Raw genomic sequence first — 144,179 nt, forward strand, 5'->3', positions numbered from 1 at the left:
TAGAGCTGACATGTGATTACATTTTCACGCATTTTGGGTGTATAGATCCTAAGAAATCGGTACCCAGAACAACCACCTCTGGCCGTAATAATGGCCTTGATACGCCTGGGCATTGAGTCAAACAGAGCTTCGATGGCGTGTACAGGTACAGCTGCCCATGCAGCTTCAACACGATACCACAGTTCATCAGGAGTATTGACTGGCGTATTGTGACGAGCCAGTTGCTCGGCCACCATTGACCAGGCGTTTTCAATTGGTGAGAGATCTGGAGAATGTGTTGGCCTGGGCAGCAGTCGAACATTTTCTGTATCCAGAAAGGCCTGTACAGGACCTGCAAAATGCGTTGGTGCATTATCCTGCTGAAATGTAGGGTTTCGCAGGGATCGAATGAAAGGTAGAGCCACGGGTCGTAACACATCTGAAATGTAACGTGCACTGTTCAAAGTGACGTCAATCCGAAAAAAGAGGTGACCGAGACGGGTAACCAATGGCACCCCATACTATCACGGTGGGTGATACGCCAGTATGGCGATGACGAATACACTTTCCAATGTGCGTTTGCCGCGATGTCGCCAAACACGGATGCGACCATCATGATGCTGTAAACAGAACCTGGATTCATCCGAAAAATGGCGTTTTACCATTCGTGCGAATGTCCCTATCTGTTGACTCAGGAATCGAGACGTGGCTGCACGATCTGTTACAGCCACGGGGATAATATGCCTGTCATCTCGACTGCTAGTGATACGAGGTTGTTGGGATCCAGCAAGGCGTTCTGTATTACCCTCCTGAATCCACCGAGTCCATATTGTTCTAATAATCATTGGATCTCGACCAACGCGAGCAGCAGTGTCGCGATACGATAAACCGCAATCGGGATAGGCTACAATCCGCCCTTTATCAAAGTCGGAAACGTGATGGTACGCATTTCTCCTCCTTACACGACGCATCACAACAACGTTTCGTCTCGCGGGATCAGCCGAGCGGTTTAAGGCGCTGCAGTCATGGACTTTGTAGCTGGTCCCGGCGGAGGTTCGAGTCCTGCCTCGGGTATGGGTGTGTGTGTGTGTGTGTGTGTGTGTGTGTGTGTGTGTGTGTGTGTGTGTGTGTGTGTCCCTAGGTTAATTTAGATTAAGTAGTGTGTAAGCTTAGGGACTGATGACCTTAGCAGTTACTTCCCATAAGATTTCAGACACACACACACAAATACACACACACACACACACACACACACACGCACACAACAACGTTTCACCAGACAACGCCGGTCAACTGCTGTTTGTGTATGAGAAATCGGTTGGAAACTTTCCTCCCGTTAGCGCGTCGTAGGTGTCGCCACCGGCGCCAACCTTGTGTGAATGCTCTGAAAAACTAATCATTTGCATATCACAGCATCTTCTTCCTGTCGGTTAAATTTCGCGTCTGTAGAACGTCAGCTTCGCGGTGTAGCAATTTTAATGGCCAGTAGTGTAGTTAAGTGAATACTATTTTTGTGCATGACAGTTGCTACTATTTGGAGTTGCCTGATATCATTATTTTCATTTGTCATGCCTTCGAGATGGGTGAGGGGGAGAGGGGTGAGGCATAAATCTTGAAGTTTGTTAATAATTATTGAAGAATGAGCGTGTGAATCAAACTGTATAATCAAACAGTATATCATATACAGGGTACGATATCCTTAATGTACAGTAACTAATTAAAGGACTCTAAAAATAAATTTTTTATTGCTATCCCTGGGACATATGGAGTTAGATTATTTTCAGTTTACTTACTTTTCAGAAAATTCTAAATTTGGAAAATGAATAAATAATTGCAGATTTGAGGCTCTTTAAGGAAGAAAATCCGTGCTGTCAACAAAAATCTATGGAGCTGGTTGGCTTCAGTATGTTCCAGCCAATTAGAGAACAGAAATAGAGAGATTTCCGCGACAAGCCTTAGCTTCAGTAGCGGGAGGACCTACGTTTCGGTGTAATTTCGTAGAAAAGTGTTGTAATTCTCAGCGAGGGATCTAGGAGTTACAACAGATTAAAATCTAAACTGGTCTGAGCACGTAACTACAATATACGAGAAGGCATCAGAATCCCTTTGCGCCCCACAAAAACATAACAAGGTCTTCCCTCTTGACCTGAAAAAGAAACTTGTACACTTCTACTTCAAGTTGTTGATTACATCAGTGATATCCAGCAAGGTCTTTCTCAGAAAAACCCACGGCGCCAGGAACTGGTTACGAGTGCTTGTGTTCTTAATGACTTTCGACTCTTTGACAATATTTCACTATCATACGCACAGCTATCTTGGCTGCTGCAGATAAGCACATAGATTTTCATACCCTCTGTCTTCTGTCTTATCAACTACGCTGTCCCTCATCTCTCTCTTCGATCTTAACGCTCTTGTCTGAACAACATGGCAGAAACACGCATTCCTATCAGAGCAAAATCCTTCCTCTCTCATTCCACCGTTCAGCTACATTTTTCACGTCATTCTAGTATCATTTAACAGACTGGAGTAATTTCCTGCGTTATATCAGAGAACTGAATAAAATCTCCAGCTTCAGAAACAGTTAACGAAAAATCTACTAAATCAACAATAGTGAATACTATTTGCCCTCAACATATTTGTTATCCTTGAACGTACTTCTTTCCAACCTGATCTTCCTCTTTTCCCAGTATTCTTAGGTGATGCAGTCTACTTGAATTTCTTTTTCCCCAACCCGCTACACCAGAAATCATATATTTTGTACAACTACAAGTTCTTTTTATATTTGCAAGTATCATTATTCTTACTATTATCACTATTATTATTATTAGTGTCAGCAACAGCAGTCATAGAAGTATTGCCAGTATTAATATTAATTATTCATGGTTGGTTTTATTCAATCAGATTGTCACTAGAGACTCTCAAATCAGTTTAACATTTTTTCTTACTAAATTTATTTCTTAGGTAAATAAGACGTGAAAAAATGTTGTTTACGTGTGAATCTGAGGTCTGATTTAAGTAAGAGCCTGACGGCCCTAACCAGATCAAATAAATAAATCCGTACGCACGTATTATCAAAAAGAGTGTGTGTGTGTGTGTGTGTGTGTGTGTGTGTGTGTGTGTGTGTGTGTGTCTATGTGTGTTTTCTCCACAATATCTTCTAAACCAGTGGCAAACTTAACCAAACTTGGTACATATATCGCTTACTGTCAGGAAACGATCGCTGTTGGGGTAGGAACCTATCTACCATTGTTCAGGAGATATGACTTCATAAACAATGAGATATGTGAAACACTGACGCATCGTGCATGAAGTTTTAACACATTTATCCTTTATTGCTAAGACATTCTTGCGATCGAATTAACTTAAGGAAATCCCTGACACCTCTCAGCACTCTTGACATGATTCAACTGCGAAGCGCAAACAGATTTAGGCGAAAACAGTAGCCAGCTATAGAACTGTTAACAGGCGTTGCCATAGAGCACCACCATCACCACATGTATAGTGATGCATAGAGACGTCTACAAAATCTCGTTGTAGACACATGAAGCAACTCCACGTATACATTCGTAGATTGGATTAGATTACATTAATTATTCACTCCATAGACCCATAAAAGAGGGAATCCTCCTGGGCGTGGAACATGTCAGATAAACACATTACAAAAATGTAATTATAAAACGTGAGTTTCATTAATTTTAATGATCCTCAGTCAATAAACAGTAAAATTATGTACATGAATTAAATTTAAACTTTTAATATTTACAGGTTCAATACTTACATCTGCTTTCATTAAATCCATCATTCAGACATTTGCTAGTTTCTTGGCTAATACAACCAAGTATTGTCAAAAATTAAAGTAAATTTTTCATTTCAGTGATGCCCGGTTAAGAACACTATTTACAGATTTAAGACTTACGTAAATCTGCTTTCCATACATCCATCATTCACACAGTAGGTAGTTAGTTGGCTGTTACAACAAAGTATTGTGAAAAATTAAAGTATAATAAATTTTCATTAAAATTGTCTGCTGCACTTGTTGAGAAACTCATGGATGGAATAGAAGGAGTTGGCCACCACAAATTCTTTTAAATTATGTTTAGATTGTTCCTTGTCTGAAACTAAACTCTTAATGGTTGCTGGTTACTTATTGAAAATATGCGTTGCTGAATACTGGACTCCTTTCTGGGCAATAGTAAGTGATTTTAATTCTTTATGTATATTGTTCTTATTCCTAGTATAGATACTGTGTATTAAGCAGTTAGTTGGAAAAAGAGATGTATTATGTACAACAAACTTCATTAAGGAATAAATATACTGAGAAGCTGTGGTTAATATGCCCAATTCTTTGAATAGGTTTCGACATGATGTTCTTGGATTTACACTACTCATTACTCTTATTATACGCTTCTGTACTCTAAAATTTTTTTCTCTTCTAAACGTTACTTCTTAACGTTACGTTATGCATACTTCTTTGTACGACTGTTTTAATAACTTCAAAGGTGTTTCCAGGAAAACATATAAACGAATTGTCTCGATATTACACTACAAACACAGTTGATTTTGTGTTTCCGATTCTAATAGCAAATTGGCAAAATGAACGCACGGGCAATGCCGGATTTGTCAGCTAGTAAAATAAGTATGTAAGTAAATAAATAAATAATTCGCTATGTCTGAAAACTGAGTAGTTAGGATCATATGAGATTAGCTGCAAACAGTCTTCCGTAGGTTAGAGTTTGATAGATAATTTTGTGACTTTCTTCCGATAGGCTGGAAAAATTGCCGTCGCGCGCTTTGCAGTCTTAGCGCAGGAAGCTGTCATTATTGAATATTGATGAACTATGTAGCATTTAGCGAGCACACAAAACTTCTAAACGTTACATGACCATTGCTGCAATTTGGTTGTTACAAAAACTGCGGTTCTTCGGACAGAAAGTCGCGAGTTCTCTACTTATGCTGGCAACTAGTGGGAGAATGCGATATGTGGGTGAACATAACAGTAGAAACGATGAGCAAGTATTTGTTTTTACTGCAAGAATTGTTTGTTAGGCGAAAGTGGTAGCAGCATTCGTACTGTTAAAATGTTAAAATAACAGACATTTTAGACAATAACTTGTTTTATTTACTAGCCTTATTCAGGTTAGACAGAATGAAGCTCCTTTGCAGCAAGAACTAGAGCGTATCATGCACCCAGCTGAAACCTATAGTGCAACCTATTTCGTAAACAAGTTTTCACATCATACATCAAGACGCTCACTAGGGTGAGTGACCAATGTTTTTTAGCGAGTGCCACCGCGGCCTTTTAAATTCAAATGTTTTTAAATCTGGCTAGTCTGGCTAGTGTCCTCTGTTATGAAACTACTCACAAAACTGTCTAGCACTTTGGGAGGTCCGGAGATTTAGAAGAGCGGAGAAAAAGGAAGGGTCTGATAGCGATGTTAGTTATGGGCTGTGATGTTATGATATTACGATGTCCCAGCCAAGGAATAATGTCCGCTGACGCTCTAGGTTCCACAGCGTTCAAAGGTGATGCCGACGTTTCTCTGGAATAAAGACATTACGAGTACTGCGACCGCCGAGATACAAGGGCTATTGTAATTTATTGTTCGGCCTATTATAAAGATAAATTCCCGTTCGTGTTTATTTAGGTACATCATTAGACTCTCCTTGTGTGAACTTCCAGCCTATTCGACTCACGTCAGTCTCGTTGGGTTTGTGTTCGTACACTTACCTCCTTAATCCGACGTTCTCATGAAAGCGCTCAGCCGTTACGTAGTTTACTCGAATCCAATTGGTGGAACATAAATTATTGTTTGTTTGTTTGAGGGATCAGGGGTGGTGGTCTGCCTTTACAAACAGACGGTGTAACAGTGTCGTGGGCTAAATTCCAAAACTCTGCATTAACTTACTTAGAGAGAGGGACTCCAACATTGCTGATGGCGAACTCGCGAACAGGTACGTTTAAATCGGAGTCGTCCTTGATCCATTTCCCGAAAGTAGGCTGCGGCCCCTCCATTCTCTTATCGTCATTGACCCAAGTATGGCGCAACATTCTAGACAGATTTATCACAGTCCTCTTAAGTGAAACAATTAGCACTTCATTTGGCGCGAATACCAGCAACATGGTGTCAACTTTAAAAGTTTGTGTGGAGAGTAAGCGACAGGTGATATCTGCACCTTCATCTTACTTGTGGCATTGAGGGCACTTAGATCTGTGTGCTCAAAGTGATGACACATTCATCCGTTCACCTATTCTGTTCTTTTGTACAAAACACAGCTTTTGCTCTATAGCCTGTTTCGGGTAATTCGTTATTAGGATATGGTAATCAGTCGAAGAACTTGCTGTAGCATATGTCACGACTATCAAAATGTTATGTCAAATCTACACTGGTTCCTAATTACTCAAGATACAGTCAAATGCGACAGCTGTTGCATTGTGATTTAGAGGACTGGATGCTAATGTTGGCTTGACAAACCACATTAATGTCGCTGACATGACGATGTCGAATGTACGAGGTGCGACAATAAAGTAATGAGACTGGTTTTCTTTGCAAGATGTGACAACCCTGCAAGCTTGCGTAGCACAATATCTTTGACCTTGGTCTATAAGCTGCTTCTAGTCCAAGCGGCACATTGATGCAACTGCTCAGTCGTGAGTTGTACTGTAATAAGGTAACATGTGTTTGTTTCTGTCGTCACGGAAATGGAACCCCATAATATTGCGCAACGGTATGCCATTTATTTTTGCGTTAAATTGGGTGAAAACGTGACGACAGCTTACGATAAGCTTCAGAAGGCCTTTGGAGAGGAGGTTATGTCAAGAGCTTAAGTTTTTCGTTGGCATAAAATGTTTAGTGAAGGCAGAACGAATGTTGAAGATGACCACAGTGGACGACCGTATACTTGGTCCTTTCACTGTTTCTGGTCCTGGCAGTTGGTCGGTTGGCGTGGAGCAGCGAGGAAATCTCCGCGACACGTAGTTAGGCCGGGCTAGCTGGCGGCCTCTATGCAGTTTCAGAATATGTGGAGCTGTTCGCATTGGTACAAGGTTTGTGGCTCACCGATCCTGGATATGAAAGTTGAGTTTTGACTTAATCTACCAGCAAGTCGCGACTGTTCACAATGTGTCATTTGGAGTTCGTTGTCAGCTGTTGGGATATTCCTGTGAGCAACAACATGTGTTTTCAAGTTGGCAAATTTTAGCCACCCTCCGGTGGAGTTTAACTGTTCTTGGTTATTTGAGTTGAAGTGCACCAGCGGAATCTTCTGCCTTGTGGCCGTTAATTTTCCGGTTACCTGCCCTGGCCTTGACGTTAATTCAGGCAGTGTATTTTGCACATCGTGTTGTTGTTGTTGTCCAGCATGGTGTGTAGTTTGACAGCTCAATGTATAACTGGTTCAAAATGGTTCAAATGGCTCTAAGCACTGTGGGACTTAACTTCTGAGGTCATCAGTCCTCTAGAACTTAGAACTACTTAAACCTAACTAACCTAAGGAAATCACACACATCCATGCCCGAGGCAGGAATCGAACCTGCGACCGTAGCGGTAGCGCGTTTCCAGACTATAGCACCTAGAACCGTTCGGCCACCCTGGCCGGCGTATAATTGGTTGAAGGCGTCAATACCTTCTACATTGTTCCATTGAACTCCCTGTTGTGTGCTGGTCGGGTGAAGTGGAGGTTATCTTGTCGGTTGGTCCGTTGACTGTCTGTCGGTTGAGTTGTCGTCATATCGACAGTGGGTTGGGCCGACTGCCTATCTCACCTAAGCCTGTTTCAGTGTTTGAATTCCAGGCCGAAACTCGGAACGTCTGAGCGCCCTTGGGTGTACAGCCTTCGCTTGTTTGTTCTTGTTGTTTGTACTTCTATGGCTTCTAGCTGACTTTTAGGTTAAGGTTGTTTTGCCCTTAAGGCGCCAGATGGTTTGGGCCTTCAGCCTAACTTAAGAACTGTTTTACATAAAGGCTTTGGCATTTTTAAAATTAATGTTATTGAGTCTTAAGTGTTGCGCCTTCAGCCAATTTTGAATTTAAGTTCTTTGCTCTTGAAGTGTCAGATTCTTTGGGCCTTCAGCCTAATTAAGGAATTTTTTATGATATGGTTTTGCCTTTTAAATTTCTAATTTTGGTTGAGCTTTAAGCTATTGGCTTTCAGCAGTTTTTAAATTAAAGTGGTGTTGCCCTTAAGACATGAGATTGTACTGCCCATTCACCACTAATTAAGTTCCAAACCTAGAGTTGTGTTTTTTTAAATATTTCTTGGTTCTTGTAATGTTTGATCAAAAAAGAGGTTGTATGTTCGAGTGTAACTGACAGTTACTTATTTTGGCCCCTTTCCACAACTTAAACTACCTGTCCTGTCCTGAGGGCGTCTCAGCAACACTTTCAATGTGCAAGTGAGATCGAAATTATTGGAGATTGGTAGTTTCTTTTCGGTCTTTTTTACTTACCTGTCTGACAAACTTACTCACTGGCTGTTACGCCATATGAGCAAATATTTTTGAATATTATGGAAACAGTGAAGAATATTTATTCTAGGCTCTTTACAATATATACAAGAAAGTTCTTTTCATTTTATACCGCATTCATCTAAAGGAAACATAAAAGGGGTCAGGAAACAAAACAAAACAAAACATCTTGACTCTGTGGATAGTAAAACGTTAAAGACAATGTTTTCAGTCACGATGAAGTCATCAGAGAAGAACCTTTCAAATGACTGGTAACGCGATCTTTGTTGTGAACATTGGTAGCTGAATGGGTAGCATTACTTACAATTAAATAATAAGATGACGCATACAAGAAAATACTATCAAAATTTTTTTAGCATATGTTGGCGTCCCATTGAACTATACGTAAAACGAATTTAATCCTCGTTTATATAACTTAATAGCGCCCTTCGATTACAAGTGAGTGGGTAAGACAGTGTCATCGATAAAATATTGCAGGAGTCAGTGATGTAAAAACTACGTTTTACGTAAGACTGTAGTAGTATACGTCAGTTTGTCAGTGGCAACTCCTTTTCCTAAACAGTACTACTTATTAAAATGTTCATTTCCGTGACAGTTTGTGGCGAGACACCGTCTTCCCTAAATTAAAATGTTGATTTTAAAACTATAGTTTAACGATCGTGCACGGCGAGGTCTGAGAGGCCCGCCCCCGCCCCTGCCTCCGGCCCCTAGGCAGTTTCGGCGCCTGGCCGCGACCTCAGGAGTGTGATGTAGGTGCGCATGATGCTCTCGATGCGCACGCGGTAGTCGGGGCCCAGCTTGCGCGCCCACTCGCTGATGCGCTGCTTGGACAGCGACTCGCTGCCCTCCATGCTGGGCACGTTCTGCGGGCTGATCATCATCGCCGGCATCAGCCAGAAGCCCATCAGCAGCCCCCAGAGCGCGTGGCGTTGCACCTGCAATGTTTCACACATTTCACTTCTAGGTCACCTCTTGACCTCAAATTTGTTGCAAAACAGAAATGGAGGGTAATCGTGTTCGTGGACGCTCACATGTTATCACCACAAACACCTGAGAAGCGAGATATGAAAATGGTTCACATGGCTCTGAGCACAATTGGACTTAACATCTGAGGTCATCAGTCCCCGATAACTTAGAATTACTTAAACCTAACTAACCTAAGGACATCACCCACATCGATGCCCGAGGCAGGATTCGAACCTGCGACCGTAGCAGTCACGCGGTTCCGGACTGAAGCGCCTAGAACCGCTCGGCCACCACGGCCGGCGCCCGAGCAAGTACTCTTGGTAGAGAGATGAGGTACTTTTAGGGGAGCCGATTGACGTCTGCCCACACCTAATTACGAGAACCATGACGAACAAAATGAAGATAAAAGAAGAGAAAAGTCCGTAGAGCGCTTGCCCGTGAAAGGCAAAAGTCCCGATTCCGAGTATCTGTCTGGTGCACAGTTTTAATCTCCAGGAAGTTACATCTCACCATACACACCACTGCGAAATGAAAATTTCGTTCTGAAGCCCAGCCACGCTTTCCGGTTCATTGCCTGTACTGCTTATCTTTTATTCAGCTATCTCCCTTCTACCAATGCAAAAAGAAGGAATAAAATATGCAGAATGTCTCGACATTTATAGGTTTTGTAGTTATGTTGTCCTATGAAAAGTAAATTTCCTTACGACTGAGTATTTCTGATATATCTACAAATATTTTCATGTTCATTGTTAAAAATGAACTATAAATCAATGTGTATATATGAGAAAAAAATTACTGCAGCAATATTGGTCAGATAAAGAAAGACAAAAAAAATCCACTAACACACCTTGACCCGAAAATACTCTCGAATTCAAGTTTTTAAACGGAGAACCGCAGCCACTGTGCACACTCGACAGCATAACTATTGAGAGCTGTTTGAAGATTCTTGTCGAACGTGGTATATACCAATTTTGTCAAATTTCCTACCTCTGACGTCCATTCTATGCTGAAAATATGCACAGGACGAAAAGTTTTTGGACACCAAAGAACAATTATCGGCACACTAGCAGCACAAAAATGTCTCATAGTGGACAAATTGTTCTTCACCTAGCATCTAGAGTGTTCGACAATGACGAAAATGACGGAAAATTTGATTAATGGCACCTTGTGAACATTTAATAATTGGAAGAAAACTTCATGGTTTTACTAAAAAACTTTCTCATATCGAAAATGCCCCTTAAAGACGCTAAAAGTACGGAGGAAACCAACACCTTGGCTAACTGAACAAATAAATCAGTCCATGAACCTCAGAGAGAAATGAAAAACTCAGGCATGCCCATACATTAACTTAAGACAGAAAAAGACCAGCTGTGCTATGGAAAAAAACCTGTGTGCTTTTGGTGTAGGCAAACTACAGGGTGTTTCAAAAATGACCGGTATATTTGAACAGGCAATAAAAACTAAACGAGCAGCGATAGAAATACACCGTTTGTTGCAATATGCTTGGGACAACAGTACAATTTCAGGCGGACAAACTTTCGAAATTACAGTAGTTACAATTTTCAACAACAGATGGCGCTGCAAGTGATGTGAAAGATGTAGAAGACAACGCAGTTTGTGGGCGCGCCATTCTGTACGTCGTCTTTCTGCTGTAAGCGTGTGCTGTTCACAACGCGCAAGTGTGCTGTGGACAACATGGTTTATTCCTTAGAACAGAGGATTTTTCTGGTGTTGGAATTCCACCGCCTAGAACACAGTGTTGTTGCAACAAGACGAAGTTTTCAACGGAGGTTTAATGTAACCAAAGGACCGAAAAGCGATACAATAAAGGATCTGTTTGAAAAATTTAAACGGACTGGGAACGTGACGGATGAACGTGCTCGAAAGGTAGAGCGACCGCATACGGCAACCACAGAGGGCAACGCGCAGCTAGTGCAGCAGGTGATCCAACAGCGGCCTCGGGTTTCCGTTCGCCGTGTTGCAGCTGCGGTCCAAATGACGCCAACGTCCACGTATCGTCTCATGCGCCAGAGTTTACACCTCTATCCATACAAAATTCAAACGTGGCAACCCCTCAGCGCCGCTACCATTGCTGCACGAGAGACATTCGCTAACGATATAGTGCACAGGATTGATGACGGCGATATGCATGTGGGTAGCATTTGGTTTGCTGACGAAGCTTATTTTTACCTGGACGGCTTCATCAATAAACAGAACTGGCGCATATGGGGAACCGAAAAGCCCCATGTTGCAGTCCCATCGTCCCTGCATCCTCAAAAAGTACTGGTCTGGGCCGCCATTTCTTCCAAAGGAATCATTGGCCCATTTTTCAGATCCGAAACGCTTACTGCATCACGCTATCTGGACATTCTTCGTGAATTTGTGGCGGTACAAAATGCCTCAGACGACACTGCGAACACCTCGTGGTTTATGCAAGATGGTGTCCGGCCACATCGCACGGCCGACGTCTTTAATTTCCTGAATGAATATTTCGATGATCGTTTCATTGCTTTGAGCTATCTGAAACATACAGGAGGCGGCGTGGATTGGCCCCCCTATTCCCCAGACATGAACCCCTGTGACTTCTTTCTGTGGGGACACTTGAAAGACCAGGTGTACCGCCAGGATCCAGAAACAATTGAACAGCTGAAGCAGTACATCTCATCTGCGTGTGAAGCCATTCCGCCAGACACGTTGTCAAAGGTTTCGGGTAATTTCATTCAGAGACTACGCCATATTATTGCTACGCATGGTGGATATGTGGAAAATATCTTACTATAGAGTTTCCCAGACCGCAGCGCCATCTGTTGTTGACAATTGTAACTACTGTAATTTCGAAAGTTTGTCTGCCTGAAAATGTACTGTTGTCCCAAGCATATTGCAACAAACGGTGTATTTCTATCGCTGCTCGTTTAGTTTGTATTGCCGTTTCAAATATACCGGTCATTTTTGAAACACCCTGTAAGAGTTGTAGCTGATCCTATTGTCCCAGTTAAGAACAGAACCGATACTTCACATTACCAACGACAATTGAACCACAAACGAAACGCAGTCATTGATTACTTTGTGTGGGTAAATGACTATAGCCACGAAAAATTCTGTCTAAGCCATGTTACTTGCAGCACCTACAAAAAAGGCATCAGCATCTAATGGACACGATGACGTCACAGTCCCAATGATGTAGCTTATTATTGAGCCACTTCTGCCCACAATCACATGTACCTACAACTACTCCGTAACCATAGGTAGCTTCACTGAGGCATGGAAACGTGGACCAGTTAAGCCATTACTTAAAAATGACGCTGCCACAGCACCCTCTGATTGCTGACCTGTTTGGATTCCTCCTGTACTGTCCAAGGCCTTAGAACATACAAGTTGGTCCATTGATCGTGACCGGGCCAAATATCTCACGAAATAAGCGTCTAACGAAAAAACTACGAAGAACGAAACTTGTCTAGCTTGAAGGGGGAAACCAGATGGCGCTATGGTTGGCCCGCTAGATGGCGCTGCCATAGGTCCAACGCATATCAACAGCGTTTTTTTTTTTTTTTTAAATAGGAGCCCCCATTTTTTATTACGTATTCGTGTAGTACGTCAAGATATATGAATGTTTTAGTTGGACCACTTTTTCGCTTTGTGAAGGTATGGTATTTAATGCCTATGTATCATAAAATAACTTCAATAGAACGAAAAAAACGAACGATTCTGATCGCAACCGTCTCTAGTTTCAGTGAATTTCATTAGGTGGCGCGCCGCAGCTTGTAAATAGTTTACCATGATAAGCTGGAAGTTAGTATAGAGGTTTTCTTGAGTATACCAGCTTCGATATCCAATGTTATCATAAGTGAGTCTAATGCGCTTACGGTAATGACAGTAATCTGAGTGATTCTTTTACAATCATATTCCGTTGTATGGTATCATAGTTATAATGGTTAAAAGACGTCGGTCACATATGTGAAACGATGGATCTGATGATGTCTGAAGCCGTAACTGGTACTCCACGAAACAGTTTTATTCAAACATCACCTCATTCTGGAGTTTTCGACGTTCCCTCAGCCTGTTCTTGTAGCAGTCTAACAGTTTGTCTATTTAAATGAAATGTGCATAGTAGTATACAAATAGAACAAGGTATGGAAATTTTCATAAAAAATTACAGTCATTTTGGTAAATGGAACAACTAAGAGAAAAAGAAACAGTGGCAAATGAAGAAATAACAGCGCACACAAGTGAACTTTAATATCTGAGGCATAATCGTGAAGTATATGAAATCAGACGATGTTGAAATGAAATTTCAATGTTTTAAGCTACACTGCGACCAATATTAAATTTACTTTCAAGAGGAAACCCAACGCAAAACATATTTATCTGAAGTTCTTCGCTTATTGATCCATGAATGTGAAAGCTGGACTAATCTCTGAACTAATTTCTGACCAGCTAGGACAAACTGAAAACTCTGAAATGAGGTTTCTCTGCTTTGTAGGGGTTGTTACACGCCCCTCCATCGTAAGAAGAATGTTGTAGGGCATTAAATTTGGAGTCATCTACACACAGAAAACAGAATAAGGTGGAGGGAAAATGTTGAACGGAAGGTAGATAGTAGGATCACTAACGGCTTTGCAATATAATCACCTAGGGAAGTATGACCACTCCTCAAAAAGCGTCGATGTTTTTGAGGCGGAACAGGCCAGTTGGTCTAAGCCTTGATTCATCGTCGTGACTTCAGCTTTGTGAAACTATCATATCGACTGCTCATCTCACTTCATAGCTTCAGCGGCATGACCGCTGTATCGCAAGGTTTGGGACGAGATGGGAGCACAGGATTATTACACACTAGGTTCTTACATTACACAGTAGGGCTGATACAAGATGTTGAAAAGACGAATGTCAGCATTTGATACAGAATTTACCTTTCAGGGGAAGCATACACCCAAGGGGCTCCGAATTTGTTCATATTTCGCATTACGGCCGGCCGGCAGGGTAAGAACTTCACCTACCCTATCAATATGTTAAATTTCACACAGTTTCCCCCTATCCTTCTGTGTGCTTTACTTTTATTTCTGGCAGTGTATGTAATACAATGGAGTGAAAGATGAACGAAATCGGTAACCCATTACGTGTATGATCCCCTTCTGAGCGGTGAGTAGTCCATGAAAGTACCTCCGAATGCAGATGGTCCAGAGTGATGTGGTCCGCGGCGCCGGCCGCGTCGTGCTGCAGCTGCTGGTGATAGGCGCCCACCAGGTCCTGCAGGTGTTCGCTGAGGACGGCACTCTGCACGGTCGTGAACAGCAGGTACATCACGTCGGTAGCCGCCGATGCGTACCGCAGCACCTGGCACGTCATCCACGTCATTTGTAAGCGGGTACAACAGGCTCAACACAGTACAATAAACATAGTAATCCTGGGAAGCTCCGTCGGGCGAAACAGCTAATGTAAAATCCATCGAACTGGATATGCTTGTGGTAAGAAAAGTACCATGGAAGCACATTCGGAATCTCAAGCGTAGTGGGAGGCGAGAGATTTTTAAACTTCGTGCTAGTTTGATTCCATCATCAATTTCTTTACTGTTTTGTGCCAATGTTTCCCCCACCTCATCTGTCTTACTCTATCCTCAACAATATGAAACGGTACATATATATTAGTACATCCATAAGTGGCGATCAGCAAATTTCAGTATGGGGGCGTTGCTGGAACCGATACACAAAGTAGCTAGACTCCGATGAAGGTATATAAACACTGACAAATAGACAAGTTATTAGTGATCTTCGTGTCGTTTCGAAGGCTAGCAGTAAATGCGAAAACGTGAACCTTGGCGACGTTATTACCAAATGTGTCCAAACGGGACTAATGTGAGGACTAATGTGGTGTCATTATTTTGTGGGCTGCCGAAGGACAAATAGCGGCAGACATCCGTCGGAGAATGAAGTGTGTGTACGGGGCGGAAAGTACGTCAGAAACCACTGTTTTGAATGGTGCGCCAAGTTCCATGTGGTGTGCTGCTACTTCATGGAAACTCACATCCCCATATCGCAAATGTCGCAACGCAGAAGTTACGCCGATACAAGTGGGAGTCACTAGAGTACCCACTCTACAGCCCTGCTCTCTCCCCATTCGGTTATCGGCCCCTTAAAAATACGAGGGTCGACCACGAAGTATAAGTTCGGTTTCTATTTTTATCTGCTGCGGCGCTACGATCGCAGTTCTGAGCATGCACGGCAGTTACTCTGACTCAAGGAGAAGATATGTACGCCATTTTCAGATCGTTGCTGCCGACGTGTGCTTTGTGGTGCTTCTTTATAATGTCAGCCGTAACTGAAAATGCCCCCACGCGGACCAAATTCGTAATGGTCTCGCAATAACCGTGTGCATTGATTGTTTGGCCTTGTGGTAAGAAATCAATCAGCAAAATGCCTTTTCTGTTCCAAAAAACGGTGCACATGTCATTTCGAGGTGTTAGGCTTAACCTTCGTTGGGGATGAAGTATGCCTTCATTTCATTGATTGCCGTTTAGTTTCAGGGGTGTCGTACGATACCAAGTTTCATCCTGCATGAATATCCGAGAATGAAAACCATCAAAAACTGAAGTGCACTGCCCATTCGTTGTTTATTGTGTTGTCAGTAAGAATTTTGGGTTCCCAAAGTGAGCCAAGTTTTTGAAATTTCAGTTTCTCAGTAACAATTTCATGAATTAGTGGTCGTGAGATTTGCGTAACTTCCATAGCAAAAGCACTAAGTGTAAACTTATGGTTGTGCTTCATCTTCTCTTCAGTTGTGTGAACCAGTTCATCAGTAACCACAGATGGGCGACCTCTTCGTTCTTCATCGTGCACTTGATCACTTCATTCATTGAACAGTCTGACCTATCTTCTAACCACTGAATCACTCACAGCATTTTGTCTGTAAACCTCGCAGATTTGCTGATGAATATCTTTTGATTTAACTTTCTTTGCATTTACAAAACGAATCACAGATCTAATTTCACACGCGGCTGCATTTTTAATTACGCCTGACATTGTAAAGAAGCACTACATAGCACACGTCGGCAGCAGCGACCTGAAAGTAGCGTACATGTCCTCTCCTTGAGTCAGAGTAATTGCCGCGCATGCTCGGAACTGCGATTGTAGCGCTGCAGCGGATAGAAACAGAAACGGAACTTACTTTGTGGACAAACCTCGTAGTTTTCAAGTGTTGGCGATTGCAGTGGGAGGAGGGTGCGCAGCAAGCAGTTACGGGCCTATTCAGGTAGCAGGGCATGTGTTTTACCAAACGGGTGCGTCGGTAGGATGATTGCCTTTGCGATTTTATCTGACTGGCATATCGATTCTGGATTTACGACCTTCCAACAGAAACATTTTGCTCATACCCTTTATAAAACAATTTCACTCCTAATATAGGGAATATATCGAGACCGATAAATGTTAAAAATTGCTTGCTTATGTCAAAAAAGCGACCACCATGACCGCTGCAGCTTATCAACGCCCACTCCTCGATTTAATTACTTTTTATTGATAATTTCTGACCCCCTTAGCCACCTCGCTCTGTAAAACCTACCCTCCTCGTAACAGACTTGCTCCACTCTCGTCTATTCTTTGTCGTATCTATTTCGGGTTGAAACTGTCAGATTAGTTTTGAAGGTTCAATATTTAAATGTCTTCAGTTTATTTTTCCAACGGTCACTTATTTTCTCAAGATACTATGCTCTCAAGCAACTGTCACAGAAAAAAAAATTGCTCAAGTTCGCGTCAATTGAGATGAATAATCTGCTTGTGTTTTTCTGTCTCAGTTACCACTCTCCTTAGCTCGTAAAATTATTACACGACTCCACACCTTCTGTCCTGGAGTTAAGAAATCATTCATTCTCCTACAGTTTTGGTTTCCCTTATTTCTCCTAATCACTTGTTTTAATATTGTAATTATCTATCTGTACTGCTTAACTGACACTCAACGAAGACGACAAGCCCCAACTCTGCACATTTTCTAATTCTATTATTCTTATCTAATTCTTGCTGCAATTGTATTACCCACAGCACCATTTTGTTTAATGATACCATAAAATTAACACAAATATCTGGAAACTGAACACAGAATCTCTTATCAACGAGTCTCCCGTAGAGTGGTCATGGACAAATGCATATTCTGAATTAGAAATGAACTACGTGTTGAAAGAGGCGAAATCATGAGCTCAGAAAGAAAATTTTCAATCAATGTACCAGATAATTTCTCTTTGTAGTATTATCATACGCAATTTATAAACTAGATTAATTTCTGCGTGTCATATTACACGATTTCAGCAGCATTACAATATCGATAAAGGTAATAAATATATCCTAAGAGTCGGCGATTATTGTGTTTTGTGAACAAACCTGTCTAGCTTGCAGAATACACTTCTTTGTTTATTACATGTTTCGGCTACTGCCAATATCAGGCAAAAAGAAACTAGTGAAAGAAGGTTCAGTCCCAATATTATAATACGCGTATATGCTTAATCGGGGTAACAACCGAAATAACCCCACCTTGATTGCGCATAGTTTTAACATTGACATTAGACCTCGTTTCCCAAGGTCAAAGATTTTTATACCTGATGATAACAGAAGCCGAAACAGTGTTAAAAAAGGAAATTCATTTGGTGACATACACGGTTTTATTCGCAAAACATTACAATATGGATTTGTGAGTTATTGCTGTAATTCATCCACCGAATCGGAGCGTTGCAGTGAAGTATTTGTGTCGCTTCTTTAGCCTGGTATTGTGTTAACTGCACTGAAATTTCGCAGGTATATTCGATGAGGCAACTTCTAGTGGCTACTACAAATACGTTAATAACTCACCTCGCTCCTAGGAAGTAGATGACTATTGTTATCATTGAGCCACAGTAAACTACTTAAATACAATGTAAGAACAAACGATGATGAAGTAGTAAGAAACATCTCCAATCTTCCCTCTGTGCTCTTTCTTCCTATTCACCGATTTACACAAGAATATTTGTTTTTGAGATTACCCATGAATGCACATATACACATAGACTGTACAGAGTACATATTTGCTCTCTGAGCACTTGAAGGAAGTTATCGGAAGGTTGTTATCTTCGAAATTTGGTGGGAGACGCTATCTTATGTTCGTCTGTCGGGAGCTTAAAGAGTGAGCAGTCAGCACACTTTCGCTTCGATATAAAGGTTTTTTAAATAAATGAAAAAGGAGGTAGTCAATTCCTAACACAAACTCATCCGAGAGCAAAGCAGTTTTAAAGAATTATTACTGCTTGTAGATTCATATGAACAAAGATGATATTAAAAATTGTTTAACTGAGAATCGTAGACTTTGTCGTTTGACCCGATTATAAGAAATGCCGAACTGGGAGGGGAATTTCTCTGCCCTGACATTCTGCAGCCTACTTGAATTAAAGCACGTATCGTCATAACATTTAATAGCATCTCTTATTCCATAAAAACAGGTTTTTACAGTTTTCTGCTATATTTTTAAATCTTTAAATGTAAATCTAAGATAATCCTAAAATATAATTTTTGTTTTTATCGTCTAAAATACGTTTCTACCTGCTTTTCAATAATAGTTCATTCTTTCCGCGCGCTATACGAGATTGGAATGACTGCTCACAACTCGCCAGTATCTACATTGCTTTCAAAAGTGTGCGGACACCTGGCTGAAAACGACTCGCAAGTTCGTGGCGCCCTCCATCGATAATGCTGGAATTCAGTGTGGTGTTGTTCCACCCATAGCCTTGATGACAGCTTCCACTCTCGCAGGCATGTGTTAAATCAGATGCTGGAAGGTTTCTTGGGGAGTGGTAGCCTATTCTTCACTGAGGAGAGGTATCGATGTCGGGCGGTGAGGCCTGACACGAAGTCGGCGTTTCAAAACATCCCAAAGGTGTTCTGTAGGATTCAGGTCAGGACTCTGTTTAGGCCAGTCCACTACACGGATGTTATTGTCGTGTAACCACTCCGCCACAGGCCGTGCATTATGAACAGGTGCTCGATCGTATTGAAAGATACAATCGCCATCCCCGAATGGCTCTTCAACAGTGGGAAGATGGAAGGTGCCTAAAACATCAATGTAAGCCTGTGCTGTGATAGTGCCACGCAAAACAATAAGGGGTGCAAGCCCCCTGCACGAAAAACACGACCACAGCAATAACACCACCGCCTCCGAATTTTACTGCAGGCACCACACACGCTGGCAGATGATGTTCACAGAACATTCGCCATACCCACACACTGCCATCGGATCGCCACATTGTGTACCGCGATTCGTCACTCCATACAAGGTTTTCCACTGTTCAGTCGTCCAACGTTTACGCTCCATACATCAAATGAGGCGTCGTTTGGCATTTACCGGTGTGATGTGTGGCTTATGAGCAACCGCTCGACAATTAAATCCAAGTTTTCTCACCTCCCACTTGCAGTGGAACCTGATGCAGTTTGGATTTCCTATGTGATGGTCTGAATAGATGTCTGCCTAATAAACATTACGACCCTCTTCGACTGTCGGCGGTCTCTGTCAGTCAACAGACGAGATCGGCCTATGCGCGTTTGTGCTGTACGTGTCCCTTCACGTCTCTTCTTCACTATCACACTGGAAACAGTGGGCCTAGTGATGTTTAGGAGTGTGGAAATCTCTCTTATAGAAGTGTGACACAAGTGACACCCTATCACCTGACCACGTTCGAAGTCCGTGTGTTCCGCGAAACGACCCATTCTACTCTCTCACGATGTCTAATGGCTACTAAGGTCGCTGATATGGAGTACCTGTCAGTAGGTGTCAGCACAATGCACCCAATATGAAATACATATGTTTTTGGAGAGGTCTGGATACTTCTGATAACATAGTGTATGTAAACATACAGAAAACAGCGCTGAGGTCGGTAACGCCTTTGTAAGTGTCACAATTGTTAGATCGGTTACTGCTGTTACAATGACAGGTCATCAAGATTTAAGTGAGTTTGAACATGGTGCTAATGTCGGCCCAGAAGTGATGGGACACAACATCTCCGAGATAGCAATTAAGTGTGGATTTTTCCGTACGACCATTTCACGAGTGTACCGTGACTATCTGAAATCCGGAAAACATAAAATCTCCAACATCGCCGGAGAAAGATCCTGCAAGAACGGGATCAACGACGACTGAAGAGAATCGTTCAACGTGACAGAAGTGCAACTTTTCCGTTAACTGCTGCAGATTTCAGTGCTGGACCATCAACAAGTGTCAGCGTGCGAACCATTCAAGGAAACATTGTCCTTTTGGGTTTCTGGGCCGAAGACACACTCCTGTACCCTTGATGACTGCAGGACACAAAGCTTTACGTCTCGCTTTGGCCCGTCAACACCGACATTGGACTGTTGTTGACTGGAAAGATGTTGTCTTGTAGTTTCAAATTGTCGAAGCTGCGTTGGGAAAGTACCAGAGCTCAAAGAGCTAATAGAAATCACTTATGTTCAGATCGTTATAGGCACTATTTGCAGTCCGCTTAAGCTTCGTTTATTTCAAAGTAGCAAATCTATAGAGCACATTTGTAGTTCAGCAGAATAAATAGAAAGAACTGGAGCAGAAGAATGAAGAATCGCTTGCATCACATGTCAGCACCGCCATACATTTGTAAACTCCGAACAGTCCTTTTACATCAGCAACATGTTGTCCCATATAACTACAAAAGCTGGCATGACCATTGCTCACACCTGGGACCCTTGGTTCGACGAACTAACGCACCACCGAATTACCCATGGGGGAACCACGCCCACCGCCGAAGCGGGTTGCCTCGTCTTTGTATCGTGAGTAGCATCGCACGTCGTATGGCCTCAGTGTGAACTGCGCCTAAGACTTCCAGAAGACTGGAGTTTGGCAGTGGTTTGCGGTTATCATGTGCTACAGCGCACTATAACTATCACACTAAGCCTACACAATTTCGCTTTGAATGCGACCCAGAAATCGCACTAAAATGGCCATCTATGCTAGAATGCATGCTGGTATGCAAAGAAAAAGGACGAAAACGTGTTTTGTAGGGCTCTCTCCACGAGAACTAGACGCCAGTATCGAGTGCTGAAATGAATGTCACCCGTCGCGCGGTATTTGCCGAGCGGTCTTGGGCGCTGCAGTCATGGACTGTGCGGCTGATCCCGGCGGAGGTTCGAGTCCTCCCTCGTGCATGGGTGTGTGTCTTTGTCCTTAGGATAATTTAGGTTAAGTAGTGTGTCATCTTAGGGACTGATGACCTTAGCAGTTAAGTTCCAAAAGATTTCACACACATTTGAACATTTTTGAAGGTCAGCCGTGCTAGGCTCAATTCAGAGCAGCGACGCCGTTGTTTGTTTTCTACCGTGCATACTCTGATGTGACTTCACCCCTTCCAGTACTACGAGTGGTACATTCCTCACATAACCAGGTCAGTTGTTTGCTTTGGAACTGAAAGCGCAGAGTATGAAGGATTATGTCTCCACCGTGGGTGATTCGGAATCCTCCATCAAATGTGAAGACAACCTGGGGTATAAGAATCTACCACCTAGCAGACTCACAGTCACGTCCATCTTTTAATTTAGACCACAGAATTGTATAAGAAATGCATCTCACATTTGGAAAGTTGTCAGGCAGAGGCTATCGAGTACAAAAAGAACAGCTCCTAAATATGTTACACCAGCATATTTTATAAACACAAATGACGTTCTGCACGCAAAAACAAAACGCAGTGCTGTCAACTAGATCAAATGACATACAGTACACTAGATACAGTCAGAAGAAAAGGTTTTTGGATCTATATTACTACCCAGCTTCACAAACTAAGGAAAAACCAACAAAATATAAGGAAATGTTCACATATTTACTATAGCTTACGATTGTACAACAAAAACTCATTGAAATCGACTAGAAAAAATAAATCTGAATAAAAGTTGATCTGAAGAGTTTCTCTAAATGATCTAAGTTTCGACCTCTTGAGCCGTGGCGCTCGTTACTGGCGCGCCAGTCTCTTGGATGTCCATTATCGATCCTTCGATGTTTATTATCTTTGATTGCCTTGTTGTTTTCCGCATTCGCGGAGCGGGGGCAGTTGACGTTTGCTCGGGCTACCTGCTGAGACACCGCGAGGTACGAGGTGGAAGCAACCACGTATATGTGGAGTTGGCTCTGGATCTGAGCACTATAGGACTTAACTGCTGTGGTCATGAGTCCAGTAGAACTTAGAACTACTTAAACTTAACTAAGGACATCACACACATCCATGCCCGAAGCAGGATTCGAACCTGCGATCGTAGCGGTCGCACGGTTCCAGACTGTAGCGCCTAGAACCGCTCGGACACCTCGGCCGGCTATGTGGAGTTGGTTGTACGCGGTCTGCCGGTTCAGGATGGAGGTTATGTGTTGGCTGCTTGCCTGTCTGTTCTCCTGATGTTGCTCGCCGTGCCTTCCGACCGCCTAGCTTGGGTTGCTGCCTAGTATATCCTACACGAGCCATACCGGACGTCCAGCAGAAGTTAAGCAGCCTTGTGTTTCTTTTTAAAAGAAGGAGCAAATGTATAAGACTTTTGTAACCAATTTTGGTGGCCTCTTAAGTGTGGCCATAGCGTTTACACTGCCTTTGGGGAGAGCTAATTCTTTTAAATTTAAATTGTTGGGGTTCCCTGTCCTTTATAATCTTTCGGGGGTTTTATTTGAATTTTCTCTTTCGAGTTCCTTCCTTGTGCTTGGTTAAATGTTTACTTTTATAGCGGGAAGTGACTCCTTGTTAAAACTCGGAGAAGGTGTTTGATGTTACTGCCACCTCCGGCATTCGTCTTTTCAATTAAGTGTTGTCATCCCTTCGAACGACCTGGTGTCACTCCTCGTTAATTAATTCTGGTTTGTGTGTACTTAATTTTGAAATAGCCATTTGAATTAATATTTTGGAGCGCAGTATAGCACTAGCAACCTCATTGCATACCACCTTGTGCCCCGGTCTGGTACCTCAATTTTCAGTGGCACGAGTTATCTCCACTACCGGTTTTACTGATGTGCTTCCTTCAAAGTCTTGTCTTGTATAAGTCCGCCCCATGTGTGTCTGGGAACACAGAGATAAGCTTTAGTGTGACTTCAGTGTTAGTCAGTTAATGGAATCTTCATTTTGGCTTGACTTCCACTGAAGAGACTGAGTGGAGCGTAGTATGTTTAATTTGTTATTAATTACTCTAAGTTTGTTTATTCAATGGCGAACAAGATATTTAAAGACTGTTGGTATTAACGCCCCTAGTTGCTGAGTGTTGCTAATTCGTTCCAAATGGCCTACTACTTATTCAATGGCAAGGCTGTTGATTAGTTGGTTACTGTGAGTGCAAATTCACGCTATTTATTTGTTGCGGAAATTGTTAAAGTGTCTGTGTCGTGATTCAATCACTAGCTACGGGTTTGAGCTGAACTGATATAAACCTTACATTGCCTCCTAAAAATTTGTTGTCAGCAGAAACTCTTAAGAGAACTAAGTTTTGTCACTGCTTACGTTAACTTTTACTGGGAGCAATATTTCATGTATTAAAATTATGTCTTAAAATGTGTATTTCTCTGATGTAATAAACGAGTGATAAAAGAAAAAAACAAAGGGGCCTTTTCCTTCCAATTGTGTCCAGTTTGTAACACGTTTCACCCATTTTCTGGGATCTACATCTACGTGTACATGATTACTCTGCAATTCACATTTAAGTGATTGGCAGAGGGTTCATCGAGCCACAAAAATACTATCTCTCTACCATTCCACTCCCGAACAGCGCGCGGGAATAACGAACACCTAAACCTTTCTGTTAGAGCTCTGATTTCTCTTATTTTATTTTGATGATCATTCCTACGTACGTAGGTTGGGCTCAACAAAATATTTTCGCATTCGGAGGAGAAAGTTGGTGACTGAAATTTCGTAAATAGATCTCGCCGCGACGAAAAACGTCTTTGCCTTAATGACTTCCATCCCAACTCGCGTATCATATCTGCCACATTCTCTCCCCTATTACGTGATAATACAAAACGAGCTGCTCTTTTTTGCACCCTCTGGATGTCGTCCGTCAATTCTACCTGGTAAGGATCCCACACCACGCAGCAATATTCTAACAGAGGACGAACGAGTGTAGTGTAAGCTGTCTCTTTAGTGGACTTGTTGCATCTTCTAAGTGTCCTGCCAATGAACGCAACCTTTGGCTCGTCTTCCCCACAATATTATCTATGTGGTCTTTCCAACTGAAATTGTTCGTAATTTAACACACAAGTTCTTAGTTGAATTGACAGCCTTGAGAATTGTACTACTTATCGAGTAATCGAATTCCAACTGATTTCTTTTGGAACTCATGTGGATCACCTCACACTTTTCGTTACTTAGCGTCAACTGCCACCTGCCACACCATACAGCAATCTTTACTAAATCGCTTTACAACTGATACTGGTCTTCGGATGACCTTACTAGACGGTAAATTACAGCATCATCTGCGAACAACCTAAGAAAACTGCTCAGATTGTCACCCAGGTCATTTATATACACTCCTGGAAATTGAAATAAGAACACCGTGAATTCATTGTCCCAGGAAGGGGAAACTTTATTGACACATTCCTGGGGTCAGATACATCACATGATCACACTGACAGAACCACAGGCACATAGGCACAGGCAACAGAGCATGCACAATGTCAGCACTAGTACAGTGTATATCCACCTTTCGCAGCAATGCAGGCTGCTGTTCTCCCATGGAGACGATCGTAGAGATGCTGGATGTAGTCCTGTGGAACGGCTTGCCATGCCATTTCCACCTGGCGCCTCAGTTGGACCAGCGTTCGTGCTGGACGTGCAGACCGCGTGAGACGACGCTTCATCCAGTCCCAAACATGCTCAATGGGGGACAGATCCGGAGATCTTGCTGGCCAGGGTAGTTGACTTACACCTTCTAGAGCACGTTGGGTGGCACGGGATACATGCGGACGTGCATTGTCCTGTCGGAACAGCAAGTTCCATCGCCGGTCTAGGAATGGTAGAACGATGGGTTCGATGACGGTTTGGATGTAACGTGCACTATTCAGTGTCCCCTCGACGATCACCAGAGGTGTACGGCCAGTATAGGAGATCGCTCCCCACATCATGATGCCGGGTGTTGGCCCTGTGTGCCTCGGGCGTATGCAGTCCTGATTGTGGCGCTCGCCTGCACGGTGCCAAACACGCATACGACTATCATTGGCACCACGGCAGAAGCGACTCTCATCGCTGAAGACGACACGTCTCCATTCGTCCCTCCATTCACGCCTGTCGCGACACCACTGGAGGCGGGCTGCACGATGTTGGGGCGTGAGCGGAAGACAGCCTAACGGTGTGCGGGACCGTAGCCCAGCTTCATGGAGACGGTGCGAATGGTCCTCGCCGATACCCCAGGAGCAACAGTGTCCCTAATTTGCTGGGAAGTGGCGGTGCGGTCCCCTACGGCACTGCGTAGGATCCTACGGTCTTGGCATGCATCCGTGCGTCGCTGCGGTCCGGTCCCAGGTCGACGGGCACGTGCACCTTCCGCCGACCACTGGCGACAACATCGATGTACTGTGGAGACCTGACGCCCCACGTGTTGAGCAATTCGGCGGTACGTCCACCCGGCCTCCCGCATGCCCACTATACGCCCTCGCTCAAAGTCCGTCAACTGCACATACGGTTCACGTCCACGCTGTCGCGGCATGCAACCAGTGTTAAAGACTGCGATGGAGCTCCGTATGCCACGGAAAACTGGCTGACACTGACGGTGGCGGTGCACAAATGCTGCGCAGCTAGCGCCATTCGAAGGCTAACACCGCGGTTCCAGGTGTGTCCGCTGTGCCGTGCGTGTGATCATTGCTTGTACAGCCCTCTCGCAGTGTCCGGAGCAAGTATGGTGGGTCTGACACACCGGTGTCAATGTGTTCTTTTTTCCATTTCCAGGAGTGTAGATCAGGAACAGCAGAGGTCCCTGGACGTTTCCCTGGGGAACACCTGATATCACTTCAGTTTTACTCGATGATTTGCCGTCTATTACTACGAACTACGACCTTCCTGACAGGATATCACGAATCGAGTCGCACAACTGAGACGATACCCCATAGGCCAGCAGCTTGATTAGAAGTCGCTTATGAGGAACGGTGTCAAAAGCTTTCCAGAAATCTAGTAGTAGGGAATCAACTTGAGATCCCCTGTCGATAGCTGCCATTACTTCGTACGAATAAAGAGCTAGCTGCGTTGCACAAGAACGATGTTTTCTGAAACCATGCTGATTACGTATCAATAGATCGTTCCCTTCGAGATGATTCGTAATGTTTGAATACAGTATATGCTTCAAAACCCTACTGCAAACCGACGTCAGTGATATAGGTTTGTAGTTCGATGGATTACTCCTACTACCCTTCTTAAACACTGGTGCGGAATGCACACGGAGTGCACACTGGATTTCTTCCCCTCCTTAGCCGCCATATCCCTAAGGGGACTAACATTGGAGCTCCCAACTACCAGTAAGCCCACCCTCTGCGATATCCTGGACCTTGAAGGCTGAGAATCCTCCTCTGAAACAGGGCAGGCAGCTGCATCTGGTTCAGCCAGAGACAGTATCTCCTTCAGGATTTTGTGGGGTGCTCAATCTGCAGTGGACGCCACAAGATGCTGAGAAGATGCCAGCAGATGGGCCGAAACGATGATCGTTTGGTAGAAATTTGCAGAAGATGGTAACTAGAGATTCAATTAGTTGCGATTACTATCACTTTAATGCGGAAGGTAGAGGCCGGCACATTGTACCCTCTGAACTTCGGTGTAGCCCACCTGCATGTCGAGGAAGCGCAGGTCCTGCGGCCGCCGCTGCTCGTCGTACAGGAAGAGCATGTTGTTGGCGCTGCTGTCGCCGTGGCAGACGACGGCGGTGGCCTCGTCGACGTCGGCGAGCAGCAGCCGCAGCCGGTCGTACAGTTGGTCGTGCAGCGGGCGCACGGCGGCCACGGCGGCGCGCAGCGGCTCGTCCCACTGGCGTTCGTCGCTCAGCGACTCCACGGCCATGAGGAACGCGTTGTCCACCGAGTCGCTCGTCAGCAGGCGCGCCGCCGTCGCGAACGTCAGGTCCGGCTGCAGCATCCGCCTCAGCCGCTCCGCCGTCTCCGGGCTGTCCCTCTTCAGGACCAACGTTGTCGCGTGGAACTGGGCCAGTTTCTGTGCGGGCCAAATAAGGGAGTGTTAGGGATCTGTATGCTTTCAGCTCTCGTCAATGACACTCAAGTCGCCGAAGTGGCGTCAACTAAAAAGACTTGCAATACGGCGGCCCAACCCCGAAGTGGATATCCCGGCCAATAAATACAACACCATCATTTCATTTCAGTACTCGAACGGCGATGGTGCAAATCCGGTTCCGACCACCAAGGTTTAGCTTTTCCGTGATTTACTTAAATTGCTCAAAGAAAATGTCAGGCTGGTTTCTTTGGAAGGTTACGGCGGATTTAATCGGGTGATCCCGACTGCACGCAGACCAAATATTTTACGTACTCTCTAAGTTGTCATTTTTCGAAATAGGTCAACTGCACGAGGTGATCAATTTTTCAGTCAAGTCAGCTGCGCGCGGATGAAAACAGAAGTTACCATTAGAGCATTTTCTTTACCATTTTCGCAGTCTTAGCACTCTATCCCTGCTATCCTAGACCAGTCATATGTATGCTATTGCACATAATTCAGTGGAAGCCTTTCATTTTACACTATTGGAAGTTATTGGTCTATTTAAGTTATCAATGGCTTCATGGTTTTGATCACCATACAGAATATAGCTGAAGGATTATTTAAGTAAATGCGTGACTTTCATGATTTTGCTGTACACCTATTCTAAGTTGTGTTTCTCAATCTTTCCGAAATTTAGTGTTTTCACTTGCATTATGCTTCACAGGAATGTCACAAACCATTCCTAATCTAGAAATAATTCAAAATCTAAGATCGCTTAAATACTGTTTACTGGATAACCAGTTTCAACACACCAAAGGTGCCATAATCGGATCTGAATGAAGAGTAACAATTATAAAGCATTTGGATATAACGATACATGAGCCACACCAGATGTTATAAAATCATTGTCACAAACAATAAAAAACAAGTGCTCTCTTAGTCATTCTTTCCCATAAGTTATGTAAAACCGACGTCACAAGATAGTGTGTTGAAACCGGTTATCCAGTAAACAGTATTTAACCGATGTTGGCTTTTGAATTATTTCTACAACAGAGTGATCGCCCCACTACTCACTATGTGTTCACTGCATTTCTAATCTATTAGTCACATACGAGAAGTAGGCACTGGAACATACGACACACCATTTTACACACACTGAGAAAGTGACCGCGACGGTCCCAGGTTTGAATCCTGCCTCGGGCATGGATGTGTGTGATGTCCTTAGGTTAGTTAGGTTTACGTAGTTCTAAGTTCTAGGGGACTGATGACCTCAGAAGTTAAGTCCTATATAGCTCAGAGTCATTTGAACCGTTTTAAAGTGACTGGCGGTAAGTGTTTCCAGCAGTTCAATGCAAACATTACCAAGTAGCAAATAAAACACTTCCTCGCAGTCTACCTGTATGCTGAGGTAATGTAGAATCTGCTATCGTGCAGTAGGGCAAACAGTAAAGCTTTTCGAGCGCACACGGTATCCACCAGATTTAATTCCCCATTCTTGACACGCTCTGGACTTGTCCTCTGGCTTTAAGGAAATTCCACATTTGAAATTCACTTCAATGTTGACGAAGTGAGACTGTCGCTGCGCCTCTCTAATTCCCAAAAGAAACTACGAGGAACAAAAATAAAGACGTAATTTGAGCTGTGGAATGAAAGGCAAATATAAAAGATCAGTTCAAATGGTTCTAATGGCTCTAAGCACTATGAGACTTAACATCTGAGGTAACCAGTCCCTTATACTTAGAACTACTTAAAGCTAACTAACCTAAGGACATCACACACATACATACCCAAGGCAGAATTCGAACTTGCAACCGCAGCAGCAGAGCGGTTCCGGACTGAAGCGCCTAGAAGCGCTCGGCCACAACAGCCGGTAGCAGAGAGGAATTAACAAAGTATCGGTAAACTTCAAGATAATATTTATTTACTTTTATCTGAATATGTTATTAAAACCTGTAATTCATTGAATCATTACATCGATTTGCTTTCTAAATGTAACCTGTTCGCGTTATTCTATAAGGATGAAAAGAAGTATGGAATTTAACTTCCCATCGTTAACGCGATCATTAGAGAAGGACCACAAGTTGTATAAGGATGGGGAAGGAAATTTGCCACGCTCTTTCGAAGAAACCAGCCCGCATGGGCCTATAGCGATTTCGGGAAATCACGGAAAACGTAGATTGGATGGCCGGCCGGGGATTCGAATCGTCGTCATGCTGAATGCGAGTACAGTGTGCTGATCACTGCGTCACCTCGCTCGTTGCATTAGTATTAACATTTTTTGGTTTTCCCTAGGTTGTGAGGAAGAGTGTAGCCCTGGTCTAGGGGTAGCGTCTTCGATTCATAATTAAAACGTCTTCGGTCCCGGGTTCGATCCCCGCCACTGTCTAAATTTTGATAAATAATCAGCATTGGCGGCCGAAGACTTCCGGCATTAGAACTCAACCTCATTCTGCCAACGGCCTTGTCAAAGAGGGCGGAGGAGCGGATAGAGGTTCAGGGCACTCTCTTGTCCAAGGGGCGGGAAATTGCCCCTAAAGGCGGAAGAATCAGCAATGATCAACGACATGAGGATGCATAAGGCAATGGAAACCACTGCATTAAAGACATTTAACGTGTATTCACAGGACATCTGGCCTGTAGTTGAAGAAGTGTCATGATGATCTCTCCATTGGCAAAAGATTCCGGAATAGTCACCCATTCGGATCTCCGGGAGGGGACTGCCAAGGGGGAAGTTACCATGAGAAAAAGATTGAATAATCATCGAAAGGATAATGTTTTACGAGTTGGGGCGTGGAATGTCAGAAGCTTGAACGTGGTAGGGAAACTAGAAAATCTGAAAAGGGAAATGCAAAGGCCCAATCTAGATATAGTAGGGGTCAGTGAAGTGAAGTGGAAGGAAGACAACGATTTCTGGTCAGATGAGTATCGGATAATATCAACAGCAGCAGAAAATGGTATAACAGGTGTAGGATTCGTTATCAATAGGAAGGTAGGGCAGAGGGTGTGTTACTGTGAACAGTTCAGTGACCGGGTTTTTCTAATCAGAATTGACAGCAGACCAACACCGACAACGATAGTTCAGGTATACATGCCGACGTCGCAAGCTGAAGATGAACAGATAGAGAAAGTGTATGAGGATACTGAAAGAGTAATGCAGTATGTAAAGGGGGACGAAAATCTAATAGTCATTGGCGACTGGAATGCAGTTGTAGGGGAAGGAGTAGAAGAAAAGGTTACAGGAGAATACGGGCTTGGGACAAGGAATGAAAGAGGAGAAAGACTAATTGAGTTCTGTAACAAGTTTCAGCTAGTAATAGCGAATACCCTGTTCAAGAATCACAAGAGGAGGAGGTATACTTGGCAAAGGCCGGGAGATACGGGAAGATTTCAATTACATTACATCATGGTCAGACAGAGATTCCGAAATCAGATACTGGATTGTAAGGCGTACCCAGGAGCAGATATAGATTCAGATAACAATACAGTAGTGATGAAGAGTAGGGTGAAGTTCAAGACATTAGTCAGGAAGAATCAATACACAAAGAAGTGGGATACGGAAGTTCTAAGGAATGACGAGATACGTTTGAAGTTCTCTAACGCTATAGATACAGCAATAAGGAATATCGCAGTAGGCAGCACAGTTGAAGAGGAATGGACATCTCTAAAAAGGCCCATCACAGAAGTTGGGAAGGAAAACATAGGTACAAAGAAGGTAGCTGCGAAGAAACCATGGGTAACAGAAGAAATACTTCAACTGATTGATGAAAGGAGGAAGTACAAACATGTTCCGGGAAAATCAGGAATAAAGAAATACAAGTCGCTGAGGAATGAAATAAATAGGAAGTGCATGGAAGCTAAGACGAAATGGCTGCAGGAAAAATGTGAAGACATCGAAAAAGATATGATTGTCGGAAGGACAGACTCAGCATACAGGAAAGTCAAAACAACGTTTGGTGACATTAAAAGCAACGGTGATAACATTAAGAGTGAAACGGGAATTCCACTGTTAAATGCAGAGGAGAGAGCAGATAAGGAGAAAGAATACATCGAAAGCCTCTATGAGGGTGAAGATTTGTCTGATGTGATAGAAGAAGAAACAGGAGTCGATTTAGAAGAGGTAGGGGATCCAGTATTAGAATCGGAATTTAAAAGAGCTTTAGAGGACTTACGGTCAAATAAGGCGGAAGGGATAGATAACATTCCATCAGAATTTCTAAAGTCATTAGGGGAAGTGGCAACAAAACGTTGGTGTGTAGAATATATGAGTCTGGCGACATACCATCTGACTTTCGGAAAAGCATCATCCACACAATTCCGAAGACGGCAAGAGCTGACAAGTGCGAGAATTATCGCACAATCAGCTTGACAGCTCACACATCGAAGCTGCTTACGAGAATAATATACAGAAGAATGGAAAATAAACTTGAGAATGCGCTAGGTGACGATCAGTTAGTCTTTAGGAAAATTAAAGGCACGAAAGAGGCAATTCTGACGTTACGGCTAATAATGGAAGCAAGTCTAAAGAAAAATCAAGACACCTTCATAGGATTTGTCGACCTGGAAAAAGCGTTCGACAATATAAAATGGTGCAAGCTGTTCGAGATTCTGAAAAAAAGTAGGGGTAAGCTATAGGGAGAGACGGGTCATATACAATATGTACAATAACCAAGAGGGAATAATAAGAGTGGACGATCAAGAACGAAGTGCTCGTATTAAGAAGGGTGTAAGACAAGGCTGTAGCCTTTCGCCCCTACTCTTCAATCTGTACATCGAGGAAGCAATGATGGAAATAAAAGAAAGGTTCAGGAGTGGAATTAAAATCCAAGACGAAAGGATATCAATGATACGATTCGCTGATGACATTGCTATCCTGAGTGAAAGTGAAGAAGAATTAAATGATCTGCTGAACGGAATGAACCGTCTAATGAGTACACAGTAGGGTTTGAGAGTAAATCGGAGAAAGACGAAGGTAATGAGAAGTAGTAGAAATGAGAAAAGCGAGAAACTTAACATCAAGATTGATGCTCACGAGCTCAATGAAGTTAAGGAATTCTGCTACCTAGGCAGTAAAATAGCCAATGACGGAAGGAGCAAGGAAGACATCAAAAGCAGACTCGCTATGGCAAAAAAGGCATTTCTGGCCAAGAGAAGTTTACTAATACCAAATACCGGCCTTAATTTGAGGAAGAAATTGCTGAGGATGTACGTCTGGAGTACAGCATTGTATGGTAGTGAAACATGAACTGTGGGAAAACCGGAACAGAAGAGAATCGAAGCATTTGAGTAGTGGTGCTATAGACGAATGTTGGAAATTAGGTGGACTGGTAAGGTAAGGAATGAGGAGTTTATACGCCACTTGCACGAATTTAAAGCAGCTAAGGTAAAGACGGAAGACAGAAAAAAAGACGAAAAAACGCTCTTCTTAAAGATAAATGCAGATGCTAGGGAAGCCTGCAGGTGACATTGTTGTATTTGAGCAGGAATTACATTGGTGCAATGTTTTCAGTGCGACGCAAGTGTCACTCGTGGTCAGAATCGTATTCTTACCGGTGGTAAGACACAGGCGTTAATTTTTATTGTTTGCTTTGTTGTTGTGAATTTTGGTAAATGGCCTTTACCATCGACATACCCCGCAAGCCACCCTTTCCTGTTCCAGTGGCGTATGGTTCGCGGGAAGAACGACTGCCGGAAAGCCTCCGTGCGCGCTCGAATCTCTCTAATTTTACATTCATGATGTCTTCGGGAGGTATTAGTAGGGGGCAGCAATATATTCGATACCACATCCGCGGCCGCGGTGGTCTCGCGGTTCTAGGCGCGCAGTCCGGAGCCGTGCGACTGCTACGGTCGCAGGTTAAAATCCTGCCTCGGGCATGGATGTGTGTGATGTCCTTAGGTTACTTAGGTTTAAGTAGCTCTAAGTTCTAGGGGACTAATGACCACAGCAGTTGAGTCCCATAGTGCTCAGAGCCATTTGAACCTCATCCAGAAACGCACCCTCTCTAAACCTTGCGAGCAAGCTACAACGCGATGCAGAGCGCCACTCTTGAAGAGTTTGCCACTTGAGTTTGCTAAACATCTCCGTAACGCTATCACGCTTAACAAATAACCCTGTGACGAAACGCGCAGCTCTTCTTTCGGTCTTCTCTATCTACTCTCTGAGCCAGACCTGGTACGGATCCCACACTGATGAGCACTACTCAAGTAGAGGTCGAACGAGTGTTTTGTTAGCCACCTCCTTAGTTGATGGACTACATTATCTAAGGACTCTCTCAAAAAATCTCAATCTGGTACCCGCCTTACCAACAATTAATTATATATGATCATTCCACTTCAAATCGTTCCGTACGCATACTCCCAGGCATTTTACAAAAGTAACTGCTACCAGTGTTTGTTCCTCTATCATATGATCATACAATAAATTATCCTTCTTTCTACACTCCTGGAAATGGAAAAAAGAACACACTGACACCGGTGTGTCAGACCCACCATACTTGCTCCGGACACTGCGAGAGGGCTGTACAAGCAATGATAACACACACGGCACAGCGGACACACCAGGAACCGCAGTGGTGGCTGTCGAATGGCGCTAGCTGCGCAGCATTTGTGCACCGCCGCCGTCAGTGTCAGTCAGTTTGCCGTGGCATACGGAGCTCCATCGCAGTCTTTAACACTGGTAGCATGCCGCGACAGCGTGGACGTGAACCGTATGTGCAGTTGACGGACTTTGAGCGAGGGCGTATAGTGGGCATGCGGGAGGCCGGGTGGACGTACCGCCGAATTGCTCAACACGTGGGGCGTGAGGTCTCCACAGTACATCGATGTTGTCGCCAGTGGTCGGCGGAAGGTGCACGTGCCCGTCGACCTGGGACCGGACCACAGCGACGCACGGATGCATGCCAAGACCGTAGGATCCTACGCAGTGCCGTAGAGGACCGCACCGCCACTTCCCAGCAAATTAGGGACACTGTTGCTCCTGGGGTATCGGCGAGGATCATTCGCAACCGTCTCCATGAAGCTGGGCTACGGTCCCGCACACCGTTAGGCTGTCTTCCGCTCACGCCCCAACATCGTGCAGCCCGCCTCCAGTGGTGTCGCGACAGGCGTGAATGGAGGGACGAATGGAGACGTGTCGTCTTCAGCGATGAGAATCGCTTCTGCCTTGGTGCCAATGATGGTCGTATGCGTGTTTGGCGCCGAGCAGGTGAGCGCCACAATCAGGACTGCATACGCCCGAGGCACACAGGGCCAACACCCGGCATCATGGTGTGGGGAGCGATCTCCTACACTGGCCGTACACCTCTGGTGATCGTCGAGGGGACACTGAATAGTGCACGGTACATCCAAACCGTCATCGAACCCATCGTTCTACCATTCCTAGACCGGCAATGGAACTTGCTGTTCCGACAGGGCAATGCACGTCCGCATGTATCCCGTGCCACCCAACGTGCTCTAGAAGGTGTAAGTCAACTACCCTGGCCAGCAAGATCTCCGGATCTGTCCCCCATTGAGCATGTTTGGGACTGGATGAAGCGTCGTCTCACGCGGTCTGCACGTCCAGCACGAACGCTGGTCCAACTGAGGTGCCAGGTGTAAATGGCATGGCAAGCCGTTCCACAGGACTACATCCAGCATCTCTACGATCGTCTCCATGGGAGAATAGCAGCCTGCATTGCTGCGAAAGGTGGATACACACTGTACTAGTGCCGACATTGTGCATGCTCTGTTGCCTGTGCCTATGTGCCTGTGGTTCTGTCAGTGTGATCATGTGATGTATCTGACCCCAGGAATGTGTCAATAAAGTTTCCCCTTCCTGGGACAATGAATTCACGGTATTCTTATTTCAATTTCCAGGAGTGTATGTATTCGCAATACATTACATTTGTCTATGTTAAGGGTCAGTTGCCACTCCCTGCACCAAGTGCCTGTCTTCTGCAGATCTTCCTGCATTTCGATGCAATTTTCTAGTGCTGCAACTCCTCTGTACACTACAGCATCATCCGCGGAGAGGAGCAAGAGGAGACCGGCGGGCTCGGCGCCACTCACCCTGATCGCCAGCTCGGCGTGCGGCAGGTCGAGGCCGAGGCGGCGGTCGGCCATGCGGAAGCCGAGCGGCCGCAGGTCCTGCAGCACGACGACGCCGGCGGGCGAGGCGAACAGGCAGCGCGGGAAGAGCGCGGCAGCGGTGGCGCCCAGCCGAGGAACCACCTCGCCGTAGCCGCACGCCTCGCGGCTGAACGCCTGCGCGCAGCGGAACAGCCGACGCCGCTTCGCGTCCGCCGGCCACAGCTTCACCACCAGCTGCTCCTCGAACGCTGTCGGCAGCCGAAGAGCACCTTTTGACCACTCGAAAGGTCCGCAGGCCGCCCACAAAAATCGTGCAAACAATTCACTCACGCACTGTCCGCCCCCGGTAGCTGAGTCGTCACACTGTCAATCCTAAGGGCCCGGGTTCGATTCCCGGCTGGGTCGGAGATTTTCTCCGCTCAGGCACTGGGTGTTGTGTAGTCCTAATAATCATCATTTCATCCCCATCGACGCGCAAGTCGCCGAAGTGGCGTCAAATCGAAAGACTTGCACCAGGTGAACGGTCTACCCGACGGGAGGCCCCTGTCACACGACATTTCATTTCACCCACGCACTGTTAGCTGAATCGGTTAGTTTCAAAGCTCCGTAAGCCACTCTTTTTGAGAATTCCCTATTGTGTCTCAGAATTGAAGGGAAGATACTGTGTTATCAAAACGTCAGTATAAATTTGAAAACTTAATAAACCAAGGAAAAATGTAGATAGAGAGATAAAAATTGACACACATGCTTGGAATGACATGGGGGTTTATTAAAAAAAAAAGTATTGCTAGACGCGTGAGAGATCTCTTGCGCGCGTCGTTTGGTGATCATCGTCTGCTCAGCCGCCACTTTCGTCGTGCTTGGCCTCCCAGGTCCCCAGACCTCAGTCCGTGCGAATATTAGATTTGTGGTTACCTCAAGTCGCAAGTGTGTCGTGATCGACCGACATCTCTAGGGATCCTGAAAGACGACATCCGACGCCAATGCCCTACCGTAACTCCGGACATCCTTTACAGTGCTGTTCACAACATTATTATTCCTCGACTACAGCTATTGTTGAGGAATGATGGTGGACATATTGAGCATTTCCTGTAAGGAACATCATCTTTGCTATTCTGATCAGATGTACCACCATCTGTCAGACATTTTTTGAACATTTGTATATTTTTTTGGTTCTAATAAACCCCATGTCATTCCAAGCATGTGTGTCAATTTGTACCTCTATATCTACTTTATTCCGTGATTTATTGAGTTTTCAAATTTATACTGAATTTTTGGTCACCCGGTACATTATTGTGCTTCTAAGTAACTGACTTGAGGGATTTATCAGCGTAACAGCGTTTTACTGCTACAGGACATTGTAAGCATCAGCTTACGTTGTAAGGCGAATTTCACTAATCGCGGGAAGCACACTGTTTCTCGTTTATTATAAAATCATAGGATTTGTCGACCAGGAAAAAAGCGTTAGAAAACTTAAAATCGTGCAATATCTCCGAATTTCTTAGAAAAATAGGGAGAGACTGGTAATATACACTACTGGCCATTAAAATTGCTGCACCAAGTAGAAATGCAGATGATAAACAGGTATTCATTGGACAGATATATTATACTAAAACTGACTTGTGATTACATTTTCACGGAATTTGGGTGCATAGATCCTGAGAAATCAATACCCAGAACAACCACCTCTCACCTTAATAACGGCCTTGATACGCCTGGGCATTGAGTCAAACAGAGCTTGGATGGCGTGTACAGGTACAGCTGCCCATGCAGCTTCAACACGATACCGCAGTTCATCAAGAGTAGTGACTGGCGTATTGTGACGAGCCAGTTGCTCAGCTAGCATTGAGCAGACGTTTTCAATTGGTGAGAGATCTGGAGAATGTGCTCGCCAGGGCAGCAGTCGAACACTTTCTGTATCCAGAAACCCCCGTACAGGACCTGCAACATGCGGTTGTGCATTATCCTGCTGAAATGTAGGGTTTCCCAGGCATCGAATGAAGAATAGAGCCACGGGTAGTTACACATCTGAAATGTAACGTCCACTATTCAAAGTACCGTCAATGCGAACAAGAAGTGACCGAGACGTGTAACCCAGGGGATACCATACCATCACGCCGGGTGATGACGAATACACGCTTCCAATGTGCATTCACCGCGATGTCGCCAAACACGGATGCGACCATCATGATGCTGTAAATAGAACCTGGAACATCCGAAAAAAACACGTTTTGCAATTCGTGCACCCAGGTTCGTCGTTGAGTACACCATCGCACACGCTCCTGTCTGTGATGCAGCAACAAGGGTAACCGCAGCCATGGTCTCCGAGTTGATAGTCCATGCTGCAGCAAACTTCGTCGAACTGTTCGTGCAGATGGTTGTTGTCTTGCAAACTTCCCCATCTGCTGACTCAGGGATCGAGACGTGGCTGCACAATCCGTTATAGCCGTGCGTATAAGATGCATGTCATCTCTGCTGCTAGTGATATGAGGCCGCTGGGATCCAGCACGACATTCCGTATTACCCTGCTGAACCCACCGATTCCATGTTCTGCTAACAGTCATTGGATCTCGACCAACGCAAGCAGCAATGTCGCGATACGATAAACCGCAATCGCGATAGGCTACAATCCGACCTTTATCAAAGTAGGAAACGTGATGGTATGCATTTCTTCTCCTTACACGAGGCATCACAACAATGTTTCACCAGGCAACGCCGGTTAACTGCTGTTTGTGCTTGAGAAATCGGTTGGAAACTTTCCTCATGTCAGCACGATGTAGGTATCACTACCGGCGCCAACCTTGTGTGAATGCTCTGAAAAGCTAATCATTTGCATGTCACAGCATCTTCTTCCTGTCGGTTAAATTTCGCATCCGTAGCACGTCACCTTTGTGGTGTATCAATTTTAATGGCCAGTAGTGCACAATGTGTACAAGTGCCAAGACGGAATAATAAGAGTGGACGAGCAACAACGAAGTGCTGCTCTAATTAAGAAGGATATAAGACAGGGATGCAGTCTTTCGCCCCTACTGCTCAGTCTGTACATCGAAGAAGCAGTGATGGAAATAAAAGAAAGGTCAGGAGTGGAAATAAAATTCGAGATGAAAAGACACTAACGATACGATTTGCTGATGACATTGCTATTCTGAGTTAAGGTGAAGAAGAATTACAGGATCTGCTGAATGCCAATGAACAGTCTGATGAGTACAGAATATGGAGTGAGAGTAAATCGAAAAAAGACGAAAGAAATGAGAAGTAACAGAATTGGGAAATGCGTGAAACTTAACATCAGGACTGATTGTTACGAAATAGATTAAGTTAAGCAATTCTGTCTCCTAGACGGCACATTGACCAATCAAATGTTTTTTTTTTATTATTCCAGTCTTTGATAATACAAATTCGTTTGACGATGACCGGTTTCAGTCAGTAATGGCTATCTTCAGATCTTTTTTATATATTGTCGATCTGAAGATGGCCATTACTGACTGAAAGCGCTAGTCGCCAAAGGAACATATATTTTAATGTAAATGTCGTGTGCCTAGGGCCTCGCGTCCGGTAGACCGTTCGCTGGGTGCAAGTCTTTCGATTTGACGCCACTTCGGTGACTTTCGCGTCGATGGGGATGAAATAATGATGTTTAGGACAACACAACACCCATTGCCTGAGCGGAGAAAATCTCCGACCCATTAGGAAATCGAACCCGGGCCCTTAGGATTCGCATTCAGTCGCGCTGACCACTCAGTTTCCGGGGGCGGACTAAATTGTGATCAAAGATTGGAATAAAAAAAACATTTGACAGTATTGGATCACTGTTTACAATCGCGACTGTGTCGCAGCTGGTGAAAATAACCAACCACGGATGAGGCAAGGAAGATATCAAAAGGAGGCAAGCACTGGCAAAAAGGGCATTCCTGGCCAAGAGAACTTCACTAGCATCAAACAGAGGCGTTAATTTGAGGAAAAAATTTCTGAGAATGTACGTTTCGAGTACAGAATTGTGTGGTAGTGAAACATGAGCTGTGGAAAAACCGGAACAGAAGAGAATCGAGCATTTGAGATATGGTGCTACAGACGAATGTTGAAAATTAGGTGGACTGTTAAGGTGAGGAAGGAGCAGGTTCTGCGCAGAATCGGAGAGGTAAGAAATGTGTGGTTGACACAGACAGGGAGAAGGGTCAGGATGATAGAACATCTGTTGGGACATCATGGAGTGACTTCTGTGGTATTAGAGGGAGCTGTAGAGGGCAAAAACTGTTAGGGAACACACAGAAAGGAATACATCTAGCAAATAATTGAGGACGTAGGTTGCAAATGCTACTCTGAGATGAAGAGTAGTAGACGAGGAAAGAAAAAAAAAGGAATTTGATACACACATGTGTGTAACATACACTGATGTGATACACACATAGGATTGCGATATGCACAGATAGAGATGTCGTTAATACCGCGTATATAAGGTGTAAGAGAAGAGAGCATTAGCGGAGCTGTCATTTGTACACAGTTGATTCATGTGAAAATGTTTTCGAAGTGATTACGGCCGCAAGAGGAGAATTAACAGAATTTGAACGCGGAGTGGTAGTTGGACTTAGATGCGTGGGACATTCCATTTCGGAAATCGTCAGGGAATTCAATATTCCGAAATCGACAGTGTCAAGAGTGTGCCAAGAATAACATGTTTTAGGCATTACCTCTCACCGTGGACAACGCCGTGACCGGCGGCCTTCACTTAAAGACCGAGAGTAGCGCCACGAGCACTTAACGACCGATAGCAGCCGCAATTGTGCCGAGTTTTTATTGCTAACATACAAGCGACACTGCTTGAAAGAACTACAGGAATCGATGTTGGGCGCACGATGAACTTATCCGTTAGGACAGTGCTGCGAAATGAGATCTTAATAAACCATGTAAGCGGAGGACCGACGCGGGTGCCTTTGCTAACTGGACGACATTGCATGAAGCTCCTCTGCTGGGCTCGTGACCGTATCGGTTGGACTTTAGACGATTCGAGAACCGTCCTCTGGTCAGCTGAGAGCCGATTTCAATTGCTAAGAGCTGATAGTAGGTTTGCAGAGTAGAGCAGACCTCACAAAGCCATGGACTCAATTTGTTAAGGCACTGTGCAAGCCGCGGGTGACTCCATAATGGAGTGGGCTATGTTCACAAAGAATGGAGTAGGTCCTCTCGTCAAGCTGAACCGATCACTGACTGGCAATGTTTATTTTCGGCTAACTGCTGGAGACCATTTGCACCCGCTCATGGGCTTCATGGTCCCAAGCAAGGGTGGAATTTTTTTGGATGACAATGCGACTCTCACCTGGGCCACAATTGTTCGTGATTGGTTTGAAGAACATTCTGGACAGTTCGAGATGATTTGGCCGTCCTGATCGTCCGGCATGAATGCCATCTAACACTTATGACACATAAAAGAGAGGTCAGTTCGTGCACGAAATCCTGCACCTGTAACACATTCGTATTTATGGACGTATATAGACACAGCATGGCTCAGTATTTGCGCAGGGGCTTCCAACAACTTACTGAGTCCACGCCACGTCAAGCTGCTGCAATACGCAGGACAGAAGTAGGTCCGACACGATATTAGGAAGTATCCCATGTCTATTGTCACCTCAGTGTAATAAAAACAGCGGGAGTGAAACAAACTCCATATGTAGGATACAATAAAGTAGAGCTTCCACGGAATTGGGATGGTCCTTCCAAACAAGTTTTCTACTTAGTCTGTTACTAATGAAACATGATTTGATTGTAAATACCTTAACTAATTCAAATCATGTCGCCTCCCGTGTTGGAACTGGTTAAAAATAATGCGTGTCATATCGAGTACAACCTTTGATCTACTGATTTGTTCTTAATACTAGGCGACAGGACATGTGTCGGGGTACACATACTAAAGGAGTATGTGCCAATGGTTACTTATGCATCTAGGAGTGGAATATTCACAGTCAACGTCGTAGAAAATAATATTGTTGCTTATAAAACTTGGTGGCTTCTCCTATGAAAGAAATCTCCTCTGTGTGTTGAATTCCACGGTAGAGCACAACCTCAAGGCGGGGAAGTATCACAGTGTAATCACTATGCTTACTCGAGAAATAATTTTGGCATGATCAGAGGCAGCCGACAGATTATTGGCCTTGTGCTCCACAGATTCAGACTTGTAAATTGTGATCGCAGCATCATTATGATGCCAAAAATGATAGTGTACACCAGGTAACCTTCCAACTGATACAGTATAAAGAAAATGGAGTGTCCTAGAAAGCTGAAGGGATACCTGCCTTTAGAGGAGGAATTTAGAAGTTTTTGGAATAATATATGGAATTGGAGAACCACTGTAAGGAGTGAACTGGGTATTCTTATGTTCACTGTCATTTAAGAAACAAGTTCTATGTATCATTAGGTATTAAATATTTTTCTTGTGAAAAATTGGGCCGAACATATTGGTACTGTAAATGTTACTTTTTATACTCAAAGTGAACAGACACACAAATCATTTAAGTATGAAATTTGTGTTTTCAGACGACAGTGATAAAGTGTTGTCAATCTGGTTTTAAAATCCTAGGTCACAGTGTTTTAAAATTATCTACTGGAAAATTCGAAAAGCAATCAAAGTTCACACCCTATTTTTATGATGTCTTTTCATAAGTATTAGTTCACACCGGCAGAAAAATTTACAAGAAACTCCTAGTTTATTCAACAATCAGTTTTCTGTCTTTTCTCAAAAGTTTTCATTACGTGACTCATTCGGTTTAAAAATAACCGATTCAGTCGTAATGTGGCCACCTAATAATGAACGTATAATCTTCAGATACGCATCATGGGAAGAGAATTATACGTGACTGATTATAGTAATGAGCATTTTCGAAGTGATTCGATAATTCTTGTCTGTTTGATGTGGAGTTCAGTGAAAGAGGTGGCATCACGTTGTTCTCGTTAAGACAGCCCTTCACTGCGTCATACGATCGTTTAGTCGACAGTTACAGAGATAGTGAGGAGACGCAATCGCATTATTAAGATATCCTACATTCTGTTCTGCGAACTTTCCTACTGTTACGTTTCCGACCATTTAGCAACTGCCTCAAGCACCGTGGCATTTGAAAGCCAGTGCATACCTCACTGTTGTGGCTTCCTTTGACACGGCAACTGAAAGATGTATCATCAACGTTGTTCGTTTGACTCTCAGCAGTTCAAGTTGTACTCTTGGGTTCCTGCCTAGCCACACCATCGGGAAATTTTTGGTAAGCAAGAATAGAAGAACTCATATAATCAGACTAAAAATAAAAAATCGTTTCAACATGCCTATGTACTATCCGCATAGTCAGTCCTAAACCTGGATAAGATGTGAAGGAATGTTCTTACTATTGAACAGTTGGTGAAACCACGGCTCAAATCATCCAGGTTTGCATCGTGACACTTTCGATCCGAGGCTCCTCCACTGTTGCAGTTTCCTTTGGTGGTCGGGAAACTTACGCGCATAATTATTTTCAAATATTTATTTAAAATAGTAAATATTCGAATATTTTAATGAAGCTAGCACCAAATTAAGCACAAATATCCACTTTTTCATCATCTGCATAATAGTAAAAATGTCAAATTCTGTCGTTTTGGGCGGTACGACTACCCTTAATCGACATAAAAAATATAGGTGGCTGCTGAATCAGACTTAGTGGTTTCTTACAAAAGATACTAGAAGATAATCTCGAATAAAGGTAGCACACACACAATACTCCAAGACCATAAAAGATCTTAGCAAGCACTGCAAGTAGAATTCATACTAATTTCGCTGTCTGGAACAATTTTCCTTAACAATCATCACCAAAAATTCATGCAGCTCTGAGTTAAAATAATTGTTACCTCAAACTAACGTGCTGCTCTATTTTTAGGAGTTCTTCTCGTAAAAAACAGCGGTAACAGTCCGTTGTCAATATTCACGTTACTTGTATCATGTGTCTTAAAACATTCACAAAACTGTTGAAATACTAAGTCTGCATATTATCAAAATATCTTTCTCCGAACGACAAAAAAGAAAATAAAAGCATTGTCGGAATAAAACAACTTACAACTTCTGAAAAATATCGATGGAATATTTGCCTGGTCTTTTGAAACTATAAAAAACTGTGTAGCTATTTTCTTCACAAGTGCAGTATGGAAATGGAAAAGAGCGTTTGGCGTCATTGGCCGGGAGGCCCTTGCGGAGCAGGTCCGGCTGCCTTAGTGCAGGTCTTATTACATTCGACCCCACATTGGGCGACCTGTGCGCCGGATGGGGATGAAATGATGATGAAAACAGCACAAAACCCAGTCCCTGAGCAGAGAAAATCCCCGACCCAGCCGGAAATCGAACCCGGGCCCGTAGGAAGGCAGTCCGTCACGCCGACCACTTAGCTATCGTGGCGGACAGTTCAGTATGAAGACACGATAATAATGTTTGTGAGCTATATTAGAAGAAGTAATTCCCATAGTATCATTCAAACATACATAGAATAATATGAGTGTTATGTTGCTGTTTTGAATATAATAATCCAATAATGAAATTTGGAAAAAAACTGCATTTATGCATTTTAAATACGTATGCAGCTTTAAATTTAAAAGAGAGAAAATGTACATGCCCATGTTGCTCTATGCAGACGAGATAAGTAACGTGGAACATTAGTTACGATAGCTTGCATTGCAAATTTGTGTTTTGTCTGTAACCGAGAACAATGTTTACTTCCAGTCTGAGTACTGCTGCAGGCAGTTTTCATTAGAGAAGTGGTCGAATGTCTGTGTTGTCGGACTCACTCGCATGTACTGAGCTGCAAATACTGAAGACACGATTTGCATTTCAATGGGTTCCCTTTGATTACATTGTCGCCAAGTCAAAAAGGATTTCTGCTCTCTAGAAATGTGCTTTATTTCTAGCAGATGTGAAACAAAACTTTCTGCAGTCACTCGTTCTGCGTATGATGAACACTGGAAACTCTGTTGCCTTCACCATTTGCGTGCTAGGACGTTTAACGAGCGATAGCCAGCGGCCAGAAACAATATCACCTACCGCTGAAGATGCAAAGCATTAGATATTTAACCTCTAGAATCAATGAACAGTTTTCATATTAATTAGAAAAACCTCACTGACGACGATTTCTTTGAGATGCTGTACGTATTTCTGTAGCTGATACATGTAAGTTTTCCAGTTTCAGTTAGTGATGACAGGATTTTTACAGGTAAAACGAGGCATAATACCGCAACTAAAAGGTTACTGTATATCAACAGGTGATGTACTCTAAGCGATCGGCACAAATAATTTAGTGTTTTCTTCATAAAAGCAAACCTCTGTTTACGGTCTAATTGCCCACAAAACGTAACAGATACTTGCAACTTGATAGAGTCAAACAAGTGCAGAAATTCTTTCCATAAGTTTGAAAACAAAACTTACAAGTACTGTTTGTTACACCTTTCATTTTGTGTCGCGTTAAAACAGCGTGGAAAATGTGATATACCCCCGAGAGCATTTAATCTACAACTGAAGCTTTAGTGTGACACTCATCGTATTCCAGATTAAGTCAAATTAGTACAGGGTCATTAATTTGTATTCCAGCTGATAGCTATACCGAAGTTCATCAGCGTGCAGCAGCTGCAATTATGTGGCTTGAATATGGAAGCGCCACATGAAATTGTGGTTTCCGGGGTTATAGAGATGACGGACAATGATCAAATACCGTCTGTTATCAAGTTAATGAGGTATCAGCTTCATTTGCGCTTTTGTTCAACGTCTCGCGATTATTGACATTGTTTTCATGTCTTCTTCACTATGAGATGAGTAACCTACTGCCAAGAACGTCAATAAAGAAAAAAAAATCTATTCGAGAAGAATTGCCATTGAGTGTACGACCTTAACAGAGAGAGTATCAGTGGGCATGGGAAGTGTACATTACTTACATACAGCAATGTTTAAATAATACAATATAAGTAATAATTTTCTAAAATATCCGTCATTCTTTAAAACCAAAGAAAACCTACTAATTTTATCTGACGTACAAGGAATTATCGCCTAGTAAATGTGTTACTTCTCAGGGTGCAATGTGCATTTTCTATTTCCATAAGACACACGTGTCTGAACACACTAACTGTCACACCAACACACCCGGACATGCATAACGCGTACACAATACAAACAACATTCTTGGGTCTAGCAAATTTAGAACCTTCAACTTTAGTGTTTTTAGACTGGTCCACTCATCCATCATTCATGACTTTTAAATTGTAAGTGAATTCTCTTTCCTTTGTACTTCGTGCTGTTACCTACATGGGATAGCAGGGAAATTAGCGCTTACCGAAGTTTAAAAGTGATTTTCTTGTACAAGTCGTGTCAGTTTTAAAAAAGGCAACAAATTTGCAAATTTTCTAGAGGTTTTTATTCAATGTGATGATATTGTTCTGCTTCTGGATGATAAAAGAAAGAAAGCTTCTTCTCATCAGTGGCACAAAAAAGGATAAAGAACTCGAAATTAATAATAAATTCGATATGAGTAACGTTTCATAATAGAAAGTTCAGATTTTCAGATATTTTATGGGACGCAAGAAAACAGGAAGCGGTTTATCCCTCTGTAATACGTAAGCTATGGGAATAGTTTCTTCTTTTTATCCAAACGTTGTCAGCTGATTCAACTAAATACCTAGGGATTACAACTATTAACAACTTAAATCGGAACGGTGAAATAGAAAATTTTGTTGCCAAATCGAACGAAATGCTACGTTTCATTCGCGCAACACGTAGAGAAGATGCTCGAAATCTTCTTAAGAGACTGCCTGTAGTCCCATTGTCCGTCCTTTTCTGAAGCACTGCAGCGCGGTATGGAACTTTTGCCGAATATGTTTTTCGGGGAATATAGACAAAATTCAAAGAAGTGCAGTTCGTTTCGTGTTTTCAACAAACAAGGGAGAGTGTGACGTATGTGGTGAGAGAGTTGTGATAGATATCATTAAAATAAAGATGTTATTCGTTGACTTTTCAAGAAAATGCCAACGTCATCTTTCTCCTCCAAAGACCAAGATATTTTACTCTCACTTAAGTAAGGAGAAATGAGCATCACGATGAAATAAGACAAATCAGAGTTCACACAGAAACATGTGAGTGTTCTCTTTTTCCCGTATGCTAGTCGAGACTGAAACGGTAAAGAAATAGTTTTGAAGTGATTCTATGCACACTCTTAACAACTTAACTGTAGATTGCACAGTAATCGTGTGGATGAAGATTTCCACTTTTCTCTCTGCCAATTCATTCAGTTCAGGCAGTAACATAGCGTCTAGAAGCTGTGAAGTGAAATAACAATTCAACTTGCATTACTCACCATTTCACAAGCCCTAATAATCACAGTTCTGTGACTGTACATTGCGAATAAAAATATATATTCTTCCTGTGCATACCACATCAAATATTGATGTGCAATAAATGTATATTTTCAGGAATTTCTTCCTCAAATTAAGGGCGATATTTGATACTAATACATTTCTTTTGGTAAAGAACTCCCTCTTCGCCTGTGCTAGCTAGTCTTGTTCTTATGTCCTTGTTTCGTCTGACATGTATTACTTTGCTCCTAAGGCAGCAAAATTCCTTCACTTCGACGACTCTGCGGTCCCATTTTGATGTTAAGTTTACCAGTAATCTCATTTCTCCTATATCTCGTTACTTTCGTCTCATTTAGAATTTCTCTTAATTTACAGTGTGTGCTGATTATATTGTTCATTTCGTTCAAGAGGTACTGTAGTTGTTCTTCACTATTACTAAGGATAGTTATATCATCAGCGAGTCTTATCATTGATATCCTTTCCCCCTAATTTTAATTCCACTCCTACGCCTGTTTCTCTTATAGTCCTGCTGTACATTACTCGTCCGTACCTACAGCTTACGCTTATTTTTCAGAGAATTTCAAACAACTTGCACCATTTTACATCGTCGAACGCATTTTCCAGGTCAACTAATTCTATGAACTCGTCTTTATTTTTCTTCAGTCTTTCTTCCATTATCAAGGTGATCGTCATAACTGCCCCTCTGATGCTTTTACTTTCCTGAAGCCAACCAAACTGATAGTCTTTTAACAGAGCCTCAGATTTTTAATTCTTCTGTGTATTATTCACCACAGAAACTTGAGTAACGAGATGTTAAACTGATTATGCGATAGTTCTCCTTGTTAACTGCCCTACACGTCTTGGAGATTGTGCGGTTGATATTTTTCGAAATGTTTTCGGTCTCATGGATTCAATGTACCAGCTTAAATAGTTTCTTGTTTGCCAATTCTCCAAATGCTTTAGAAATTCTGATGGAGTGTTAAGTATTCCGTCTGCCTTATTTGATCTCAGGTCTGCCAAAGCTCTGTTGAACTCTAACACCGGATCTCCTCTAACTTCCATATAAGCTCCCGTTCCACTTTTGTCCCATCATGCTGTTCATCACGCTCGTAAAAACTCTCAGTGTACTCCTTCAACTTATTCGTTCTTTCCTCTATAGCCTCAGAGAACCTCAAGCGTACCTCGTCATTTCTTCCACTTCTTTGCGGAATGATTCCCCCTGGCTAGTCTCTTTAACTTCAGCCTACTCTTCATCACTGCTACATGGGAGACAACTCATATATCGCCATACTTATATCCTACACACCAAAATAAATAGTCTTTCATTTCCGTCGTTGGTTCTTCCACCTGTAGATTAAACAGTAGGGGTCAAAGACTACATCCCTATCTTACAACCTTTATAATTGGAGCACTTCGTTCTTGGTCGTTCACTCGTATTGTTCCCTCTTGGCTACTGTAGAAGGAGAATTTTAGAATATTGTTAGTCCTTCATTCATTGAAACGGGACCTATATCAGTGCCAGCTACGGCCAGCCGGCCGGAGTGGCCGAGCAGTTCTAGGCGCTACAGTCTGGAACCGCGCCGCCGCTACGGTCGCAGGTTCGAATCCTGCCTTGGCATGGATGTGTGTGATGTCCTTAGGTTAGTTAGGTTTAAGTAGTTCTAAGTTCTAGGGGACTGAAGACCACAGCAGTTAAGTCCCATAGTGCTCAGAGCCATTTGAAGTTACGAGCACTTCTCAACCCAATGCGTTATAGACAAGCACATTCCTAGAGGCCTCTCGAATTATCACTGGTGCATATCTGCGGAGAAAGTATCTCCTCTGGAAGAGAGCACAGCACTTACAAATGCCCAATATTAGATCTGAATGGCTTTTTTTACAGGTATCAGTACTATATGCTGAAAGAAACAGTGTCAGTTTGTCATAGTACTTAAAATAATAAGAACTGAGCTGGTGGACAAGTTACTACCTTAAGACAATGACGGTGCAGCTCGGTCGCGTAGGCAATTTCCACGAATAATTATGCATGCATGACTGTGAACGGCCTTGTAAATCTTTCCATACTCGCTCACGTAAGCTCACACATCTGGTTAAGAAAATATCTACTTCAAGAAGGACGGAGACGTCCACGTGTATGTGTACAGCAACATTTTGTATTGCGTCATGCAACGTAAAACAGTTTACTAGACCCTGACCTAATCAATACAATATCTCAGTACCTTATAAGCAGTTTAAATATAAGGATAACACCTTGAACAATAGTACGTTCTGATCGACACGGAATACTCTAGTACATTTATTGTTTAAGCAAAGGTGGAGGTAAATAGCGATTTTTAAAAGAAAACTGTTAAGATGAACGAACCGTTAAGACATTGGCCGCCACCCCCTCATCCCCTTTAGAAAATGGTTCTGAGCACTATGGGACTTAACATCTGAGGTCATCAGTCGCCTAGAACTTAGAACTACTTAAACCTAACTAATCTAAGGACATCACACACATCCATGCCCGAGGTAGGATTCGAACCCGAGACCGTAACAGTCGCGCGGTTCCGGACTGAAGCGCCTAGAACCGCTCGGCCACCGTGGCCGGCTCCCATTAGAAATCTCTGGACAAATTATAATGTGTCAATAGTGAAATGTGACTGTGCGCTTCACAGAAGGGAGAGAAACATGGATGTACCGTCTCACGTATGGACATGTCAGTGGGCTATGTATCAGTTACATTGTCTGTTGTCGAAGTGACTCATGCAGTTTTAGTCCACGAAATCCAACTGTTCCATTAGTTTTGAATAGTTATAGTCTATTAAGCCGTGAGGTGAGAGTTTGTTGCTTGGGCTGAGTGGATTTTCGTTACGGTCTACAAAACCTTATGCGTTGTGTTGCATTCCACGACTAAATTTGGTATGCCCACTTTAGTTTATTCTCTTTCGTCGTCAATTTCTTTGCGCACACTTGTGAATATCGGTACCTAACTTTTTTTCATTATTCGAATTTTAAATACATTAGTAGATGCGATAAAGGCAGGTCGCTCTTTTACGGACTAATTTCAGTATTAAGGCAATTTACATGCATTTTACTATATCAAATATGTTTTCCAAACTAAGTCTCTTCCCTTTAAACAAAATAGTATCATATTAGATGCTTTTCGTTAGATTACCTATGTTCCCACAGCACGGCATTTGTTTTCTGGAATCGAATTAAATGGTTAATTATGTCATTTTACGCTCATAACAGACTTCTGTTCCTCATAAATTTAAAGAATTTGAGTCATGTGATTCCTGTAACGCTGCTCCTTTTTTATAAATTTTATAAATTTAATGCAGCCCCCCACGAATTTCTCTCCTGTGACAACCTCCGCCTCAGAGCAGCACTTTCAACCTATTATTTGCTGGATGTATTCCAATTTCTTTCTCCCTCTACGGTTTTCGCCCTCTATAGATCCCTCTAGCATCATAGAAGTCATTCCCCGATGACAGCTGTGCTATCATTCTGTTCCTGTTTCTTGTAGATGTTTTCCACATATTACTTTGCTCTCCGATTCTGCGCAGAAGCGCCTCATTCCTTACCTTATCTGTCCACCTAATTTTCAACATTCGTCTGTAGCACCACCTTTCAAATGCTTCGATTCTCTTCTGTTCTGGTTTTCTCACTGTCCACGTCTCATTACCATACAACACTGTACTCCAAACATACATTCTCAGAATATTCTTTCTCAAATTAAGATCTACAGATTTCTCTTGGCCAGAAATGCACTCCCTCCTCCACCCGTCAATGCTTATTTTATTGCCTAGGTATTACAAATCCTTAAATTCCTCTACTTCTTGACCATCAATCCTGATTAAGTTTCTCACTGTTCTCATTTCTGCTGCCTCACATTACTTTCTTCTTTCTTCGATTTGCTATCAACCCATATTCTGTACTCACTAGGCTCTTCATTACATTCAGCAGACCATACAATTGTTCTTCGCTTTCACTCAGGATACCAATATCATCAGCGAATCGTATCGCCAATATCTTTTCACCTTGAAATTTAATCCCATTCTTGAGCATTTCTTTTATTTCCATCATTCCTTCCTCGATTTACAGATTGGAAGTAGGGGAGAAAGATTACATATCTGTCTTACACCCTTTTTAATCTAAGCACTTTGCTCTTGGTGTCTACTCTTATTATTCCTTCTTGGCTCTCGTACGTATCGTATATTACACGTCTCTCCCTATAGCTTACCCCCATTTTTCTCATAATTTCGAACATCTAGCGCCACTTGAGACCGTCGAACTCTTTTTTTCAGGTAGACGTCCTATGAGCGTGTCCTGATTTTTCTGTAGTTTTACTTCCGTTATCAACTGCAACGTCAGAATTGCCTCTCTGGTGCCTTTACCTTTCCTAAAGCCAAAAACACAGTCATTTAACACATCCTCAATTTTCTTTTCCATTCTTCTGTATATGATTCTTGTCAGCAACGTGGATCCCAAAGCTGTTACGCTGATTGTGGGATAATTCTCGCACTTGTCAACTCTCGTAGTCTTCGGAATTGTGTGGATGATATTTTCCGAAAGTCAGATGGCATGTTGCCAGACTCATACATTCTACACACCAACGTGAACAGTCGTTTTGTTGCGACTTCTCCAATGATTTTAGAAATTCTGATGGAATGTTATGTATTCCCTCTGCCCGATTTGACCTTAAGTCCTCTAAAGCTCTTTTTAATTCTGATTGTAATACCGGATCCCCTACTCTTCTAAATCTATCACATCAGACAAATCTTCCCCCTCATAGAGGCTTTCAATTGATTCTTTCCACCTATCCACTCTCTCCTCTGCATTTACAGTGGAATTCCCCTTGCAATCTTAATGTTACCACCGTTGCTTTTAATGTCACCGAAAGTTGTATTGATTTTCCTAATGGCTAAGTCAGTCCTACTTCACATTTTTCATGCAGCCATTTCGACTTAGCTTCCCTGCACTTCCTATTTATTTAATTGAGGCTCAGTGCCTTATACTTCTGTATTCATGCATGTGACGGCGGCATGTGTACCTGAACTATCGTTGTCGGTGTTGGTTTGCTGTCGATTCTGATAAGAACAACTGTGTCACTGAACTTTTCACAGTAACACACACTCTGCCCTGCTTTCCTGTTCCTAACAAATCCTACACCCGTTATATAATTTTTTTCCTTTCTGTTGATATTATCCTATATTCTTCTAACCAGATGTTCTTGTCTCTTTTCCATTTCACTTCACTGAACCCTATTATATCTAGACTGAGCCTTTGCATTTCCCTTTTTAGATTTTCTAGCTTCCTAACCACATTCAAGCTGCTGACATTCCACGAGCCGACTCATAGAACGTTATCCTTTCGTTGATTATTCATGCTTTTTCTTATGGTCACCGCCCCATTGGCAGTTCCTCCCGGAGACCCAAATGGGGGACTATGCCAGAATCTTTTGTCAATCGAGAGATCATCATGACCCTTTTCTAATTACAGGCCACGTGCCCTGTGGATACACGTTGTGTGTCTTAAATGCAATGGTTTCCATTGCCCTCTACATCCTCATGCATTTGATGACTTCACCGTTCAGGGGCAGTTTCTCACCCTAACGGCAAGAGAGTGCCCTGAACATCTGTCCGCTTCTTCCTTCATTTTGACAAGTCCGTTGGCAGAATAAGGGTAACTTCTTATGCCGGAAGTCTTCGTCCGCCATTGCTGATTATTAATCAAAATTTAATCGGTGGGGGGTTTCGAACCCCGGGATCGAGAACACGAGTCCAGGTCAGTACAGTACTCTTTATTAATGAGAAATTCAAACACAGTAACATTACATACACACACACACACACACACACACACACACACACACACACACGCACAGAGAGAGAGAGAGAGAGAGAGAGAGAGAGAGAGAGAGAGAGAGAAGCACATTTAGTTTTCGTTATAAAAGATAGCCTTATCCATGGCGCTGATTTCTCGTATTTGGTAATAGATTAGAAACCTCCGTGCGAAATATACACTAAAATAAATAAAAGAAGCGACACATCGTGAAAGAATTATGCGAATGGTATGGAAATCGGAGATGAGATTTACAAGTACACACAGACAAATGATTAGAGTTTCAGAAGAACTGAATTATTTATTCCAGGAAAAGAGCTTCGCAAACTGAGCAAGTCAGTAACATGCAAGCTGTATAACCATTATTCAGCTTGGTATTGATTGACAGTGTTGTTGGATGTCCTCTTGTGGGATACGCTCCAAATTCTGTCGAATTGGTGCGTTAGATCGTCAAAATCACGAGATGGTTGGCCTTTTCGATAACTTTTGCAAACACTGATGGCATAGAAATAGGTCTAAAATTATCTACATTATCCCTTTCTCCCTTTTTATAAATCGGCTTTACTAGTGAGTACTTTAATCACTCAGGAAACTGACCATTCCTAATGGAAAAATTACAAATATGGCTAAATACAGGGCTAACATGTGCAGCACAGTACTTTAATATTCTACTAGACACTCCATCATAACCACGAGAGTCCTTAGTCTTCAGTAATTTGATTATTGTCTCAATCTCCCTCTTGTCTGAATCACAGAGGAGTATTTCAGACGTCAGTCTCGGAAAGGCATTTGCTAATAAATTTATATGATTTCCTGTAGATACCAAATTTTTATTTAATTCACCAGCAATGCTCAGAAAATGGTTGTTAAATACTGTACATATATCTGGTTTATCAGTAACAGAAATATTATTACTGCTAACTGACTTCATATCGTCAACCTTGTGCTGCTGACCAGACACTTCCTTCACAACTGACCATATGGCTTTAATTTTATCCTGTGAATTAGCTATTCTATTTGAATACCACATACTTTTTGCCTTGCTTGCTTGATTGTGACTACTTCTAAAATTTTGATATAATTCCCGCTTTGTTCTACATGATATCCTTATCCTACTAGTCAGCCAACCGAGCTGTCCATTACTGCTAGTACCCCGTTTAGGATGTTCTAATGGAAAGCAACTCTCAAACAGCATGAGAAATGTGTTATGGAAAGCATTGTATTTATCATCTATATTATCGGCACAATAAACATCTCGCCACTCTTGTTCCGTGACAAGTTTTGAAAAACTCTCTATTGCTGTTGGATTAACTTTCCTACGTAGTTTGTAATTAAATACGACATTGGTTTGCGTACAAAAACCTTTTAGTGTTAAAATTTGTGCATCATGGTCTGAAAGGCCATTCACCCTTTTACGAAGATTATTATCCAGTAATGCCATTATTTCCAATTATAATGTTCGTTTTATAAGCCAAACCACGAATGACTTCTGTTGTATCACATCTCGTAGGACAAAAATACATTGATAAGTCATACAGTTCCGTCAAAAGATGGTACCTGCTGGTTATAGTATTATTCACCTGCCACATAAAGTACAACTGTTTCCATTCTATCCAAATGATGTAGCATTTATATCTACGTAGTAGTACACATAAAAGTACCATACGTAATACAACTGTCAAGGGTAACAGATTATTGGTGTTACCTTCGTAACATAATTATGCCACCTTTTTAATAACTAACCTCTAGCGTCAGCTTGCTCCCTAATTACTTTCGCTGTTACTGGGATCAGGTGACGCTCTGTTCTTTATGTCTCCTGCGCACGTAATACATGCAGATCGTGTTAGCTGAACGCTCAGCAAAATTCTTAAGGCGTTGGTACTGGCAGCCAATGAAGTTACATTTATTTTTGTGATAGATTATTTGAACTCTCTTTCCGTCCCTTGATGATTTATAACGTAAACATCCCCGGTGAGTGTTTTAGAAAACCTCTTTATGTAACTTAATTTTTTACTTGTTTATATTTATTTACTGAACTATTGTTTCAGTTTTATTTCGTGTATCATAACTGTGCTTACTATAGCAACTGAATTTCACTGTTTCGTTACTGCCCATAAGACCAAGTTCTTGTATGTATCCCTTGTGTCTGAAATATTGTGGAGCGGGAATGAGATTTTCACTCTGCAGCGGAGTGTGCGCTGATATGAAACTTCCTGGCAGATTAAAACTGTGTGCCGGACCGGGACTCGAAATTGGGACCTTTGCTTTTCACGGGCAAGTGCTCTACCAACTGAGCTACCCAAGCACGACTCACGTCCCGTCCTCACAGCTTTCATTCCGCCAGTACCTCGTCTCCTACTTTCTAAACTTCACAGAAGCTCTTCTGCGAACCTTGCAGAACTAGCACTCCTGGAAGAAAGGATATTGCGGAGACAGCCTGGGGTATGTTTCGTGAATGTGATTTTCACTCTGCAGCGGAGTGTGCGCTGATCTGAAACTTCCTAGCAGATTGAAACTGTGTGCTGGATCGAGACTCGAACTCGGGATCTTTGCTTTCGCGGGCAAGTGCACTACCAACTGTTCTCACTCTGTGAAGTTTGGAAACTGGGAGACGACTTACTGCCGGAATTAAAGCTGTGAGGACGGGGCGTGAGTCGTGCTTGGGTAGCTCAGATGGTAGAGCACTTACCGGCGAAAGGCAAAGGTCCCGAGTTCGAGTCTCGGTCCGGCACACAGTTTTAATCTGCCTGGAAGTTTTATTGTGGAGCGAACAACAAATGCTTCCTAAGATTTGCTAAGTTCTGTCATCATCATCTTACCTTTGGAAAGGCATGAACCAGCCGTTATGATTAGGATTGTCTGTTATGGATGAAACACTTACGCGAATATCGCCTTATGACATAGCAACAACATGTGTGACAGTCGCACTAATGAATGACTCATTTCCCTGTAGAAAGAGATATGCCATTAAGGAGGAGGAATGCAGCGTTTAGTATCGTAATATTCCACCCATTTCACAGTATAATTTTCCTGTTTCCCTGTTGCTTGAATGGATTGCTGTGCATGAATATGAAGGATAGCTGCAAGATGCCAATGGCCTGTCCCAATCCAATGTTTTCCTCGGCCAGCTTCTCCGCAGGATACCTGTCCACGAGCAGAAACAAAAGGTCACTAGAGAAATGTCATGCTGTGTAGACGCCCTGCAGCAAGTAAACGCAGCCCCTCAGTATAAGCGATTCTCTGTTTGCCGATCATCCGCTAGAGAGGCATAGCAACAGCATTCTGTATAAGCACCCTCCACAGGCATCATGGCTTTGAACTGCTCAAAGCCATGTCTTGACGACGGTCTCATGTTGCCACCGAAATAGGCCGTACATAGGAAATACTATGCCCAGAAAACAAGCATGTTAATTCCTCGGGAGAGAACCGCTGGAACCTCGGTAGAAATGTTGCTGTTTCGAAATGACGCAGCCCAAAGAGATTTTTTTTTTCAAAATGTTTGTGTACAATGACACACAATAGGCATCTGAAACGAGCAAGGCCACTAATTGCATCCAGTCTCAAGTGATCTGCAGACTTATGAGGACAGACAGTTACCTGTCCACATCGCAGACAAATACATGTTTGAGACACTAAATTCTTGTCTGGGAGTAACAAGGTTCAAATCCACGACCAGCCTGTGTTCATTATTCACAAACATTTTGTGTGGCGAAAATTTAACCTGTTTTCTTCAGTAGTATATCAATTTCCCATCGTTTTCTATTAATAGGTAGATATTAATCTGTGAAGGACCCCTGCTGACTTCGGCAATTTCACTAGGAGAAACAAACACCAGCAAAGGTAATTCTCAGAACGCAACGTATACAACAGCTTTGTTTGTCTGAGCATTAGTCCCTTCTGCCAGCCTGGTTGAATAGAATCTCATACTGCGTAGACGGTTCCGGCTCAAGACTAATTACGACATTTGTGGAACAATGCTCCAACGCTTGTTTGATGACAATGGGAGTTGGGTTTGGCAATGGTGCTACGTTCGGTAATTCCATCGCACAAGCAAACAGTGGCATTGTGTTCTTATCTACGGCAAGATATTATAGGACTCACGTCTAAAGATTTGTTGTTTTGCTGTCTTTCACAGGTGCAGGCACCGTTTCCCAATAACTTGTTGATGTGTTACCGATACGGTAGTCTGTGGATCCATTTTTGTTTCATCGACAAACTTTACTCTACGAAAGTTAGACGTTTATCCTTGTAGGGAAAAATTAGGAAATCAGTGATAATAGCTTGAAACAAAAGACTAACAAGTACTTTGTCTTCATCTGTATTTGAAAGTAGTTTTTGTCAGAATGGAACGCAAATATCTGTTTAACAAGTTGACAGAAAACCTTATAATAGAGGAAAAAATTACTGTTTGAAATTTCTGTGGAGATGAAGTGGCTACAGAAAGGTCCATCAGAGACAAGCTGCAGAATACATTACACAGTAAGCACAAATAAAAATCATGTTACAGAAGTTCTGTTGAAATCTCTTCGTACACAGGAGACGACTCTTCAGTTCGGTCAGAAAGGTAAATCTATCAGTCCAACCATCAACCACCGTTGGGGAAGAGGGTGATCATCGGCACTAGTGTGTATAAAGCTGTAAAATGTTTTAGGTATCTAATCATTGTTGTTATAGAATGCATAGATAACGCGATACACGGTAACAACGGCAACAGCATTTCTCGTCTGGTTTTTGTGGGAGATTTCACAACAGACTTTAAAACCAAAGCGCAAAATACGACTTCACTACATTTCTCCTCCAAAGGAATGTTATCATTAATAACCCAAGGCAACTGAAGAGGTAACACGATTATAGACCTTTCTAGCTTCGTTTGATATAGAGTGCGATGCTGTTCATTCTTTTATTTTATAGCAACTTAAGAATTTAGTTCAAATTTAACACTTTAGCATTCATGATACGAACGACATAACCCGCCTTTGCCCGCAGTCTCCCCTGATTATGAGAAGATAAGGCTGAAGACGCTCCTGTCTGGTAAATATCTAATCACTCTCTCCTTAAATATACCGATATTTGAGTTATACGTTTCGGGGGCCGTGCTGTGCGAAAAATTTATTAGAAAAGTATCTGCTTCTAGTTCCGATGGGAATTTAAATTCCTGGACTAAATTTCGAAACTGCTGATGGCTTGAAGTGTCAGACTTCAGTATCTCTTAGTCAACTTCTGTCATAATTACGAGACTTTAATTATTATAATTTAAAAACTTAAATGATGCCTCAGCACATAGGACTGGAAAAAGTTAAGCTCACTGATCTTTAAACTCTGATTCAGCTAACGCTAACATTATTACTCAATAACGAGTTTTAAAATTGATTAAATAATTGTTACTTAAAATCCGTCTTGATTGCATTTTTTTTAATTCATATGACCGGTTTCGGTTAATTCAGAACCATCTTCAGATCTGATTTTTCAGTTACAGGAGTAACCCGCCCAAATCCAGCAATTTTCACATAAAAAAATTGCAATCAAGACGGATTTTAAGTAACATTATAAAATCATTGATTGCTGTTATCCCATAAGACATTATGTGTGTTTTTGCAAAGATTAAATAATTGCCATTTCCAGTTAGGACAGCAAGTTAATACAACTACAGAACTAATAAAATAAATTAATAATTACAATAAAAAATGCAAAATTACACAAGTTTTAATTTGAAAACCAAAAATTAAAACATTTTCGGAAGTATTGGAATTCCCGGTGAAAGACTTCCGTTTATTTGAGCACTATTTCATTATCAACTAGGTCACGGTATTTTATCATTTTTATATGCCATCTGTATTATTTCCTACTCGGAACAACACCTGTGACAACTGATGTTCGAGGTAAGTGTTTTATTTTAATTCTGACTTTCCCTGTATCATCGGCTGCCTCTGTTTCATGAACAACATCTTGCATGAAATCCATTCTGTTTTGCTGTGGGTGAAGAATTTGAGTGGGTGGTGGTGGAGGGAGGGGGGAGTGAGCTGTAGAACAAGGAGAGAGATGTTGACAAAGGTGTATGTGACTTGAGACACGTAGGTGGGACGATCTTTCCAGTGAATTCATGGGCTTGAGTTTCCACTGGATACTGGAAATTCGCAGTAGATCTTTTGAGATCTTTTGAGAGTGTGACCGTCGAAACGGGCTAAAATTAAATCCATACGACGCGTTTTCAACACGAGATGATTTGACCGTTGTGTTGCGCCCAGAAACTAGAGCTATAATTGGTCAGAAGGTGCGTCAAAAAGTGCGTTCTCTAGCGAGTAGCGGAGCGAACGTGGTAGTTGAAGACGGGACCTGCTATAGGCACACGCATAGGAGATACTGTTGGTCAATGGGGACAGGCTGTGCTGCTGTACCGAGAGGCAATGACGGTGAGTCGCAATGGGACTGTTTGCTAGCATACCGTTAGTTAGTTCGTGGTCAGAGCTGGTTAGTAGTCCCAGTTCTTTGTACCAAACTCTTTCAGGATTGCTAAAGTTTTTGCCAGTCTCAAGCTAATTTTTTTGCACTGCCCTGTTTTTGGTTGAACGGTGTGTTCGTTCTCTTTTTTCAGCGACTATAATCAGCATTCATATTCTTATTGTCCTGTACCGTTCAAATCGATTTTAAGTTTATCAGCACCGCGAGTTTCTGTTAGTAAGTAGAAAGAACTTTTCCTCTTGTTCGTTGCCATTAGCAATTTTTGGATCAGGTACAAAGCCGCGCGGTAAGAGGCGCCATGTCACGGATTGCGTGGTCCCTCCCGCCTGAGGTTCGAGTCCTCCCCAGGGCATTGTTGGATGCGTTGTTCTTAGCATAAGTTAGTTTAAGTAGTGGGTAAAGTCTAGGGACAGATGGCCTCAGAAGTTCGGTCCCTTAGGAATTCACACACATTTCATCAGGCACAGGCCTGTAAAATCCTTTCCCCTATACCCATAGAGGCACGCTCCATGCCAATCAGTTCGTCTGCTAAGTCATTCTCAAGTCAGCATTTGCAATTAAACTTCCTCCATGTAAAAAGTAACTACAATAAATCCAAAGGTTTAAATTCAGTCTTTTACTTCAATCCTTTTAGGTCATTTTCAGATCCATCAGGCAATGGATTAAAAAATAAATGTGAAGTGCAGCTACCCACTGGGTTCGTGTCTCCATTATGCCATACTGTGCTGCTGGTTTCTGTTGCGTCAGCATAAAGAAATTGTTTTACTTGTTTTTTTAGTGCAGAATTCCTCCTACTTTAATTAACCACAGTGTGCCCATTGCACTTATGGGGTACGTCACTTTCTACATCTACATCTACATATATACTCCACTAGCCACCAAGTGTTGTGTGGCGGAGGGCACAATTCGCGCCAAAGTCATATTTACCCCCTTTTGTTCCACTCGCGGATCGCACGAGGTATCATGAGTGGATGAGAAAAAGATACAATAGGGATTAGCAGTTAAATGTATTCAAATTCCAATTCTGTCTATTTTTGACCAGTAACACAGATTAAGATCACTTGTTTACCAACAGATCATTACATGCTACGCCGGCCGCGGTGGTCTCGCGGGTCTAGGCGCGCAGTCCGGAACCGTGCGACTGCTCCGGTCGCAGGTTCGAATCCTGCCTCGGGCATGGATGTGTGTGATGTCCTTAGGTTAGTTAGGTTTAAGTAGTTCTAAGTTCTAGGGGACTGATGACCACAGCAGTTGAGTCCCATAGTGCTCAGAGCCATTTGAACCATTACATGCTACCACACATAAAAACGCAGCCTGTACCTTGTACTGGAACTGATATCTTACCGATATCGATAACAGGTAAAAATCGTCGAGATTCACAATTAGTGGATATTGGATGAATTATCTGTATACATAATTATGTTTTTACGTGACCCTCCGAGCGACAGGTCTCGCACTTGACCACTTTTTTACTATTTCCCTAAGTGTTATATCTACACCCGAAACCATGTGGTAGTCAAAAAATGGCAGCCAAACCGTTTAATGTTTCGCTTACTGCAGACATTCGACCTGCATTGTTGTGTAAATGCACATCTGATATTTTGGATATCAGTATGCTCTGTCTCCGTACGATTGCTTAAATTTATTAGGAGATCCATAGTGAAGCACTATACAGGGTGCCTTAGGAGAAATGTTCTATATTCATGGATGTAACAGGAACGCTCATTTGAATCAAAATCTTGATATTGACATCTGTCCTATTCCGAAGGGTTTCCGTGATGAAACACATTTAATCTCCATTTTATTTTTGGGCTAGTAGTGTCTTACCTATCCAAACACTTTGGCATTCGCCTCGGAAGCTACGTAGCCACCGTGACAGATTGCTAACCGAAGAAGACATGGTTCGATTCCCGGCCGGGTAGGAGATTTTCTCCGCTCGGGGCCTGGATGTGCGTTGTCTTTACGCTTGTATCGTCGTACCTGACGTTCCTCTATTGAGATGGCTGTGTAAGCACATACCGAAATCCGATAAATAAAAAAAAATAAAAATCTGACTTTTTATTCTAGCCCAGCCGACCTTATTGATTTCAACATCTTCGCTAGGGACGTATTTCTGCTACTAAACTAACTCATCGAAATCACAGCAGTCCATTATGTGTTGTGAGTGAAGTAGTACGAGGGGCTCAGAGTCTATCGGAAAGAAGCATCGGGCAACTGTGTGTGTACTCATGCTAGCTAAAATGCCACTAATTAAGAATATGAAGGTACGGTGTATGTTTACAGCTTCTGTGATGGTGTTACTCCTGCTGCTGTGTACTAATACCGGCGGCAGTTTCCGACAGGCTGACTTTCTCATCGCAAAATGTTTAGCAGAGTTTTCAGGACGCTGCACAATCTTCCAAGTTCTCATTTTTCTTCCGAACGACTAGTTGAACAATCTGTGCATCAACAGCAACAAGTTACTGAAATGGTGCAGCGTAGTCCTCCTACCACCACACGGCGGCTCCCTGCACATGTCAGTATCTCACGGATACGTGTACGGCGAGCATTCCACCCGACGGGAGGCCCTCGTCACACAACATTTCATTTCATTGCATGCGGAAAACTTCTACTGATTTCACATGCATTTCTACAATCTTTACGCTGTTGACAATGCCATACGACTTGAATTTTGTCACTCGTTAAATGAAAGTCGCCATTTTTTCCCATTAATACTATTCGCTAAAGAAGTCATGTTTACACGGAATGGAATCGACAATAAACGTGATAATCATCGATGTTAGCAGGAAAATTCACATGCTATTGTGGAAACAGTTTCTAGTGCGTTTTACGATCAGTGTTAACGTCATGATAGGTAACATTTTGACAATATACATAAATGACCTGGTGAATGACATCGGATGTTCACTGAGGCTTTTTGCAGATGATGCTGTGGTGTACCGAGAGGTTGCAACAATGGAAAATTGTACTGAAATGCAGGAGGATCTGCAGCGAATTGACGCATGGTGCACGGAATGGCAATTGAATCTCAATGTAGACAAGTGTAATGTGATGCGAATACATAGAAAGATAGGTCCCTTATCATTTAGCTACAAAATAGCAGGTCAGCAACTGGAAGCAGTTAATTCCATAAATTATCTGGGAGTACGCATTAGGAGTGATTTAAAATGGAATGACCATATAAAGTTGATCGTCGGTAAAGCAGATGCCAGACTGAGATTCATTGGAAGAATCCTAAGGAAATGCAATCCGACAACAAAGGAAGTAGGTTACACTACGCTTGTTCGCCCACTGCTTGAATACTGCTCAGCAGTGTGGGATACGCACCAGATAGAGTTGATAGAAGAGAGAGAGAAGATCCAACGGAGAGCAGCGCGCTTCGTTACAGGATCATTTAGTAATCGCGAAAGCCTTACGGAGATGATAGATAAACTCCAGTGGAAGACTCTGCAGGAGAGACGCTCAGTAGCTCGGTACGGGCTTTTGTTAAAGTTTCGAGAACATACCTTCACCGAAGAGTCAAGCAGTATATTGCTCCCTCCTACGTATATCTCGCGAAGAGACCATGAGGATAAAATCAGAGAGATTAGAGCCCACACAGAAGCATACCGACAATCCTTCTTTCCACGTACAATACGAGACTGGAATAGAAGGGAGAACGGATAGAGGTACTCAGGGTACCCTCCGCCACACACCGTCAGGTGGCTTGCGGAGTATGGATGTAGATGTAGTCATTTTAGAAGAATGCCTGGACAGAATTGCTTGAATATTTTGGAAAACTGGTTTATGGAACATCCTGAGGACGTTCCTTTGGTGCAGTGTAGTTCCAGGATTACAGAGCTCCTCAATTTTATTTTACCAGACGTGTAAGGGATCAGTTCAACCGCACTTACCCGAATCGCTGGATTGGTCGTGATAGTAAGATGTGTGACAGATAAAGGTGATCCGGATGAGTTGATACGATTGGACATGAAGGTATGCACACAACCACAGCCTGTTACTTCCAACAGGATGGAGCAGCTGCCCATGCAGCCGACAAAACCTTAGAGCACATTTATACAATTTTCAGCCTGACACACTTGTTAGCACAGGTCAATCTGGTCGGCGCCCCAACTGGCCACCCAGGTCACTACATGTGGCAGTGTGCAATGACGTCGTGTGGGGAGCCCTCAAGTCTAAGGTGTATCAAAACAACCTCCGTAGTCTTCATGAACTGCAGCAGAATATTTCGGATGAGACGGCTGCAATTCCAACAGGCCGGCTTCGACTGGCTCTCAGCACCTTGCTGACGAGGGCTCAGAAGTGCCAAGAGATGAATGGTGGTCACTTTCAACATCTGCTGTAGTCAGGTTTGCACTGAGTTTCCTTTTCTGTACTGTGTTTCGTTGTTCGATGGAACTCTTGTCTCGGTGTCACTTTTATTTGCCCCAACCCCTTACAATTGAAAAGCCACCAAGATCACCATGTGTTTATGGCGTTGGATGAAATCTGAGGTGTAGAAACGGAAGTTGAATAGGCGAGATGAACAGCTTGGTTGCATCATGGACGCTGTTGCCCTCAGTAGGGAACCAGCAGAGCGGCTCGGACAAGCAATACAAATTGTTCTCCTAGTAGTATACTAGGTACTGTAGTATACTAGACCGCGTCCCGTGGTCTCGCGATAGCGTTCTCGCTGCCCGAGCATGGGGTCCCGGTTTCTTTTCCCGGCGGGGTGACTGGGTGTTGTTGTGTCGTCTTCATCATCATCATCATTCATCCCTATTACGGTCGGAGGTAGGCAACGGCAAACCACCTCCATTAGAACCTTTCCTGGTAGGTCGGTGCAGGTCTCCCGCATCAATCCCCTACGCTCTGTCAAGAAGCATGAGACTTCATTTCCAATAGTATACTAACGCACTGAAGTTGACGGTGGGATAGCCGAGCATTTAATGTGAACTGTGCAACATCTGTAATGATCGTGTAGGATCATGTTTAGAGGTGCTTGTGTGAAAAAACGTATTTTTATTTGATATCATGTAAGATGCATATTGTAATGTTTACTGAACTGTTGTAAGCCTGTAAATCTGACAAAGTTTTGAATAATACAGAGAATACATTTAAAGCAAATTGTTATTTATCTCGCAACCATTCGTCCACCATACGTCCATATGAAGTTTTTTTGCTTCAGATGATGGTTTCTGTCATATCCCTCAATACCGACCATGCCTCCTGGCCACCCCGTATGTAAGTGACAGCTGTCCGCTCACGTTTAAAATCGCAATACCAACACATTGAAACTAGAGGAACAAAGAAGTGTTGAGACTGATGTTTTAGTGGATATGATTAATTCTCCGAATGGAAGTCCACGTGTATGATACTGATGAATTTGGATTTTCTCATTTGCATTACGTAAATACGTTACGTTAATCTTAGTACGTTCTCTAGGACATTTATCTCTACGCAATCATCATAGAGAATATATGAAGAATACAGAAACTGCTGCGCCGTCCTGAGCAAGCACAAACACTGTTACCAAACAATGTTACCTGGAGTGGCTGTGTCACAGCCCTAAGTTCCCTTCATATTTAGTACCTCTCTGAACCTTAATCGCCCTTGCTTCCGACAGCCGGGACTTGCCTTTGACCATAATGTCACATTCTTAATATGAGTATTCGTCCTTCCTCCCTCGATACTTACCAAATATTTTACTCGAAACTTTGGCATCCTCGTTCTTGATCCTCACTTTGAAGTTATTTGTATAGTATACAAATTGTTCAGTTAATCCACTCACAGTTAGATTCTCAATTACTCGCTTGTACTATCCAAGTTAGCCTTCGATCGTCCAAAGTTAGGTGAGAATCTCTTACATCAGCTTCCTATCACTCAGGTACTAGGTGGTGTCTAATGTCCCCAAATGTGTTATGCATTATTTTTGTATAGTTGATGCAACCTCGTCTACTTGTATCTGCAGTGCAGGATTTAAAACAAATAACTGACAATTTATGGAAGTAGGTACAATCGGTTTTTCGAATCTTGGTTTCTGTCCCCAGTATCTGATCCATTCTTGAGATCGGCCTCTACTTTTCCCTCCTTAGTTACTCATAGCACTATCGGGTGATTATAGATGGTTGTGTAATGTAACAATCGTGGTACTTATTGTAAAACATAGGAGTCGCTCATGGTATATTTGGAAATAATTGTCCTTGCACATTTTCATTGGGCTTCCAAAGGACGGCGACCTCTTCATGGTCATAACGGTGTCCCGTAGTTACAGGTGTTAGCTGAGTTTTCATGATATGGATTCTAAATTAGTTCTTTGTTGCACTGAAGAGGAATGTAGCTTTAGAGGCGTGGTTTAGACACTCCTTAAGTCGTTCATTTGCAATTGCAGTTCCACGTGAAACACGCACGTGATTTTGGCTGCCTCCGTATAGGCGAGTACCAATGAAAAACTTTACACGTAACTACTAACTCAACAGGCTCCCCAGTGTAGGTATGTAGATGTACACTACTGGCTATTAAAATTGCTACACAACGAAGATGACGTGCTACAGACTCTAAATTTAACCGATGGGAAGAAGATGCTGTGATATGTAAATGACTGGCTTTTCAGAGCATTCACACAAGGTTGGCGCCGGTGGCGACACCTACAACGTGCTGACATGAGGAAAGTTTCCAATCGATTTCTCATACACAAACAGCACTTGACCGACGTTGCCTGGTGAAACGTTGTTGTGATGCCTCGTGTAAGGAGGAGAAATGCGTACCATCACGTTTCCGACTTCGATAAAGGTCGGATTGTAGCCTATAGCTATTGCAGTTTATCTTGTAATCAATGACGAACCTGTGTGCACGAATGACAATACTTCATTTTTTCGGATGAATCCAGGTTCTGTGTTCAGCATCCGTGTTTAGCGACATCGCGGTGAATGAACATTGGGAGCATGTATTCGTCACCGCCATACTGGCGTATCACCCGGCGTGATGGTATGTATGGGGTGACATTGGTTACACGTCTCGGTCACCTCTCGTTCGCATTGACGGCATTTTGAACAGTGGACGTTACATTTCAGATGTGTTACAACCCGTGGCTCTACCCTTCATTCGATCCCTGCGGAACCCTAGATTTCATCAGGATAATGCATGTTGCAGGTCCTGTTCGGGCCTTTCTGGATACAGAAAATGTTCGACGGCTGCCCTGGCCAGATCTCTCACCAATTGAAAATGTCTGATTAATGGTGGCCGAGCACTCTTGATGAACTGTGGTATCGAGTTGAAGCTGTATGGGCACTTGTACCTGTACACGCCATCCAAGCTCTGATTGACTCAATGAGCAGGCGTATCAAGGCCGTTATTACGGCCGGAGGTGGTTGTTCTGGGTACTGATTTCTCAGGATCTATGCACCCAAATTGTGTGAAAATGTAATCAGATGTGCCGGCCGGAGTGGCCGAGCGGTTCTAGGCGCTACAGTCTAGAAGAGCCTGACCGCTACGGTCACAGGTTCGAATCCTGCCTCGGGCATGAATGTGTGTCAGGTCCTTAGGTTAGTTAGGTTTAAGTAGTTCTGAGTTCTAGGGGACTGATGACCTCAGAAGTTAGGTCTTACGGTGCTCAGAGCACTTTTTGTTGTTTTGTTTTTTGTTTTTTGTAATCGCATGTCACTTCTAGAATAATATATTTGTCCAATGAATACCTGTTTATCATTTGCATTTCTTCTTGGTGTAGCAACTTTAATGGCCAGTAGTGTAGAGTGTCTCTACTGTTACCGAATTCACCTGCTATATAGTCGCAGGCTCAAAGCCTATCCCTCTGACCTGAATACGACACCGAACTACAGGGTTTCTGGTGAAAGCTCGGGTTTCCATCTGGGCATGAGCGTTATGATTCATCAGGCTCCGACGGATGTCATAACCATTGTCTTCTGACGAAGAAGAAAATATCACCAGATGACGATGGTAAGTAAATACCCGTTACAATGTTGCGGGTTAAGTCAACACGGCCACCAGGCGGGAAAACCGACGTCTTTTTATCAGTATTACACGCCTGGAAAGCCTGCGTTCTGTAATTTCGCTACTTTTATCTCGACTCTGTCTGACAGTACTCGGATGAGGATGTTGTGTAACAAGTGCACGTGGCTCCTTTATGCGACTTCGCCTCACCGCGACAGTGCAGTCACAGCGATTGCACTTCCTGCTCGCAGCGCGGAAGCAGCCGCCCGTCGCGTTATCTGAATGGCAGGCCTTCGACGCGCGACACGTGCACCGGGACTCACAGAAGCGGCTGTGGCGCAACGGGGCCGGGCGATTATGCGGCAGGCTCAGCGTGAGCCACGTGCGACGGGCAGCTCCTGTGCCCTGTTACGAATGCGCTCCGCGCGGCCGCGCTAGCTGCGCAGTTGCACAGCCAAGGCCGCGGCGCGCGCACTTGCGCAACCTGGAATTGCATTTCCGGCGCTAGAGCCGGGACGCTCGCTCAAGGCCGCTGCGACCGCCCGCTGTCCACTCCACTGCGGCTAATGGGCTCAGAGCTGCACCGCGCCGTGTGGGCTGTTGCTAGATGCCGTTCCGGCAGCGCAACACGCTCTAATACTATGCTGTGCAAAGTTTTATGGACGAAAGTAGCTTTCGCATTGATGTGTCACTGTCAAGTAACAAAGCTCGATGTACTTACAACGGGAGGCCACGACGTTTGGAACGCGGATTTACTTCAAACTTCGTACACTCGTAGTACTCCATGAGGACAACAAAATGTTTAGGAAGTAGCGCGTACTTCTCAAGCGTTGCTGAGAAAATTGCAATATAATTTCGGTCGTCAAATACACCCATGTGCGTGGCCATTTTTACCAGGAAGCTGTGGCAGCCGAATGGTAGCCGGCACGGTAGCTCAGCGTGTTCGCTCAGAAGGGTAGCTGCCCTTTGCAATAAATTAAAAAAAATGGAGTTAATGGATCAACGACGAACTTAAACGGGTGTCTTACGACGTTCGCCCCGAGGAGAACAACGGACGAAAACGAAAAAAATGAGATTAAAAAAAACTGGTTATGGTTCAACCCCGTAGTCGCTGGATCGAGTCCCGTTCGTCAGCTTTTTTATTTCTATCACAGTCATTTTCTTTGCTATTTATATTACAACTGATATAATGGGAAAAATACGCGTAACAGGACGAAATTTTATTACATTTGCAATGTTATTTTGCGGTCTAGAAATGTTTATTATCACAAGTAACATATTATTCATAATTACCGACTAGTAAACGACCAAACGCATAAAATGATACTGAAATTGTATGCTTGTCCGTGTCTTCAAAATTGTTCGTATTTAATCGAAAGTGAATGAGAAACTGCGTTTCGTGAAGACGCTATTAAAATACACTCGATACTGCATGACCAGTAATCAGCTCCGATATGTAAGGAAATGCTGCGTTATGCATCGTTTGTTTCCAAACTATCGGCTGAAAGAGAGGTTTTTGAAAAAGGTTAACGAGGTTTGTTTCTCCACCGAAAACCTCAAAAGAGCTTACGTATGCAGAAACATAGCATTTATTCAATGCAGTTGGTGACGTTTAACTTTGTTTTCCATGTTTTTGCGAAAAATACCACTCTGCAACTTGTACTCGTAATGTCGAAAGCGACGATTGATTGTACATCTTTCGAAAGCCGTCTGTGGCGGTCAAAACGTGGAGGTAACAAGTCGTTTCGGGTTCCTTCCAGGTATAAGGAATTTCTCAAATCACGGACAAGCATACATTTTCTGTATCACTTTATGCTTTTGCTCGTCTACTTGTCGACAGTTATGAATATTATATTATTTGTGATAATAAAAATTTGTAGACCGCAAGACAACATTGTAAATTTAGTAGAAGTTCATCCCATTACACGTATTTTTCCCTTTATATCAACTGCGATATAAATGGTAATGAAAATGACTGTGTTAGAAACTAAAAATTAAAAAACAACTGACGAACGGGACTCGATCCAGCGATCCAGCGACTAGGGGACTTGAACGATAACCACAATTTTTTTTTTTTTTTTTTGTGCTGGGTCCTTTGTTGATCGTTGTGTTTGGTTGTTGCGGACATCACATGACATCGATTCAAGTTCGTTTTTTGTTACACCACTCGGCTGCCGCTGCTTCCTAGTAAAAAAAGGCCACGCACAGGTATGTATTTGACGACCGAAATTATCTTGCGATTTTCTCAGCAACGCTTGAGAATTTCGCGCTACTGCTTCCACATTTTGTTGCCCTCATGGAGGACTACGAGTGCACGACGTCTGCAGTAAATCCGCTTTCCAAACGTCGTGGCCTCCCCTTGTCAGATCATACATAGAACTGTTACAGTGTAGTAGAGTCAAGTAGAGTATAGCCGGCCAGAGTGGCCGAGCGGTTCTAGGCGCTACAGTCTGGTACCGCGTGACCACTACGGTCGCAGGTTCGAATCCTGCCTCGGGCATGTATGGCTGTGATGTCCTTAGGTTAGTTAGGTTTAATTAGTTCTAAGTTCTAGGGGACTGATGAACTTAGAAGTTAAGTCCCATAGTGCTTAGAGCCATTTGAACCATTTGAACCAAGTAGAGTATAGTACCGTACAGAAGGTAACTGAAAGAAATATTCAATGAGGCGAACAGAAATGACACCTTTACTCAAAGACAATAACTCCACTGAATCGCGGTGATTTATTATGGTACCCTGGACATTACAGAAAAAAATGGCTCTGAGCACTATGGGACTTAGCATCTATGGTCATCAGTCCCCTAGAACTTAGAACTACCTAAACCTAACTAACCTAAGGTCATCACACAACACCCAGTCATCACGAGGCAGAGAAAATCCCTGATCTCGCCGGGAATCGAGCCCGGGAACCCGGGCGCGGGACATTACAGAAAGCGACACATAGTTCGTAATAGAATGTGTGCTCACGACGGACGGCTCTGCAACGTGCTACAAGGTTGGTAAGATGTTTTTTTGTTGGGGCATCCCATTCTTCCACCACCGGGGTTGGCAGCACCTGAATGATTGCTACTGCATGTGGACATTCTGCTATAGGTCTGCCCAACGCATCCCAAAATTTGCTCTATGTGATTCAAGTCTGGGCAATGGGCTGGCCAGTCAATTCGCCGAACAGCTTGTCATTCCAAGACATAGCCCAACTGTGCCGTTCGATGCGATCGCGCATTCTCATCCATAAAAATTAAGTCACTGCCGAATGCGGTCATGAAAAGACGCATTATTGGAAAGGACAACAGCGTCACAATAGTGTTTAACCGGTGAGTGTGGCCACACAATTCTGACGACTGCAGGAGCTGACAAACGCGAGAATCATCTCACAATCAGCTTAACAGTTCTGGTATCCAAGTTGCTCACAAGAACAATATACACCGAGCAGTCTAAGGTGCTGCAGTCATGGACTGTGCGGCTGGTCCCGCCGGAGGTTCGAGTCCTCACTCGCGCATGGGTGTGTGTGTTTGTCCTTAGGATAATTTAGGTTAAGTTGTGTGTAAGCTTAGGGACTGATGACCTCAGTAGATAAGCCTCACAAAAAACAAAAATAAAACAACGGAAGAATGGAAAAGAAAAATCAGGACGTGTTAGATGATGATCTGTTTGACTTTAGGAAAGGTAAATGCTCCAGAGAGGGACTTCTGACGCTGCGGTTACAAGATACATTCGTAAGATTTGTCCACCTGGAAAAAGCGTTCAACGCTGTAAAATGGTGCAACATGTTCGAAATTGTGACGAAAATAGGGGCAAGCTACACAGAGACGACTAATATACGATATGTACTAGAGCCAAGAGGGAACAATAAGAATGGACGACCAAGGACGAAGTGGTGGTGGTGGTGGTGGTGGTTAGTGTTTAACGTCCCGTCGACAACGAGGTCATTAGAGACGGAGCGCAAGCTCGTGTTAGGGAAGGATTGGGAAGGAAATCGGCCGTGCCCTTTCAAAGGAACCATCCCCGGATTTGCCTGAAACGATTTAGGGAAATCACGGAAAACCTAAATCAGGATGGCTAGTGACAGGATTGAACCGTCGTCTTCCCGAATGCGAGTCCAGTGTACGGACGCAGTGCAGTGGGAATAAATCCCCGCTTTTTCTGTCGCAATGCAGGCGCAAAATTTTACCTAAGAAAGCTTACGATTTACGAAGCTAATAAGTGCTTCAACACCTTGGAACGGAAGAGCGACCAACAGCAGTGATTATCAAAGGTGAGGCAGTAAGTAACGTTCTGCAATCTATCAGTGTTCAGGCACAAGCCTTCAAGCAAGTGCAACAAATCCATAGGAGTATCACTTAGTATGCAAATAGAAGGGAACTACTAAAGAATTCGTGTAATTAATGTATTACGACCTATAATTATTTTGGAAGGTAACTTTTATCTTTGAGAGAACATTGGCATTGAGAAAGGCAATATTGATAGACTCGCAATGAGACAAGCCGAGGTAATGGTTATTACATCACTATTAAGAAGTTCAACGTCTTGTCAGTAGGCTTCGCTGTTAGTACAAAACAGCTTTTTTGTGAGAGTTTTCTTCTTAACACACATATTACAAGAAACAGATAAAGACGCAATCTCGTTGTACTAAAATGATCCACTGATCCACCATTAAACTATTAAGAACATTCTAAATCGAACTGTCATCAGACTCGGAATCTGGATTTCCGAGTCACGACAATATGCGTACACGAGAAAATCAACTATGGATAATGAAAAATATGGCAAAATGCAGTAGCTAGTGCCAAGTACTGGAATTTCAAGACAGTAGGCAAGTGAATGACAAGGAAATACTCTTGTACGAAACGACTCCTCACCGTTCGGAAACACACACACACAAAAAATATTAAACAGCTTACGAGAATATAGGCATACATATCAATGTGAAATGCTGCCTGAGTCACCTCTACTAACAAGGGACATGTAGATGTACTTGTGCTGGGACGTATTAAACTGGTCGATCTGGCAATGAATGTTCAATCCAGCCTGGAAGTCTCTGCGGACACAGAATGGAATAGTTTCGACAGATTTTACAAACTCAACAAAAAGCTCATTGAAAAACAACCAGTGGTCAAGCAATTTTTTTAAATAGCAAAAAGTTTCAGCTCGTGAAATACCGGGTGATCAAAAAGTCAGTATAAATTTGAAAACTGAATAAATCACGGAATAATGTAGATAGAGAGGTACAAATTGACACACGAGCTTGGATTGACATGGGGTTTTACTAGAACAAAAAAAATAATAAATAAATAAATAAATAAATACAAAAGTTAAAAAAATATCCGACAGATGGCGCTTCATCTGATCAGAATAGCAATTATTAGCATAACAAAGTAAGACAAAGCGAAGATAATGTTCTTTACAGGAAATGCTCAATATCTCCACCATCATTCCTCAACAATAGCTGTAGTCGAGGAATAATGTTGTGAACAGCACTGTAAAACATGTCCGGAGTTATAGTGAGGCATTGGCGTCGGATGTTGTCTTTCAGAATCCTTAGAGATGTTGGTCGATCACGATACATTTGCGACTTGAGATAACCGCAAAGCCAATAATCGCATGGACTAAATCTGGGGATCTGGGAAGCCAAGCACGACGAAAGTGGCGGCTGAGCACGCGATCATCACCAAACGACGCGCGCAAGAGATCTTTCAAGCGTCTAGCAATATTGGGTGTTTTGTTGTTTGGTTCTAATAAAACCTCATGTCATTCCAAGCATGTGTGTCAATTTTTACCTCTCTATCTACATTATACCGTGGTTTATTAAGTTTTAAAATTTATACTGACTTTTTGATCACCCGGTATATTAATGTATATTGTAGTCTACATTCCTACAAGAGATCGTGGATCAGGTACAAGTGTTTAAATCTGTAGCTATATCCAATACATGAAGGTTTCATTTATTAAATAAAAATATTGATGGTTTCTGCAAACAGGTTTTTCTCCCATCACTAATCAGCTGTACACAACGAAAGAAATAGCCAAGTCCATAATGACATGCCCTCGTGACTAAGAACTCTCTAGAAAATACCAGTCATGAATCTCCTGTCAAAGTTTCCGATCATATCTGTTCTATCTGTTCTTTGGTAGACCATGATGGAGTTTTCTCTATGAGTCCTCAGCCTATTCGTTGTATTCGTCTAATGTATTCTCCAACTAACCCTTGTAAATATTATTTTACCGAACATTGCGGCACAGTTTGTTACATTACGGTTCTAAGATGGAGCTCAAATGACGTCATTCATAATTGTTACTGTCGGTATATTGGCACAAAGCACAAGAGGAACACTGTGAGCTCGACAGCAGCCTTTCATCAGGAACAGACTGCGTATTTTTAACACGTTCAGACCCCTCTTCTCATTCACAATAGACAACATTCAAATATTCCCTGTGAACGAACCGTTTAACAGCAGCAGAAGTATAACGTTATTTTCTATTAAAGTTGCCCCCCCCCCCCTCTTCCCGCTTTCCCTTTCTCTCTCTCTGTCACGCTCACGCACACCCACACACAAACACGCAGATACGCTATATTTTCATTTAACCTCAACATCAAAACACTGACAAAATAAGCATTTCTCTTATCATTCTTACTTATCTCTACATATTAGAAAGAAAATATTTAACGAAGACAATGACAATACCGGAAAGCAACGTATGTAGAAAACTAAAATTTGTGTCAAAAAGCCCGTGATACCATGTATCATACGATTCAGCTTTACATTCACATTCACTTAGGTATTTTGGAAAAAGAGACCGAATTACGAATTATATTTACACTACTTGGATAGGCACAGTTTGACCCTCTCCATACCTCCATGTCATTGTCGATTCTGTATGTTTTTATTGTTTCTTCACGCCGGAGAATACATATTAGTGTAGTAAATTTCCAATATCGTCTGCTGACATATTCAGAAATGCAACAGAACTTTCAGGAACAATCCAATAGCATATTTTAAACGGTGCCATTACTGGATTGTATCGATCCCAGTGTTATTATTTTTGTCTCCATAGCAAGTATTTTTTTTAAACGTATGACTTGTTTAAGCTCCATGACCAAATATAAAATGGGTGATTACGAATAGTACGATCTAGACAATAATTTATTATAATAGTTTTTTGTTGTGTGTTCAGTTCCTGGTCGGATCCTTTTCATTGATAGCAATAACATCGTTAGCAACACCAAGCGTGATGGAAGCAACAAATCAATTCCTCCCGTACGAAATGTCGGGGAAATGTGAACAGGTGCTGTTACAGACAAACTAAAAGCGTTCTGTCGCAATCGTCGTATGGCAGTGCAACGATCGAATTCCGTGGGATAAGAGAAATTAGCATGCCTAGAGCGATATTTGGTAGGCATCTTTCTGCCTTAAAAGCGGGAGCTTATTCAGAAAGAGTGTTTGTTACTGATATCAGCAACGGTGTATGTCACAAATATACCACATACACACAAAAATTGTTTAATGAGTGAGAATCCTAAACGATGATTCTGAACAATGAATTACAATCACATGGCTTTTAATGACAAAATAGCGACTTGTGTAATAGTTCCTAGTTTGTAATGTAGGCATTACATCATTCACACCGCAGTAATTGCCTTGCCTTTCCCCAAATTCCAGCGTGACATTAATTTTCTGACAGAAGCGTAATTTATCATTGCCAACAAAACCTCACCCGACCGTAACGTTAATTTGTTGCTCACCGCTGGCATTTATGGAAACAAATGCGGCTATATTAGAGCGCAAACGCAGGGCCCGTAACCACCGTGAGCTTCTAATCATTTCCATTGATTCATAATATATTATCTGTAAGGAATTATTGTAATATGAGACAGCTACATGTCGCAAGTTATTGCAAAAGGTATCTGGTTGCCTCTGCTTCTGACGGTTGGGCAATTTCACATCCTTGTTTAGAAGTCTGTCATGTGTAATTATCTTCGAATATTGAATCCTAGGATTGTCAATAATTTAATCAGTTTCTGTATACTCGCTTCCGCAAACATTTCGGGTCAAATCATTTATGCAATAAAAATTATTTCTTTACGAAACTTCATGGCAAATTGAAAATTTCTATTTGGATTATTACAACATTTTGAATTTTGTTACAACACTGTAGGACAGTCTCTGTCCTGAAGGCCATATTCAAGGAGAACTGGTAGATGTATATGTACGTTGCGGTCATTATCCAAAACGTAGGCTGTCATTGACTTTGCGATACATCGACTGATGACACATCAAGCAACCGTCAGATATACACTCCTGGAAATTGAAATAAGAACACCGTGAATTCATTGTCCCAGGAAGGGGAAACTTTATTGACACATTCCTGGGGTCAGATACATCACATGATCACACTGACAGAACCACAGGCACATAGACACAGGCAACAGAGCATGCACAATGTCGGCACTAGTACAGTGTATATCCACCTTTCGCAGCAATGCAGGCTGCTATTCTCCCATGGAGACGATCGTAGAGATGCTGGATGTAGTCCTGTGGAACGGCTTGCCATGCCATTTCCACCTGGTGCCTCAGTTTGACCAGCGTTCGTGCTGGACGTGTAGACCGCGTGAGACGACGCTTCATCCAGTCCCAAACATGCACAATGGGGGACAGATCCGGAGATCTTGCTGGCCAGGGTAGTTGACTTACACCTTCTAGAGCACGTTGGGTGGCATGGGATACATGCGGGCGTGCATTGTCCTGTTGGAACAGCAAGTTCCCTTGCCGGTCTAGGAATGGTAGAAAAATGGTTCAAATGGCTCTGAGCACTATGGGACTCAACTGCTGTGGTCATCAGTCCCCTAGAACTTAGAACTACTTAAACCTAACTAACCTAAGGACATCACACACATCCATGCCCGAGGCAGGATTCGAACCTGCGACCGTAGCATCCCACGGTTCCTGACTGCGCGCCTAGAACCGCGAGACCACCGCGGCCGGCCTAGGAATGGTAGAACGATGGGTTCGATGACGGTTTGGATGTACCGTGCACTATTCAGTGTCCCCTCGACGATCACCAGAGGTGTACGGCCAGTGTAGGAGATCGCTCCCCACACCATGATGCAGGGTGTTGGCCCTGTGTGCCTCGGTCGTATGCAGTCCTGGTTGTGGCGCTCACCTGCACGGCGCCAAACACGCATACGACCATCATTGGCACCAAGGCAGAAGCGACTCTCATTGCTGAAGATGTCACGTCTCCATTCGTCCCTCCATTCACGCCTGTCGCGACACCACTGGAGGCGGGCTGCACGATGTTGGGGCGTGAGCGGAAGACGGCCTAACGGTGTGCGGGACCGTAGCCCAGCTTCATGGAGACGGTTGCGAATGGTCCTCGCCGATACCCCAGGAGCAACAGTGTCCCTAATTTGCTGGGAAGTGGCGGTGCGGTCCCCTACGGCACTGCGTAGGATCCTACGATCTTGGCGTGCATCCGTGCGTCGCTGCGGTCAGGTTCCAGGTCGACGGGCACGTGCACCTTCCGCCGACCACTGGCGACAACATCGATGTACTGTGGAGACCTCACGCCCCATGTGTTGAGCAATTCGGCGGTACGTCCACCCGGCCTCCCGCATGCCCACTATACGCCCTCGCTCAAAGTCCGTCAACTGCACATACGGTTCACGTCCACGCTGTCGCGGCATGCAACCAGTGTTAAAGACTGCGATGGAGCTCCGTATGCCACGGCAAACTGGCTGACACTGACGGCGGCGGTGCGCAAATGCTGCGGAGCTGGCGCCATTCGACGTCCAACACCGCGGTTCCTGGTGTGTCCGCTGTGCCGTACAGCTTGCTTGTACAGCCCTCTCGCAGTGTCCGGAGCAAGTATGGTGGGTCTGACACTCTGGTGTCAATGTGTTCTTTTTTCCATTTCCAGGAGTGTATATTTACTTGCATGTCAGCAAGAATAGACATCGTTGACGATCGACAGCCTTACCAAATTGGTTCAAAATATATTACCCGAGCACGAATGTCTAGGCATCGGCTGTGTTATTACAGGTATACCTCCTATAAGTGACCTAAAAATTTGTTGCGGGCTGGGACTCTAACCCCTAAGAATGTAGGGAGTATGACGTACAGAAGTTTGAGGCGCTCCAGGAGGCATTTACGTATGATTCAATTCCTGGTTTGGCACAAATTTTTATATGTCACCAGTTGACGTAATATAGCAGATGCCAAGATACTCGCACTCAGCGAACTGATTTCGAACGTGACCTCCAGTCTAAACAGGCCAGTGACTGTATCATAGGATTCCAATTTTTTTGCCAGGAAATACGTTCTCCTGGTGGAATAATGGTACCGTCTGTCAATATTGTAAATAGTACGTGATGGTAGCCCAGGTACACATAATAGGGTATTAGGCAGTAACGACTTTCTCTCTCCATACCTATTCCACTCTCGTTTACGCTTGGTGCGCAGAAAAACGAATGGGAACAAGAACATCTTCGTTTTATGTATTGTGTGTGTTGCGGGGGGGGGGGGGGGGGGGGGGGGAGCGGAGGAGAGGATAGGGCCACTAGGGCCACTTGAGGAACAGGAAGAGTGGGGATGGGTGTGTGTGAGGATGGAGACACAGCTCAGTTTCTAGGAGGATGACGAAATAACTCCGAGATTTCGCAACAAATACTTCTTCGTATAAGTGCATGTGGACTCATATGTATTCCGCTAGCCACTATATGGCACATGGTGGAGGAACTTACATTGTAGTACTGCTGGCTATTCCCTTTCCACGGAACATTTCGTAGTACTTGTGTTTCATCAGACCTACGCGCTTTAATTTCTTCGATGTCCTCCTCTAATTCGACCTAGTGGGGATCGCAAACAATTGAGCAGAAATTAAGAATGGGTCGCACAAGTACTGTTTATGCTGTCTCCTTTAAAGATGAACAATACTTTACTAGAATTCTCCGGGTAAACTGATGTCAATCGTTCGCCTTCCCTGTAACTGACTATAAGCGCTCGTTTTATTTCACGTCACTTAAATGTCTATACTTAATTGACGTTTGAAGAAGCCTAAACAAAATCCTAGGTGGAATAGCCATTATATGCAAAAAGCCTAAACTTGGTGGTGTTACTTCATTGCAAAATCATAGCACGAGTTGCCATTTTATTCAAGAGGCTGCTTAAAACTTTTAGAGATAGTCTTCATGAGAATCGAGAATGACAGGCGGGCCACCCGACAATTCAGTTTTAATTAATTCGTACCGTACTGGTTGTATATCAGAAGAGTAATGAAATTTTATGACATTTATTGTGCAAGGATCTTAAATCCCTTACCTTAAGGTGAGACAAAATATACCGAGAACATAAATTGAATGACATTCATTCAGACGACAGAAAACGAAATATTAGTGATAAAAAAAATATATTTGGAGGGACACCGTACTTATCAATTTAATACAACACAGGTCTAAGAAGTGAAAAGGAAAAGTTACATATTACTCGGTTGGACTTCTTATTGAGATGGCAGAGCTTGGAGAAATCACTGCTACTGAATAACTGGAACCTTGCGAAACAGAATGCATTGCAACACAAGCGTTACGAAGCCTGCAGTCGTATACTATCAGATCCTAATGGAACTGAAGTCACATTTATCAGTACACAAAGAAACGTGTCGTAACTTCACAAAGCTTAAGCGTAATATACATGAAATTATTCAGCAAAATACTCCTGTGATGTTTTAAATATTGAATTAAACCAGTTCGGAGTTATTTACTGCTGTTACAATATGAATAGGCTAACCTATATCCATGTGGCTCAATTTACAAAGAAAACATCACTGAAGTTAAAATCTTCTGGGTTATTAGGCATGTCATATTTCCTCTATGATGAACAACGTTTCGACCCCTCTGCTGGGATCTTCCGCAGGATCTTCCGATGTTTACTACTGCTAGAAAACTGCAGCGGGGTCGAAACATCGCTTATTTTAGGGGAAATATGAGTCGGCCTAATAACCCAGAAGATTTTAACTTCAGTGACAACGACTACGAAAGCCTGCAGACTTATATAAAACAACATAAATTTTCTTAATTATGTCGGAATCTATACGAAATCGATAGTTAAAACACTGTCGAGATGCTTTGAACAGTCAAAAGACACTCAGAGCTCTATATGGAATAATAACAACATAATAACAACAAGCCCAGTAACCTCTATACACAACTGAGTTGAGGCACCTCCTATGCTCTATTGAAGTCTACGTGTATTGTGTGCATTTCGCACTTCTGATAAGGGCTAATCAGCAATCTGACTTCTAGTTGGTAAAACAGTTGTTGAAATAGAGCTTAGACGAACATTTTACTGGCTCGTCACAATACGCCCGTCACTAGTCTTGATGAACTGTAGTATCGTGTTGAAGCTGCATGGGCAGCTGTACCTGTACACGCCATCCAAGCTGTGTTTGACTCAATGCCCAGGCGTATCACGGCCGTTATTACGGCGAGAGGTGGCCGTTCTTGGTACTGATTTCTCAGGACCTATGCACCCAAATTAAGTGAAAATGTAATCACCTGTCAGTTATGGTATAATATATCTGTCCAATGAGCACCCGTTTATCATGTGCATTGCTTCTTGGTGCAGAAATTTTAATGGGCAGTAGTGTATATCTTGTGTACGCGAAGCTACGGCTGTATATGTGTGTATCGCTATCCGAAGACTCTACGTGTCATCTCAGAGTACATAGTACTTTGTATTTTATAATGGAATGTTCCTTTCATCATGTGAGGTAACTGTATCTGGTATGATGTCTTTTGGCTTAAACTTATAAATTATTATAAAAATGCGAAATAAGGCAACCCAGGAGCTACACGAGACTGCCTTTCTGACTAGAGGGCTTCGATTCACAGAAGCTGCTCTTCGTATCCCAGTGCTTCGTTTTACGCCGGAACGCTGAGATTTATAACGAGAAGCTGGCGCGGCTAACAGACACGCAGCGTGAGGGGCGTGTCCTGATGGAGAGCGCACTGTCCGGTACAGGCGCCAGACGCGGTAGCCTGTGATAAGGCGGTAGCGCGCTGCGAGGCCCACTGACCCACTGTCTGGACGGCACGGCGGTATATGCGCATGCGCCCGCGGTCAACGACTCGCCGACGGCTGACGCAAGCCGCTATCTCGTGGCCCGCCGCCCAACAGCTTGCGCACTGTCACTTGAGGCGGTCCCGCGTCCTCGCGGACGCCAGATTACTCTGTGCTGTATGTTTCACACACACTGTAGACTTTTACCGATAATTGCGCGCACGTCTCTGCCTCGTGACCTCAATTACTTCTATCAATACAACTTGAATGCTGGAGTGATCAAGACTAGAATGTTCGTACGCATGAACGAGCTCCTCTCGGGTGCGCAGATTTGTGTGAGGCCATGAGTTATCGTTGAGAAGCAAACGTCCGTTTGCAATTTTGTGGCGACGGACACACTGAAGTCGTTTCGTCAATTTCCTGAGGGCAGCACAGTACAAATGGTTCAAATGGCTCTGAGCACTATGGGACTTAACTTATGACGTCATCAGTCCCCTAGAACTTAGAACTACTTAAACCTAACTAACCTAAGGACGTCACACACATCCATGCCCGAGGCAGGATTCGAACCTGCGACCGTAGCGGTCGCGCGGTTCGTGACTGTAGCGCCTAGAACCGCTCGGCCACCCCGGCCGGCAGCACAGTACACTTCAGATGTGAGTGGTGCACCGTGACGGAGGAGAGCCTTTAGAATAACCCCTTCAGAGCCCCAGAAGACCGTCGTCATGATTTTATCGGCTGTGGGTGTAGCTTTGGACTTTCTATTCATTCTACTTCTTCGGAGTAGAGGTGGTATGACGCCATAACACTGATTGCCGTTTTCTTTCCGGTTCGAACTGATGAATCCATATTTCATCGTCTGTGACAATGTTCGACTAAAAATTTGTGGTGTCACCGCCAGACACCACACTTGCTAGGAGGTAGCCTTTAAATCGGCCGCGGTCCGTTCGTATAAGTCGGACCCGCGTGTCGCCACTATCGGTGATTGCAGACCGAGCGCCGCCACACGGCAGGTATAGTCTAGAGAGAATCACTAGCACTAGCCAAGCTGTACAGCCGACTTTGTTAGCGATGGTTCACTGTCTACAACGCTCTCATTTGCTGAGACAGTTTAGCATAGCTTTCAGCTACGTCACTTGCTACGAGCTAGCAAGGCGCCATATTCAGTTACTATTCTGAACAGATAATATTGTGAATCATGTAACGTCAAGAGCGACGTTCATCATTAATGGATTAAAGTTAAGTATCAAACTAATTGCGTCCGCTTTCTGAATTCTAATTTCTTGTCATGTTCCAAACCTCACGTGAGTACAGTCCTTCCCTCCTCACGCCAGCCTGGGTGAGCTAAAACGCGTGCATTTCGGCCTCCACTAGTAACACGGTGTTGGCTCTTCTGCCAATACGACAAAACTGTCACTAGCCGCCTCGTAACGTAGAAGCAATTTCTCACAGATGGTCTTTCCTTGCTCTTTATGGTCTTCTGTTGTGCGGCGAGAAACACAGCGGGCACACCACTTTCGGTGTTCTATCTGGTGGACGAGCGTGTCAGCACTACTAGCAGAGACGTCCAGTTGTGTAGGGACGTGTTTGATTGTGATCCGTCTGTCACCTACAGTGAGAGTGTCCGCACGTTCCAACGTTGTAGGAGCCACAGCTGTGTGCGGCCGGCCCGCACGCGGGAAATCGGACATGTTTGCGGAACCTTGTTACGATTTCGGCAGACGCCTCGCCCACTGCCAGGTCTGCAAGCTCTTATGGATATCTGCGATACTCTGGTTTTCTGCCGAAAGAAACTCACTGTTACTTCTCTGTTCGCAGCGCACCTCCATTACAGACGTCACTTTGAAGGCTGCGTACAGTGCCGCCACCTATCGGAACTTAATGACACTGTAGGGGCTAAAGCAGGAATGTTCAATGTTGGTAGAGCACTTCCCCGCGAAAGGCAAAGGTCCCGAGTTCGAGTCTCGGTCCGGCACACGGTTTTAATCTGCCGGGAAGTTTCATATCAGTGCACACTCCGCTACAGAGTGAAAATCTCATTCTGGAAACATCCCCCAGGCTGTGGCTAAGCCATGTCTCCGCAATATCCTTTCTTTCAGGAGTGCTAGTTCCGCAAGGTTCGCAGGAGAGTTCTGTAAAGTTTGGAAAGTAGGAGACGGTGTACTGGCAGAAGTAAAGCTGTGAGGACGGGGCGTGAGTCGTGCTTGGGTAGCTCTGTTGGTAGAGCACTTGGCCGCGAAAGGCGAAGGTCCCGAGTTCGAGTCTCGGTCCGGCACACAGTTTTAATCTGCCAGGAGGTTTCATATCAGCGCACACTCCGCTGCAGAGTGAAAATCTCATTTAGGAATGTTCAGTGATTTCCCACAGCACTTCGTCTACTTCGTTATCATCAACACTGATGTTAAGTTTCCCGCTTTTCCCATATCTGCTACTTCGCACTACATTCGTCTTTATTTGATTTACTGTACGTCCATATTCCGTAGTCATTAGACCGTTCACTGCTCTCAGCAAATCCTGTAATTCTTCTTCACTTTCACTGAGGATAGAAATGTCACCAGCGGATCTTATGATTGATATCCTTTCACCCTGAATTTTAATCACACTCTTGAACCTTTTGTTTTATTTCCGTCATTGCTTCTTCGATGTATAGATTAAACAGTAGGAGCGAAAGACTACCTCCCTGTCTTACACCCATTGTAATCCGAGCACTTCGTTCTTGATCTTCCACTTTTATTGTTCTCTCATGGTTCGTGTACAAGTTGTATATTACCCGTCTTTCCCTATAGCTTTTTCCTATTTTCCTGACTATTTCTAACATATTGTACCAGTTTATGCTGTCGAACGCGTTTTCCACGTCGATAATTCATTTGAACGCAACGTCAGTAATGCCTTTCTGGTGCCTTTACCTTTCATAAAGCCAAACTGATAGTAATCTAACAGATTCTCAATTTTGTTTTCCATTTTTCTGTATATTACTCTTGTCTGAAACATGTGTGAATGATCTGTTGAGTTGATGGTTCGATAGTTCTTGCATTTGTCGGCTGTCGCAATCTTCGGAACTGTGTGGATGATGTTTTTTTCCGAAAGTCAGATAGTATAAGAGACAAATGGATATATTTATGTCGATGCGGTTGGTGACATTTCAGTAATGTTCGAATACTGTATCAGTGGAATAGCTTGCTTCTGTCACGCAGATTAAATATCAGAGGGTAACGTTGCAGACGGCATTAAATAGAATATCCGCCATCGGTTTGTTGGGATACGTCTGGGAAAGCATAGCACATCTATCAAGAAGACTAATTGTGTAGCCCGTTCTTGAATGTTCGTGCTCTGAACCAGGTCAGATTGTAGGAGACCTTTAATTAGTACGGTGCCCGATTTATTCAGCGCTAGCCAATGAAAATACTTTCTCGTGGATGCCGTAAAAAGACGAGTGGGGCCGCGAAACGAGAGAGCGGAGAAAGTCCAAAATTGATTATTGTCATCACAGCTCTTATTTGAATAACTATTAATATTGTAATGAGTCCTCTGATTATAATAATTTTTATACAACCACATTACATTTAATCTTAGAGTTAAATATTATTGCTTTGAAGACATGCGCATAACCATCACCCTGAAGCAAAAAGAGGAATTTCAACTGCTACTCGTCAAAAATGGAAAATGGTGAATACACATTAATTCCGCTACAAATTTATACTGCTTTGGTGGTTATTCAATCATAATCACGTGTACATCACGTTGCGTGCAACAGCAGAGAATATCACGTGAGACCTTCTGGGAAGAGGGTTAACCGCAAAGCCAATAATCACCCACATTGAAACGATTACGCAATCTTGTTCCAGGAAAACAAACCCGACTATATTCATCAGAAAATGCGGAACGTATTCCTTTAAGCTACCATTTTGGCAGAGCAAATTTTGTTTAACAACTGATTATGTAATCACACTGAACGAAGAACTCTATAAAATGTTATTTGGTTTTGGTCCAAGTCGGATATTTTGTGTGGCAAGAAACACGAATGTTTTAAATTACTAAATTAGAATGGCTATCAGAATGTCAAATTTGCGTTTTTACACAAACGCAATTCGTATTAGCCACTTTGGGAGACAGTGGTTATTCTAGATTATTCATTTAACATCAAACGTACAAAAACAATGTAGTGACGTTCTCAAGTCATTAATGATACTCCATGTTTTAGTGTGTATAGTTAGATGTATAGGCATCCGTGCGTAACTACATGATAGCATGGTGAGGTGAGTCCACAGTGCTCAGTGCTCATACACACTATTTGCACGTCGAGTTGTTCATGAAATTCGCAGAGACTTTATGCTCTAGTATTGACTTCTTCCATCTTCCCTCTTTACTAATATCGCCAGCTGCTCGGTGAAATTGTGCTTCTGCGTAACACATTCATCCATCGTCCGCCGAAGTTTATGGATTTGCATTTTCTGTCGAAACTTGTATGAATACCAATTTGTGACCAATTTACATAACTCCTTCGTGATGCGCCTCTTCTTTTATGAGTCTGTTTTCATTTTGACACTATATTAAGTCAAATTTTGAGAGCGACCGAGTGGTGAAACAAAATACGTTTTAACTAATAGTTTGTGGCAATATTGTTTCTCTTTCAATTACTTGGGTAATTGAGGCCTCGTAGCATTCCAGACGCAACTCACTATAAATGATAGCAACCGTTTTCCTCATAAATTTTATGATAGTTATGTTAGATACAATAATAGAATTCATCATCTATTACACGGTAGGAAAATTTAAGCAAATGGATTGAATCGTGGAAAAATGCTATACACTTGTTTTTTTCTAACTAGCCGCATATTTAGTATCTGTACATAAGCCATTCATAATTTCACATTTTCTGTTTCTGAGTCTGTAGAAACCTGAAAATAAAATGTCATCCAGAAACGATTATGTTGTATTCCTATCACAGAATAGTTTTGCGTCATGGACACACAGTATTTCTTAATTTGAATTATATATCTTTAACGGGCGTGTATGTCATTGGTAAACAATTATTTGAATGGACACGCAACGCTCCACGCGTGCGGTGCTATAGGCAAAATAACCGCAGTGTCTCGCGTAGTTAGTACATCTGTTCACTGAACTAATGTAGTAACAAAGCTCACTCCTGAAATCTACATGGAAACTGTGATTCTACACATTGTTTCTTAAAACTTCTAGGCAGATTAAAAACTGTGTGCCGGACCAAGACTCGAATCTGATGCCTTTGCCTTTCGCGGGAAAGTGTCCTACCAACTGTGTACCTAAGAATAGCTTGTTGGTTGGTAGAGCACTTGCCCGCGAAAGGCTAGGCCTAGAGTTCGAGTCTCGGTCCGGCACACAGTTTTAATCAGTCTGGGAGTTTCATATCAGCGCACACTTGGCTGATTTCATTCTGGAAAGATTTTCATTTTCCTCTGACGCTTCCTACCACGTTAACGCTGGGAACGATTAAATTGTTTGTTGTACAATAGGCGCATGTTCTGGCTACGTACCTCTTCACACCAGTTGCTATTCGGTGTTCTTTACAACTCTGAGGTGCTTATAAGAGGAATTTAGCAAAAAACAATGTATGAATATGTGAGGGCGGGACACGGACATTTCCGAATAAATCTGATGCTCACTGATTTTCGGTAGCAGAGATCTTTTTAAAAGCAAACGAGGCAGAAGGGCCTATCTAAAAGCGTCCAACGCTACGCTCAGAGACGCGCTTATCGCATATTAACAACTACTTAGAGGTGGCTTGTTAGTTGTTTACAAAGAGTGAGTCTTTTAGGATATCAAATCGCCTTTTAGGTGTTTTAAAACATATGAACCCGTTAGATTATTAGTAAGGTAGTATCGTCAGCTTTCTGCTTCCTCTGCTTAAATATTATTACAATTGAAATATTAGAAGTTTAGAACAGGCTTATTACAATTTTCAGCCGCAGTAGTAGATCTTTAGATCTATGACTCGTTTCGACGTTGATGTTATGAGATATTGGCCTATTGTGGATTCTAGCCAGTCTGTCTTGTCTTAAACACTTTCCTCAAGTGAAGATGCAGCTGCTGGTCAACTATTTTTTTCCAAGTTGACAATTTCAGATAGTCTTCTAACATATCATATGGGTACTTTAAGCTTACTGAGCAGATCAGGTCAACTTTGACTGATACGTACCATGCACCTGGTGTCCACGAAGAGCCTTTCGTACTCCAAGAAAAGCTTGCGTTAGCCAGCTGTGGTACACAACAAGGGAATGAACAACATGCAACACTTCCAACTATCGAACCATCTCGCTATGAAGTCAGTAACAGGGAAACAAAATGTATTCACTTATCGGTGTCGAAGTCAGTCCTCGCTACATGGGACGCCACCGACAGGCTTTAAATGCTTTTGTTACTGTCTCTAGATTATTTATAACGATGCCATTGGACACGTCAATACATATATCAAAAGTTAGAAAGTTAAATGGCGCCAAATGAGTAAAAACGACGAGTTACATAGAGGTACGCCTATGGAAGCAGCTAAGTGAAATGTTGTTCACTTGATAATTCATCTGGGGAATGAAAAACTTTCATGAGGCATCACTAAATATCACTGATACTTGTTGTCATATCAGTGTAAAGTTCTTCTCTGGGGCTCTACTCGAATGGATCATGTTAATGACCACAATTACGACTTCTAATATACATCTACACCTACATACATACTCCGCAATCCATCATACGGTGCCTGGCGAAGGGTACCTCATACCACAACCAGCATCTTCTCTCCCTGTTCCTCTCCCAAGCAGAACGAGGGAAAAATGACTGCCTATATTCCTCTGTACGAGCCCTAATTCTCTTTTCTTACCTTTGTGGTCTTTCCGCTAAATATAAGTTGGCGGCAGTAAAATTGTACTGCAGTCAGCCTCAAATGCTGGTTCTCTAAATTTGCTCAGTAGCGATTCACGAAAAGAACGCCTCCTTTCCTCTAGAGACTCCCACCCGAGTTCCTGAAGCACTTCCGTAACAATCGCGTGATGATCAAACCTACCAGTAATAATCTAGCAGCCCGCCTCTGAATTGCTTCTATGTCCTCCCTCAATCCGACCTGATAGGAATCCCAAACGCTCGAGAAGTACTCAAGAATAGGTCGTATTAGCGTTTTAGAAGCGGTCTCCTTTAAAGATGAACCGCATCTTCCCAAAATTCTACTAATGAACCGAAGAAGACTATCCGCCTTCTCCACAGCTGCCATTACATGCTAGTCCCGCTTCATATCGCTCTGCAATGTTACGCCCAAATATTTAATCGATGTGACTGTGTCAAGTGCTACATTACTAATGGAGTATTCAAACATTACGGGATTCTTTTTCCTATGTATCTGCATTAATTTACATTTATCTACACTCCTGGAAATGGAAAAAAGAACACATTGACACCGGTGTGTCAGACCCACCATACTTGCTCCGGACACTGCGAGAGGGCTGTACAAGCAATGATCACATGCACGGCACAGCGGACACACCAGGAACCGCGGTGTTGGCCGTCGAATGGCGCTAGCTGCGACAGCATTTGTGCACCGCCGCCGTCAGTGTCAGCCAGTTTGCCGTGGCATACGGAGCTCCATCGCAGTCTTTAACACTGGTAGCATGCCGCGACAGCGTGGACGTGAACCGTATGTGCAGTTGACGGACTTTGAGCGAGGGCGTATAGTGGGCATGCGGGAGGCCGGGTGGACGTACCGCCGAATTGCTCAACACGTGGGGCGTCAGGTCTCCACAGTACATCGATGTTGTCGCCAGTGGTCGGCGGAAGGTGCACGTGCCCGTCGGCCTGGGACCGGACCGCAGCGACGCACGGATGCACGCCAAGACCGTAGGATCCTACGCACCGCCACTTCCCAGCAAATTAGGGACACTGTTGCTCCTGGGGTATCGGCGAGGACCATTCGCAACCGTCTCCATGAAGCTGGGCTACGGTCCCGCACACCGTTAGGCCGTCTTCCGCTCACGCCCCAACATCGTGCAGCCCGCCTCCAGTGGTGTCGCGACAGGTGTGAATGGAGGGACGAATGGAGACGTGTCGTCTTCAGCGATGAGAGTCGCTTCTGCCTTGGTGCCAATGATGGTCGTATGCGTGTTTGGCGCCGTGCAGGTGAGCGCCACAATCAGGACTGCATACGACCGAGGCACACAGGGCCAACACCCTGCATCATGGTGTGGGGAGCGATCTCCTACACTGGCCGTACACCTCTGGTGATGGTCGAGGGGACACTGAATAGTAGACGGTACATCCAAACCGTCATCGAACCCATCGTTCTACCATTCCTAGACCGGCAAGGGAACTTGCTGTTCCAACAGGACAATGCACGTCCGCATGTATCCCGTGCCACCCAAGGTGCTCTAGAAGGTGTAAGTCAACTACCCTGGCCAGCAAGATCTCCGGGTCTGTCCCCCATTGAGCATGTTTGGGACTGGATGAAGCGTCGTCTCACGCGGTCTGCACATCCAGCACGAACGCTGGTCCAACTGAGGCGCCAGGTGAAAATGGCATGGCAAGCCGTTCCACAGGACTACATCCAGCATCTCTACGATCGTCTCCATGGGAGACTAGCAGCCTGCATTGCTGCGAAAGGTGGATATACACTGTACTAGTGCCGACATTGTGCATGCTCTGTTGCCTGTGTCTATGTGCCTGTGGTTCTGTCAGTGTGATCATGTGATGTATCTGACCCCAGGAATGTGTCAATAAAGTTTCCCCTTCCTGGGACAATGAATTCACGGTGTTCTTATTTCAATTTCCAGGAGTGTATATTTAGAGTTAGCAGCCAGTGTGCCATACTTGTAGTGCCGCTGTTTGTAGAGAGAACAATAATGTGGAATCCATTACTTTTCCAAAAATGTTGTTGGCATTTTACTCTATTGTGAGCGAGAGAGAATAATAACGCTTTTCAATTCACGTAGTGCGGACGTGTCGGCACGTACCACAACATTGCGAAACGGATACACGTGGCAGAGACAGCGTGAGACCTCCTGCCGCATTTTCTTCAAGGCTTGGCCGCATTAACATATTAAAGTGATGGATCGGCTTACGCTGCGTCCAAAGCACGTCGGCGGCAGCGTTAACGCAGCCAAAGCGCTGCTGCCGCTCTTACCTCGCAACAACGTTTATCCGCTGCTGTGTACGCTTGGTGCAGGTAACATTTTCGTTGCGAAGTAGTTGATACGGAACGTCTTTAGTTGTTAATTTTGCCGGTATGTAAGAGTTAGTTTACAAATAAAGTATGCCAGTTAAGCCACATTAGCTGATTTCCATCTGTGCAGAAAGATGATCGCCTAAAATCGACTGCAAGTTGTGAAAAGAAGTTATTTATTTAAAAAACTACCGGTTGCTGTGGTCGAGCGGTTCTAGGCGCTCCAGTCCGGAACCGAGCTGCTGCTACGTTCACAGGTTCGAATCCTGCCTCGGGCATGGATGTGTGTGATGTCCTTAGGTTAGTTAGGTTTAGGTAGTTCTAAGTTGTAGGGGACTGATGATCTCAGATATTAAGTCCCATAGTGCTTAGAGCCATTAGAACAACTTTTTCAAAAACTGCTTTCCGCATTATAGAGCCATTTTTAGTCTGTACCACTTGTTTTTTTGAGACCGAAAACCAGCTATTATTTAATCAATCACGGTAGAAATCTCACGTATAGTACTGTACTTCTACAAACAAAAAAAGCACTCCGTCTTCAGGCCACGAGTGGCCTACCGGGACCATCCGACCGCCGCGTCATCCTCAGGGGAGGATGCGGATAGGAGGGTCGTCAGGTCAGCACACAGCTCTCCCGGTCGTTATAATGGTAGTCTTGACCGAAGCCCGTACTATTCGGTCGAATAGCTGCTCAGTTGGCATCACGAGGCTGAGTGCACCCCGAAAAATGGCTACAGGCATGGTGGCCAGGATGGTCACCCATCCAAGTGCCGACCACGCCCGAAAGCGTTTACCTTCGGTGGTCTCACGTTTCGTTTAATTTCGACATTTCTATTTGCGGTCTGAGCACTGGGTAGAGCACCAAAGTGAGAAAAGACATAATACATCCTGAAAAAAGTATAGGCTTGTTAAATACTATAAAAAGAGGAATAAATTTCTGCTAGGGATTAAATCAAAATGCAACCGCAGATTAAATATTGTGATGTAGCTTGTCCTTCGTCACAGCAGTGTAGCGAGGTAGACCTTGGTAACAAGTACCATTGATAATTTTTTTAGAAAAACCATAGAGATTTACGGCACATATCTGTCTCCGGTAAGCCGATGTTTCCGTCAGTAGATGAATCAATCATTTTTGATGAGCCATTACAATGCCTAGTGTCCGCAGCTCGTGGTCGTGCGGTAGCGTTCTCGCTTCCCACGCCCCGGGTTCCCGGGTTCGATTCCTGGCGGCGTCAGGTATTTTCTCTGCCTCGTGATGGCTGGGTGTTGTGTGATGTCCTTAGGTTAGTTAGGTTTCAGTAGTAGGGGACTGATGACCATAGATGTTGAGTCCCGTAGTGCTCAGAGCCATTTGAACCACTTCACAATGCCTACTAGTTTCTAAAAGCAGGATCCTGAACTTGTCGTTTTCCTTTCTGTCTGTGTTTCTAATGCTCCTTCAATAATTGAGAACATCAACTATCAACAATAAGCGCTTAGAGACATATTTTACTCTGGAAAAAGCACGGTGTGTGTGTGTGTGTGTGTGTGTGTGTGTGTGTGTGTGTGTGTGTGTGTGTGCGCGGCGTATCGCTTATCAATACTATGCTTTTTGTTAATTACAGGAAGGGTTTTAGGATTATTCATGTGAATTAATGACAAATAATGCTTCATGTGCATCGATGACACGGCAGGAGACTGAAAGACGAATCAATTTGTTGATTCGTTCGTTAACTACCTCTGCTTCGTCTACGCATCTGACTGACTCCAAGTACTTCGAACTCATGGATGTTAAATGCTGCTTTTTTTCTTTTTTTGCGTACGAAATATGGAAATACTCATGTTTAGACAGTCACGAATCGTTGGAATCGGAATTACAATGGGATTACAGTGGATTTCTGAAAATTATGTTTGTTAGTGTTTTTTTAGCAGATGAAACGTAAAAAAGTCTTTCTAGCCCACATTTTTCTGTCATACGTTGTAGATCTCACAGGACAGCTTCGCGAAACTTAAGAAATCTTTTCCATTTACGTATTTTGCGAGAGTAGCATTTGATGAGATAATGCCTAATTATATAGAGCGCACATATCTGTGGCAAACTAAACTGGATGCTTTATACTGGAATTTTATGCCATTCCCTTTAATTTTCTCGCCCTCCTTTAATTAAGCTTTAGAGTGTACAAGACGTAGTTCTTACAGTGATGAAGCAATAAGTAAGTGGCCAATAGGTATCCTCTAAGCAACATACCATAGGTACAATCACTAACTTTAGTGACAGTCTTTTGGAATCACGCTGAATGGCGTATTATTTGATGCTGTGAACTTAACATTGAAAAAGTTCTTACGTTAACTGCATCCGTGTTTGAGAAAGATGAAATTTTATTTTTCAAGATTACACTATAAGTTAAACATGACGAGTTCAACTGTATACCAGAGAAGACAATGCCCGCAACCAATTGAGCTACTCGAGAAAATGGTAAAGTCTACTCAAAATTGCGATTTAACAGCGTACGCGGTTCTATTCTTAAGCTATGCCGTTGTCTTCGAACGCCTGGACGTTATAGTTAAGTGAACAAATAGAATATTCACGGAGGACACACAAAGTTAACATTTTAGCGGATTAATAAAAACCAGTTTTGAGGTGAAAGTACGTGTCATACGGGAAGTGACACTGTTCAGCTGTTATCAGTTTTCTTCGAACAGTAAAGGATTGTTTAGGTAACACGGAGTAGGTACATCCGAATTTAGATAGAGTGCATTCTGGATCACAATACACCTGACATCCTATTTGTGTACAATGAGGAAATGTAGATCACTAACACTGCCATTCTAGGTAACAGCAGAGTCGACGAGAAACAGCTTCAAAAATTTGAGGTACAGGGACTCGAAAAATCGAACAATAGAAATGCTGGTGTAAACCAATGAAAGTGGTCCCATTGGTTCTCGGCACACTGGAAGCACTGCTAAAAACGTTAATGGATGCTTGAAATCCGTTGACGCTGATGAAATACACATCTGACAACTAGAAAAAGCCGATTTGCTGGGTTATGTACGAATTATGCACCGAAGCATCACGCAGTGATCGACTAGTGATAAAATGGTAAATCCAGTATAGAAGTAATTTGCTATGTTCACTACAATAATAACAATAATAATAATAATAATTCGTATAACACATTCATCCTACTGCTGATGTAGTGTATGTGTTATGATGTAGTTTAGGAAATTTTTATGAAACACATTAACTGTGAAACTGGGATCAGTTAGAAATTTTCAGTCAACCGGTTCGAAATTATATTTCTAAATCCTTTTGCCCTGGAGTTTGTTATTCTGACAGCCAGTATTTCGAACTTTACTAAAATTTTCTATCGATAACGCGTGTCTGAAAAGAAAAATTTTCATTTTCTCCGACAGTGAAGCGGAGCTCAGGCTGAAGACAATTCTGTCAGTAGCACGAACATGAACCTCTGGCTTGTAACTAAAATATTGCTAAATCAATTACGAAGAAAAAAGAAAAACAGGTGTTTCAAAGAAACTACACAGTCAATTTGTTGGTGGCTGTGAGAACAGGACTCAAGGTATATTGGTGATCGCGCCAGCATCATGTTACTCTCTTTCATAGGTGCACTAATAATTCTCAGGTGCTCACCCGCGTCACCCTGGAAGTGATATGTGGGACTAACATACGAATCTTAATGATTTGATGGTCCAAGTCTGGAAACCAGGAGGGAACAGACATAATTATTACGAAAGTCGCTTGCTGAGTTGGGAAACAAGGAACAGCACACACAAAAGATCAGCTTCAGTCAAATTCACGGCAGCTACTAAATGTGTTATTTTCTAGCAGCCCCTTAAACATGTGCTACTCTCTAGCAAACAGTTTGAACCTTCCGACAGAATATGAAATTTTATAAAACAAATCTGGTATGCTAAGTATACCCTGGCTGCTGCAAATCTGTCTTAGTCAACACACGTTGATTAGGATATAGAATTGCTTTTGGTATGTTAAGTATATCCTGGCTGCTGCAAATCTGTCTTAATCAACACACGTTGGTTAGCATATGGAATTGCTTTCGGTCCAATAATGGGAAATTCTTCGAAATGTACAAAGTTGTGTACTGACTAACCGGCATAATATTAGGGAAAACTTCAGCGGATTTAATCCTCTGTGCACGTAAATATGGAGGTCCGGTTTTCTTGTTCAGTGCACTTCTCTCAGTCGTTTTGAATACATTTACGATAACGGTCTTTATGAGCACAGAGAGTTAACAGCAGGAGAAATGGAAGGAGCATGAAATATAGTAGAATTTTCTTCTGCATGTTGTAATGTCAGAAAACAGAAAGTCAGTTCAGGAACACCATGCATGACAAACTACGTGCTACGTTAAAGATCCACACTTATCGCTTACTTTGAGATGGGCAACTCAGTCTCTCCACTAACAGGTTGCCTGTTCCCTAGAGTATACTTTTTTGGGCGACGTATGAAAATGTGCACACTTTCCCTTGAGCTACATTTGTTACTAAATTTATATGGCGCTCAGTCCAGAACCGCGCGACTGCTACGGTCGCAGGTTCGAATCCTGCCTCGGGCATGGATGTGTGTGATGTCCTTAGGTTAGTTAGGTTTAAGTAGTGCTAAGTTCTAGGGGACTGATGACCTAAGATGTTAAGTCCCATAGCGCTCAGAGCCATTTGAACCATTTTTATATGTATCTGAAAACGTGACGGATAACGTAGTTTGAAAATTGTATTTGTACTATTTGTTTCTACAGCAAGTAAGAAGAATTTACTGTTAATTTTCTTGACGAAGAGATTTTCGCGTTCTGCACAGCGTCAGAACTTGTATTTACATGAAATTACTTGTAGTGAGTAGTAACAAGTGAACTTTCCTTAACGGCACACTTGGGAACGCTATCTTAGTAGAATTATCAGTAGTGTCTGCTGCACGAGATTGTGAGAAGCGGCAGTTCTTGTGCGATATTCCGGCATACTGTGAATTATCCCGTAGATGAATGGCTACAAGGCGTCGACAGTTATTCACTTTTACCGGACTTTCGGTCGGCTTGGCGGACATCAAAGAATCACAACCATCCGCTTTACCTGCCAGACTAGTGTTTTGCTGGGCATAATGATCGATACCAGCGTCAACAAGCCAGAGTGATTTCAGCTGAATCGTGGTTAAATATAACGGGCGATTCTGCTTAGCTAAGGGTGCAGCACACTTTTCATTGCACAGAGCTATTGCACTATGACAATTACGTGATCGCGCAATAGTGATCTCTCCACTATTTGTATTTTGGGCGAGGTCGATTGCTGTATCTCCTCAGTTAGCCGACAGATTCGGTTTCCCTAGGCTTCAATGAAATTTGGCAATTTACATGAACGATAGAATGCGGCGTGCGTGGCTAGAGCACTAGATGGTTCAAATGGCTCTGAGCACTATGGGACTTAACATCTGTGGTCATCAGTCCCCTAGAACTTAGAACTACTTAAACCTCACTAACCTAATAAATGAATCATTTATCTGCCCGAGGCAGGATTCGAACCTGCGGCCGTTGCGGTCACGCGGTTCCGCACTGAAGCGCCTAGAACCGCACGGCCACATCGGCCGGCTAGAGCACTAGAGAGGAAGGACATCGACCATATGCCATGACTTACATGTAAAGCCGGACCTGAATCCTTCATAACACCCGTAAAGTCGCCTTTAGGAGACATGTTTCGCATGGGATATCACTACTTTGTATCTTTCTGGGCTTGCAAATGGCATTGAGGGAAACGGAAACGTACCTCTTTCGCCACAATGCTGTTCAGTGGAGAGAAACTAATAGTGATTATTTTATGATGGTGTTTATGTTTTTTCTTCTAAACGTAAACACTTATTGATGGTTCTCTTAAGATTAGAGTACATTGTTCTTACTAAGTATTATTTTTCTTATTGAATTTGATTATGATTATTTTTTCCTGTTTTTTAGTTTTTTCTGTTTGTGAGGGAGCTTTGAGTCTTTATATTTTGGTTTCAGTGATTCGTTCTCATGGTAATGATTTTTTAAATTCTTTTGGTTTGTCTTTTAGTAGTCGTGGATGCCATTCTCATACTTTCGCAGACGCAATGAAATGACAGGTTCCTGTGAATAAACTTTATTCTTTCAGATGTAGTGCGCTGTTTTTTCTTGTTATCTTCATTCTAACTGCTGGAAAATTCTCACATGAAATTTAGGTGAAATTGTCATCTACTGTAAATATCTAGTCTTTCGATACAAACATTACAAGAAACCATGTGATTGTTCATTAGCAAGTACAGTATAATTACAGAGAAATATCTTTAATATATCGTCACATATTGTTGCTTGAGTGATTTCTTCAGTCAGAAATCTAGCATAACGTTAAATAACTGGTTAGTTTTACTAGACAGTACATAATTAGTAGAGTATATTTCTTTTGTGCCAAAATTAAGCACTGTGGGAGGAGCCTTATGTAAGAATTTTGCAGAAAGAGATAGAGCATATCAAAAATTGTAGTTCCTGCTCTAAAGCAAATTCTAGCTAATAAAGTTAGAAATGAGAATGAAACTTTTCGCGTTCCATATTATGTAACAAAACCGGATCGTAAAATAGCTCTTGAAAAGAATCTGTATATATTTATAAGATGACTAACTAAGAAAAATTTCTCAGACCCGTGCCTCAACCTATATAAACTTTACTGTAATCTAACATATACTGAAAAAAAACCACTATGCATTTAATCATGGTGCCTAGGACTCAAGACGAATACATTCTTTTTTTACTTTGATCTTTGTCTAAATAATTTCTGGATGCATTGTGAGATCCTATGGATGATGCTGAAATTTCGTTTAAGAAACCATTAAACGTAGCCAAGCAGGACCACACACTTATGGATCGGTGTATGAGACAATCTGATAAAAAGATCGAGATTTTGTCTTATACAGCTTTTTTTCGATGTTCTACTACTCGATTTTTAGAATACGAGTATGTAGACACTGTATGATCCCGCCGTTATTGTTGTTGTGCCACCAAAAAGTTTATACGAAAAATCTTAGTTGCCAAGAGTTATGGAGTTGAGTTATAGGAAGAATTAATTCGTAATACTACCGTTCAGTTGTTCGAAACAAAGTTTTAGGGCTGCTTTTTCTTTCCTAAATTCCAGTATATATGGTATGGGGAGTAACACAATCTTGTTTAAGTGGAGGTTTTTACGACATTTTCTCTGGTTTTCTCCCGCTTATGTACATCTTTCTAAGGTACAAGTTATGATTTAAATTGAAGAATAGGTCGGGGAAAAGTGTTATTCACAAAATTTACATAGTCAATAACAATTACTTTTAATTAGTTTCTTTACGGCCAATAGAATTTACGTTGAATGTACTCTTACTTCAGCTGATTTGGGGTTGCCTGCTATGAAATAACTAATCAGATCTATCGCACAAACAACAATGCTCGCGGCTACTGAAGACCCAGCGGTGTGGAACGATTTACAGTTCATTCGATGCACTAATTGTGATACTCTGAAATCATATGCAACTGGCTAAATAATTTTATTAAAATGAAAGTAGTGAAATGCTAAAGGTTACGCAGAGCCAGTAACCCTTGCCGCGCTTCCAGACCTCTGAGTTATGAAATAAGATACAGTTTAAAAAGAGTTTCTGTCAAATGTTACTTCTGTCAGTGCCTTAATTTTTTATTTCTTAAAATATTTTTAATTTTTCCAGTAACACGGCGGTGGGTGAAGTTTAAAAGTCGCAACCTATACTCTAAAAACTGAGGGGAACGTTCTTCTCTGTTCAGAAAGCAGTATGGTTCAACATTCTACATCATTGTTTGTCTAGTAATTATTATTACCTTCAGTCTTAACCACATGATTTTGCAACACTCTGCTACTTTTTAAACATAACATATCAAGTTTCCGATTTAGCTAAACAGATGTAATTTTAGATTCAGAAAAAAAGATTTGAGAAAGAAGGAAGAAGGTTCACTTGCATAGACTTCTTAGACAGCATCACAGACAACATTTCTGTAAGTTGAGTATGGCCGTGTTGTAAAGCCACTCCTGTCAAAAAGAGACATTTCTGGTAGCTGTTGTAATAAGTACACGGTTGAAACTCCACCCAAACTGGAACGAAAATCAATATCGCAGTTTCAGTGTTGTGTTACAGAATTTCTGATGCTGTCACCCGTGAAACTAATCACCAATTTTCTCTACAAATTCTTACCGCCTATGTGTTTAGAATGTCGTTAGTAAAATTTTCTTGAAAAGAAACTTTGTAAGAAAAGGACTTGTCAATCAGACGTTATTAGCAATAAGCCAGAAATTTTATTACAAAATCGTTCCGCGACGACCAAAGAATTACGATAGTCCACATACATATTACCATTTCCCACCCCTTGTTCTTAACATGCGAAGTACAAGACTGTTGACGCTTCAGTACACATCAGTCTGTGCAGACATTATGACTTATCAGGTCTTAAATTGAAGATAATATACAATTATGCAAATATCATAATATTCAGTAAGAAAAGGAATGATACTGCCGTACTTCATTACAACGTAAATGGCACCCCGTTCGGTGACAAGTTATACTTTCCGAATCACCACAATCAGAAGATTGATACTTTAGTCTGTGTGACAAATAATGCTGAGTATCCCGTGTTTCAGCTATGGTAATTTAGTACATATAATAACATATCCTTAGGATGTTCGTTTATGATGGTATTGCGTTCCTAGCAGGCCCGAGCTGGCTATAATAATCTTCGTCCGAGTAGTTCGTACCTCCTAACAGATTTACGATAAGACACTTGTTTATTTTGTTACAGCTGTCGCACAAAAAATCTAACGGCTAGTTTGTAAGTTCAAAGGTAATATTTTGGTATGAATAATCTGAAACCAGAAATGGTCAATTTACTTTACTGTATATGACTATTTCCGAACATCTAGTTTACGGCACTCAGTACACATAAATTCAGTACAAAATATCTGTGGGTATATTCCCCTCCATTGATAAAATCGGGTGTAGTGTTTTAGACCGTACTTGGTAGATGCTATTGAAGCAGACGAGGCAGGCGAGTTTCATAGTTTCAGACGTTTCATATTAACACTTACGCTCACGAGATGTTTCAGAGAAGACGCCTGCGATAATAAGTGTGTACCCCAGCGGGAATTTAATCTATAACTTTGCCTTCCGCAGGAAACACGCTATCGTTCTAAGTGCAGTCTTGGTTTGGAATCAGGGCACGACAAACAATGTCAGTTGTACTACGTCGTGCGTTCCCATGCACGGAAAAATATTCAGTCTCGAGGCGATAGAGAAACAGGAAGGTAATCAATTGATTATTACTTTAACTGATACTGTATATGTATCTGATAACGAGAAATGAAAATGTCGGAAACACTGTCGGCAACAGAGCGGTTTCTGACCCTGTGACTGTGAACTATTGACAATTTCCTGTCATGGTGCTGTTACAAATGCACGACGACTCACGTGCAGATAAAAAACCGTTTTGTAGCCTACAGAAGCCAAGTCGTTCACTGTATTTACGAGAAAGTGAATAAATGGAAAGCATAGTTTGACAAGCCCGATGTTTTAAGGCGAAATACAGGAGGAGTATCTGCAGCAGTCTAACAAAATTGCGACTGTTTATGGCTATAACAACTTTTTACGGTCGGTTTTAAGTGCTGTTAGCCACCGTCAGACTTGCTTCGATACTATTCTGACCTGCTTCAGCCAGCATAGGTTAGCTGACGTCAAACTACGTGTTACATGAGAATGTGGTGGAGCTAGTTTGCAGATAGCGTCTGACACACGAGAGGCACGAGTAACGCGGAAGCGCAAAAACTTACAGCTAACAGGAACTGTTGCTGTCAGGTTTGGTGTTTAAACGGAAACAGCTTCCTTGCACGGTTCCTCGAGAATAGCTTTGTATTCACTCACTTCCACCATGCTGGATGGCAACAGGCAGCAACTCACAATAATCCAATGAAATTCCAAAACCGTAAAAGTATTACAGAAACTCATTTTTCTTTAAATTGTAGTCAGTTCCGGTCTTACGTCAATTATAAAGCCATCATAATTAGTCTTGCCATAAGACAATGTGTGTACGCCGGCACATTGCTTGTGTGAAGGCTAAGTGCAACGTACTAAATCCGTTGGAATTCGATTAATCGATAAATAGTACAATTCTCAAGGCTTGTCAATTCAACTAAGTACCTGGGTGTAAAAATTACGAACAACTTCAGTTGGAAAGACCACATAGATTATACTGCGGGGAAGGCGAGCTAAAGGTTGCGTTTTATTGGCAGGACACGTAGAAGATGCAACAAGTCCACTAAAGTGACAGCTTACACTACACTCGTTCGTCCTCTGTTAGAATATTGCTGCGTGGTGTGGGATCCTTACCAGGTGGGATTGACGGAGGACATCGAAAGGGTGCAAAAAAGGGCAGCTCATTTTGTATTATCACGTAAGAGGGAAGAAAGTGTGGCAGATATGATACGCGAGTCGGGATGGACGTCATCATAATTAGTCTTGCCATAAGACAATGTGTGTACGCTGGCACAAAGACGTTTTTCGTCGCGGCGAGATCTATTTACGAAATTTCATTCACCAACTTTCTCTTCCGAATGCGAAAATATATTGTTGAGCCCCACCTACATAGGTAGGAATGATCATCAAAATAAAATAAGAGAAATCAGAGCTCTAACAGAAAGCTTTAGGTGTTTGTTTTACCCGCGCGCTGTTCGGGAGTGGAATGGTTAGGAGATAGTATGATTGTGGTTTGATGAACCCTCTGCCAAGCACTTAAATTTGAATTGCAGAGTAATCATGTAGATGTAGATGTACTGTTTAAACACCACAGTCCAGCGGTGCGTTGCACTTAGCCACTCACAGAAGCAATGTGCGCATCGTCCATACATTATGGTGTTACTGTAGGACTTATGTAGATGGGCTGATAATGGACTAAAGTCCGAAACTGGTCGCTATTTAAATAAAAACAAACTTCGGCGCGACTTCGACAGTTTTGAAATGTTAGTGAATTTTGTCTTTCACTTGGACTGTAAATGGGGCCCTTAAGCTACGACTGTTACAATCTTTGACAGTTTCGGACGAGCAACACTGTTAGCCATATTGGCTCTTATTTATCCGTGACTGTAGCTGTACGTTAATGGCTGGTGACAGCCACATAATATTATTAATACAAATGTTTTTGTTAGCTAAATGTGCACAGCAATGAGCATTTCAGACTTCCGCCCACCATCTGGTGTCTTATTTGCGTAAGTCTAAGACAGAGCAAATCTATAGGCAATGCATGTGCAAACACAGACACACACACACACACACACACACACACACACACACACACACACACACACACACAGTTCAGGCGATCGACAGGTGCGTCGTTGTGTTCGGCCACTCACCCTCTTGTCGTCCCGTTTTGCCACGCACTACGGCCCTGTACACAGTGCTCATGTAGTTGTCCCCGGGCCCGCTGCCCGGAGCGACATCGACTTTGTCCACGACGAGTCCGTCGTCCCGGAGGTGGCTCCGCAGCACACCCTGGAGGAAGGGTTCGTCGATTGCAGGAAGCGGCTGGTCCACCTCCTCCTCCTGCCCTTCCCCGGGCACTTGTTGCTGCGGCAGCTGCTGTTCCGCATCGGCCATGCTACGGACTGGGGAAGGCTGTGCCACCCACGTTCGCTCGCTCGCTTGCTCGCCGACTGCAGAGTCGGCACCTACCTGCCCCCTGTCACCGGTGTCAGCCTTTTATAAACACGAGTTCACCGCCAGCAGTGCAGCCTGCGACTCGGACGTTAGCCGCTAGGAGCGATGCGAGGGACGGCGCTGCCGCTGTGACAGGGAAGGGGAAGTGCGAGGACGCCGCCACGGTTATCTCATCCGCCGTCCTCGTCACAGATGATCGTCCCGATACGGCTGATATCGGCCCGTGCGAGGAGGCCGCCTGCGCCCTCGCGCGGTCAATGACCGCAGGCGGGACTACTGTAGCGGTTGTGCTTGAAGATAAAAGTACGACTCCACTTGTTATCGTAGATCACTATCGTGGCATTTGAGCATTTGAGTTCCGAGCAACGTTACCTGCTATAAAATCGTTGAGAGTTAACAGAAACTGCAAGATTTTATTAAAAAATTATACGAGGCGTGTTTTTTAACTAAGTACCGTTTTGAAATAAAAAAAGACGTGCTAAGATATCTCAATAATTTAACTTTTACATGAAAGCCTGTACCTTAATCTACTGCCGGCCGCGGTGGCCGTGCGGTTCTGGCGCTGCAGTCCGGAGCCGCGGGGCTGCTACGGTCGCAGGTTCGAATCCTGCCTCGGGCATGGGTGTGTGTGATGTCTTTAGCTTAGTTAGGTTTAAGTAGTTCTAAGTTCTAGGGGACTTATGACCTAAGATGATGAGTCCCATAGTGCTCAGAGCCATGTGAACCTTAATCTACTTTTCTACATCATTTCCGTCAATATTGAGGCACTTGCCATAACGTTGTACCAATTTTTGAATACCCTCCTCATAGAAGTCTGCCGCCTGACTTGTTAACCATTGCATCACCACTGTTTTGACTTCGTCTTCGTCTTGATGACGCTGACCGCCCAGGTGTTTCTTCAAGTGCAGGAACAGATGGTAGTCACTGGGCGCGAGATCGGGGCTGTACGGAGGATGATCTAGAGTTTCCCATCGAAAAGATGTGATGAGATCTTTGGTCTGATTCGCCACATGCGGATTGGCATTGTCTTGCAGCAAAACGATGCCCTTGCCCAACTTCCATGGACTGTTGCTTTGATTCTGGTGTGTCGCAGGCCACTCATGTTTCATCGCCAGTAACAATTTGGCTTAAGAAATCATCACCGTCGTTGTGGTACCGCTCAAGGAAAGCCAATGCACTCTCTAAACATTGGGTTTGTGCACATCCGTCAACATTTTCGGCACCAAGCTTGCGCACAATTTTCGGTAATTCAAGTGCTCGGTCACAATGCCGTACAAAACACTACGAGAAACATTAGGAAAGTCATCCCGCAAGGAGGATATCGTAAAGCGTCTGTTTTCTCTCCCCTTATTGTCCACTTCCTGCGCCAAATTTTCATTAACGACCGAAGGGCGCCCACTCCGTTGTTCATCATTCACATTTGTGCCTCCATCTTTAAATACTTGCACCCACTTTCTTACCATTCCATAACTCATAATGTTTTCTTCGTAAACTGCACAGATCTCACGATGAATATCGACCGCTTTTGGGCCTTTAGCACTAAGAAATCTTATAACAGCCCGTACTTCACAGTCGGCGGGACTCACGATTATCGGAGACACCTTAAACACTCAGTACACAACGTAAACAAGGAAGACACAGACTGTAATGGTGTCAGTGCGTAGATTAAGGTGCAGGCTTTCATGTAAAAATAACATTATTGATATATCTTAACAGGTATTTTTTTAAGTTCAAAATGGTACTTACTTAAAATTACGCCTCGTATCTTCCCCCTGACTTTTATAGAATAGTCAGTTGCCTATTGTATGAGTATTATCTTACGAAACCTGGATGTGAACATGGAATCTATCGAATGATACAATTACCTACCTTGCACTTGTACACGAGGCTCGAATTTGAAGCTTTCTTCAGACTTGTGAAGCCGATTCTTGTGTCTTGCCATGTACGTTCTTCAGACATGAGACAGAAAAGAATTCCGTTTTGTCAGTTGCTGTAACAGATAAAAAAACCTAGTTTGTGTTATTTTTACTGCTATTGCAAACTGCACCAGACCTGAAGATGATCTGCATGGCAGATCGAAACCGGTAGTGACCAATAAAAGAAATTGTGTTCAGGCTGTGTTTCCATTTATTAGAAAAGAATGCAAGTAGCAAGCAGCTTCTCCCTCTCACCCACCCACCAACACACATATACATGTGCGCGCGCTCATACATTACTTCGCAAGAAACTACCCAGGCAATAAACTAGAGGCGGGGAGCAGGACGACACACGTTAGTTTCAAGGTGAATTATGAAAGTGTTCTTCTACTAAAAAATGGTTCAAATGGCTCTGAGCACTATGGGACTTAACTACTGAGGTCATCAGTCCCCTGGAAGTTAGAACTACTTAAACCTAACTAACCGAAGGACATCACACACACCCATGCCCGAGGCAGGATTCGAACCTGCGACCGTAGCGGTCGCGCGGTTCCAGATTGTAGCGCCTAGAACCGCTCGGCCACCCAGGCCGGCTTCTTCTACTAATTCACGACAAATTGCTCTGGGTATACTTGTTGCTAGTCAACGCACATTACAGGTTCTAGTTTGTTTCATACTCACATTGAATTGTTTGCGGCTTGAGTGCGGATTGTGAAAAAAAAAAAAAAAAAATCGAAGCCTCTGCCTCACGCACAGTCGTTTCGGGATAGACGTTTGAATGGTAGGTACAACATTCGAACATCACAATGAAATCGGCGATCGAGGGCGCTGTAGATCATGCGCCGACCTCACAATGCTCCTCGACAGATGGCGATCTTGCACCCTTTGGACCCAGTTGTCACGAACTCCTAGTTGGCAAAGGTCTTTCTGTAGCTGATCTTCCCGTCGCTTTCTGGGTCTTCCGATTGGACGGGTACCATCAGGTCTTCGCATAAGTACGGCTTTTGCCCGAGAGGTGGCTGGACTAGAAATGTGTCCTGCTAAGCCTATTCTCCGCGTTTTTCAGTTTTTTTAACGATGTTCGCATGCCTCATCAGCTCATATAATTCTCGTTTTTTTTTTCTGTCTCAACGAGCTCCTTTCCTGGACAGGCCAAAAGCTCTTTCTCAAAATTTTTCTTTCGAAGACCAACAAGTTTTCTTCATCCTTCTTTGCTGTGGTTAGGGTTTCTGCCCCATACATCAATACTGGTACTATCATGGCATTGTGTGCTTTAAGTTTGGTCTTAATTGACAGATTCTTGGATGACATAGCCTGCTTTAGACTGACATAAGTTTTAGACCCATTCACAATAAGTTGGTTTATTTCCTGTTTCAAATTATTTCGCCTGTTGAACCATGTACCATGGTATTTAAAATTTTCCACTTTAGGAAAGTTCCGTATTCCTATCTGTAATGGGATGTGATTAGGGGCTTCTCTTTATATCTCCATTACGTCAGTCTTTTCCGCATTGATCCATAACCCGATCTTACTTGCATTTTGCGCAAGGTCCTCTACAGTTTCTGCCATCTCTTCCTCTGCTTCTACTAGAACTGCGATGTCGTCTGCGTAACCCAATAAATCTGTCCTACCATTTAGCGTCACCCCTTTGTTTTCTCTTTTCATTTATAGGATTACTTTCTCTAGGACCAAATTAAATAACAGTGGTGAAATAACATCACCTTGTCTCACACCCGTTCTGATATGGAATTCCTTGGACATCTTCCCTTAGTATTTGACTTTGGCTTTTGTCTCCGCTGTGTGCACCTTGACCATATTTATTAACTTCATTGGTATACCAAGCTCTCTCAGGATGTAGTACATACTTAATCTGTGGATACTGTCAGAAGCCTTTCATAAGTCCACGAACGTCACCACAAACCGATGGTTGAATTCCCAGCACTTTTCCCAGATTTGCCTCATGGTGAAAATTTGATCGATGGTCGATAATCCTTCCTGGAAGCCTACCTCGTACTGTCCTACGATATTTTTTGCAAATGGCCTAAGTTTTTCAAGTATTAGTAAAGGCAGAACTTAATAAGGTACACTTAGGAGAGAAATACGTCTGTAGTTGTTACAATTCGTATTACTGTTCTTTTTATGCAGTGGGATAATGACGGCTGATTTCCACTCTTCTGGGATTTCCTCTTTTTCCCATACTTCTTTTATGAGATTGTATAGCTCTTTCTGAAGTGTTTCTCCTCCTACCTTCAACATCCTTGCCGTCATCCTATCTTCTCCTGGTGCCTTATTATTCTTTAGTCTTCTCATTGCTCTTTCTATATCTTGTTGAGTCACTTGAATTTTTGCGGCTTCTCCTTCATGCTCTGTATTATTCTCATGTGGAAAGACGCTCTATGGATCTTCAGCATTTAATAACTCTTCAAAATATTCAAAATTTTTTCTTGTCTGTTAGCACATTCCCATCCTCATCATCAATAACTAAAGCTACGTTTCTGTGACCATTCCCCATATGTTTCAATATCTGCAACGTTTTCCTGCTGTCTGATATTGTATATTCCTTTCTGATTTCATCAGTCATATTGTTCATGAAGTTTCTTTTTTCTGTTTCCATGATCTCATTTGTTTCCCTTGTTACTGTCTTGAGTGCTTCCTGTTGTTTTGCACGTTGTCTGTGCAGCATTTGCACCGCTCTTGCTCTCTTCCTGGCCTTCACAGCTTGTTCACTGAACCATTTCTTCTTAATTGTTACCTTTTTCTATCCTAGAATTTCTTCAGCAGCTTCAATTACGGAGGCTCTTATTTCTTCCCATCACTTGCTACCACTTATTTCATCAGCGTGGTTTGATGCCAATACTTCAAACTTTTACGCACTTTAATGTTATACTGTTGGCATATCTCTGGATCCTTAAGCTTCTCAATATAAAACTGTCTTTTGGCCATGTTTTCTTTTTCATTTTGTAGCACAGCTGCAACCGTAATTTGGCTACGACTAGGAAGTGGTCTGTGTCCGCAGCTGCTCCTGTGTACGATCTCACATCCATCACACACTTCTTGTGCCACTCATCTATCAGCAGATGATCTATCTCACGGACGGTGCTGCCATATGGGGAAATCCAGGTGCCTTTGTGGGTCTTTCTGTGGGGCAAAGATGTTGAGCTCACCACAAGATACTGACTTAATGCAAAACTGATTAACAGCAGGCCATTTTCATTTGTTTTCGCATTAAACTCTCTTTTCCAATTGTTTGTCTATACAGCTCTGCTTGACCCACTTTGGCATTGAAGTCTCCCAGAGTAATCTTAAGATTTGCTAATGCTCTACACTGTTCTTTCGAGTTATTCATAGATTTCACTCTTCTCCTCTTCATCACTTGCTTATGCACTCACAATGGTGAGATCGCCATACCTATGTCTAATAGTTAGACACAATATCCTGTTGCTGACTGCACTGAATGCCTTCACCAGCCCTATCACACGTTCCCTCGCCACAAATCCCGTTCCATGTTCATGCTTACCATTTTCGTCACAACCTCCATAAAATATTACTGATTTCTTCTCACGTAATATCCCTTCCCCTAGCCATCTTATTTCTTGTAATGCAGTAACGTCCATTTTTATACTCTTCTAGTTCAGAGACTACTGTCTTAACAGCTCCAGGTCTATACAGACTTTTAATATTCAACGTGCCAGCTCTTAAACCAGTGTACCTAGCCATTTTCGACTTATGAGGCTCCATCCTATTCCGTGGCACATTCGTGAGTTTCTTTTGTTCGGGGTAAAATGTCCCCTGGCCACGTTACAGGCGTTGCGCAGGGTTAGCCCAGCAGTGGCGCTGTCACTGTTCTGGCCTTAGTGGGCAGGATTTCTTTTCAGGATTCACTACGCCTCTAGAGCCTTCCCTGCTCTCTTCGCTGGAGATAGAAAAGAAAAAGACACCGTCGGGCCTCTAAACCTAATACAGTTGGGGTCCAAAAGGTAAGAGTTGGCCAAGGGAGGCGGATAAGAAAGAAAACAGAAGAAGCCTGATACAAGTAAGTTGAAGTAATGTCAGACTTAGCTAAGGACCCATGTGATTGCCACTCACATACTCCCAAGGCGGGGGCCCGCTTGGGGGAACTATCTTTGTCTGGAATCTCATCAGCTGACCTGTCTGGCATGGATGACCCTACCAGGAGCCAGCATAGCATAGTGGATTACTAAGACAGGCAAACCCTCCCCAACAATGTTAAGGTGGTGTAGCTCTATGATAGATCTGGATTCTACTGCAGAAGGCACATTACTAATATGTAAACATACGAACACCGTAGCTTTTTCCCAAACGGATCTGTCTTGCTGTCGAGGAGAATAGTTCGTAACTTTATAATGTGTATCTGCCGAATCGGAACTGCAACCAAAACGTTTGATTTTGAGGGTTCTCTATTCATGATGTATCTCAAAAACTCAGTCTTCCCTCTATCTCTCTCGTATTCTTCAAAATACCACAGAACCTGTCACTATAATCTCAAGAAATGATATAGCGGAAAATGAGTTAGACACAATTTATACGTCGTTTTTTAAATGAATCTTTCGCCGTGTACCTCTGTAGGCTGTTTTTGCAGATTGTAGCTCTATGATGAATCTGTATTCTAATCCGGAAGGCATATTACTAATATGTAATGGAGATCCAATACAGTTTCTTGATTTTTTAATTCAATGACGAATTATGTCATAATAACTTGTTTTGACATCAACAGAATAACTAAAAGAACGATTCCTAAATGAGGTCTTTACTCGAAAGAGCGAACCATATATATTAGCAAACCTGCCGAAAATATTCAGATTGTGTAAAATCACAAGTGCCATCCACATGGAAAGTTTGAAATTTTTGCCTTAGCCGGCATACTGATTTTACACATAGTGAATATAAGGCCGTGGTCGTTACAGAGTTAAAATGTCGAATCCATCACACAGCGAAAAAAATTGGTTTATGTAGGACTAAAAAATGGATTGCCATTCTTCATCATATCAGCGATCATCAACTGGCGGTGCTGTAGTGCTACTCGAATCATTGTTGAAGCCGAGGTATACAGCCTGGTAAATTCACGACTTGATAGCTTCTACAATAGGATGAATATTAATGAATACATTTAAATTTGATATTGCGACGTAAGCTGATTTGTTAGTATGTCTAATTACGGGACGAATTTTTCATGTTACGGTGGAGTATAACAGATTCTACACCGTTTGTTTGTATTTACTTGGACAGACACGGCTTCTTCCGCGCTAAGAATTTACTTTGGATGAATTTTTCATGTTACGGTGGAGTATAACAGATTCTACACCGTTTCTTTGTATTTACTTGTACAGACACGGCTTCTTCCGCGCTAAGAATTTACTTTCATGAAGCAATGCTCTTGATATCTTAAGCTTCTTTCAGAATGTTTGACCTTGTCGCCCTCCTTTTGGCCTCGCGGAAAAGGGCCTTGCGCTATAAAGATCATGAATTGCGCTAGCACTCTGCATGTCTGTGTACTTGTCCTTACTTATCGCGTCTGTCAAGGTTCAGAAAGGAGATTTTTCGGTTGTATAAGCTTGCAACATTAACACATAGTTATTAGGTCGCTTTCTTGTTTGTTTATCTGTTCGGTACAAATTTTTGATTTTAAACTAGCTTCTCGATGAACCAGCTCTGAACTGAATGAAAATCCAAAATTAACTCGCTTTCATGTCTGATGTGTGGTGAAGGGTACTCTGTGTACCATTGCTATTTTTCCCTTTTCCGGCTCCAGTCGCGAATATTTCTCGGTAAGACCGATTGCTGGTAAGCTTTCACGTGAGCTCTATCCAGTCTAATTTTTCGCTTCAGGGTCTTTCCGTGAGATATAGTGCGAGAAAGCAATATATTGTTTGACTCAGGTGAAATAAAGGTGAAATGTAGCACATATCTGTGCTGTAATATTTGAAACCCGTTAAAAAAGTGCACACACAAGAATAAAAAGCAGAAAATAGTTACTTACGTAAATTTAAAAATAAAAATGTGGGGCGCATGCAGTAGCTAACAGTAAGGAGTGTAGAAAATAGCTGTCGTTGAGAAAAATCACACAATAATTCATATAATTTACATTGCAATAAAAATTATTAGTGACTTAGGTGAACCATTCATGCATCAATTATCTATTGATACGCCCCACGTTTTTCGTTTCAAATTTTACGAGTATTGTGAAAGCTATTAAAAATTGACAAACACAAATTTTCTGGACTGCAATCAGTAATCCGATTGGGCCGAGGAGAGATTTCTTTATACCTTTAATCCGTTTTAAAACAGAGTTCTTTTTTTAAAAAATATTATACTCATATATTGAGCTGATATAAACAAATATGGCTTTATTAAAAATTAGTATTTTTCGCCAGATTACACTAATTTATTCACTGAAGCGGTGTTTTAATGCTCTGAGAGACAGAGAAAAACACATTCCTAGACGTCTCGCAATGTGTTGTTGAAGGAGTTCCTGGAATACCTGTTTATCCTTTTCTCGGCGTTTCATAGATATTGCAAATGCGGGGAAGAGGCTAACAGTACACACCGTGTCACGGCTGCTTCCATCATACATTAGAGATTGTTAGCCAACGTTTGGACCTGACTTTATATACTGACTATACTTTCCACTTCGAAGCGTTGATTTATAGATCTTTGATTTACTGTGGCACATGAGGATATTCATGTCTATGTTGCTATATTGTAAGTATATTGTAAGGAAAAGAAAAAAGTCAGGAATCTGATATCAAAGCGTCACTCTTCGTCACTTATCTGACTGGCTATGTTATACGGTATAATACGAATTGCAAATTACTGACAGAATGCCGCTGGCCATGTGGCCGAGCGGTTCTAGGCGCTTCAGTCCGGAACCGCGTTGTTGCTACGGTCGCAGGTTCGAATCCTGCCTCGGGCATGGATGTGTGTGATGTCCTTAGGTTAGTTAGGTTTAAGTAGCTCTAAGTCTAGGAGACTGATGACCTCAGATGTTAAGTCCCATAGTGCTTAGAGCCATTTGAACAATTTTTGAACAGAATGCCACCGTGTGATATTCCTAGACAAAATAAGTCCAGAGCTTTCCGTAAACTGCCTCGACTCTCTCTCTCTCTCTCTCTCTCCCTCTCCCTTCCACATTCTCTCTTTCTCTCTCTAACGTCTACTTTTCTTTCTAGCATAAGCACACAGCCAACCACCACTGCTTCCCCCCCCCCCCCCTTCCAGACTCCCACCACCCACCCACCCACCCACCCACCCACCCACACACACACACACACACACACACACACACACACACACACACATATACACACACACAGAGAGAGAGAGAGAGAGAGAGAGAGAGAAGGAACAAATTAATTACCCTCTACCAGAGAAGTTAACAATCTTTTCACTGAACTGAATCTTCTAGTTTAGAGCAGTACAATTCAGTACTTAAGTCTGTGTCTCTTTACCCTACATGATATCAATAAAAGATTAAGGCAGTTGTCCATAGAGCGATAGAATGTACAAATGTGAACGAATTCTTGCTGCATTCTCTGATTTTATGGAGCAATCTATTGTTTCGGAATGTATTTATTAGTTTATTGTTACGTTATAATTAAAAATGATTCTTTTGTAAGCCAACATTATTTTTACCACTCTAGAAAGTTAAATTTTTGTCGGATACGTCTAATACGAATGCCGTTTCAATAACATTGATAATTTTTGAGTGTCGGACGGTCTACGTCATGGTAGCAACTAAATCGTTATCTTAAGTTGGAGTTTTGTAATATTGGCGAGACTATGATTCGCAGCGATCCTTTTCATAATTCGAAAGACTCAAAGGCGAGTTTCGTTATAAGTGGCTAGAGGTTGTCGATTCGCGTCCAGTTTACTTCTTTTGAGTGGCGCTTTCTATGAAACACTCTCTCGAAGACTTTATAAATCGTATGATCATAATATTTGCTTGCTAGATATAGCAGCTGTGCTCTTAAATGTACTAGTTTCTATTTCAACACCTTTTAATTTTCATTATTTGTGTTTGGTTTCACATAGCTGCTGCCTCCAAAACTCATTAACACAGCGTTGTTATTACTGTTTGTTGACAGTTCCTTGTGAATTGCTGTACCATCGTCGGCCACTCAACAGTAACCCCTCTCCTCCCCCTCCAAGCAGCACTAGCGTCTAAGTACGTAGGTCACTTGACAATTTCAGTCTAGCAGTGTGGGAGCACTTTCTCTCTCTGATGCCACTGCTGTAATTTGCTACAGATGCTGAGTACATTTAAAGCCCTTGACGCGCTGGCCACTATTAAGGTACTCTTTCTGAAGCCCGTTCTACCCGGGCGACTTTCTGGTCAAAATCGACACTCACAGTGCGTGCACCTGTTGTGCCTACTTGCAAGTCAGTAACCAACCACGGCTCGAGTGTGTTTATGTCATCAACGATCTATAGATAGTGCTGAGTGTGAGGTTCTACAGGGTGGTTATAATTAAAGTTAAACATTCCAAACGCTGTAGAAATAACGCCACTGGTCAGAATGACGTCAAATTGCAACGAAATATTATCGGAGAAGGGGAAAAAGCATGGTAGAATTTAAAAATGCGAAAATTGGTCAATAAGTGGCGCTCTATGTGTTAGAATACGTAAATGAAAACATTGCGCACGTAAATGAAAACAAATGCGCACGACCAAATGAAGTTGGTATAAACACACCTGGTAAACGGTTTTCCTCCTTTGGTTTCTGCGAAGTTCGCCATGACTGTCTCAACGCAGGATCGCGCTCTGCTTATAAAGCTGTATTACAAGAATAATGACTGTGCACATGTCGCTCTGTAGAAGTTCCGGACACTGAATGGTTGGAAAAAAGTCGTTGGTCCGATGATTGCCTTGGGTCTGGCGAAAATGATTCGAAAGTTCGAAAAGATTGGTTGTTTTGGTATGCAGCCTGGTAGAAAGAGGAAACATATTGATTCAACGTCAGTGGAAGTAGTGGCCAAAGCAGTGCAGGAGAAGACGAGTGGTGGTGTTCAAACGTGTAGCGCACGGAGGACAGCCCGAACTTTAGACATAGCCATGAGCACGGTGAGTAAAATCCTGCGAAACATCCTACTTTTCTATCCATTTAAAATTGAGCTGCTCGGGGGAACAAAATGGCAAGCGCCAAAATCACAATTTCGAGATATAGCGCATCTAAAGTTTCAATTGATCTGAAAATCTGAATAATTTTTTTGAACAGTCCATTGATTCTGTAGTGATTCTAACATCTATCTTCCACTATAGAGACATAAATGAAAATCAGAACTGACTAAAACAAATGAAATATACAAAAATTATTACATTACCATACACCATTAACAACACATAGTGATAGAACGTTACAGATTAAATTTTACTCTAAGTCTTCAACACTTTACTGAAACGGCAAAATCATTCATCACTCTAATTACTAATGTCTTTTTCATCTGAAACTGTTGGCTTTAGTGACAGGAAAAATCCATTGTGGACAGGAGGTATGTAATTTAGGAGCCATAGGACGTCAGCAACTTTCTTCTTTTCAATAAGCCTTGGCCCACTGTATTTAAGTCGAAGCGTAGAAACTGGTCCTTGCCTTCCACGTTTCCTGAAGTTTATTTCATGCCAAATGTCATGACAAAATGCCTCGCTGATGAATAAAGATGATGGATATTCGGAGGTCACCTTCCACCTAGGTTGACAGCTCGATCATCAACTGTCTTCTTTCTGAAGACAAGCGCTTCTTTAGAGTGTCGTATTTGATAGAAATCCTCTCTTTTCATATTATATGCAAGCCGTCTTCTTGATGATCTCGCACCAATGATCTGGGCTGTACAATTCTTGTACTTGTCGGCGAACTTCAGGAACATAATGGTATGTAAATGCATTTACCATTATGTTCGTGAAACGTACTAAAGACAGTATATTTACAAAATAACATACCTCTGAGTTATCTGAATCGTTAGGAATGTATTCTGGATCCCTCTCGAAGATATTAGTATCATTGGAAGTATATTCCTCGTCTTCTGCCATGTTCACTATTGCCATAATCTCACAGATGTTTTTACGTGCCGCCATTCTCTCTGTCACTTACCATTATGTTTCCGCAACAAACGGACAGTGGCGCTTACCATTAAGCTCTTCCCTGACATCTGTTGACCGAATTTGGAACTACTAGCAAGTTTACTGCGTTGTGCATCCCACAGGTGATGTCATTAGCCATCTACCGCAAAATACACGGCGATGGCGCTTACCATTGTGTTCCCCCGAGCAGCTCAATTACCCACGTGCACGAGCTGCTTCCTGTTGACCCACCAGCAACAAAGAGCTTTTTCTTTAGAATTTCTTGCTCTCATGGAAGTGGAAAATGATTGGCCATGGAAGATTTTGTGGACAGGCGAAGCGCACTTCCATCCGACAGGATATGCCAATACACAGTATTGTCGAATATGGGCAACGGAAAATCCTCGCGCAAATCAACAAGTACCACTTCATCCTGAAAAGATCGCTGTGTGGTGCAGGTTTTTCGGCATTATTTATCATAGGGCCATATGTTTTCGAAGAGACAAGTGTTTCCGGTCCTGTTACCTGCACCGTCACTCTTGGGCGCGGTTCGTGTCTTTAGCGCAACCACGTCATTCCAGCTCGTCAACAGCACGGATGTGTGGATGGGATCACTTTTATGCAAGATGACGCACCCCCGCACACTGAAAATCCAGTTAAGCAGCTGCTGAAGCACCATTTCGGAAATGCTAGAATTATCAGATGCCATTTCCCTCCAGCCTGGCCATCCCGGTCACCGGATCTTAATCCATGTGACTTCTGGTTGTGGGGCTATAAGAAACATGTTGTGGTTAGTGTTCCCATTGCAAACTTAGCTGCATTAGTACGCATTGCGCAACACATTCTGAAGGTGACCCCGGAAACACTTGGATCAGTTGTGAAACATGCTGTTTCTCGATTTCAACTTGTTGCGGAAACCGGCGGACAGCATTCTGAACATGTTTTGTCCCAGTCTCACGGAAATTAATAATCCGATTTGATTTCGATTGGTGCTTTTTACGCGGTTTTTTTCCTCTGGACAGTTAAAAAACGACGTGGTTGATGCTTTTTATGCCTCAGGACGATTAAAAACCGCTTTTTCGCATCTGGCTTGAATGATCTTTCCGTGGTGGATGGGCTTACGTAATTAACGACATCACACCTGTACATCCACGCACACTGTGCAGTACAGTTTGTTTAACGTCAGACGTACACCTTATACATAGTTGTATGATACATTTGTCACTTGCAGTAAAGATTTATTTTTCTTCTGCCATACGTTTTCCCTCTTCTCCGATAATTTTCCGTTGCAATTTGACGTCATTCTGACCAGTGGTGCTCTTTCCACAGCGGTTTGAAAGTTTAATTATAAAAGGCCTGTACATTTCCGAGTATGCTGCATACTCCTCGTGCTTAGAAACAAAGGCCTTTGGCGGCGTCTACTAAAATCAAAAGTTAACCAATTCTGCCTGAGCTGACTCCTGTTATAGAAATGGCTTCTGTACCTTCGTGTTCCGTTAATTAATCTTTGTTGTGTTGTTTCCTTTGTTTTGGTAACATATTGAAAAGTTTCACAAGGTCCTGATATTTTTTACCATTGGTGTTTTTTTTACAAGATAGACGAAATATCTTAAACCAAAAACGTATCTACGTATTACAGAGAAAAACTCTACACTAAGCAGAAATAAGAGGGTAAATAGATGATGTGTTTCACTGAAAATTATTTCAACTGTGAAAAAAGTGAGAATTATTTGAGAGAAAAATAATTTTCGATATTATCTGGCACTTAGCAATACATCCAAGGTACAGAAGGATAAAGCAGAAAGACACTCCAGAATGAGATTTTCACTCTGCAGTGGAGTGGTCGCTGGTATGAAACTTTCCTGGCAGATTAAAACTGTGTGCCGTACCGAGATTCGAACTCGGGACCTTTGCCTTTGGCGGGCAAGTGCTCTACCAACTGAGGTACCCAAGCACGACTCACGCCCCGTGCTCACAGCTTTGGTAGCTCAGTTGGTAGAGCACTTGCCCGCGAAAGGCAAAGGTCCCGAGTTCGGATCTCTGTCCGGCACACAGTTTTAATCTGCCAGGAAAGTTTCAGAAATACACTGTTTACTGCGTTCAGGATATTGTTTGATGTGTTTTCATTTTGCAATTATACATTTTCTCGAGGAAATAAACGTACACCGGTATGTTCTCAAATGTCTGAATGACACATTTCCTAGTCTTTCACTGCTCTGGAGTATAAGGAATTTGCCACACGCCCTTTTACAAGAACTTACACTATGAATTCTGCTGTGCACATTGATAAACTCTACTATGATTGCTTGTTTAAATGTTTTGTTACTACATTTCTATAGTTTTGTAAACAGGATAGTCTCACATAATTTCAGTTTCACCGTTAAGATGCCATACAGCAGAGCGGACAGCCCTCACAACACACGAAATTTTGGCGCTGGCGTGTAAACGAAAATGACCATTCGAAACAGGCGATACTCAGTACGGGAATAAAACGTGAGGGTCACTAAAGTAGACACTCTTGTCTCGAGCAGTCAGCTGAGACCGGAATGTCTGTAAAGGGGCTTTACGCATCGCACGTGCACGCTCTGCGCGCGAGGCGCTGGACCGCGCAGCGGACCCTGGCGCCACGCTGCTCGCATCGGGCGGCCTTGCTGACGACATCGGCCGTTGTCCCAGTGCCTGGTCGGTCACTGCTCCCGCAACGGCGCTTTATGCCGTGAAATTCGCAGTCGCAAGAACAGCCGCGTGGCCAAGCCAGCTCCATGTTTAACCTGTTGCCGGAAGTCCAAGTGTCTGACTGTAACACGTTCCGCTCTCAGTATCTGAAATATTAAAGACATCACAAATACGTCAACTTTCCCCACCACGTCACAGTTTACACACCTTTTCCTCAAGTGTGTACTTAATTTTACCTCCGGATGTCTTTTATTTTACTGTGATCTTTACTCCGAGTTTGAACTGATGCAGTTCTCCATGTTACTCTCTCCTCTTGCAAATACTCCCTGATGGTAAAAGTGATAATGGACGAGAACAAACTTTTGTTTTTCAGAGATGATTATCTTGTTATTGCCAAGATCCGTTTTATATACCTCTACTTCTTCCATCAAAAGTTATTTTGCTACACAAATAAAAACGTTCATCTACTATTCTTAACATCTCATTTCCTAATTTAATCCAGCATCACCTGATTTAGTTCGACTACATTCCATTATCCTTGTTTTGCTTTTGTTGATATTCATCTTATAACCTCTTTTCGAGACAGTCTCTATTCCGTTCAACTGACCATTCAGGCCCTTTCCCAAAACTGACAGAACGTCAGACCTCAAAGTTTTATTGCTTCTACATGAGCTTTAACTGATGAAGCTGTATGTGTCGTTGAGGCAGGAAAGCTACACCATTGTGGCAAGGTCCATGTTTCTTGTGAGAGGTCTGGATTAATTGGTTATGTAAAGTAGGTTTTCGGTAATAACAGTTTCGGGGACGTAGGATTAAAACCATTTATTGGTTAAAAGAAGTATCTGGGTCGTATGTTAGTCACTAGAGTAGCATGGAGAACTGCAGCAAAACAGTCTCAGGACTGAAGACCACAACAACATGTTAGTCACAAAAAGAGACAGATCTGCACATGAAAAATGATACAAATAAAAAAGACGTATTCCTAAAATAAAGTGTCTTTCTAGCTGTCGCATTTGATTCTAAATTTGTATATGGGACTTACTCCTAGTATCGGATAGGCTTTAATGCCAATATGACACTTCCATTAAAATATTATTTCCCGCTGTCTCCTAAAAATGAGTTTCCCGGCCTACATCTACATCTTTAATCAGCAAACTAACTTATGGGGCTGGGGAAGGATACTTTGGTGCCACTGCCTCTTACTGCTCCATTTGCTAATAGTGTCGTCCTATTAAGATCTCGGGTTTTTCTGATTTTCCCGTCATACTCATTGCGTGACGTATATAGGACAAGAGGTACAATCTTGCTTGACTCTTTGTGGAACGGACGTTGGGGGAATTGTAAAAATAAACTTCTCCGCCCTGCGTAATGCTTCTTGGCAGACTGTTTCTCGAGTATGATTAGCTAATTCGTGACGTTCTCGGGCTTGATATACGATCCCGCACGGAAACACTCTACTCGTCTTTGGACTTTCTCCAACTGCTTCATTAATGCAACCCGATAAAGGTCCAAGACTGACATTTAAAATTAAAAATAGATCTAACGAGCTTTTTGTAAACTTTTTACCTCCCGTTACTCTCAGATTCGCATCGAAACTACCTACATCTGTTTGATGTGGGTATTCCACTTTAAGTCACCTAGGATTGATACTTCCAAGTAGTGTACAGTTCTCGTAGTAGTGAATAGATTATTGTCATTAGTGTAATCCAACAATAATGCCTTTCCGTTGCCGTTGAATTATACTAGTTTCCTTCGTTGACGTGCAATGTACGGCTCGTACAGCGAAAAAAGGGATCATAATTAGACGTGAAGGTAATGATTAGGGTAAAAATCCCGTTTCAGTGGTTGTTGCTAACTTCACATTAGTGCATGGCAGTACTCTACTAATAGCAGAAACTGAAGCAGCAAGTAGAAAGCATGCGTGTGGTGGTCAAAGCATTCTACGGGATTTGAGATAAGAATTACACAGCGATAGCGCTGGTATGAAACGAACAGCTCCCTTGGAGGCTTGTCGAGAGCGGTCGAAATAGAACTTGCAGGTGAAACAATGCTAGTAAATCTTCGAATGAGAACTTTTGTCACAATCTGAATACAAGGCTGACGGCAAACTATAGTTTTACCACCGAACAATATGACGCCATTCTATAAACTGCTGGCGGCTGAAGAGCCAGCCACATGCAGCTGAAAAATGAGTATTCTGAAAATTAATTTACTTTTTATTAAAATTGAAGTCGTATACTTCTGACCATCCTTATAGATATGTCGTAATTAGGGCTAGGATTTTAATTACTTAAAAATCACCACAACATGCACAGGTAACATTTTCTCAAGACCAAATATTTACAAAAATAAGCACAGTAACATAAAAAACATGACTTAAAAGTATTAAAACGAGATCATTTTTCTGTAGTAAAATAAATAATTAAGTCCGTTTATGTCAATGAACCCCCTATGAACCATGGAACTTGCCGTTGGTGGCGAGACATGCGTGCTCAGCGATACAGATAGCCGTACCGAAGGTGCAACCACAACAGAGGGGTATCTGTTGAGAGGTCAGACACACGTGTGGTTCCTGAAGAGGGGCAGCAGCCCTTTCAGTAGTTTCAGGGGCAAAAGTCAGAATTATTGACTGATATGGCCTTGTAACACTAACCAAAACGGCCTTGCTGAGCTGGTACTGCGAACGGCTGAAAGCAAGGGGAAACTCCAGCCGTAATTTTTCCCGAGGGAATGCAGATTTACTATATTGGTAAATGATGATGGCGTCCTCTCGGGTAAAATATTCCGGAGGTAAAATAGTCCCCCATTCGGATCTCCGGGCGGGGACTACTCAGGAGGATGTCGTTATCAGGAGAAAGAAAACTGGCGTTCTACGGATCGGAGCGTGGAATCTCAGATCCCTTAATCGGGCAGGTAGGTTAGAAAATTAAAAAGGTAAATGGATAGGTTAAAGACATAGTGGGATTAAGTGAAGTTCTGTGGCAGGAGGAACAAGACTTCTGGTCAGGTGATTACAGGGTTATAAATACAAAATCAAATAGGGACAATGCAGGAGTAGGTTTAATAATGAATAGGAAAATAGGAATGCGGGTAAGCTACTACAAACAACATAGTGATCGAATTATTGTGGGCAAGATAGACACGAAGCCCACGCCTACTACAGTAGTACAAGTTTATATGCCAACTAGCTCTGCCGATGACGAAGAAATTGAAGAAATGTATGATGAGATAAAAGAAATTATTCAGAGAGTGAAGGGAAAATTTAATAGTCATGGGTGACTGTATTTCGCTAGTAGGAAAAGGGAGAGAAGGAAACGTAGTAGGTGAATGTGGATTGGGGGGAAGAAATGAAAGAGGAAGCCGCCTGGTAGAATTTTGCACAGAGCACAACTTGATCATAGCTAACACTTGGTTCAAGGATCATAAAAGAAGATTCTATACATGGAAGAACCCTGGAGATACTGACAGGTTCCAGATTATATAATGGCAAGACAGAGATATAGCAACCAGGTTTTAAACTGTAAGACATTTCCAGGGGCAGATGTGGACGCTGATCACAATCAATTTGGTGTGAACTGTAGATTAAAACTGAAGAAACTGAAAAAATGTGGAAATTTAAGAAGATGGGATCTGGATAAACTGAAAGAACCAGAGGTTGTACAGAGTTTCAGGAAGAGCATAAGGGAACAATTGACAGGAATGGGGAAAGAAATACAGTAGAAGAAGAATGGGCAGCTTGGAGGGATGAAGTAGTGAAGGCAGCAGAGGATCAAATGGGTAAAACGACGAGGGCTACTAGAAATCCTTGGGTAACAGAAAAAATATTGAACTTAATTGATGAAAGCAGACAATATAGAAATACAGTAAATGAAGCAGGCAAAAAGGAATACAAACGTCTCAAAAATGACATCGACAGGAAGTGCAAAATGGCAAAGCAGCGATGGCTAGATGACAAATGTAAGGATGTAGTAGCTTAACTCACGAGGGGTAAGATAGATACTGCCTACAGGAAAATTAAAGAGACCTTTGGAGAAAAGAGAACAACTTGTACGAATATCAAGAGCTCAAATGGAAACACAGTTCGAAATAAAGAAGGGAAAGTAGAAAGGTGGAAGGAATATATAGAGGGTCTATACAAGGGCGATGTACTTGAGGATAATATTATGGAAATGAAGGAGGATGTAGATGAAGATGAAATGGGAGATACGATACTGCGTGAAGGGTTCGACGTAGCACTGAAAGACCTCAGTCAAAACAAGGCCTCGGGAGTAGACAACATTCCATTAGAACTACTGATGTCCTTGGTCTTGGCCAGTCGTGACAAAACTCTACCATCTGGGGAGCAAGATGTATGAGACAGGTGAAGTACCCTCAGACTTCAAGAATAATGTAACAATTCCAATCCCAAAGAAAGCAGGTGTTGACAGATGTGAAAATTACCGAACTATCAGTTTAATAAGTCACAGCTGCAAAATACTAACGCAAATTCTTTACAAACGAATGGAAAAACTGGTAGAAGCCGACCTCGAGGAAGATCAGTTTGGATTCCGTAGAAATATTGAAACACGTGAGGCAATACTGACCTTACGACTTATCTTAGAAGAAAGATTAAGGAAAGGCAAACCTACGTTTATGGCATTTGTAGACTTAGAGAAAGCTTTTTACAATGTTGACTGGAATACTCTCTTTCAAATTCTAAAGGTGGCAGGGGTAAAATACAGGGAGCGAAAGGGTATTTACAATTTGTACAGAAACCAGATGGCAGTTATAAGAGTTGAGGGACACGAAAGGGAAGCACTGGTTGGGAAGGGAGTGAGACAGGGTTGTTATTCAATTTGTATATTGAGCAAGCAGTGATGGAAACAAAAGAAAAATTTGGAGTAATCCATAGAGAAGAAATAAAAATTTTGAGGTTCGCCGATGATATTGTAATTCTGTCAGAGACAGCAAAGGAGTTGGAAGCGCAGTTGAATGGAATGGACAGTGTCTTTTAAAGGAGGATATGAGAGGAACATCAACAAAAGCAAAACGACGATAATGGAATGTAGTCGAATTATATCGGGTGACACTGAGGGAATTAGATAGGAAATGAGACACTTTAAGTAGTAAAAGAGTTTTGCTATTTGGGAAGCAAAATAACTGAAAGTAGAGTGGATATAAAATGTAGACTGGCAATGGCAAGGAAAGGGTTTCTGAAGAAGAGAAATTTGTTAACATCGAGTATAGATTTAAGTGTCAGGAAGTCGTTTCTGAAAGTATTTGTATGGTGTGTAGCCATGTATGGAAGTGAAACATGAACTATAGATAGTTTGGACAAGAAGAGAATAGAAGCTTTCGAAATTTGGTGCTACAGAAGAATGCTGAAGATTAGATGGGTAGATCACATAACTAATGAGAAAGTATTGAATAGAACTGGGGATAAGAGAAGTTTGTGGCACAACTTGACAAAGGGAAGGGACCGGTTGGTAGGACGTGTTCTGAGGCATCAGGGGATCACAAATTTAGCATTGGAGGGCAGAGTGGAGGGTAAAAATCGGAGACCAAGTGATGAATACACTAAACAGATTCAGAATGATGTATGTTGCAGTAGTTACTGGGAGATGAAGATGCTTGCATAGGATAGAGTAGCATGCAGAGCTACATCAAACCAGTCTCAGGACTGAAGACCACAACAACAAAAACATGTTAATGAACTATTGATTTAAAAATAAAATGCGCCGGAGAAAGCAAACTGAAATACTGAATTTGATGTTGTAGTATGCTTTTTATTGGCAGTATCAGAAAATAATTAACCTATGGCGTGTTTTCTGAGCACCCTCCTTTTTCTTCAACTTATGAGCTGTGTGTTGGATTATGCAATGAACACTTTCTGCAAATCATCGAATAAAAATCTTCCCTATTTTCAGCTAAGAAAGCCTTGTAAGTCAAAAAATTACATTTTACTTCAGCTGACACAAGAAGAGCATATTTAGAATGGACAGTATCGTTTGAATCTAAATATAAATGATTAAAAGAGAATGCTTCACCTAACAGAATGACTGAAATGGAGCACAGTGTATGATAATCGGATTTTCTCTAATATCTTTTTCATCTTCTTTCCTCACCTTACTACGAACAGCTTCTAATTTATTCACAATTTTCTCTGTCTGCTACACTAGAGGCACTTTTGAATGCTCAGAAGCTATTACGGCAGCAGAAATAAATCCGAAGTTTGATGTTAGGGACGAAAAGTTGGCTGAAATATCGGCGTTACGGATTGATTATTGTGTTAGTCCAATTAAAGCGGCTTCCTCACACCTCACAGCTGTTTAACAACGTTGAAGTTCTGACGGTACAGGCACCAACCCAGTAACACAATGAAACAGGTGTCTGCAGTCCAAGAGTCCAGAATGGAAAAAGAAATTAACCGAATAACTAGAGGCTACACAAACTCGCAGCTACGTAAGGGTGAAGTCCAAATTGTGAGTTAAAACGAAATAGGAGAAGGTAGATATTTATCGTTTTCCAGAAATGAAATGAAATACACAACTCTGAGAAATGTAACAGGGAAGAAAGAAATTGCACGAGGAAAGTTCTTCTTTTAGGAATGAAGGTGAAACGAATGTTACCACCTACTCACTAAAATATGTTCTATCAGAGAGAAATGACTTATTTAATAAAGCAATTCATTTATATGTATTTCAGGAAGATGTCAGTCTTACCGCAAAATGCGAGGGGCGCTCTGTAAGCAATTCAATACTTTTTTGTTTCGGCCCATTTCGGTTTAAAAAAAGTGCGGAATCTGTTGTGCGACATTGTGGAATATTCCCCCTTCAGCCACTATAGATTCATGAAGTTTCGACTGGTTGCAGAACTATACGTAGCCTCTAGGATGGCGTCTGTAGCGGAGTTTCGTTCCAAGCATAGAACTGTCAGTGAATTTCTTTTAGCGGAAACCTTCGCAGATATTCATAGGCGTCCCTTGGGTTCCTCGCCGCCTAACAGAATACCACAAAGAGCAACAGACCATATGTGTATCATTGGTTGCATGTTACGGAGCTGATGGTGACAAATTTTTATCAAACATCGTCACATCACCTGACCTCCAAGGAAAACCTTCAAAGCCGCACCCTCAGTCGGTCATTATGGTGGTCTTCAGGGACTCTGAAGGGGTTATTCTATTTGATGCCCTCTCTCATGGTGCAACGATCAAATCTGAAGTGTTTTGTTCTACCCTGAGGAAATTAAAGAAACGGCTTAAGCGTGTTCGTCGGTACAAAAATTCAAACTCCATGACAACGTTAAGACCTCACTCAAGTGTGCGGACCCGAGAGGACTCCCATCTACTAGGCCTAATAAGGGATGCACTCTGCGGGAAAACAGTACATGGGTGATCGGGTGGTCACTGCTGCAGCAAGACATTGGCTCGTACGTCGACCAGCAGAGTGGTACCATGCGGGCATATAGGACCTCCCAGTAGGGTGGCGCAGGACCATCGCAGTGAACTGAGATTATGCTGATAAATAGGGTTGTGTAGCCCAAAGAGTGGGGAACAACAGGATGTATCCAGAATGAGTATTTCACTCTGCATCGGAAAATTCCTGACACATTAAAACTGTTTTAATCTGCCAGGAAGTTTCATATCAACGCACACCCACTCCGCTGAAGAGTGAAATTATCGTTCTGAAAACATCCCCAAGGCTATGGCTAAGCCATGTCTCCGCAATATCTTTCTTCCAGGAGTGCTATTTCTGCTGGGTTCACAGAAGAGCTTTTGTGAAGTTTGGAAGGTAGGAGACGAGATACCGGCAGAATTGAAGCTGTGAGGACGGGGCGTGAATCGTGTTTGGATAGCTCAGTCGGTAGAGCATTTACAAGCGAAACGCAAAGGTCCTGAGTTTGTATCTCGGTTCGGCACACAGTTTTAATCTGCTAGGAAGTTTCAATAGGATGTATTTTGATTCTGAATGAAACCAGCCTGCTTTTAGAAAAAAAAGTGTTGCACTACTTATTGAACGTCCCTCGTATATGTCCCCTCATAAAATTCCCAGCTCTAGTCGTCATACTGCTGTCAATCTTGAATGTCTCTTTTTTCTATTAGATTTATGTTACGTTGCGATCACCGGATTGTGTAAAGACCGGTAATGTATCATAAGCAGTTCAGAATGTCAAGTCTATGTTTAGTGATATTCGAGAGATCTTATAAGGAGGAGCTTGATGATGTAATCTTTGTTAATTGTTTTTTATTAAAATGTATAGAACACGAAAGTCCTAAGAAAAGCCACGTATGCACGCTCAGGCTTTCGGAGTAGCAGAATTTAACGACCATAAACATCTGAACAAATAGTCGGGCAGCTGCTTGCAGAGTACATGCTTCCCATACTTTTAGTATTCCCTACAATTTTAAGAACAAGTTTCCTTCAACTATGAACGAGAGTTCCACCGTTCCTACCTGAAACAGATTTGCAGCTTATTTCCCGCGTGATTATTCTCTCTCTTTGTATATACGTAACTTACCCAAACTGTGCCCTCTTTTATCTTGACAGATTTGGTGCACTCCTTCTGCAGGCTCATTTAAATCAAATAAGAGCAGAAAAATTTAATTTAACCTCAATAGAAATTATTTCACGTTTTTTACGAGTTGATAAAGCAGAATATTTTCTCCTCCTGAAAGGAACCAGATACTACTGCAAGGTTTTCCTACGGTATACTGACAAATATGGAAACAATCTTCGTTTTATATTTCGTTTATCGTCACATTTATTTTTAGCTCTTCTTCACCACAGACATGAGAAATCTCAGGCTCTTACAGGAGAGTTCATCGTAACTCTACTGAATTACGCTCCGGTTCACAATCATTGAGAAACACTTCCGCTTCCAGCTGTACCTAAGGACTGAGCGCAACGAATAGTATTCTTCTCGTTTTAAAAAGCTGGTTAACAGATAGTCTTATAAGGAAAAATGTGTTTTATTTTTCTTAAGGCGAAGCTATTAACCCGAAGAATGCTGTAAACATAGCAGTGCATGATCCTATTGGAAACTTTATGATCTTGTCTTCCTCCGATATTTGAAATGACTTCTCTAGCCAGTTCGACGTTCCATGCAATTTAAGAGGGTCTACCGAGACGGCGCAACTTTGCATTTTTCGCACATGCAAATAATTTCCAGATATGAAAGAAGTGATGAGAGGAAAAGCACAACGACAAAGAACTGAACTAAGGACTTCCGAGTTTGTGGTCTGACGCTGAGCCACGGCACTACATTCTTAATTTTTATATACTATTGGTAATTACGGTAAATTACTTATTTCCTAATTAGGTGTAGTTCCAAAGTTAATATCTGTTCAAGCAGCTGTTATTTTTGTAGAAGAAAGGGCTATCAGTAGATGTATCAGCACTGCCCAACAGCTCTTCACTTTTCTGATGAGCGGATTATCTTTGCTAACGATTAGGATGGTGCAGCTCGCATAAACAGAACACTGGGAGAGAGTGGGCGGAAGGGATTTGTCCATGAATGAAGATGAAAATTTAAGACATACGAGGAAAAAAGAAAACATAAGCCTACAAATTAGGGAATTTATAAATTACAGCATGAGAAGCGTATTTAGAAAAGATAACCACCACTGGCCGCTACAAGACGAAAACAATTGTTGGATTCCGTTTACTGATATGGTGAAACGCGACAGCTAAATAGGACGGTGACAAACTTCAGAGCGTCGTTTCGATATGTTTGTCAAAGTTTAGGAAACGAAGAAAAGGAGAAAGGAATGTGCCAGACATGAATTAAACAGTGATCTATATATCTAAACTTGATGTTCTGTCGAATGAATAGATCAAAGATGTTACATACAGCAGTCTGGAGAAGATTGAAATAGAGGAAGTAGCACGATACGAGTACATACCGACGACGGGAGAAGAAAAATGGCCCGAACAAAAAGTACAATAAACGGTTTAACATTCTTTCCCGCCACACCAAGGCAGTAAAAAAAAAAAAAAACTTTATGTATTGTTATCTTTCGAGCGACTGGGTGTTAAAATGTCCTCCTTGAATTGGCAGCCACTGAAAATTTTCTCTTACTCAAATACTAATTAAATGGTAACTAGATAGAAGAGACTCTCCATTGCAAACCTAAAGCGATGTTATTAATCTTACAGCCACATAAATAGCGTGACATCTCTATTGTGTGTGTCGACCCAGTAACACAATCAGAGCAGAAATGTGATTTTTCTTTAGTTTATTAAGGTAGTAAAATTTTATGATCATTCATGCATCCCTGTTACACAGATCAAACTCAATAGAAGACCCTAATCGACTGAGAGACCAAACAAGTTAATGCCGTGCAATTACGATGCATTAGGTTGATTGTTCTATCCCTAGTTTTACAGCCGGCTCTGTGTGGCCGAGCGGTTCTAGGTGCTTCAGTCTGGAACCACGCGACCGCTACGGTCACAGGTTCGAATCCTACCTCGGGATGGATGTGTATGATGTCCTTAAGTTAGTTAAGTTTAAGTAGTTCTAAGTTCTAGGGGACTATTGACATCAGATTTTAAGTCCCATAGTGCTCAGAACGATTTGAACCAACCAACCTAGTTTTACACCTCCAACCCCCTGAAACCTTCGAAGATTGACGATATCACAACGGCTAAGGGAGGATTGAGGAGAGGTAGATCTTGAGTGGAAAGAATGAGAGTTCCTTTAAATAAAGATAACAGTTTAATGGCTGCTGGATGGATCGAAAGAAGTGGGGACGGATGTGAACATTGCCGACAGTAGAGTAGTAGTTTATTGATTGTATTGTGTAATAACACACACGTACTCGGAACCTTTCGTTGTACTTAAAAGAATGTAATAAGCTAATCTTGACGAATGCGTTACTGTAAACAGAGCTACTTGTCAGTTTACTATAAAAGCATTTTAGGCTGGGCCGGCCGCGGTGGTCTCGCGGTTCTAGGCGCTCAGTCCGGAACCGCGCGACTGATACGGTCGCAGGTTCGATTACTGCCTCGGGCATGGATGTGCGTGATGTCCTTAGGTTAGCTACGTTTAAGTAGTTCTAAGTTCTAGGGGACTGATGAACTCAGATGTTAAGTCCCATAGTGCTCAGAGCCATTTGAAACCGTTTGAAGCCATTTCAGGCTGCAGGTATTTACGAAGATCAGGCAGACCAGGCGTGAGAATTTTTGTCAGCACTCGGCAGTGCTGACGCCGCGGACTGGGCCACGGGACAGGCTCTGCCACTGTCTGAAGGGCGCTGACAGGGCAGCGGCGTCCACAGTGTACAGCTGACGTGTGGAACGTGGGGGCAACGACCCCTTCGACGAGACACGCTAGCACCATTTACCGCTTCCCGCACGCGTGTCGCTACGTGAGAATTTGCAGGGCACTCTTTACCAGTGACGAGCTTTGATGATTACACTGCGGCCGGAGTGTGGTGGTTTTACGATAAGCTCCATTACATGACTGTGAACATGAAGCATAATCTATCGGTATAGCATGTTTTTGGATCATCAGTCTTCTGACAGGTTGGATAAGCCCCGCGACGAATTCCTCTCGTTTCTAAACCTCTATGTCTTCGAGCAGCATTTGCACTCTACAATCTAAATTATTTGTTGGATCTTTCTCTTCCCTTACAATTTTTACCCTCTAGTATCACGGCCGTTATTCCCTGACGTCTTAACTCACGTCCTGATGTCTTAACATACGTCCTAACATCCTATCACTTCATCTTTTTAATGTCTTCCACACTGCCCTTTCTTCTCCTATTCTGCGAAGATCCTCCTCATTCCATAACAGTTCACCAAATTTTCAGCATTATTCTACAGCATCATATCGATATTCTTCTTTTTCAGTCAAATTAAGACCAATTCCTCGTACTAGTAGATTTTTTTTTTTTGGCGAGGAATGCCTTCTTTCCGTATGATAGACTGCTTCTAAAGTCCTCCCTTCTTCGGCTGTGCACATGTTATTTTGCTTCCACGGTGGCAGAATTTTTCAACTTCGTCTACTTTGTGGTCCCTAATTTCGATGTTAAGATAATCTCATTTGTCGTACTCCTCATTTCTTTTGTTTGTCTCCGTTTTACTCTCAATACATATTCTGTACCCGTTAGATTGCTCATTTTGTTCAACAGGTAATTCTTCTTCACTTGTTATCAGCGAATCTCATCACTGATGTCCTTTCACCCTGAATTTTCATTTCACTTTCAAAATGTTCTTTTATTACCGTGTCGCGCGAGATTAGCCTAGCGGTTTCAGGCGCTGCAGTCGTGGACTGTGCGGCTGGTCCAGGCGGACGTTCGAGTCCTCCCTCGGGCATAGGTGTGTGTGTTTGTCCTTAGAATAATGTAGATTATGTAGCTTGTAAGCTTAGGGACTGATGACCTTAGCAGTTAAGTCCCAGAAGACTTCACACACATTCGAACAATTTTTTAATTTTCTATTTCCGTAATTGCTTCTTCGATGTTTAAATTGAACAATAGGGCCGAAAGACTGCATATCAGTCTTACACCCTTTCTTGGTCTCTCAGTCTTACTCTTCCCTCTTGGTTCTTGTACATATTGTATATTATCCTTTAACAGTAGCTTACACAAATTTTTCTCAGAATTTCGAACATCTCGCAACATTTCGCACTGTCAACGCTTTCCCTTGTCGACAAATCTTCAGTCTTGCTTCCATCATGAAGTGCAACGTCAGGGGTGCCTCTCTGGTCGCTTTAGCTTTCCTAAAGCCAAACTGATCGTCGTCTAACAGATCCTCAATTTTCTTTTCCAATAATCTGTTTTTTATTCTCGTCAACAACTTAGATGCATGAAGTGTTAACATAATTGTGTGATAGTGATCGGAATTAGTAGCTCTTATCGGAGAGTCTCATAGATTCTAACCAACCTGAATAGTTGTTTGCTTGCCATTTCCCCCAAAGATTTTAGAAATTCCGATGCAATGTTTTTTAACCCTGCGGCCTTATCTGATCTTAAATCTCCCAAAGCTCTTTTGCTTCTGACTCTAATACTCGAGCACCAATATCTTAATCTATCACGTTGTGACGCAATCTCCCCGCCTCATAGAGGCCTTCAAAATACCCTTTCTACCTATACGCTCTCTCCTCTGCGCTTATCAGAGGAATTCCCGTCGTACACGTAATGATAATGCCCTTGCTTTTAATTTTATCGAAGGTTGTTTCGTCTTTGTAATGCCGAATCCGTCCTTCCGAAGAACACATCTTTTTCGATTCTTCCCCAATTTTCCTGTAGGCGTTTCGCTTTGGCTATTCAGGACTTCCTATTTATTTCATTCATATGTTATTTATTCTTCAAGGAACAAACTTCCTAAGATCGCTAGCAGTTCTCTTTATCACTATGACCGGGTTTGTCAGGTCTATGGTGTCATCATCGGATCTTGTAACGCTGTTAGTTGTACATGCTTGTTACAATACTGAAATCACATAGTGATGTTGCGTCAAATGAAACATGACAGGGAACATCAGCATGTCACAAGTAAAATAACGCAAATTAAAATATACGTATTCTGCTGATGTCCCATTAAATGTGAAAAACTGATACATTAATAACCAGTGTAACCACTAGAATGTAGGATGCATGCATGAAAATGAGTCATCATTGTGTTATGCAGGTGAAAAATGTCAATTTGTGGTATGGAGTTCCATGTCTGTTACATTTGGTCGGTCAGTGCAGGGACGGTTAATGCTGTTTCTGGAGGATACTGGTGCCGAAGTGCGATGATGTCCCATACGTGCTAGATTGGGGACAGATATGGTGATTGAGAGGACAAGGAACATGTCAACACTGTGTACCCTGTTGGGTAACACCCCCCCCCCCCCCCCCCGGAATACTTTACGCGAATGACACACAACAGGTCGAATCACCAGACTGCAGTCAGGATGCATGGGGGTAACCGCGACATTGCTCCTGCTGTCATATGAAATCGCATCCCAGACAACAACTCGAGATGTCAATGGTAGTCAATTTTTTTAAATCTTCAGCCCACTTTTGTATCTCTGTTAGCAGTAAATTCTTTTAACCAGCCACCAGTTCTAAAGTAATGGTGAATAGTAAAGTAAGATTATGAAGCAGAGTTGCAGCATATTAAAGCTGCTTACCAAATACTTTATGTCAAAATATTATGAAAACCTAATGAAAATATCTTTGAGCCCCAACCGTCTACCACCCATCATGAAGCTGGAATGCCCACTGGTGGTCTGTGGGGACCAGACTGACTACCATTGTGTTAAATGGAGAAGCTGGCAACATGCCACACGTGAACATCAGATGGCAGTGGACCAAGCAGAGCTCAAAATGTACGTAATATTTAGTAAGTGACTCAGATAAAGTGGAAATGAGAAAATACACTTGCTATCAGATCGTATAATTGTTTCCAAAATAAAGTCAGCATTTGAAACAAGGAATTTAGCGTCGGAAAACCACGTTCGACTGCTGTCACTCGAGGAAGTTAGCGCGATTCCATGAAGAACATAAAACGAGCAAAACTGACAGCGAGAGTGGTTGAGTTGACTGCATAATACTTCAGACAGAATTATAAGAACGATTTTTTTAACATCTTAAAGCCCAACGAATTCACAAAAACATGGAAATTTCCTAACACTGTGCGTATTGATACATGCTCGCCTTAGTAATTAATGGGAACTTAAGCACGTGAAATTAATGAAAATAAATCCGTGGGATACGAACGCCACACGGATCAAATATTAGTAAAATCTTTCCAATAAACAACAGCGTCGAATAACCGGGAACAAGTGAAACATTTTAGCAATAAATACAAACACGTCGCAACACATCTAACCTCCAGCTACACTACTGGCCATTAAAATTGCTGCATCATGAAGATGCCGTGTTACAGACGCGAGATTTGACCAGCAGGAAGAAGATGCTGTGATATGCAAATGATTAGCTTCTCAGAGCATTTACACAAGGTTGGCGCCGGTGGCGACACCTAGAACGTGCTGACATGAGGAACGTTTCCAACCAATGTCTTATACACAAATTGCAGATGACCGGCGATGCCTGGTGAAACGTTGTTGTGATGCCTCGTGTAAGGAAAAGAAATGCGTACCATCACGTTTCCAACTTTGATAAACGTCGGACTGTAGCCTATCGCGATTGCAGTTTATCGTACCGCGTCATTGCTACTCGCGTTGGTCGAGGTCCAATGACTGTTAGCAGAATATGGATCCCAAAGGCCTCGTATCACTAGCAGTCGAGATGACAGGCATCTTATCCGCATGGCTTTAACGGATCGTGCAGCCACGTCTCGATACCTCAGTCAACAGATGGGGACGTCTTATCTGCACGAACGGTTGACGACGTTTGCAGCAGCATGGACTATCAGCTCGGAATCCATGGCTGCGACTACCTTGACGCTGCGTCACAGACAGGAGCGCCTGCGATGGTGTACTCAACGACGAACCTGGGTGCACGAATGGAAAACCGTCATTTTTTCGGATGAATCCAGGTTCTGTTTACAGCATCAGGATGGTCGCATCCGTGTTTGGTGACGACGCGGTGAATGCACATTGGAAGCGTGTATTCGTCATCGCCATACTGGCGTATGCTCCGGCTTGATGGTATGGGGTGCCATTGGTTACACGTCTCGGTCACCTCTTGTTCACACTGACAGCAATTTGAGCAGTGGACGTTACGTTTCAGATGTGTTACGACCCGTGGCTCTACCCTTCATTCGATCCCTGCGAAACCCTACATTTCAGCAGGATAATGCACGACCGTATGTTGCAGCCCTGTACGGGCCTTTCTGGATACAGAAAATGTTCGACTGCTGCCCTGGCCAGCACATTCTCCAGATCTCTCACCAATTGAAAAGGTCTTGTCAACGGTGGCCGAACAACTGGCTCGTCACAATACGCCAGTCTACTCTTGACGAACTGTGGTATCGTGTTAAAGCTGCATGGGCAGCTGTACCTGTACATGCCATCCAAGCTCTGTTTGACTCAATGCCCAGGCGTATGAAGGCCGTTATTACGGCCAGAGGTGGTTGTTCTGGATTCTGATTTCTCAGGATCTAGGCACCCAAATAGCGTGAAAATGTAATCACATGTTAATTCAAAATGGTTCAAATGGCTCTGAGCACTATGGGACTTTACATCTGTGGTCATCAGTCCCTAGAACTTAGAACTACTTAAACCTAACTAACGTAAGGACATAACAGACATCCATACCCGAGGCAGGATTCGAACCTGCGACCGTAGCAGTCAGGCGGTTCCGGACTGAGTGCCTAGAACTGCGAGACCACTGCGGCCGGCTCACATGTTAGTTATAGTATAATTTTTTTGTCCAATGAATACCCGTTTATTATCTGCATTTCTTCTTGGTGTAGCAATTTTAATGGCCAGTAGTGTATGTGTAGCCCTCGAACACATCCGACTGTTTCAAAGCCAGCCGCAAGGATGTATTTTTAAACACCAGCGTACTAATTGGCAGAAAGATCCCGGAAGACGACAAAGAAGACCAAGTTTCATTCACAACAAATCAGATAGACAAAATCAAAGAATCTGTACTGTATAACTCGATACTGAGACATCTTTCCCAGGTATCAGCAAAGATAAGTTCGTTAGTGAATGAAAATTGCTGACACATTAAAAGTGGCCGTTCAAAAGGCATCTTTCAAACAGTTCACAATAACTCACTTTATGCCATAAATTCCTATTGATAATGAATTCTACTCGTGTTATATCATGCATTCCAGCTGTTGGTATCATCCTATATTCAACTGACCGCAAAGGCTTATTTTCCATTACACTTCACTAAGACCTACTACATTTAGATCGAGCCTCTTTCTAACTTCCCTACAGCGTACATAATTTTGAAATTCTACGCTTCAATTCTTAGTGTATAAGTCTTCTTGTGGTAATTCAATCGTTTTTCATGGCCACATTAGCACTATATAACAACAAACCCAGAAAAAAATCAACAAATCACACTCTGTGTGTCGTGGCAAGCACATCAGTGTACCACCCTCCTTCGTCTGGAGGACCTTACTACTATATTCTCGTCTGCGGATGAATTTGGAAGTGAAAATTTACCGTGTTAGTATGAGGTCCTTCAAGGCTTGTTTTGCCGCAACGCTAACTTGTAGGTATGGAACAAGAAAAATGATTTAATGTCCCATCGACGACGAGATCATTAGAATCAGAGCACAAGCTACGAATGGATTGACGATGGAGTAAGAGAACGAATTCTGCATTTGTCTTAAGCAGTTTAAGAAAATCGCACAACTCGCAAATAAGGATGGTATATCGGACATTTGGATCGCTGGCCTCACCAGTACAGCTCCAGTGTTGGAATACTGCACTGCCTCGTCCGATGGTGACTGACTGCATCACACAGGTGCGTGTTCACACAGAGCGAGGTCTGAGGATTTTGCTGGACAGAGCAGATCTTTACTTGTTAACGCGAAAAATTCCGAGTTGTGTTGTGATTCAGAGACCACTTTAAACTGTAGATTGCCACAGAACGGGCTAGGTAAGTTAGTTCGAAGGTCGGAGGAACGGAACGGCATACTGCTTACGATATTCCCATGGCTAGAGATGGCTAGAGAAGCACTGTGGTGTTCAATGTAACCTTTGAGTTTATGACAGCACTACATTTTTTTAGTGGTTCGTCTAGGTCAACCACTGGAATGCCGAGAGATTTTCTTAAAGAGATCTCTAAAGCTCCGCCTTCAATACCCACTGCTAATGGTAAACTGTTCATTCCTTTTTCTTTCTATCCCCGAATACAAATGGTGAAAAGTTGTAGCTGGCTGTCGCAATCATGATGAATAGATCTTTTGGTGCTACTCATTATGTCTATGTAGTACACGTTCACTATCACCACTTGCATGCTGGATCTTTTCAAGTGAGACAACAGAACGCTTTGCATTTGTCAGCTGATCCTTTCACACTGTAAGAGAAAACTTGAAAGCGCTGATGAATGGCCAAAATCACTTGCCATTTATAGATCACCAAGCAAATGGTGCTGCTGGTATTCTAGACGCCATTGCTGACTGCCGATATACGTAAAACACATCTACACTCCTGGAAATTGAAATAAGAACACCGTCAATTCATTGTACCAGGAAGGGGAAACTTTATTGACACATTCCTGGGGTCAGATACATCACATGATCACACTGACAGAACCACAGGCACATAGACACAGGCAACAGACCATGCACAATGTCGGCACTAGTACAGTGTATATCCACCTTTCGCAGCAATGCAGGCTGCTGTTCTCCCATGGAGACGATCGTAGAGATGCTGGATGTAGTCCTGTGGAACGGCTTGCCATGCCATTTCCACCTGGCGCCTCAGTTGGACCAGCGTTCGTGCTGGACGTGCAGACCGCGTGAGACGACGCTTCATCCAGTCCCAAACATGCTCAATGGGGGACAGATCCGGAGATCTTGCTGGCCAGGGTAGTTGACTTACACCTTCTAGAGCACGTTAGGTGGCACGGGATACATGCGGACGTGCATTGTCCTGTTGGAACAGCAAGTTCCCTTGCCGGTCTAGGAATGGTAGAACGATGGGTTCGATGACGGTTTGGATGTACCGTGCACTATTCAGTGTCCCCTCGACGATCACCAGAGGTGTACGGTCAGTGTAGGAGATCGCTCCCCACACCATGATGCCAGGTGTTGGCCCTGTGTGCCTCGGTCGTATGCAGTCCTGATTGTGGCGCTCACCTGCACGGCGCCAAACACGCATACGACCATCATTGGCACCAAGGCAGAAGCGACTCTCATCGCTGAAGACGACACGTCTCCATTCGTCCCTCCATTCACGCCTGTCGCGACACCACTGGAGGCGGGCTTCACGATGTTGGGGCGTGAGCGGAAGACGGCCTAACGGTGTGCGGGACCGTAGCCCAGCTTCATGGAGACGGTTGCGAATGGTCCTCGCCGATACCCCAGGAGCAACAGTGTCCCTAATTTGCTGGGAAGTGGCGGTGCGGTCCCCTACGGCACTGTGTAGGATGCTACGGTCTTGGCGTGCATCCGTGCGTCGCTGCGGTCTGGTCCCAGGTCGACGAGCACGTGCACCTTCCGCCGACCACTGGCGACAACATCGATGTACTGTGGAGACCTCACGCTCCACGTGTTGAGCAATTCGGCGGTACGTCCACCCGGCCTCCCGCATGCCCACTATACGCCCTCGCTCAAAGTCCGTCAACTGCACATACGGTTCACGTCAAAGCTGTCGCGGCATGCTACCAGTGTTAAAGACTGCGATGGAGCTCCGTATGCCACGGCAAACTGGCTGACACTGACGGCGGCGGTGCACAAATGCTGCGCAGCTAGCGCCATTCGACGGCCAACACCGCGGTTCCTGGTGTGTCCGCTGTGCCGTGCGTGTGATCATTGCTTGTACAAGGCTCTCGCAGTGTCCGGAGTAAGTTTGGTGGGTCTGACACACCGGTGTCAATGTGTTCTGTTTTCCATTTCCAGGAGTGTATCTTCAAGCAATAATTTTGAAAACTTTGCTGAAAAATAACAGCGATCTTATAGATATTAACCATTCTTGGTCACAAGGATTTACTCAAATTAATTATCACACTGACAACCCAATAATCATCCTCAGACGACGGAGAACAGAGACGTCAACTGGAGCGTTGGTAAGTTAAGAAGGACAATTACCAGTGGTGTCCTTCGACACTTACCAACGCTCCAGCTTAGCTCTCTGTTCACCATGTGGCGAAATATCGTCCGAAGATGATTTTTGATAAAACCAGAACCGGTTACCATTTTGAAGCATGACTCAATAATTTTAATTAACTTGCAATTAAACTTGATTAGATTTTAATTATCTTCATGTAGATCTGTATTACGCAGGCGTTCAGCAGTGGGACCGGGATGCTCTAAAGACCACTATTGAAAGCAGCTGCACTCGGCCGATAAAATGTACTAAAAACTAGTACTAATTGATTGAAATTTACTTCCAGTTTTCTGACGCTTAGTAGCACCCCACGTCTGGCATCATGCCAAGCCTGTTGACTGTTAGCTGTTTGCAAGAAACTTGATGCATTAATCATTAGCTCGTAAACCTCTTAAGGTACAAATAGCGTTATGAACACCTCCCAATAAACTCAGCCTTTCTGGGCATCAGCCAGTGACAATCGCATAACGACAACACGTAGCTGTAGTGAGTACAGCGTCAAACACCCATTACGCGTTTCACCTAATTGTGTTAACTGCCGCATGTATAATTCCAGTGGATGTCAAGACCTGCTAATTAGCATGCACAGTACTTGAAATTAGGTTGCATAATACTTGAAATTTTATGTACTATATCCGATGAAGATTACAGAATTAGTGCTCTCTAAATAAATGCGCCGAACATAACTTTCTTAAGTAAAACTTGCAATTAAGAATCTGTCGCTAAAAAGATTAACTAGCTGTCGACGATTGATCATTTAACGTAATTGTGAAACACACAAACGTGCACCCATTGGAATTAGATCAAATAACTAGAACTAGTTTGAAAATAAGTGCCGAACAAATATTAGGCTTTTCTTATACTTCTCATTCTCTGCCCGAACAGGTAGAGCTCGTTGTTGGAGATCTGGACATATATATATTCATTTCGTTTCAGCCAAATATCAGACGAGTTTCAGCGATACCAAGCAGACTAGTAGTGGGACCGAGCGATTTCCGATTAGTAATGAACGGAAATGGATTACCAGGTCTGTCCACATTCGTTCCTTTTTAATGTGTGTCAGGGCGCTGATAACATCGATGTTGAGCGCCCACAAGCCCCAACACACCACCGCCACCACCAAAAAAACCTTAATTCCATTGTTGTCCACTGTCCCACATAAAGCGAAGCGTGTAATAATATGCACGATTGTGTACTGCGTGCTTTTTTCACATCTTTCATTTCCTATCAATTAGAGTAGGGAGTGCTACTGTAGGACTTTATGCTTTTCAACTAAAAGCACCTGGCGACCTGGTAATGCGTCGAAGTGTTTTCCAACTCCGGCATTCGCCTAACGACCAAGGGAAACATCCCGAAAATCTTGGACTGAACGGGAAAACGACAATTATTTTAATTTATAGCTAGAACAATGCTGTCCATTATCTCTCACCAAGAATGAAACTTGGTGTACGAGGGTTGTCCTGAAAGTAAGTTCCGATTAATCGAGAAATGGAAACCACTGGGAAGCTTTGCACAGATGTGTTGGGCAGTGTCTCTAGTACGCCAGTCGTGTCGCGTCGCGCTTTTCAGTTTTGAGCGAACAGTGAGCACGTAAATATGCGTAGGGAGTAGCGTCTCCCGCAAAGTATCAGGACCTGGTTAGAGACTTCGCCTGTGACATGCAGGCACATAACACAACTGTCGAGCGGTTTCTTCTTCACGTCAATTCTCGGCTACACACCGCAGGGGCAATGAAGACGCTGCTACAGCGTTTCCGATGAGAAGTGTTTCATCACCCACAATACAGTCTGTAATTGGCTCCCCCTGAGTCTCATCTCTACTCACAAGAACCGCTGGCTATGACGACAAAATTTTTCGACAGACAACGAACTGCAGACCAGTGCAGATAACTGGCGGAAAGCACAGGCGGCTGCTTTCTATGACGAGGATATTAGAAAGTTGATACAACACTACGACAACACTCGAAGTTGGAGCGGCGACTATGTAGAGAAGTAGCTGGAAGGTGTACCTAACTGTCGCAAATAAAACGTTTCTGGTTTTCACTGTGGTTTCCATTTCGTGACCGATCGGAACGTACTTTCCGGACAACCCTCGTATTTGTATGAATATAAGTGTGTTTTACATGTGGGAGCTTAAATCAATGTTTTGGATTAGAATGTTTCGTGTTTAATACATGTCCGTCTCTCTCTGTCTTTTTTCTATTTCATTTTACACCTTTCATTAGCAACTCGTGAGAGCATGGGTAAAATCTTTGCGAGAGGATACTCCTTAGGAAAATCACTTGAAGTCCAACGAAAGCTTCTGAAAACAGTGCTCGTACTGGTTGGTAGTGGAACAGAGGCGGTTTCCCAATTGGAAATAAATAAGAGAGGCTTACCGACTTCGGTAGTTACCCGACAACCAAGGGAAATGTTCCGAAAGCTTTGATTGGGACTGCATTACTGAAACTATTTTAATTTATTCTGGGACAACACCATTCGATGTTCCAGACGAAAATTAAAGTATTATGTGAATGTATGTGTTGCTATAAGGATCGAAGCATGATTTTCTTAAGTATTTTTCATTTTCTAACCAAAGGATAGGGTGGGTTACACGCGTGATGACCCATTAGAGATCAGGCACTTACTTTCATACTTTTAAAGACTTTTCCACTCTTCAGTAGTTCTCCTACATTCCCAACTTCGACCGTCATGGCAGTCTTCTCCTTCAGAACTCTTTTTGTCATCGTTCAAATCAGCCCCGCATACTGTGTTATTCCCTGCCCTCCGTGCTTCCCCCTTCCGGGCGGCGACCGTTCTAGGATTGCATTTGGACGCCGTTCTTGCTCCATTCGCCTTTCATGACCATACCATTGAAGAGCTCTATTCTCATTTCTTTGCACGACTAGTTGTTCGATATGAATTATCTACCTAATTTCCTCATTTCTTCTCCGCTCTGTTCTTCATATCCTCTCATGTCCTCCTTATTCCGTCCATCTCTACTGCCTGTTCTCTGCAACTCCCCCGGCATCCATCCTTCTGGACCGTATGTTAGTATACTTTCCACTACAGTTGGCATAATCTTCTTCTTTGTTCCTTTTGATATTCCCTGCTCCACAGAACTCCCTTTAGCATCTTAATTGCTCCTCTTGCTTACCGGATCCTGTGTTCCACATTCGCTTCACTGTTTCTTTTTTAAATAAAATTATTTTGCGTTTGTTTCTGGTGGATTTGGAAGAAACGGTATTTAGCCTAGCTACAACTACCTTGTGATCACTAATCCCTGTATCAGTCATGATGCTCTCTATTAGCTCTGGATTGTTTGTGGCTAAGACGTCAAGTGCGTTTTCGAACCATTTACAATTCGCGTGGGTTCGTGGACTAACTGCTCGAAATAATTTTCGGAGAAAGCATTTAGGACAATCTCGGAAGATGTTTTCTGCCTACCACCGGTTTTGAACAAGTATTTTTGCCAACATATCGAGGGAAGGTTGAAGTCCCCACCAACTATAACCGTATGAGTGGGATATTTATTTGTTACGAGACTGAAATTTTCTCTAAACTGTTCAGCAACAATATCATCGGAGTCTGAGGGTCGGTAGAAAGAGCCAATTATTAACTTAATTCGGCTGTTAAGTATAACCTCCACCCATACCAATTCACACGGGCTATCTAGTTCTCTTTGGGATATGTATAACGGAAGCTCTTACGCAAAAAATGAAAGCTGAACAACTGAATTAAAACGCAGGCGAGTGGCTGCGAATGTATAGCCATAAGCTCCAACATAGCGTAATGGTGCGGAGTGACAAGAGGATGCCTAGAGAAAGGCTAAGCAAACATGCACTTGGCCCTTCTGTGCTGGAGGGGAAGTAAGTGGTCGTAATACTGCTGAGCTGCCAGTGAGACCGGGGTTAAAGTTTATTAAAAGTTACACGAGTAACTTGAGCTCAGTGCTAGTTTTCCTTTTGGACCATGGTAGGTTTTTAATGATATCGAATTTCTTGTAGCCTTACTCCTAAACGCTGTTTTTCGTAAAACAAACTTTACCTTTCACTCGGAAAATGTATAACTTTAAAGTGTAAGTCAAACGGAGTGCAGTAAGGTTAGTGTACAAAAAATATAAAAAATAATATAAAAATTCTGAAATCTGAATTTTATAAAAGGATGTGTAAGGAATGTTACGTGCCAAATCACATTCAGCTAAAATTGTGTAAACCTAAGTCATCGTCAGGCTGAAAAAGAAGAAACCAAAGTTGCGTGCTCACTGTAATTAAATTGCAACGTAAAAAGAAGACGTTAATTAAATGAAAATTATCCCAAGCGCAGACTGGAATTAAAAATGTGGTTCGGGAGCATACGTGTGAGGAGATTAAAAAATGTATAAAGCAAGTGTTGCGGAAGGTGTTTCTTGAGAGGAAAGTGAAACAGGATGTTGTTGTTGTGGTCTTAAGTCCAGAGAATAGTTTGATACAGCTCTTCATGCTACTCTATCCTGTGCAAGCTTCTTCATCTCCCAGTACCTACTGCAACCTACATCCTTCTGAATCTGATAAGTGTATTCATCTCTTCGTCTCCATCTACGTTTTTTACCCTCCACGCTGCCCTCCAACACTAAATTGGTAATCCTTGATGGCTCAGAATATGCCCTTCCAACCTATCCCTTCTCCTAGTCAAGTTGTGCCACAAATTTCTCTTCTCTCCAATTCTATTCAATACATCTGCATCTACATCTACATCCATACTCCGCAAGCCACCTGACAGTGTGTGGCGGAGGGTACACTGAGAACCTCTATCGGTTCTCCCTTCTATTCCAGTCTCGTATTGTTCGTGGAAAGAAGGATTGTCGGTATGCTTCTATGTGGGCTCTAATCTCTCTGATTTTATCCTCAAGGTCTCTTCGCGAGATATACGTAGGAGGGAGCAATATACTGCTTGACTCTTCGGTGAAGGTATGTTCTCGAAACTTTAACAAAAGCCCGTACCGAGCTACTGAGCGTCTCTCCTGCAGAGTCTTCCACTGTATCTATCATATCCGTAACGCTTTCGCGATTACTAAATGATTCTGTAACGAAGCGCGCTGTTCTCCGTTGGATCTTCTCTATCTCTTCTATTTACCCTATCTGGTACGGACCCCACACTGCTGAGCAATATTCAAGCAGTGGGCGAACAAGCGTAGTGTAACCTACTTCCTTTGTTTTCAGATTGCATTTCCTTAGGATTCTTCGAATGAATCTGAGTCTGGCATCTGCTTTATCGACGATCAACATTATATGATCATCCCATTTTAAATCACTCCTAATGCGTACTCACAGATAATTTATGGAATTAACTGGTTCCAGTTGCTGACCTGCTATTTTGTAGCTAAATGATAAGGGATCTATATCTTTCTATGTATTAGCAGCACATTACACTTGTCTACATTGAGATTCAATTGCCATTCTCTGCACCAGGCGTCAATTCGCTGCAGATCCTCCTGCATTTCAGTACAATTTTCCATTGTTGCAACCTCTCGATACACCACAGCATCATCTGCGAAAAGCCTCAATGAACTTCCGATGTCATCCACCAGGTCATTTATGTATACTGTGAATAGCAACGGTCCTATGACACTCCCCTGCCGCACACCTGCAATCACTCTTACTTCGGAAGACTTCTTTCCATTGAGAATGACATGCTGCGTTCTGTTATCTAGAAACTCCTCCATCCAATCACACAACTGGTCCGATAGTCGATATGCTTTTACTTTGTTCATTAAACGACTGTGGGGAACCGCATCAAACGCCTTGCGGAAATCAAGAAACACGGCATCTACCTGTGAACTCGTGGGTTTCACACGACCGTCTTTTTAGAAACCCATACTGATTCCTACAGAGTAGATTCCTAGTCTCCAGAAAAGTCATTATACTCGAACATAATACGTGTTCCAAAATTCTACAACTGATAGACGTTAAAGATATAGGTCCATAGTTCTGCACATTTGTTCGACGTCCCTTTTTGAAAACAGGGATGACCTGTGCCCTTTCCCAATCCTTTGGAACGCTACGCTCTTCTAGAGACCTACGTTACAACGCTGCAAGAAGGGGGGCAAGTTCCTTCGCGTACTATGTGTAAAATCGAAATGGTATCCCATCAGGTCCAGCGGACTTTCCTCTTTTGAGCGATTTTAATTGTTTCTCTATTTCGATATCTACCATTTTGTCATCGGTGCGACAATCTAGAGAAGGAACTACAGTGCCGTCTCCCTCTGTCAAACAGCTTTGGAAAAAGACATTTAGTATTTCGGCTTTTAGTCTGTCATCCTCTGTTTCAGTACCATTTTGGTCACAGAGTGTCTGGACATTTTGTTTTGATCCACCTACAACTTTGACATAAGACCAAAATTTCTTACCATTTTCTGCCAGGTCAGTACATAGAACTTTACTTTCGAATTCATTGAACGCCTTTCGCATAGCCCTCCTCACACTACATTTCGCTTCGCGTAAATTTTGTTTGTCTGCAAGGCTTTGGCTATGTTTATGTTTGCTGTGAAGTTCCCTTTGCTTCCGCAGCAGTTTTCTAACTCGGTTGCTGTACCATTGTGGCTCTTTTCCATCTCTTACGATCTTGCTTGGCACATGCTCATCTAAGGATAAGAAACTTTATAGAACAGGTAACTAGATCCCGCAGCGCTACCCATTCGTCTTCTACTGTATTTCTTTCCCCCATTCCTGTCAATTGTTCCCTTATGCTCTCCCTGAAACTCTGTACAACCTCTGGTTCTTTCAGTTTATCCAGGTCCCATCTCCTTAAATTCCCACCTTTTAGCAATTTCTTCAGTTTTAATCTACAGTTAATAACCAATAGATTGTGGTCAGAGTCCACATCTGCCGATTTTCTGCCAGGTCAGTACATAGAACTTTACTTTCGAATTCATTGAACGCCTCTCGCATAACCCTCCTCACACTACATTTCACTTGGCGTAAATTTTGTTTGTCTGCAAGGCTTTGGCTATGTTTATGTTTGCTGTGAAGTTCTCTTTGCTTCCGCAGCAGTTTTCTAACTCGGTTGCTGTACCATTGTGGCTCTTTTCCATCTCTTACGATCTTACTTGGCACATGCTCATCTAAGGATAAGAAACTTTATAGAACAGGTAACTAGTAACAGCGTGAAAGCTACATACGACAGCCCACGTAATTCAGTTTGCATGCAGGAATTGATAACCTAACTGCCATTACGTTCAGAGAAACGATAAAGGATATGTTAAATGTACGTGTTAGGTTCTACAACGATCCAGCAATTAATTAAAGAACTTTTGAGAAACTGGTTGTTCCCACAAAAATAACAGCAGGCTGTTGTTGTTGTTGTTGTGGTCTTCAGTCCCGAGACTGGTTTGATGCAGCTCTCCAAGCTAATCTATCGTGTGCAATTTCCTTCACCTTCCAGTACCAACTGCAACCTACATCCTTCTGAATCTGCTTAGTGTATTCATCTCTTGATCTCCCTCTACAATTTTTACCCTCCACTCTGCCCTCCAATGCTAAATTTGTGATCCCTTGATAACTCAGGACATATCCTAACAACCGATCCCTTCTTTTAGTCACGTTGTGCCACAAACTTCTCTTTTTCCCAATCCTATTCAATACCTCCTCATTAGTTACGTGATCTACCCACCTAATCTTCAACATTCTTCTGCAGCACCACATTTCGAAAACTTCTATTCTCTTCTTGTCCAAACTATTAATTGTCCATGTTTCACTTCCATACATAGATACACTCCATACAAATACTTTCAGAAACGACTTTCTGACACTTAAATCTATTCTCGATGTTAACAAATTTCTCTTCTTGAGAAACGCTTTCCTTGCCATTGCCAGTCTACATTTTATATCCTCTCTACTTTGACCATCATCAGTTATTTTGCTCCCCAAATAGCAAAACACCTTTACTACTTTAAGTGTCTCAATTCCTAATCTAATTCCATCAGCATCACCAGACTTAATTCGACTACATTCCATTATCCTTGTTTTGCTTTTATTGATGTTCATCTTATATCCTCCTTTCAAGTCACAGTCCATTCCATTCAACTTCTCTTCCAAGTCTTTTGCTGTCTCTGACAGAATTACAATGTCATCGGCGAACCTCAAAGTTTTTATTTCTTCTCCCTGGATTTTAATACCTACACCAAATTTTTCTTTTGTTTCCTTTACTGCTTGCTCAATATACAGATTGAATAACATCGGGGAGAGGCTACAACTCTGTCTCACTCCCTTCCCACCACTGCTTCCCTTTCATGCCCCCTCGACTATTATAACTGCCATCCGGTTTCTGTACAAATTGTAAATAGCCTTTCTTTTCCTGCATTTTTCCCCAGCCACCTTTAGAATTTGAAAGAGAGTATTCCAGTCAACATTGTCAAAAGCTTTCTCTAAATCTACAAATGCTAGAAATGTAGGTTTGCCTTTCCTTAATTTTTCTTCTAAGATAAGTTTTAGGGTCAGTATTGCCTCACGTGTTCCAACATTTCTACGGAATCCAAACTCATCTTCCCCGAGGTCGGCTTCTACCAGTTTATCCATTCGTCTGTAAAAAATTCGTGTTAGTATTTTGCAGCTGTGACTTATTAAACAATTTGTTCGGTAATTTTCACATCTGTCAACACCTGCTTTCTTTGGGATAGGAATTATTATTTTCTTCTTGAAGTCTGAGGGTAATTCGCCTGTCTCGTACATCTTGCTCACCAGATGGTAGAGTTTTGTCAGGACTGGCTCTCCCAAAG

The 144,179-nt window shown here is 42.7% G+C and overlaps 1 protein-coding gene across 2 annotated transcripts; it reads right to left on the reverse strand.

Moving 5' to 3' along the window:
* Positions 1-8,489: 8,489 nt before the first annotated feature.
* LOC126275175 (translation initiation factor IF-2-like) lies at positions 8,490-101,380 on the reverse strand. Of its 2 annotated transcripts, XM_049977175.1 has the most exons (5): positions 100,818-101,380; positions 35,610-35,878; positions 27,189-27,569; positions 14,567-14,740; positions 8,490-9,378 (listed from the first exon to the last, which is right to left on the reverse strand). In XM_049977175.1, the coding sequence occupies exons 1-5, from the start codon at positions 101,059-101,061 to the stop codon at positions 9,151-9,153; spliced, it is 1,296 nt and encodes a 431-aa protein (XP_049833132.1). In that variant the 5' UTR covers positions 101,062-101,380; the 3' UTR covers positions 8,490-9,150. The 2 variants fall into 2 exon arrangements, with proteins under 2 accessions (XP_049833132.1, XP_049833133.1); XM_049977176.1 differs by lacking the exon at positions 35,610-35,878 and having other exon boundaries at positions 100,818-101,244.
* Between the last annotated feature and the right edge of the window lie 42,799 nt (positions 101,381-144,179).

The sequence above is a fragment of the Schistocerca gregaria genome, chromosome 1 (genome assembly GCF_023897955.1).
Source record: "Schistocerca gregaria isolate iqSchGreg1 chromosome 1, iqSchGreg1.2, whole genome shotgun sequence".
Classification (NCBI taxonomy): Eukaryota; Metazoa; Arthropoda; class Insecta; order Orthoptera; family Acrididae; genus Schistocerca; species Schistocerca gregaria.

Excerpts from the sequence above, each read along its gene's own strand:
- LOC126275175 (XM_049977175.1), bottom strand. The coding sequence starts at position 101,061 with ATGGCCGATGCGGAACAGCAGCTGCCGCAGCAACAAGTGCCCGGGGAA. Across the intron at positions 35,879-100,817 it reads CAAAACGGGACGACAAGAGG|CGTTCGAGGAGCAGCTGGTG; the intron begins GTGAGTGGCCGA and ends GGCTGCCGACAG. Across the intron at positions 27,570-35,609 it reads ACGCCGAGCTGGCGATCAGG|AAACTGGCCCAGTTCCACGC; the intron begins GTGAGTGGCGCC and ends TGGCCCGCACAG.